At 45.1% G+C, this 131,943-nt stretch overlaps 2 protein-coding genes, 1 long non-coding RNA gene and 3 pseudogenes across 4 annotated transcripts; 4 read left to right on the forward strand and 2 right to left on the reverse strand.

Annotated features, from left to right (window-relative positions):
* The first annotated feature begins 7,288 nt into the window (after positions 1–7,288).
* TRIM71 (tripartite motif containing 71) lies at positions 7,289–77,305 on the forward strand. The gene is made up of 4 exons (XM_047741477.1): positions 7,289–8,152; positions 54,467–54,634; positions 68,387–68,521; positions 71,870–77,305. The coding sequence occupies exons 1-4, from the start codon at positions 7,298–7,300 to the stop codon at positions 73,319–73,321; spliced, it is 2,610 nt and encodes an 869-aa protein (XP_047597433.1). The 5' UTR covers positions 7,289–7,297; the 3' UTR covers positions 73,322–77,305.
* Positions 77,306–97,046: 19,741 nt separating this feature from the next.
* On the forward strand, positions 97,047–98,438 carry LOC125103248 (60S ribosomal protein L7a-like; annotated as a pseudogene).
* Positions 98,439–100,329: 1,891 nt separating this feature from the next.
* LOC125086893 (uncharacterized) lies at positions 100,330–109,168 on the forward strand. Its single transcript, XR_007123296.1, has 4 exons — positions 100,330–100,405; positions 106,961–107,104; positions 108,361–108,433; positions 108,844–109,168. It is a non-coding gene; the product is annotated as an uncharacterized LOC125086893 (long non-coding RNA).
* Positions 109,169–119,801: 10,633 nt separating this feature from the next.
* On the reverse strand, positions 119,802–120,181 carry LOC125092888 (ubiquitin-60S ribosomal protein L40-like; annotated as a pseudogene).
* Positions 120,182–121,952: 1,771 nt separating this feature from the next.
* On the forward strand, positions 121,953–126,775 carry CCR4 (C-C motif chemokine receptor 4). Of its 2 annotated transcripts, none has more exons than XM_047706647.1 (2): positions 121,953–122,025; positions 124,353–126,775. In XM_047706647.1, the coding sequence occupies exon 2, from the start codon at positions 124,400–124,402 to the stop codon at positions 125,480–125,482; it is 1,083 nt and encodes a 360-aa protein (XP_047562603.1). In that variant the 5' UTR covers positions 121,953–122,025; positions 124,353–124,399; the 3' UTR covers positions 125,483–126,775. The 2 variants fall into 2 exon arrangements, with proteins under 2 accessions (XP_047562603.1, XP_047562691.1); XM_047706735.1 differs by having other exon boundaries at positions 121,980–122,025; positions 124,325–126,775.
* A 4,944-nt stretch (positions 126,776–131,719) lies between these two features.
* The window catches only part of LOC125103320 (E3 ubiquitin-protein ligase RNF138-like), a 2,644-nt pseudogene continuing 2,420 nt past the window's right edge, over positions 131,720–131,943 (reverse strand).

The raw sequence follows: 131,943 nt of genomic DNA on the forward strand, positions 1-131,943 counted from the left end.
CCTGAGCAGTGGTTTCCTGGGGAGCTGTTCAATGGAGGGATTATTAAGGTGTTCAAGAAAACTTTTGGGGGTGAGATATACTCATTCTCATTGTATTTTTTTACAGAAATATCCATGTATCAAAATGTGTCAAACTGTATACTTTAAGTGTGAATAGTTTGCAACACTTAGGTGTCTCAGCTGGTTAAACGTCTGTCTTCGGCTCAGGTCATGATCTCAGGGTTTTGGGATTGAGTCTGGCATCGGGCTCCCTACTCAATGAGGAGTCTGCTTCTCCCTCTGCCTGCCATTCCCCCTGCTTGTGTGCTCTCTCTCTGACAAATAAATAAATAAAATCCTACAAACAGGGCGCCTGGGTGGCTCATTGGTTAAGTGACTGCCTTCAGCTCAGGTCATGATCCTGGAGTCTCAGGATCGAGTCCCGCATCAGGATCCCTGTTCAGCAGGGTATCTGCTTCTCCCCCTGACCCTCTCTCCTCTCATGCTCTCCTTCTCTCTCATTCTGTCAAATAAATAAATAAAATCTTTTAAAAAAATCTTACAAACATGTGAATAGTTTATTCATTGTATGTCAATTATGTCTCAATAAGGCTGTTTTAAAGAAATAGGAAACTTAGGGACATTAATCTGACAGAGAATGTGGAATAGGCTGGAGTGGGAGTGTCCTAATTATTTATTGCTATGTAACCAATGACCCCAAAATTTAGTGGCTTAAGACAACCACCATTTAATTTTATTTCACAGCTTTGTGGATCAGTAATTCAAAGTGGTTCAGTATAGTGATGCACTGTGGCATCAACTTGGTGGTATTCAGGTTGGCATGGTCTGGAAGATCCAAGATGGCTTCACTCACTTTCCTGGCACCTTGGCAGGAGTGGGTGGGAGCCTAGGCTCTGGGCCCCTTTCCTTCTCCCTGGGACTCTCCAGAAGGGATGTCAGACTTCATACATGATGGCTCAGGCTACAAAGGTAGAAGCTGCCAGTTCTTTTAAAGCCTGGGCCCATGGCTCAGTCGGTTAAGCATCTGCCTTGGGCTCACATCATGATCTCAGGGTCCTGGGATGGAGCCCCATATGGGGCTCCCTGCTCAGCGGGGAGCCTCCTTCTCCCTCTCCAGCTCCCATACTTGTGTTCCCTCTCTCACTATTCTGTCATAAATAAATAAAATCTTGAAGGAAAAAAAAAAAAGATTATGCCCAGAAGGGGCATAGCATCACTTCTGCTGTGCTCCCTTGGCTGGAGTGGCTTAGACTCTAGAGGAGGGGGAATAGAGCCCACCTTTCAGTGAAAGCTCTGGGAGTCCGGGAGACAAAATAGCCAAGGCCAGCGAACGATAATGCGTCTGGAGCAGTTGAACTGGGGTATACATAGATAGGCGGTGGGCAGGGTTTGTGTTGAAGAGGGATGGAAATGGAGGTTTGAGACAGAGCACAGAGATCCTTGGTTGTCAGGTTAAGCTTTCTTTTCTTTTTTTTTTTTTTAAAGATTTTATTTATTTATTTGACAGACAGAGATCACAGGTAGACAGAGAGGCAGGCAGAGAGAGAGAGGGAAGCAGGCTCCCCACTGAGCAGAGAGCCCGATGCGGGACTCGATCCCAGGACCCTGAGATCATGACCCGAGCCGAAGGCAGCGGCTTAACCCACTGAGCCACCCAGGCGCCCCCAGGTTAAGCTTTCTGAGTTAACTTTTAGGTAAGAGGGAGCCCTTGAAATTTGGCACAGGTGGAATGAATGAGGGTCAGGGTTAGGCCGAAAAAGGGAAATTTAAATGGGATAGAGATTTTTCAGCTAAAAAATCAGAGAGCATCTGAAGTAAGAAGCTGCTCAGGGTTAACAGTATGTACTGATTTAGACATATTTTGATTTTCTGCACACATTTTAGAAAATCTAGGTTTGGGGTGCCTGGGTGGCTCAGTTGTTAAGTGTCTGCCTTTGGCTCAGGTCATGATCCCAGGGTTCTGGGATTGAGTCCCCACATTGGCCCCCACATCAGTGCCTGCTCTGCGGGAAGCTTGATGCTCCCTCTCCCACTTCCCCTGCTTGTGTTCCCTCTCTCGCTGTGTCTCCGTCATAAATAAATAAAATCTTAAAAAGAAAAAAAAGAAAAAGAAAATCTAGGCTGAGAGCTTAGCTTCAACATGGTGGGCCTCAGGCAGCTGCACTGGGGCCTGGAGAGCAGAGTGGGGGCGGGTGAGGGGAGATGGCAACTCTTGTTAGGGAGGGAAGGAGAACATGACTGCCTGTATGAGATGTGGAGGGCCCGTGGAACGTAGTGGTAAGGCAATGATAGAATGATGTCGTAGGCACCCTGCGGAATAATGATGTGACAAAGCTAAGATTTAAACGTGGGCTTGCGCATTTACACGTGACTGGTGCTATACGAGGCACAGTATATTCAGCAGCGCTTTGATCCTGGATGAACTAGGGGTTTGCACCAGTTACAAGCATGAGGAATCTGAGGTGCAGGGAGTTTACCTAACTTGCTCAGAGTGGTGGAGCTGGGTTAGAAACCTAGCTGAGCTCTGCACTTCCTTTAACTTCCAAAGCTGCGTACTGATTTTTTTTTTACCTTTCGTATATACAATTCAAGTATCTCTACTGCAGACTATACATTTCTAGGTGATTAGAGCTCACATTATATCGTCTGATTTGCCGCTATGCTGAAACTTAAGGTTGTTGAAAACAGCTGACGCACGTCTGTCAAATGATTTCAAGGCCAGAGTCAGGGTAGAGTCAAGAGTTGGCCAGGTGTGTAGAACTCCACCCCCCACCCCTAACAGGCAGGATGCAGGCAATGATTCAAGAGCGTCTGTTAAGCTGGTTACCAGCCTGCTCATGGCTCAAAATAGTAATTGTGATGTAATATTTATTTAATGTCTAAAAAAGAATACTCTGCTGATTTATGTACCTAAAAATTATGTAAATGCACCCTCAGGATGCTGGTGAAAGGTACAATTTTGACAACAGAACACGTGCTGCATCAAATATTTAATTAAAGGACCAGATGAAAAAAGCAGATGATGGAAATGTGGTCTAGCCACCCCACCCCCTCACCCCACCCCCAGGTCTGAGAGAGCAGCAAAGTCTGGTGTCATCTTTGAAAACAAAATATGAGTACAGATGAATTTGAAAAAAAAATGCAAATTCACTCTCTACATAATTTTAGGGCTGGCTTCTTCTAAAAGTGGCTATTAAAATACAAATGATTTATTTTCAGGATTTAGGAATGAATGTATTTATACTCCCATTCTAATGTTACCTAGTGGAGAGAAAACTGGAAGGCTGCTTATTCCACCCTTGCTAAGAGAGGGTGTTTATTAGCTAGGGTGGCAATGAAAAATTTAATACTAGTTTACAGCAGCGGACTGTCTTGGGGCTTTCATCTGGATATGTGGCTCTTACTCTTCTGATGGATAAGCTCTAGCCTTAGGAAGTCTAATCCTAAGTTGTTCTGTATCACTACACTATATTTAAAAAACCCAACTATATTTCTATACAAGCGGAGTTCATCAGTTGCTTTAAAGATTACCCTCTTTCCTGCCTAGGTAAATGGACTTAATGGAAACTAGGAATGTGCTACTTAAAAAATTTACAGTGCAGTCCTGTTTCCTGGCAATGTCCTGTCAATTCAAGAAAAGAAAGGGAAGCTACTTCATGACGAGAAATCAAAACCTTTTTTCTCCCTTCTCTTTCTTTTTTCTTCTCTTTTTGGTTTATTCTGAGGGATTGTCCCCAGGAAACAAACCCACCAACCGCTGTCAAGTTTGATTCCTGTTCCTGGAGTTAAACCTTCTTGCTCTTCCAGGATGTCTCTGCTGGCTTTTCATCTTGGTCATCCACTTGCAAACCATCTAGAGTCTTAGGACCAAGAGGACCGTAGAGGGTTCCACACACCCCACCACCTCCTGCCCCCCCCCCCCAGCCTTGACACCTCCTTTTTTTTAGATGCTGGAGGGTGGGGCCTTTTCTGACCCTCTGGGGCCATCTTCCTTCTGGCAATTCTCTTCCCCCATCTGTTTTCCTTTTGTTTTTTGTTTAAAAAAGAGAGAGAGAGAGAGAGAGAGAGAGAGAATTAAAACAACCAAAGCAAGGAAAAGAAACCCTAGAAATATTACAACTCTGGAGCTAGGCCAGTATGGTGGAAAATTCTATAGGAGTGTGTAGATTCATGTGGGAGCATGTACATGTTTACACACAACTCTCAAATTATGGAAGAAACTCGTATTTGGCAGTACATGGTAGCAAGAGAAGCTCCTCCCTAATCTTTAAAGTCTAAGAGGTTTCCTTCTCTTTCATTGGCAGAGAAGGAGCTTTGTTTTGTATTTTATTGAGATACAATGAACATGTTTTGGTTTTATGGGACATTTTTATTCTCTTTGCACAGTTCAGTGAATGCTCCCTCAGCTTCGATTCGCTCCAGGTGCTGAGGAAGCCTTCCAAGGGCAGCTGAGGACCTGGGTGTTCATGGGGCGGCTGCCAGGCTCTTCCTCCACCTAGAAGCTCTCTTCAGGGCAATTCTTGGACCTGGGGATGGATTTGTCCCTGTAGGGAGATGTTTCTGCATCCTGAGTCCTTCAGCTCATTTTTCCAGCTGGGTTGATTTGGGAGCTTTCCAGATTGATCTTTCCCTGGAAAACTGGAATCTGATGCACAAATTCAGAGGAGGAGCTGGGGATGATGGTATAGTTGTGTATGTTTTTTTTTTCTTTTCCTTTATCTTTTTGGTTATTTAGGCTAGACAACAAGTTTTTTGTTTTGTTTTTAATTGAAGTACAATTTACACACAGTGAAATTTTGCACAGATCTTAAATGGCAGATTTACAAGTTTTGACAAATGTATACACCAATGATACACTTCTATTACAGTACCTCAGAGGGTTCCCTCATCCCCGTTCCCAGTCCAAGCCCCTTACTCCCAAGGATACTTTTCACATCTCCACAGCTTAGTTGTGGCCTGTTCTAGTCTCCTGTAAATGGAATCACACAGTATGAACTATTTTGTGTTTGGGTGTTTCCTCCTATCACCAGAGGTTTTTGAAATCCACTCAGGTAGTTGCCTGTACAAGTAGAATCCACGATGTAACTAACAGCTTGACAGTGTTAGATGTGCCAATTGTTCCACCAGTTGGCCTTCAGACCAGACACCCTCAGAAGCCTGGTATGTGGCCCTCTCAGCTCCTCTAAGTCAATCTCTTTCCAGGGCCAAGCAAGTTCCTCTCCCAGAACTGCCCAGGCAGCCTCAGACACCACCCAGATGGCCGTGGGGCCGTCACCCGGGTAGCCTGCCCTGAACAGCTGCCCTCTGCTCCCCATCCCCCATTAAACTCAAAAGGAAACTGGCTTCTCCGCAGATCGGAATTCGGATTCGTTAAATTCCACGCATCCAGTTGCACACAAGTGTGTGTTTTGGTGTTGATATGCAGACTCCTTAAGAAAACGTAAAAAGGAAAAAGAAAAAAGGGGGGGGGGCCTAGACCTCACTGGCAGGGGATATCAGCCTCGGATGAACCAGGATTCAAAATGAAATTTTTTCTTTTGTAAATAAACAGAAGAGTCGCTCTCCACTCCTTGCTCGGAAGGTTTCAAAGGTCGTCACACCGAAGCCCGGGGGCGTTCATCTCCCCCGCGGCATGGAGAAGGGAGGAGGTTGGAGGGAGGAGGGAGGAGGGAGGGAGCACACAAAAGCGAGCCGAGCCGAGAAGGCTAATGTTTCCTGTTTGCCTGGAACCCCCTCCCCTGTGTCCCCTCCCCCAGCCCCCTCCCAGCACTCGGGCGGAAGTGAGTTTGCTCCTTTGGAGATTAAAAGGATTCCGAATTCCGATCAGTCCCAATAACCGGCGTACTGAGAGGAGAGAAGGAGAAGGAGGAAGAGGCGGCAAAGCAGAGAAAGAGGGGGCACGCGCGCGCGTGCACGCACTCAGGCCGAATTGGGGGAGTTGTGCAAAGCCCCAGGAGGCCAGAGCGCACGGCGCGAGCAAAGGCCGGTAGGCGTAGCGCGGCCGGGGCCACCCGAGTCTTGGTCGGTGACTCGTTTCAGAAAGAAGATGACGCGGGCCAGCAGCGTTGGCCACGCGGCTTCCAAGCTCACCGAGCTGGGCCGTTGCCGGTTCCATTGATTCCAGCGCGCCCCAGAGGAGGCTCCGTCCCCGCGGCTTGGGATCGGAGGGGGGACCAAGGCGAGGGCGAAATGGCCCGATGACAAAGGAAATGTGATCCCCCTTCGCTGCCAAGGTTTCAGAGAGGACGGACGTGAGGAGGAGGGGCGCGGGACGCGCGCGGAGCTCGGATAGCATTGCACGACGGCTCGCGCGGAGCGGGCAGCGGGTACATCTAATATCTTCCTGCCGATGAATAATTCAGGACCGCCCGCGGGGACCTGCGGCCCCGCTCTGCAACGCGGCTAAACCGGAGGGGAAGGAGCGCGCGCGGGAGGCGCCAAGGCCGGGCGAGGCGGGGGCACGAGGGCCCGGGGCCGCGTGGGGCGCGCGTGCGTGTTAAGCGCCGGCAGCCGCGGCCGGGCTAGGCGGCGCGCGGGAGAATCGAGGCGCGTGGGACGCGCGTGCGTACTACACGCGTGCGGCCGCGGCCGGGCCCCCAATAGCTGCAGCTGCGGCGGGGCCGACCGCCCTGCAGGGGAGGCCGCGCCCGGCTGTGCGCAAGCCCCGGGCGCTGCAAGCCGGGCCACCCAGGAGCCCCTGGCCGCCGCGTCATGCGGCGGGGCAGCCGGCGTCGCGCGGGGGGACACGGGCTTGGCGTCGCGCCGCTCCCGCCTTTACTAGTTTGGGGAGCTTTCCTCTCCCAAGACGAGACTAACTAAATCTGTTGAAAGAAGAGCAACGCACCAAATACTCGCGGAACCAAATTCTGCTTAACCCGCCGGGACTGGGATTGCACAGCAGACTCTACTTTGGGGGACTTACTCGGCTAGGGAGAACGACGCTCCAGCTGCTCCCGGGAGTCCTCTGACCTCCCTGCCCCCGCTCGCCCCTCGCTTGTCGGGACTTGTTCCGGCGCTCCGTCTTCGAAAGGCACGCAGCCTCCGCGTCCTCCGGGAGGAATCTGTGTCGCCTCTAGATAGTGGCATTTGATGCCCGCAGCGTCGGGGCTGGCAGCGCACGGGCCGGGCGCGACGAGGCCAAGCGGGCCGTGCCGCTCTGGAGCCGGCCCCCGGATCGCAGGCCCGATCAATGCATTTTTCTGAGTGAGTCGGCGGCTCCCCCACCCACCTCGGCGGTTTTCTTCTATCCTCCTCCTCTTCCTCTCTGGTCTCCTCCCTCCTCCGAGTCGGCTTGCAAATGGCTTCGTTCCCCGAGACCGACTTCCAGATCTGCCTGCTGTGCAAGGAGATGTGCGGCTCCCCGGCGCCGCTCTCCTCCAGCTCGTCTGCGTCGTCGTCGTCCTCGCAGACGTCCACGTCGTCCGGTGGCGGTGGCGGGGGTCCGGGGGCCGCGGCGCGCCGCCTACACGTCCTGCCCTGCCTGCATGCCTTCTGCCGCCCGTGCCTTGAAGCGCACCGGCTGCCGGCGGCGGGCGGCAGCGCGCCAGGAGAGCCACTCAAGCTGCGCTGTCCCGTGTGTGACCAGAAAGTAGTACTGGCCGAGGCGGCGGGCATGGATGCGCTTCCCTCGTCGGCCTTCCTGCTCAGCAACCTGCTCGACGCCGTGGTGGCCACTGCAGACGAGCCGCCGCCCAAGAACGGGCGTGCCGGAGCCCCGGCGGGCGCGGGCGGCCACAGCAACCACCGGCACCACGCGCACCACGCGCACCCGCGCGCGTCCGCCTCGGCTCCCGCGCCACTCCCGCCCGCGCCGCCACCGCCCGCGCCTTCCCGCTCTGCGCCCGGCGGTCCCGCCGCCTCTCCTTCCGCGCTACTGCTGCGTCGGCCTCACGGCTGCAGCTCCTGCGACGAGGGCAACGCGGCCTCGTCGCGCTGCCTGGACTGCCAGGAGCACCTGTGCGACAACTGCGTCCGCGCGCATCAGCGCGTGCGCCTCACTAAGGACCACTACATCGAGCGGGGCCCGCCAGGTCCCGCCGCCGCAGCCGCGGCGCAGCAACTCGGCCTCGGACCGCCCTTCCCTGGCGCGCCCTTCTCCATCCTGTCGGTGTTCCCCGAGCGCCTCGGCTTCTGCCAGCACCACGACGATGAGGTGAGTGCGCTGGGGGGCGGAGGCGGGGCGGGGGCTTGTGTCCACGGAGGACGCGCGTGCTTGCTCACCAAGGACCTCCGGACCGGTCCCAAAGCGGGGTGTGGCGGGATCCTTTCTGGATTTGTTGTTTTTCCATTGTCTACTTTGCAGTTGTTGCCACCAAGGAGGTCATTACCTGGGAAGTGTGTGTGCAGAAGTCTGGCTTTGGTGTGCTTGTTGCGAGGGACCGCGGAAGAGTTTCAAGACGCGGAGTCCGCTCTTTTCCGTATCGCAAATTGTGGCAACCGTTCTGTTCACTCAGCATGCGCGGGGAAAAGCTAGGGTTGTGTGTTGGGGGGGCGGGGGGGGGAAGCAAGTCACGGTGCGCGAGAACCCTTTCCCTTGATGGTTCTTTTTGAGAACACCCCTTCTTTATGGATTTTGATTTCCTCATTTCTCTGTTTGACAAAACGTGCAAACTGTTAAAGATGCGGGATGAAGGAGTATCTGTGTAGACGTGGCCCCCCGTACAGGCACACCACAGGCCTCCCGGAGTACTTAGTGCCCTCTTTGAGCATATTTTCTCATTTTTGTTTGTCATACTCGCAGATTGTGGGCTTTTGAATGTAGGGTATGAGCCCGGATGGAGATGGCTGTGTGGGTGTGCAGTGCGTGTGTCTGTGTAAACCTGGTTTCCACGTGCGCGCTTGCGAGAGGCAGAATAGGGGTACCTTGCCCATTGACCTCACCGAGTTGGGAGCCCCTTGGGCCGCTCACGCCTGCCCCGACTTCGATACCCTACAGGAACTGGTTTCCCTGGTGGGGGAAGTGTCTCCACCCCGCTCAGCCCGGGGCTCGACTTCCCGGGGAGAAAAACCAGACTCCTCTGCAACGGCTCGAACCCCGGGGGCGCAGGGTCCGTGGGCTGCACCGCAGGCTTTGGTTTTGAGTTCGCTTTTCTGGCTGTCGAATAAACCTTTTTTTCTTAATTCTTTACACCGTGTGAGACCTTCCACTTATCTGAGCCCAATACAGCAAGGGACCAAAAATTTCGAGGAGCCGGCTCTGCTGGGATGGTCGTTAATTTAAGCCATCTACCTGGAGACCCGTGAGATGTATGTGTAATACCTATGGTCTTGGAGGAAGAGCAGATGGCAGAGGCTTTAGAAATCCTAGTGGGAGTTGCTCTCTGCGAGTTGGAACGGGCGTGCTGGCACCGAGCAAGGCAGAGGCTTGCACAGCGCAGCCTTTTCTTCCATTGCTAACCTGTTATTTGGGGAGGAGGGCGGAGCTATCGCCTGATGGCCTTAAGTCGGCGTCTCCTATTGGAAAAAAGTTGAAATTCTAATCTACTTGTGGGCGCTGCATTTTAAGGTAACTTCTAGGTAATTAAGCTAGGGGGCATTCTTTTCCTAAGTTTTTAAGCTTTGGGTAGACTCATCTTAAAAGTTTCCACATTAGTAGGTCAATGTTTGTAGTCTGTTCTTTTCATCACTTTTAGAAAAATGAATGATTGAACTAAATACCTATCTTGAAGCCCAGGAATGAAAAGATGGAGTCAAATCACTTGAAGATTAGGGTCAAACTGGGGGGGGGGGCGGTGAAGGAAGGGAAAGAGCGTCTGAATCCGCCACAATTTCCTTTCTGGGAGGGGCCGTTGATTGAATTCTCCCTCCCAGCAATTGAGTTTAAATGTCAGGTTTTATTTATATTCCCAGTTAAAGATCCACATTCGTTTTATTTGGGCTAAAACAGAAGATGCTCAGTGTTGCCAGCCTTGTAAAAAAAAGTCTTATGCTTGTAAAACATTTATACACTTTTAAAATTATAAAACTATTCAAATGGTGTGAGAGAGTGTAAAGTGAGAAGTGAAGCTCCCCTCACCCTGGAGGTTCCTGGATGCCCTGAAGACTAACATTATAAGTCGTGCAATACCAGGTTGAGTGTTGGCAAAGACATTAAGATACTACATTGTTAAACTGAATATTCTCTGGAAAATGAAATTTTCTGTTTTGAGCAGAATTTTCCTTACCCTCAGTCATTCACTTAAAAGAAGAAAACTTGGAAATTAATTTTTAGACCTTTAATGCAGAGATCTGCATTTAGAAAGCTAGAAATTTTGATTTTTAAATGTGACAGACCAATGCTGCAAATAAAGGACCCAAGTGTTAGAGAAAGCACCAGGTTCATATAGTGGTCCCACTCACAAATTCTTTCTTCCTTTCTAAGAAAATGATCAGGAACCATTTGGGAATACTATTTTTTTAAAAAACCATGCCTCTGACTGGAAAATGAGCATGAAGGCTCTTTGGAGGGTGACTGTCTTCTGTTTGATTGTGAGACACAAATCTCTAAACCCACCTATTTTTCTGCATTCATAATCTACCTCGATTTTAAAATGTTCTTTACTGCATTGCCTTCTGTGTCAACAGGCTCCATTAAATAATTCAGGGTGCCCCTGCCTTACAGTGCTGCCACCTGACCTTGGAAAGGAGGCTGGGACCCTGTATGCCCCCATCCCCCGCCTTGATTTTTAGGGAGGGTGCCTCCAACAGTTGGACACCCAGGGATGCTCAGGCAGCCAGTAGGGTCTTTCTTTCTCCACCGCTTTCCTTAAGAATCCCCCTGGAAATGGCTCGTCAGGATTGACCAGGTGGTGTTTTGAGAACTTGTTTTAAAACGTAACTGCAAAACCTCAAGGGAATTGGGTTTTCCTACAGAATGGTAAAGGAATTGTGACTCACTTACAAAACGTAGGTGGGGTTTTTCGCTAATTTTGTGCCTTCGAATGCTCAGTTCAAAGGCCTGCTGGCGCCAGACTGGAAGGGCAGGCAGGCTGGGAAGTGCGGGGCCGCTGGCCGCGCGGCGGTCAAGACAGGCGGGGGCCCGGGAGGCGGAGGAGGTGGCGCCGCTGTGGGCCTCCGCCGCGACTGGGCCAGCCAGCCTCGGGCCGCCTTCGCTGTGCGGACGCTGCGGACGGTGGCCGCTGCTCTCCCCGCCGTGGCCGCTGCTCTCCCCGCCGTGGCCGCTGCTCTCCCCGCCGTGGCCGCTGCTCTCCCCGCCGTGGCCGCTGCTCTCCCCGCCGTGGCCGCTGCTCTCCCCGCCGTGGCCGCTCCTCTCCCCGCCGTGGCCGCTCCTCTCCCCACGGGCACCCGAGAAAGCGTCCTCTAGAAAGGGGTGTGCACATATTTTGAGCGAGGAGTTAAGTGCGTCTAGAGGCGTGCTGCTCCGGCTGCTTGAGGAGTGCCCTAATTGTGATGTATAGGAAGTGAGCCCTTTGCTGCCTTGGGAGGCGACCCTGGAAGCACAAATCTTGGGGTGGGGGCGGCCAGGGTGTGTGTGTTGCGTGTGGAAGGGCTGGGCATCAGCATTCTGTAAACGGCAGCAAGCAAAGTGGGATCTGAACGTGTTCTGTCCCCAGGAAAGGCCCTGTCACTAGCGATGGGCGGTGGGGGTGACACAGTTGCCATCTTGAACCGAGGGAAACATTGTAGCTCAGCCCACCAGCGATGGCAATATTGTTCCCAGTTAGGCATGGCCCGCGGGAGCGGAATTTCCTGAGTCTCCAAGATGGAAAATAGGGTGCGGGTGCTGATACAATTTGTATTTAGTCCCTGCGTTGTGCTTTTTTTAAGAAAAAAAAAAGGGGGGGGCTTCCTAGAAATATAAGTTATAGAATTCCAACCCAGTATGATCTGAATATTGACCCTTCCATCCTGGACTTGGGGTATTGTCTTTCCCCAGGAAACCACTCAAACCATTCTGAGGAGGGCTGTTTGCTGCCTTACAATAATTGGTTGTGGAATGAATTCTAGTATCTTATTTTGAATAAGTCATGGTGAATGGGGATATTACCAGTACTGGTACTAATATATTCTACATTCCTAAAGTCTAAGCTTCTTCAGGCATGTATCCCCAGTGTAAGCATATTTTTAAACTGCATGTGTATACTTTGTAAATTACAAAATGTATACCAAAAGACATTTTGTGAGGACAAGAGGGGAAAAAATGGATTTGTGCGTTCTAGTATTTCTGCACCCCATCTTCTTACATGGTTTGGTGGATATATGTCTGCTTAACACATTTCCTCTATTTGCCAGAAAACCAAAATTGCCATACATACCTTGGAAATAATTGGAGCTTGACGCTTTGAATCCGGTTCAGTGGGTAGATGTGCATAGATTGAAGTCTCTTGAATTAAGAAAATGCCTGATGAAGGTCTATGGGAGAGAAATGTTCATTATTGCTATCTTAATTCCGTAGCATTGAATGTAATCTATGGGTTTTTTAAGTTTGAGCTGAGGAATGTGCCCAGCCTTCTATTAAAGTGCATAGAGATGGATTTTATCAACATGGATCCCAGGGAAGGTGGGTCATGGCTAGTTTGGCAAGCCTGTGCTCATTAGGTTACCTCACAGGCATAATAAGCTCATCTAAAATGTGCTAGTCATATTTGAGGTCAGTGTGGTATCAGCAGTCTGGGGAACCATTTGTGACTGCTTTAGCGTCCCAAAAAGTAAACTACACTGGTTTTAGGGTTGCATAGACTTGCTTTTGGTCTGCAAAATTTTTGTTTCCAATGGTCAATTCTTGAGGGGGGGCAGTAAAGATATTTTAGGAAGAAAACAGGCACTTTCTCCCAGACTGCAGTTCTTCCATTGATACTACTATACATTCTTTATGATTCAGGTGCTTTCAAGTTAAATACTAGGACATGGAATAAAGAAATCCGGAAAATGTTTGAAGATAAGAATAAAACTCCCTTTATACATCCTAGTTCTCTCTCCCATTTTAGCTGTTATAAATGTTAGCGTCCTTTCAGCTTGAAGGACATGAAAACCAGCATTAAAATGTATAGTTTCCTAAAGCATTACTTAAAATGGAAACCACTTTCTTACACATAAAATTGTGAACATAGCTGTTCAGCTTTTTGTGTTGTCATTTGACAAACGTGGTACATACATAGAAAAGGAGTTAGCTTTTGAGGGAAGCTATACGTGAGGAGGTGAAATAGTTAAAAATGCCTTTGCTGGTTGAAGTAGTTTGCCAGGAAAAAAAGGGTTTATAAGTTTTTCTGATTAAAGCGAAGTTTTAATTTACCAAATAATCTATATCTCTAAAGTTTAACCCTCCCTCCCCTCCCCGATTTTATTTTCTCGTGCTAACTTGAAAGTCACATGGTTTCCTTAGTCTTGCGAGTTCTCTCAGTTCCTCACTCAGGCAGGGTTTATTTTAGATGCATTCATTCTTAGTGAATAAAAGACCATTTTGGTGTCATTCTTTGTGACACTTAAGCAAAAGGTTGAGAAGTATCCTACCACGCAGGCAGTTTCAAAGTAGTGTTCCCTCCCCCCAAACACTAACAAAAGAGTCAGGCTTGGCGCAGTAAGGCTGTTTTGGCCATCTCTGTTATTTTGCAAGAGAGCAAAAGAAAGATACTGATAAAGAATTACAGTTGCCTAAAGGGAGCAAGATGGCCACCCATTGCAGCCCACTCTTTTCCCCCTTTCTCTTGACCTTTCAAGCATTGTGACTGGAGAGAGGAAGCTTGATCCATCTTTCCTCTTCAGTTGATATGACCTCGTGCTTGTTCAGTACTAAATTATTCCTCTCCCTTTGAGATTTTGTCTATACCCACAAACCGAGTTGACTGAAACCAGATTGACTATTTTGACTGACAGGACTCCGGAAAAATTGGGGAGGAATGGGAGCTTGAATGCTGGCTATTTACATCCGAAACTCTTTGACTTAAACCTTGTTCCAGTGTAGTTCTTTCTCTTCAGATGCCATCTCCAGCTTCCCTGAAGGTAGAGTGTAGTGAAATGCCGGAGGATTCTAATTCCTGGGTTTCGTTTCCCATTGAAACCCAGCTGCAATTTTGGGAGATCCATATTTAATCTGAAGACTAAAGAACAATAATGTTTTGGTTTTGTCCTCCTTAATGTGAAGTTTCTATTCATCTCAGCCAGTGCCTTACCTGAGCATCAGGTCCCACCAAGCGGGTTCTTTTTTAAGTGAATCTGTTTAAATGATCCCAGTTTAATGACCAAAAAGCACCAAAAAATGGCAGCCAGTTGTAATTTGTTCAAAAGCATTTTTTCCACACAGATGGTCCTAAGGAAGTGATCATCTTTAGCGATAAAGTTACTGCTCTCAGTAATACATCAGCAAATGAAGTTATAAATACTGGGCTTCACCATGAAAAAGGGGTAATTCTCGATTGTGGTTTATCCACACAGGCTTCTGCAGAATAGCACATTCTGTCAACATTAATGGAATTTGAATGAAGCAGAGCTGGGTACACAAAAGAGAATGAAGTGGGTCAAGGTCAGTTGTGAAGAGTGAGGGCATTCTCTGTGGCTCTGACACCTTGTGAATTTTGAGGGCCCCTGAATGAGCTCTGGCCCCTGAGCTAGTGAGGAACCTGTGGGAATAGGACAAGAGGTCCTGTGCCCTCCTAAATATGTCAGCCACTATATCCTTTGGTTGTTACTTTTGGAAAGTTTAGCCTTAACCATTTGCAGTTTTTCTTGACCTGTTAGTCGGTTTGGGGAACTTTCATACTCTTTCTTTCATACTCTTTGACTAATTGGATAATCACGAAAATGCTTTTGTATTAAACAGTATATACACTTAGGGATGCCTGCCTGGCTCAGAGGAGCACGTGACTTCTTGATCTCAGGGTCATGAGCCCTACATTGGGTGTAGGATCACTTTAAAATATTTATTTACTGGGACGCCTGGGTGGCTCAGTTGGTTAAGCAGCTGCCTTTGGCTCAGGTCATGATCCCAGCGTCCTGGGATCGAGTCCCACATCGGGCTCCTTGCTCAGCGGGAGCCTGCTTCTCCATCTGCCTCTGCCTGCCACTCTGTCTGCCTGTGCTCACTCTGAAAAATAAATAAAATCTTTAAAAAAATATATTTACTTATTTAGATTTTATTTATTTATCTGACAGAGGTCACAAGTAGGCAGAGAGGCAGGCAGAGAGAGAGGAAGGGAAGCAGGCTCCCCATTGAGCAGAGAGCCCGACATGGGGCTCAATCCCAGGACCCTAGGATCAAGCCCTGAGCCAAAGGCAGAGGCTTTAACCGACTGAGCCACCCAGGTGCCCCTAAAATACTTATTTAAAAATATATATATATTTTTAAGATTTTATTTAAGTAATTTGTCAAGAGAAAGAGATTGAGAAGAGAGCACAAGCAGAGGGAGAAGCAGGCTCCCCATTGAGCAGGGAGCCCGATGTGGGGTTCAGTCCCAGCACCCTGGGATCATGACCTGAGCCGAAGGCAGATGCCTAATGACTGAGCCATCCAGGTGCCCCAAGTTTTATTTAACTAATTCCTACATCCAGCATGGGGCTCAAACTCATGACCCCGAGATGAAGAAGTTGCATGTTCTCCGACTGAGCCAGGTGCTCCTAAAATAAAAATCTTAAAAAAAAAAAAAAAAAAACAACCCAAAACTACACACTTAGATTTTGCTGCTAAATATGGTTCTGAGGACTACTTTGCATAGGTGTTACAGTGTTTTTAAAAATGAGAATTGGGGGGCACCTGGGTGGCTCAGTGGGTTAAAGCCTCTGCCTTCCACTCTGGTCATGAACTCAGGGTCCTGGACTCGAACCCTGCATCAGGGCTCTCTGCTCAGCAGGGAGCTTTCTTCCTCTTCTCTCTCTTTCTGCCTGCCTCTCTGCCTTCTTGTGATCTCTTTCTGTCAAATAAATAAATAAATAATCAATCTAAAACAAAACATGAGAATTGGGACTAACTGGCAGTCATCATTAGGGGGGGTTTAGCCCACATCCCCAAATTTGGGTCTGGGCTTCTGCCTCTCTTTGGGATCAAGGTCAGAGAGAGAGCTTTCTCTCTTAGGATCATCTGTAGGCTTGTACCAAAAATGCAGCCACAAGATGTGGACAAGTGTGGAGCAGAAAAATGGATATGGCAAAGATGGTTTTATTCATTTATTTAATAGAGTGAGTGAGCAAGAGAGAGGGAACACTCTCAAGCAGGGGGGCTGTGAGAGGGAGAAGCAGGCTTCCCGCCGAGCAGGGAGCCCAGTGCAGGGCTCCATCCCAGGACCCTGGGATCATGACCTGAGCTAAAGGCAGAGGCTTAACCCACTGAGCCACCCAGGCACCCCAAGATGGTTTTGATAGTAGTCCTATGGAAGGGTTTGTTTGGGTTGTGGTGATGAAGCTGTTTCTTCTGATGTTACAAAACTGCAGACTGAATGAGGTGCTGCCACTGGCGGGCTCTGGGATTGCTGGTGTGAAGTGTGTGGATGCTGGTTACTCAGACACATCTTTTCTCACAAGACAGAGCACATCTTTTCTCCCTCTGTCAGAGTCTAACCAGGGACTTACTGGGCTCAGTCCCTGCTTCCCTCTCCCCTCCCCGTATACCAGGGGTTTGAGGCTGAGAGACAACAACTCCGCAAGCAATATAACTGGAAATATAACATCCTAGTTGGGCCATTTCTTACAGCAGGCACCACGTGACTTGATTGATTCCATTTGAAACTTCATGAATATATGGGGAGGACATCAGACTGTAAAATGTGTCCGAAGTTAGCTTTGCTGTTCTATCAGTGCAGTGAATGTCGCCTACACCCAGCTCGCTGCTGACTCCTGCCAGCAGGTTGCACTTGTGGACATGCAGCCCCATCGCTGCATCCAGCCCTCGCCAGTTGAGTTGTGTGCTAACCAGGAGAGACTGCCATTTTTATTCCCAAATCTGTTCATGTCCATCGTACTTGGTGTAATCACACAGTTGAAGGAAAAATGAAATGTTCTGTGAAAAGTGATTTAGGAAAAATAGGAGGCCCTGGGGAAACCATAGAATAGCCCCCAATTCTTTCCCTCATGGAGCTTACACAGCCAATTTGGGATTGAGGGAATTGCTGCCCCCCTCAGTGGCCTTGATTTGGTTCTGACCCCTCAGTGGGGTTGTTGGGGGTACATGGAGAGGGCATCTGTGGATGGCTGCCTTCAGCTGTTTCCCTAGTGGGAACCACACTATCCAGCCTGTGATGGTTATATTCTTGAGTGGGAGCGGGGAGAAAGCTCAGTACAAGCTACAGGGCAGAGCTCCGCTTCCCCTCCCTCTCTTCAACCTTGAGGATGTCCAGAACAGCTCCCTTCTCCAACCACGTGCTTCGTCTGCAGTTTGTGCTGCCAGACCTCTGATTGAAGGAAAGTTTCATTTCTCCTAGTCTGGTTTTCCTATTTTGGCTTTTTGGTATTTGTTTTTGTTTACTGAAGTATAATCGACATATTGTAAAATTCACGTTTTTTAGTGTACAGTTCTGCCCATTTTGATGAGGTTATACAGTGTTATACAGTGTGTGAAAACTGTCACTGTCCAAATACAGAACTGTTTTCTCACTTTCCACGTGCCTCATCCTTCAGCCTCGGGTAGCATGGATCTGTTCTTCAGGCCTGTGGTTTTGTCTCATCGAGAACGTCAGAACATAGAATGATGCAGAGCTGAGAACTTTCAAGCCAGGTTTCTTCACTAGGCATCATGCGGTCCATCCACATGCTGTGGGTGTCCTCAGGTCCTCCCTTTTTATTGCCGTAGCTTTCCACTGTACAGGGTACGACACTGTAGACTGTCACAGGCTGAGGGGCACTTGTGTTTCCTGTTTTTGGCGGTTGTGAAGATTTCCTGCCCGGAATATGTGCAACGCTGCTTTGAGTGTTGGTGGTCCTTGGGCAGGAGTGCCCCTTCTGATCCCACAGGTTTATGGGTGACCTTGTGTGCCTTTGAGCCTCAGTTTCCCCATCACTCTACAGAGATTGTGACATTTGCGCTAGACTGCCTGGGCTGACTTTTGGAATCAAATGAAGTATTTTCTGTTAAAAAAAAAATTGGAATGTGCTCTGTACATAAATGTAAGTGAAGAAATTTGGAAGTATAAAATGAAGGAACTGGGTGCCTGGGTGGCTCAGTGGGTTAAGCCTCTGCCTTCTGCTCAGGTCATGGTCTCAGGGTCCTAGGATGGAGCCCTGCATCGGACTCTCTCCTCAGCAGGGAGCCTGTGCCCCAACCCCCACCCACCGCTGCTCTGCCTACTTGTGATCTCTCTCTCTCTCTCTCTCTCTCTGTGTCAAATAAATAAATAAATAAATAAATAAATAAATAAATAAATAAAATAAAAATAAATCTTTTTTAAATAATGAGGGAACTGATTCGGGCGGAGCCAGTGGAATCACTGCCTAAGTACCTGCTGGTCCTGCTCTTTATTTTTAGTAATCATTCAGAATCCCCCTCACCCTTTTAATTGAAGTGCAGTTTACACATTGTGTTACATTAGTTTCAGGTGTATAGCATGGCTATACATAGCCATATATAGCTGAAAATATAGCTACCATCTGTCATCATGCAACACTCAACACTACTACTGACATACTCCCTTTGCTGTACTTTTTTATTTGTTTAAAGATTGATTATTTATTTATTTGACACAGAGATCACAATTAGGCAGAGAGGCAGGGGGAAGCAGGGGATCAATCCTAGGATCCCGAGATCATGATGTGAGCCAAAGGCAGAGGCCTAATCTACTGAGCCACCCAGGCACCCAGTTCCTTCATTTTATACTTCCAAATTTCTTCACTGTACTTTTTATTCCTAGCATGCCATAACTGGATGCCTGTACCTTCTACTCCCCTTCACCATTTTCCCATGGTTTTTATTTCCTTTGCTTTTTGTTAGCTTTATCAGAGCTTTAGGGATTTAGAGGAATATTCTAAAAGGAAAATTTATTTTACCAGTGTATTTGGATTTTTTTAAAAAGCCACATGGGAGCAAATAAAAAAAAAAAAAGCCCTAGTCAGCTATAGGCCAACTCCAGTATCTGGAGCTTGGGAGGGAATCTTGAGAAGAATCCCCACATAGAATGGATGAACTAAGGTTTAAGAATGTCCCCTTTTAATGCAACTGAAGATTAGTAGGGGGAGAGGGTTTTTTTTTTTTTTTTTAAATATTTTATTTATTTATTTGACAGAGAGAGATCACAAGTAGACAGAGAGGCAGGCAGAGAGAGAGAGAGGGAAGCAGGCTCCCTGCTGAGCAGAGAGCCCGATGCGGGACTCGATCCCAGGACCCTGAGATCATGACCTGAGCCGAAGGCAGCGGCTTAACCCACTGAGCCACCCAGGCGCCCAAGGGGGAGAGGGTTTTTTAATGTTAGGATTTATTCTTGTTGATAACTGGAAACCAATTATGAAGGGGCAGCAAAATCTCTTCTAGCAAAAGAGATAGTGATTAATTCTAGACAACATTTGGGACTTGCCACAATAGCTAGTAATTTTGTAATTGTATTCATCCTTAAGTGTATAGTGAAATAAGTAGATGTGCCTTTATATGTAAGAACTGAAGTTACTACCTATTTTCATCTGCAGCATCTTCGCTTTACTCTTGGTTATTTGCTAGCTAAATTGTGTGTCAACATTGTTAATTACACAAATGTTAGTAACATACAAATACATGAAAAGAAAGGCACTATAAATATTTGGGCATATCAGACTGGTCTGAAGTTGAAAACAAAATTCCCTCTCAAGGAAGATTGGTGTTCATATTTGTTGTTTGTAGCATTCATATTCTCATTTTTTCCTTCCTTGATTGTGTAAGATCTACTGCAAAACCAAGCACAAAATCTGAATTTAGTGACAGCCTGCCCATTTCCTCAGTGCCTATTTTGTTCTAGCCCCATAGAACTTATTTTCAGGGGTTTTTTGTATGTTGGTCAGGGTGTAAAACCAGTTCTCCTTTACTCCACTCAGGAAGGTATGAAAAGCAACAAATGGGAATAAAATTAAGAAACCACGTGCAAGATCAGATTATGAAGATGAGGAGGGAGGGGATGTCTGGCTCTGGTTTAGGGGAAGAAATTGGGTTTCAGACTCTTGGGTTGGCTTTGTAACAGTTTTTTCTCATGTGACCTGATGGAGAGGGGTGTTTCATGGTGGGGGGCCCAGGATGTTAAGGTAAAACATTTCTCTGTGAGTTCAGCAGATAAGACAGAAGTCTACATAGCTAACTGGGAGGTCCCTGTCCTGCCCACCAGGCCCTTCTCATTTTAGTTCCTTGATTTGCAGGTAGCACTTGTAAGGGTTGTCCCTGTGTTGAGGGTCCTCACCAGCTCTTACTGTTAGAGGCCAGACAGGTTTACACTCAGTGAATTAAGGAACCCAAATGAATGACTGTATAATAAAAACTATGGAATATTGACAAACACTGGATGGGTGGGGGGGTGGGAGGGAAGTAACTTCCTTTTTAAAATTTATGTTCTTTTGGGGTGCCTAGGTGGTTTAATTGGCTTAGGTCACAATCTCAGGGTTGTGGGAACGAGCCTTGTGTCCTCCTGCATCGGGCTCTGTGCTTAGTGGCAGTCTGCTTGAGGATTTTTTCTCCCTCTCCCCTTCCCTCCTAGTTGTGCGCACACACTCTCTCTCTCAGATAAGTCAATCTTAAAAAAAATGTGTTCTTTTAACAACATTGAATTTTTTTTTTTAAATGTCACAGGGCTTGTCATTTGGGGTTGTAATTTTTCTGAGTATGTATATACCTGTATTTATTAGACTTTCATTCCTTCCTTCTTTACCATTCTCAGCTTGTAGTTGCTGAACGAATGGAAAAATAGAGATTTTCCTCAGAGCGGCCTTGTATTCTGCTGCCAGGAAGCAATTTGGGCCAGTTACTTCTGATTTCACTATAAGTAGTACATGAATGTATCCATGTTGTGATTATCCGTAAGGTTGTTTTTTTTTTTTTTTTTTTTTTTTTAACATTTTATTATTTGAGAGAGAAGCGAACTAAGAGCTGAGCATGGGGAGAGGCAGCGGGAGAAGTACACTTCCCCTGAGCAGGAAGCCCAAACACGGGGCTTCATCCAGGGACCCTGAGATCATGACCTGAGCTGAAGGCAGACGCTTAGCCGACTGAGCCACCCAGGCACCCTGTTAAATTTTTTAAAAATATATGCCCAGTCCTACTTCTTTCCTAAGTGTGTCATCCGGGTTTCGGTGCATTTTCTTCCAAATCCTTTTAACATCCATTCACACACACGTGGGCCTATAGAAAGGTAGTCATATAATATGTTGACATTTTCCTGTACTGACTTGTTGGTCATTAGTGCTCTGAACTTGGTGTTCTTAGTGTGAAATTTATTTATCTGGATTTTTTCTGCATTTGGCTGTTGGCTTCACTGTGCACGTCCTTGTGTCTCTGTTACTTCTAGAAAATCCTCCATCCCCGCCAAGAATTGCTAAGACCTGAGAGGTGCATTTGAAATGTTAATTTGCTCCTGAGAGCCGCTTCCCACCGGTCACATTTCCTTCCTGCCCCACCATTCCTTGTTGCCATCAATCTAATGGGAGAGAAATGGCTTGTCCTGTTGTTTTACTTTGCATTTCCGCGATTACTCTTAGGCGAGCATCTTTTCATATGTTTATTAGCTATTTGTGTTTCCTCCCTGAATTGCTTTGGTTCCTGGGCTTATCTCTCCTGGGTTTTTTTTTTTTTTTTTTTAAAGATTTTATTTATCTATGTGACAGAGAGAGATCACAAGTAGGCAGAGAGGCAGGCAGAGAGAGAGGGGGAAGCAGGCTCCCTGCAGAGCAGAGAGCCTGATGCGGGGCTCGATCCCAGGACCCTGAGATCATGACCTGAGCCGAAGGCAGAGGCTTAACCCACTGAGCCACCCAGGTGCCCCTCTTCTGGGTTTAAAAAAAAAAAAAAAAACAATTTGTGGGTATCTTGGATAAACCAGAGTAGTAGCTGTCTGCAGAGGATTTCTCCGAGTCCACGTTTGCCTCAGTTTTGTTTAGCTCTGTAGACATTTTACATTTTTGTGTGGTTGGCTATTGTCTTTTACTTTGCTTACATTTTGTGTCTCTAATCCAGCTTTAGAATATATTCTTGATATATCATATGAGGCGGGATTTACACAAATGAGAGTACTGTCCTGTTAGCAAATACTTTTATTCCCCGCTCCCCCCTTTTTTCCCCTGAACCTCACATTTGTGGAAACCTTTCTGTTGGCTGGGGGTAAAGAGTGGGTATGTTATGGCTATTATAACTGACTTGCAGTTTGTACTGGTTGAGTGTTCGTGCTTTGTAGCCACGTATACCAGTGATATCTTTTTTTTTTTTTTTAAGATTTTTTTTTTATTTTATTTGACAGATAGAGATCACAAGTAGGCAGAGAGGCAGGCAGAGAGAGAGAGGAGGAAGCAGGCTCCCTGCCGAGCAGAGAGCCTGATGCGGGGCTCGATCCCAGGACCCTGGGATCATGACCTGAGCCCAAGGCAGAGGCTTTAATCCACTGAGCCACCCAGGCGCCCCTACCAGTGATATCTTAAAAGTCTCTTGGATGGGGCGCCTGGGTGGCTCAGTGGGTTAAGCCTCTGCCTTCAGCTCAGGTCATGATCTCAGGGTTCTGGGATCGAGTCCCACATCAGGCTCTCTGCTCACAGGGAGCCTGCTTCCCCCTCTCTCTCTGCCTGCCTCTCTGCCTACTTGTGATCTCTCTATGTCAAATAAGTTAAAAAAAAAAAAAAAAGTCTCTTGGATGTGCTCTGTTGTCTCTCTTAAGGGGCTAAAAAAAAAAGAGAACTGGTTAATTCCACTCCCCAAGTGTAACTACTGACAGTTTGGATTATATCATTAGTCATTATTTCTTAGGCCTGTGCAGTATTTTCTTTATGGCTGTATCATTTAATTAATGATAATCACAAATGATAAAGTTGTTTTAAGTGTCATTTGTCTGTATACTGTTTGATAGTTCCACATTCTGCTTTTTTTTTTAACATCTAGTAATACACCTGGTGCATCCATGTATGAGGAAAAAATATACAGGTCATTTAATCATCTTTACTGAGGTTTAGTTTAGTCACTTTCAAACATGCTGGTTTCAAGCACACATTTTGATGAGTTTTAACAAATTTATACACCACCATCAAGACAACATTTCTGCCATCCCGGAAAGTTCTCGTGCTGTGGTAGCTTTTAGTGCTAATCTCTGGAGAATTTGGCCTGCTGCTTTGGTCATGGGTCTTGATGATATACGGAAATTAGAGTAAACCCTATGACTTTGTATGTGAGTGACTCTCTGATGATGGAAAGTTGCTAGGTCTGATGCCTTGGTTTATTGCTGATTCAAGATAGCTGTAAAACTACCTAAAATCCTTAACCTCTGAGGCCTCTGAAGACCCATATTCCTTCCCTCTTTTCTCTTTTAAACCTTAGCTATTCCAGGGCCACAATGCAATTGGCCAGGCCACATTGTTTTCCAATGAGCAGATGCCTGCTGGGAGGCAGATTCCTCAAGGATTGCTTGGAAAACATGGAAGTGAATTCCGTCCAGTCAACATACTTGGAGCTTTGAGCATCTGCCTTGTGCCTGGCTCAGCCGGGTGTTTGAGGATACAAAGGGCCAGAACAGAGGTTGCCTTCTGGGGACCCTTACATCACTATAAAGGGGAATAGAATTACGGGGGATTTCAAGTACCGTGGTGAATAATGTACATGTAAAAATACTAAATTAATTTTGGTTAGGTATTACGCTTTTAAAATGTTTTTATGCTTTAAAAAAAATTTAATTCCAAGGGCTCAAAAAGGATATGCGGTGAAGTCTTAATGACACAGTGGCAGCTTCTGTGTTCTTCCAGAGGGAGTGTTATAGGGGAGCTAACTGCTCTCTTGTCCTCGGAGTCTAGGCTCTTCGTAGTGAACACTTGTTTAAAGATTTTATTTATTTGGGGCAGAGAGAGAGAAGCAAACACAAGAGCCAGGCGAAAGGAGAGGCAGAGGAAAGGGGAGAAGGTGACTCCCTGCTGAGCAGGGAGCCCAGCGTGGGGCTCAGTCCCAGGACCCCCAGATCATGACCAGACCCAATAGCAGACACTCACCAACTGAGCCACCCAGGTGCCCTGTAGTGAACACTTCTAAGAAAGTTCATGGCTTTTCCAGGCCTGCCAGGTCAGTTGGAGGTGACAGATTGGTGGCTTCCATTTCCAAAGACTGCCTTCGAGAAAAAAAGAAAATTGGTTCTGAGCTTCCTGGAGAACTTAAATGTAGAAGGGAAATCTCACTTGGGGGGTGAGGGTAGTTCATGGACCAGTTATTTATCATTCAGAACTGCCTTCCATTGGATGACCTGTGACCCCCAAACCCGAGCACTTTGCAGTCGGTTTTAGACAGTTTCCCTTGTGCAGAACGATTCAGTCTTCAGTTTAGAGTGTTGATTATTTGAGTGTTGTTTTGGGGGAGGGGTCCCTAATAGCCTGACACTACAAGATTCATAGTCTGTTTCTCTGTTTCCTCCTGTCTAGCGCGGTCTCTAGCCCCCAGTGAGAACGGAGTCTGTTGGAAGGGGAGGTAGTCCTGATATGGAGCTGAGTAGGAGTTGGACACTGTGGAGACTGGTTGTAAGGCTTGAAAGTACACTATCACAAAGGGGTTTGGGGGGTTTCCCTTCGGTGGTACCCAGGTAGAGGGGAGGAGGACCACTTGTGCTTCAGTAAGAAAGACCTGGGAGCCTTTTGAGGAGCAGCTGGGCATTTGAAAAACTTGGAAGCACTTTGCTGAGGAATCCATTGGTGATTAGAACTTTATCTGCAAAGCAAATGTTCAACCAGTGTTTACGGAGTTCATTCATACTGGCTCCGGGGAGCTGAAGGGCCCCATTTAAAACCTTTGGTTGGTTGGTGAAAGGCGACTTTTCATGGGAATACAGTCACCCTTGGAAACACCTCTGCCCTCAGAGCAAAGGAGAATCTTGCTGTTATGTAAGTCTGTCCCAAAACTCCTTTGAAAGCCCAAGTGTCCTCTCCCTTTGAAGCTGTCTGAAGACCCCATCCACTGTGCTGCCTACAGAAGTGGGTGCTCCAGCACGTGGAGGGAGAAAAGGTTGCTTTCCTCGGTTCCTATTCCCCGCCTACTCTCTACATCCAAAGGTCTTTTTCGCTGGGAATCTCTGATTGTGGAATCTGCTAGGAATCCTCATCTCTGGTGATGCAGGAGCTGTAGTTTAAAAAACAAGCCAACGAAATCCACCTTCTATGTTTTGAAGGGTAGTAAAATGTTTGCATTGGTTACAGTAAAAGCCAGTACATAGCATGAATACAAAGAAGACCCTGAAGATAAAGTTAATAATTACATTCAGAGGTTTGGGCTTGTTTCCTTTAGAGATTTTTCTCTCTTGACCTTTACTCCATCAGGGTTAGAGACTTAGCCCCTGAATCGAATTCCGTGTTTATAGGGTCCACTTTTAATACTTGCCCTAGACTCTTAACTTGGTCCTTGTTTCTCTGGCAGGACACTGGAGGAGTGGGCTTCTAGAGCCCCTTGCTGGTGGCGGTTTTTTCCGTCCAGGTTTGTTTGGCTACCACCCCACCCCCCATGCTTGGGCAGCAGGAATTCCTCCCCGGGTTCTTTGTTCCTCCTGAAGGGCGGGAATGGCTGCCTCCTGGAATGTTGATCGCCTAGGCTTGAGTGGCTAGCACCATTGAAGCCTTGTGTCTCTGCTCCTAGGGAGTTCTCAGGGCTCAAATGGGGGTGGGGATGGGGGTCCACCTCCTGGCCCGGTCACTCCTGATGGATTAAATGAGCCAGTTTTTGTCCTAATCACAAACTAAAGACTAGCCCCCCTCCCCAATTAAAAAAACAAAACACAAAAGACCCCATGCTAAGCCAGTGAAGAGTTCTCTTAAAATTTGAGGTTTAGCTCACCTAACTGGGACCCTCAGGCCTCACCAGGAAGCCTCCTGACCAGATTGCCAGCAGTTGCTCTGGCCCAGCCCCTCAGAATGACCAATTCATAAATAGTAAAGATTTTTTTTTAGTATGAGTCTATTCCATGGAACATTTGGGACATACGTACACTAGATACTGTTGTCTGTCTGAAATTAAGTGGACAGTGGTGTATTTTATATGGCAGTTCTACTTCTGACACTCCTTTTAAAGTTACCAGGAGGGGCTGAAATTCCCAGCCAGAAAGCCTCCTCCCTACAGGATCCCTCCCTTTCTGCATTTGGATCCTACAAACCCTTGGTGCAGGGTTCCTCATAGGGGACAGCAGTTTGTCACACAGTTTGATACACAGTACCTAGAACAGAACCTCTGTGATTCCCCTGCCCCTATCCCTATAGGTCCTGGCCAAGAATGGGGGGTGGGAAGGAGATGGCTGCAAAAGTCTCACCTGGGAAACCAAGGGAGGAAGGTCTTCCTGAGGTCTTAGTGCCCCCCATAGACCAGTGTGTTTATGAGAGTTCACAGTAAGGACCGCCCCCCACCACCACCACCACAACCATTTCACTGTCTGTCTGCAGGGGTATGGGCAGTAGTGTAGGGAGAGTAGTTAGTAGTTCCTGGGTTTCCTAGAAGAAGATTTTAGGGTACAGGTTTTGGGAATTTGCTCCACATACCATGGAGGCATCCCACTTGGTACTGGGCACCTGTATGTATCTACTTTGCTCCAGCATGATAGTTTGTCCCTGTACATCTCAGCAGGGATTTCCACAGCTTAAGAAGAAGGTAAGGTCAGGAAGCAGGTCATACACTGTGTGCTCGAACCTCTGCTTAGGGCTGCTCAGAAGGGGAGAATTTATAGGTGCCACTACTCTGGATTTGCTGCCAGGGAAACAGTTGGCCTTCAAACGGATGGTTCAACAATGACATAATTGTATAGTGTTGCTTATTTTGCTTTGACTGCCAGGAAGCTCTGAGCCAAACTTCATGGTCTCAGTCCAGAGAGTCTCATGGACATGTATCTCCTCTCTTGACTCAAGCTTGTTTCTGCATGCTACTGGCTTTCTTTGTAAGCTGCTGATCTTAGATTTGGATAAGAGTTGCTGAAATAAATTTCAGTAAAAATTGAGTGAAAGATGAGGGCATTGTAAAGTGCCCAGGATAGGGCCAGTGTTTGATCCAGTAAATCTGGCTGATGAGTATATAAGAGAATTAAGCCATTGTACCGGTGTAGTACTTGTCAAATGCGTAATCCACCAGAATGCTCTATCCCTCCCTGGGCAGAGTTCAGACCCCAGCTGAGGAGTTGCTAGAATGTGCTTTGGCGAGCTGCTGGGGCAGCAGGACAACAAAGCCCCCATCTGTAGGAATCAAAGCAATTTGAGAAACCCCAGGGTTAGTCCTGTCTCTGAGCAGAGGCCTGGCTACATCTTCTGACCCAAGTCCCCACACCACCCCCTCCCGGGAACCCTCTGCAATTTGGTAGAGCTTGAAACCCCTTCTAGAGGGGTGGGAGGAAGTGGCTAATCCCCACTTCCTTCCCTGGGAGTTTTATGGGCCTCTGGGAGCCTGCCTTACACTGGCCTTAATGGCCATAAATGACCCTCTCCCAGGGCAGGGGCCAGGCCCCTATGAATCTTTACCCAGACTCTAGCCATTTAGGTGGTTAATAAATGCTTTTTGTTGGTGATGCCCTTGGTCTTCTGTAATTGGGAGGTGGGGTGGGAAGTTTTGTGGGATTACTAGGGTGGTGACTTGAGCTGGAGGCCTAGTGAGTGAGTAAGTGTTCCCTGGGTGCTGGAGCTAGGTTGGACTGAACTTGTAGGGCATGGTGGTCCTACAGGGGTGGGGCTTCATTCTCCTGCGGGACATTCTTGCTGCTGCCTGCAGTCCCCCAGATCTGGCCTGCAGGGTGGGAGAGTAGGGAGAGATGTGCTGGTAATCCCACCCTGTTTCCTGTGTGTCATTCACCAGAGTTTCAGGATAGCAGTAAGCTTAATTTTTATTTTACTTTTAATTTTTAAAGTAAACTTAATTTTTGAGGAACAGCAATAACAAACATTTGGGGTTGCCCAGGTCTTGGGACAGGTTTACAGAGAGGCCAGGATATCTGTCAAATTGGAATGGATGCTGGGGCGCGCACAGCACATTTAACCTTGATTAGCTGCAAAAAAGTTCTGGGAAGGAAATCTCTGGGCAGGCATCACCTCTCCTGCTAGCAGGTCCCTCTTTTCCCCTCCCCACTAATCCCCTGCCTCCCTTCTGCGGGGTTTTAATTAACTGTGTTTAATCTTCCCGAGAAGCTTCCCGCCAGCCTGCTTATCCCATTACCTGCTGGGTTTTCTGTTCCAGTCCAGCCTACTACAAGGAACATTCTCATTCTCAGAACAGCTCTTCTCCCAGGGCCCCTTAGACCCTCCCTGAATCTCTCCTGTCTTGCTGCTTTCTAGGAAGATGCAGAGCAGGTCCAGAAATCAGCTAGAAAGCAACCAGGGTGTAGGCAAGGGTTCACTTGGGCCCTCCTGCCCTCCCTCTTTTGTGGAGGATCTCTGTGAATCCTCCTAGATTTAATGTTAATAAGTCCAGATAGTGCACTTAAAAAAAAAGATTTTATTTATTTATTTGACAGACAGAGATCACAAGCAGGCGGAGAGGCAGGCAGAGAAAGAGAGAGGGGAAGCAGGCGCCCCGCCAAGCAGAGAGCCCGATGTGGGGTTCCATCCCAGGTCCCTGGGATCATGACTGGAGCCAAAGGCAGAGGCTTTAACCCACTGAGGCACCCGGGCGCCCCTGGATGGCACACTTTTTAAAAATTATTTTTTATTTTTTTAAGACTTTATCTGTCAGAGAGCATGAGCACACAAGTGGGGGGAGCAGCAGGCAGAGGCAGAAGCAGGCTCCCCGCTGAGCTGGGAGCCTGATGCGGGGCTCTCTGATGGAGGACCCTGGGATCACCTGAGCAGAAGGCAGACGTTTAACCAACTGAGTCACCCAGGTGTCCCCCAGATAATGCACTTTTTCTGTTAGGGACTCAAGGTGCCTGGCAGTGAAATAAGGGGGGAGAAGCACCCTAAAGTATGAGAATAGAAATATTTTCTGAAAGTATTTTATGCAAAAAGCATTTTTAGTAGATTGCCCACCATGACTGCGAGTGAGCCTTTTGCTTTTTCCTCTTTTTATTCTCTTTTCTATCCGTGTTTAAACCAGCCTTTCCCTATTTAACAGCAAAGGGGGGGCGTTGCTTATCCCTGGGGCTCCCTATCTCATAGAGATCCTGGTGCTTTAAAACTGGGGTGGGGCTCAGATTTGCATTTTAAACCAACGCCTCAGGGGTCTAATGCAGGTAGCCCCTTGGAGAAATAAATTTTTAAATGTTGCCCCAGGAGAGGGGATTTAAGGTCACAGCAGTCCCTGAGCACAGTGCTTTGTTTTTTTTTGGCTTTTTGTTTTTGTTGGCATTTTAACCCCCCCCCCAGTTGTCAATCATAAATTATCTATATTTCCCTTATCTTGTCCCAGTGATTGCACCTGAGTCGGTTACACCTGTTTATTATCAGATGGCCTGATTTAAAGAGATCCTTGATTGTAATCATGCTTTAACTTGTTACTATTTGGTGTTTATTCATCTTCAAGCCATAACAGCACCCCCTCCCCTCAGCCTCTTTGAAAAAGAGGGTTAAAGAGCACATAATATTTCTAAGAAATAAGGTTCTGTCTCCAGAGTTCTCAAATCTCAATGCTGTTGGGAAGAAAATACAGTTTGGACGGGTTAATGAAGACAGTAACTTCCGAGGGGCTTGAGTGGGAGTGGCACTCCCACAGTCCTTACATGCGGAGCAGACAAAAAGCACCTGGAACTAGGTTAGCCGCTCTGGGACTGGATCGCTCTGGCACATGGTGCCAAATTCCGCATGCCCACACAGCTGACGAGTGCAAGGCTGCATCCCTTGCCAGGTCTTCATATTGGTCCTGCTGCCAGTTGCCGTCTCCTCCATGTAAATAGAGCCTTTTTTTGGGAGCTACCTGGAGCTTCCCACATACTGGTCTTCCCACATGGGCAAGGAGCCCATGGGGCCTGTGGGAGGTTGCTGGAGGATCTTAGGGCAGCTCTTGGGAGAGGGGAAGGGTGGCCCTTCCTCTCTATATGTGACTAGTGTAGATGCAGCTTAACTTTCATTTGGCTCAAGAAATAATCCCTTTTTGGCGCTATGCAGTTTTATTCTCCCTTGGAAATTTTATGTTAATATTGTGCTATATCCCAGTAATTTTTATTTCTTATCTCTGTGTTGAAGGTACTTGAAAGTATCTTGAAAGTCATGAAAGACTGAGTAAATAAGCTTTCTCCCTCTTAAGCCCTCTGTCTAGTTGTTTCATAAAAATGTTTTACAGGGGCACCTGGGTGGCTCAGTGGGTTAAAGCCTCTGCCTTCAGCTCAGGTCATGATCCCAGGGTCCTGGGATCGAGCCCCGCATCGGGCTCTCTGCTCGGCAGGGAGCCTGCTTCCTTCTCTCTCTCTGCCTGCCTCTCTGCCTGCTTGTGATCTCTGTCTGTCAAATTAAAAAAAAAAAAAAAAATTAAAAATAAATAAATAAATAAATAAATTAAAAAAAAAGTTTTACAGTGGCGAGGGCCATCTTGAATTAATCTACCCACCCTCTCCTGCAGCAGCCTTTGGCAAGTGCAGGGAGGTATGTTCCTTCCCTAGGATCCCTTTCATTTTGAATACTGTATTAGAACAGTGGCTGCTGTGCCGGGGAAAAGGGAGTACCATAATTTGAAGATGAAGCTGAGATGTTGGGCTTGTGGCTGTGTCCTCGAGACCCCCAGGGCTGCTCCTCAGTGCCCAGGGTGAGTCCTGCTTCCTGGGGAGAAACACAGGAGACGGGGAACTAGACCCACAAAAGCCTCACAAAGATGTAGGAATCCCTAGAGGCAAAGAGGATGGAAGTGGAAAGCAGCTGCTCCTCGCACGGCTGCTTCTCAGGTCTGCCCACATCTTTCATCTGGCCAGGCAGCTCCTGCTGCCCTACCAGGGTGGTGGTTTTCCCTCCTGCCTCTTTCCTTCCTTTTTAAGTCTTCCCCATAAAGCAGTTAGCTTTTTCATAAATCAGCATTTATGTGTTTGGCACACTCTAGCAGGTTTGTAAGGGAGTTGTTCAGGGTTACTCACAGGAACAAACCTTTCCTTACAGCAGTGGGCACTAGGTAACCGAGCATTATATGAGGTTATAAACCAATTGTCTGGATTGTGGATTAATAATGTTAATGTGCCTTTGAGAGAATAAAGCACCTTGGGCTCTTTCAAGAGGTTTCTGGGTCATATTGCCTACCCGCTACGTGACCTGGGCAACACTTCCGGTTTCCACCATCTGTAAAGTGGAGACACGACTTTGGCTCATTAGGTTGCGCTTTAGAAATGTGATGATGCAGGGAAGCCTTCAGCCCAGTGCCTGACCTCCTGTATCTGTCCAGTTGGCAAGTGTACATCAAGGATCTGTTGTGAGCAGTGTTGCTCTCAAATGCCGCCCCTTCCTTGTGTGACAAATGAATGTGCTGACAACCAAACAGATTGGCTTAGGGTCTGCCCCCTCCCATCCTGGCCTCCCTGGCTCTGGTTGCTCTCCGTATGGGGTTTTGTCCTTCCTTTGTAGTTGCGATAGGACATAGGGTAGAAGCAATGTGTTTGGGTGTACTTTATATGAGTAGCAGAGAGCGAGTGCCACTTACTCTGTGACCTTGTGCGAGGTAGTGGATCTCTGTGTTGGTTTCCCTATTTGTTAAATAGTGATGATGATAGGTGCATTCCTATGTGCACAAATCTGTAATGTTTGCCTTTTGACAGTTGTGCACCTCAGGGTAAGGTGTGTTTCTCTGCCCCTTTCTACAGGAGGGAGGAATCCTGCCAAGGGAGTTCCACAAGGTCAGGCCCATAAACTTTATCATCATTACTCCAGAAGTCAGCTGGTCTGCTCACTTCTGTCCCTGATAACGCTCATCTACCCTGCAGGGATGGGCGCCTGAGTCCTGGGAAGGTTTCTCCGAAGAAACAAGGAGATGGTTTTTGCTGATTCTCTGCCCTCTCTTCATCATTTTCTATTTCTAAATAATTTGCTCATTTCATCAGTCCTTTTGGGAAGGGAGGCTCTTTCCCGTTGCCAGGCAGTTCTTAAATACTGGTGTCCTCTTCCTTTTTGCCCCTTAGCCACCACTAGTGGTAGGCTGAATGAAATGTAGGGCAGTGGCCAAACCAAGGTGCTCATGAGAGGAGCAACTGGGACTCAAGGTTGCAGGAAAACCCCGAGCCAGGTTAGGGCTCCTACCCTTCCTTGCTAGTCTACATCATGTCCCACTGGAGATGCCAGGGCCCTACTGAACATGGGGTGCACATCCCTGCCTCCAGTCAGAGCTCCCTACAGCCACAGTGTCTGGGTTTGGGAGAGGGTTAAGATGCTTTTTAAAAATTTTCAAGGACGGGGCACCTGGGTGGCTCAGTGGGTTAAAGCCTCTGCCTTCGGCTCAGGTCATGATCCCAGGGTCCTGGGATCGAGCCCCGCATCGGACTCTCTGTTCAGCAGGGAGCCTGCTTCCTCCTCTCTCTCTCTGCCTGCCTCTCTGCCTACTTGTGATCTCTGTCTGTCAAATAAAATAAATAAAAATCTTAAAAAAAAATTTTTTTTCAAGGACTCTCCTGTTTTAAGAATTGGTATACTAGTGATCCTGGCCCTGGGAAGTCAGAGGGAGCCTTAAGCAGAGATCTGGGGAAAGGGGGTAGGTGGTGAGCCTGATATGTGCCATTTAAATTTAAAAGCTGTATATTAGAAAATAGACATCCATTTGGATGGACAAGATCAGAAGGAACCAGCTCTAAATCCTGGTGGTTAAACATGTTTTTATAGGGAAGGCAGAGTTGAGTCTTTTTACCTGCCTTAGATTATAAACTTGGTATTGTGATCCTCTCCCACCACAACTAATTTGTAAACAGCTGGTTGGAGTCAGGAGCCTGGAAGGAGCTAGAGGGCCGAGTTCTAATCCAACATTAACCTGTACCCTTCTTTAAAAAAAAAAGAAAATCCGGATAAACAGGCCTCCTTCCCTTCCACTTCTTTATCTGGTGGACTTGGCACAGTTGAGTGCATTGGCTGCAGATTTTTTTTTTTTTTTTTTACTTTAATAGTTAGAGATTTCTTTGAGAATTTGACGTGTACCTTCTTCCCAGAAAAATGTGTACACACACAATTTTGCACTCAAATCAAGGGTTGCTCCCATCTAGTTAAGATATTGTGACAAAGCATTTGGGGGCGGGGGATGTCTCCAGTGCCTTTCAAAAGCAAGATAGTCATCCGTTACCATGAATTTTAAAAGGCAGAACAAAACCACACCCAGCCTGGAGGGTTTCATTCAGAGGAGCCCCTATGGCCCTGAGGCACAGGGTGGTGAAGCCATTCCTGTGTTCCTGTCCTTGCTGCTTTTGGGAATGCAGTAAATAATGGGGCAGAAAGGTGTTGAGGCAGTTCTGACCTTGTTTAAAACTAAAACGCCAGCCTTGTGGCAGATCTGGGGTTTGCATCGGAGAAAGTGGTGATTACAGAGGGAAATTTGCATCATTAATTAGGAATGCAAATTTTTGCAAGTTTAATTCTCTGAAAGCAGGAAGGCTTTGGGAGGGAGAAAAGCTAAGAGGAAAACTGTCTCCCAAAGGATTTTTGTAAGGGCTTTTCCCTCCCCCTCCTCGTATTTGACCTATTTATGTACTTTCAGAGTGTTGATGTCATAGCATTTCAAAGGCATATTGTATGTCTTGACTGGTAACTTCTTTTAAGTAGGCCTAAAATATCCCCTTCTCCATTAATGATCAGCATGGTTCCCTGTAGTAATGGAAATTGTCATAGAATGTAATACTCATCCAGACGGCCTGGGGTCATCCCCTCCCCCCCTCAGTTCTGGGCCCCCCTTGGCAATAACTGCAATGTAGCCAGCAGATAAAAATAACCTCTAAGAAAACTAGCTTTGTGTAGATTAATATTCTTTGAAGTTAAAAACGATGTGTTTTAGGATGCAATACTGAGTACGGCTTTGGAGAAAACTCTAACTGGAGTATCTTTTGACCTGTTTATTAGTAAGGATTTTGTAGGGAAGCCATTCCCTGCCCTATCTGCCTGTTTCTCTTGTGGGATTAATCATTTCCTTTTGACCTTGTGCTCTGCCCCTAACATGTTGCATTGATCAGATCCCGAAATCTCAAGTTCTTTTTCCACCCCCACCAACGACCCCATTCCGGTCAGAAAACCTGAGGTGTGAGGGGGAAGGGGTATAAGAAACATTATTTATCCATTTCAATTTATTTTTAAAAACAATGGTCTCCACCTTTCTGCTCTCTCTTTTTTTTTTTAAATGGGGCTTTTGTGAAACAGTCCTCTTAAAAAAGCTCCCTTTTCCCGAAATGTGACTAGAAATGTCACTAATTTCAGCTCAGTACATCTTAAAACCTTTTAGACAGTGTTTTTTGAGGGCATGGAGGAAAAGTTCTTTTTGATAAGGGTTTCATTTCTCTCCCTTCCCCCACTCCTGCTTGGAATGGAATACAATTGATAAGAGATGAGTATAGTTAGCAAGAGAGCTGAGTCAATGACAAGCATATGCAGAATTGACTTAGTATGCCTTTAACTGAGAGACAAAGTTGTTTGGAGTCTCTTTTTAGTGTTATCCACACCTTTTCTTCCGGTTAGTAATGATAAAAGAGCTGGCAGCTTTGGAAGGGATGGGGTTTAAAGTAATACCTCCTGTATGCCAGTTATAGAAAATTTATTTTTTGGAATTTAAAGATTTCAGGGTAGCAAAATTGTGTATGTGTGAGAAAGAGAAGTGTATATAAAAGTTGAGAAATAAAAGGAAATCTCATTTTATCATCCGGGCATGATAGAACAGCTGATTTCTTTTGGGGACGTGGGTGAGGAGTATTCTCTCCACTTCCCACTTGCGAGAAACTGGTCATCAGGAGAGAGGATGCCTGGAGCCTTCCTGCTGGAATATGCCCGAAGGGACCTGTACAACAAAGGCTCTGCATTGGACCACCTGCCATCTTGGACCCAGCTGTTTTACAGTTGGCTCTAACTCTGGGACTAAATTGATCACAGATCCCCTGGGGGTCGCCTTTGGATTGTGGGGCCATGAGTGAAATTAGGGACAAGGACAGTGTTGTGGCCTGAACTGGAGTCCCTGGGGGCACATCCTGGAAGAGGACATGGAGAGCTGTGTTCCTTCCCTCTGACCAGAGTGAGTCTGGGGGTTGCTAGATGGATAAATAGGTTTTTTCCAGCTTTGCCAAGTGTCCACTTCTGGGTTATGCCTGATGGGGTTGTACAGAAATTTGAGATATTAAGGACCAAGATGTGTGGTCAGAATAAATGCAGTGAAGAGAGGGTGAGCGGCTCCACAAGAGCCAGGAGTAGGGGTGGAGACCCTAAGCAAGATCAGAACATTTGGCCGAAGGTCTCCTCAGCTACGTTCATCTTAGGGCACCTTGGGAATTGCTGTTTATTAAAGTCTGGCATGGTGGGGCGCCTGGGTGGATCAATTGGTTAAGTGTTCGACTCTTAATTTCAGCTCAGGTCATGATCTCATGGTGAGATTGAGCCCCAAGTCAGGCTCCTGCATAGGATTCTTACCCATTGGGCGCCTGGCTGGCCCAGTGGGTTAAAGCCTCTGCCTTTGACTCAGGTCATGATCCCAGCCAGGGTCCCTGGGATCTAGCCCTGCAGGTGGCTCTCTGCTCAGTGGGGAGTCTGCTTCTTCCTCTCTGCCTGCCGCTCTGCCTACTTGTGATCTTTCTCTCTTTGTTAAATAAATAAAGTTAAAAAAAAAAAAAAAAGATTCTCACTCATTCCCCTAACCTTGCCCCAAAAATAAAGTCTGGCATGTTAAACTCCAAGGAATTTATTCTTGACCTCTAGGCAGTGGGGACCCATTGAGGGTTGTTGAGTTTGGGAGTCATGAAAAAAATCAGTGATCCGGCACACAGATAAAAATGCCCACGCCACAGGCTTAAGAGATCCTGGCAGGGTAGATGGAAGTTTACTGAGGTGAGTTTTTCAAGGCAGTCGGGGAGGGATTGTTGTTGTTACTGTTGGCAAAGGCAGCAAAGCCTAGTGGTTTCTGCATCGACTCTGGAGGCAGGCTCTGCCCCTTTCTGCTTCTATTCTTTTTTTTTTTTTTTTTTTTTAAGATTTTATTTACTTGACAGAGATCACAAGTAGGCAGAGAGGGAGGTGAGGCAGGCTCCCCACTGAGCAGAGAGCCTGATGTGGGGCGATCCCAGGACCTTGGGATCATGACTTGAGCCAAAGGCAGAGGCTTTAACCCAATGAGCCACCCAGGCGCCCCTCTGCTTATATTCTTGAGCAAGTTACTATCTGTGCCTCAGTTTCTTCATCTGTAAAAAAAATAATAGTAGCTACCCCATGATGTTGTGATCAGGATAAGTGACTGTAAAGCACACCTAGAGAAACGTTTGCCATTATTAAACTTTTTCTGGGTCTTAGAAAACTTGACTGAATGAGCCTCAGCAGAGAGCCCTATGTTTCGTTTAAGCCTCCTATATGTGCTTTGGGTGGAAACTTAGAAATACAGAGTACTCCTGATCATGCTAACCCAGAGATAACTATTACATTTTGATGTATGTCATTCTTGCTAACATGGTTTAAAATAAAGTGGACATTTCTGGGGCGCTAGAGTCATGATGTTATGGTTATGAGATGGCGCCCCATGTTGGGCTCTGTGCTTTTAGCACAGAATCTGCTTGAGATTCTCCCCCATCTTCTGCCCCTCCCCTCACAGTTGGATGTGCACCTGTGTTCTCTCTCCCTCTGTCTCAAAGAAAAGAAAAAAAGTATGGGCATTCCTTCATTTTCCAACCAAGATTATATTGTCAATACTTATTTTGTATTGTGTTCTTTTTCAATTCCCATTATATTATATAGGATATTATTTATTATTAGTATAAATAGTAATTAAATGTGTAGCTTATCTTAGGAAATATTTTAGGGATGTGAAGGAGATAGCAAGAAGTATTTGTAATTTCATGAAGTTTTAACTACATAAATACCCCCCAGTTTGGCACGGGGTGAAAAAATGCATGGTGGTATTCTGTGACATCCAAACACTTGACTATAGATTGGATTAGCAAGGAATGCTTGTACCTGTTTTTCTTCCTTTACACAAATAGAATACTATGTACATAAAACTTTATTTATTTATTTATTTATTTGACAGAGATCACAAGTAGGCAGAGAGGCAGGCAGGGCGGGGGGAGCACGCTCCCTGCTCAGCAGAGAGTCCGATGCGGGGCTCGATCCCAGCACCCTGAGATCATGACCTGAGCCGAAGGCAGAGGCCCAACCCTCTGAGCCACCCAGGCGTCCCTACTTTTCTTATTTTTTGCTTAGTAATGTATTTTGGAGGTAATTCATGGGTATAGCGCATCTCATTCTTCGTGGTTGCCCAGTAATCAGTCTTTTTAACAATTATTTACCCAGTCTTATTGACGGACATTGTTAGTTCGCTTCCCATCACAAACATGGTGTCATAAATCGCCTGTCTTTTCAAGGAACTGCCTCATTCCTAGCTGAATGGCTTGAACATGGATCTATCCTGTAGCTCGTGAAGGTGCTTGTTTACTGGATAAGTGATGTGCTCTTTTTTCTTGGGAAAAAATGGAGGTTAAAGCTTTTCCTGAGATCACATTGGGTCAGCGGTGATAAATAAGATTATAGCTCTGGACCACAGGCATGTCAGATCTGGAGTTCTGTTTCCTCAAAAATGTGGAAGAGAGGGTGGCTTAGGGAGATCCAGGGGAAGGCATGTTAGGGATGGCCCCTTTGGAAGCTTACTGGGGATTTGCATTCTCCCCTTTTTCCTTTTTTTTAAATGGTTTTGTTTTCTACCACATTATCCTGGAGAGTTAGTTCTGGAGGACCACCTGGTTCATAGACAATAGGGAAAACATCAGAAGATGCTTCTGGACACGCTTATTTACTACGTTGAGCCCCTGAGAGGTTGTGACTAACTCTTGGGGTTTGGCAAACCTTACTTTTTCTTTGGCTCTCCCTGTGTGGCTGCTGCCTGACCATGGCTTGGGAATGGAACCCATGGATTCAATTTTGACAGAGGGAGGAAGGAAACTTGAATATCCTACTCTGTCCCCTAGGCCTTACTCAAGGGGGAAGGAAGGCATTAACTGGCTGAAGAAAGCCTAGCTCTTGGCTCTTAGCTCATTGAAAAGCTGCTTTACCTTACTTCTTTATCTATCTATTTTCAAAGACCCTATTTATTTATTTGACAGTGACAGAGACACAGCGAGAGAGGAACACAAGCAGGGGGAGTGGGAGAGGGAGAAGCTGGCTTCCTGCTGAGCAGGGAGCCCAATTCCAGGGAGCCCAATTCCTGGGCTTGATCCCAGGACCCTGGGGTCATGACCTTTGCTGAAGGCAGATGCTTAACTGACTGAGTCACCCAATGGCCCAATTTTACCTTTTTTAATAGATAAAATTAAAATGGTCTTTTATTTATGGATTGTTTCTCATGGTTCTGTAGGTACCCTGTACTTGGTGGAGTCAGTCTTTGTCCTGTTTGTTATTGGAGGTGCAAGCTTGGGTTCTTCTCTCCATATGTGGCCTGGGCTGTTCCCAGTGGGTTAGCTAGTTCTGAGGGTGTTCTAGGCCCTTGGAAGCATTGGCTGTCCCCTCTCTGCTGTTTCATAGCCTGATTTTTCGACAGGTGACTGGGCAGGGTGAGTTCAGTCTAGACACAAGCGGAGGGGAAACAGACTCCATTATTTTGATGAGAAGAACAGCAAAAATGGTACAGGTGTGGGGGTAGCTGCAGAGGTGGGGTGAGGGCGTCATTCTCAGCCTGTGGAAATAGCAAGTGTAGTTTGTGTTTAAGGAACACTGAGGAGTCCGGATGGCCCGGACAGACATCGTTGACAGAGTGGCTTTCAGGGTTTCCGGAGCGGGTGCTGTGAGCCGTCCCTGACTTTATAAAATGTGCTCTCTGCATGGGGAAGAGACCAGTCCCAAGAATGCAGGTAGTGTGGAAAGTGGTAGCATGCGCAGGAATGTCTGGGAGAAAGGATTCTTTTTTTTTTTTTAAAGGTGATTTTATTTATTTACTTGACAGAGATCACAAGTAGGCAGAGAGGCAGGCAGAGAGAGAGGAGGAAGCAGGCTCACGGCTGAGCAGAGAGCCCGATGCGGGGCTCGATCCCAGGACCCTGAGATCATGACCTGAGCCGAAGGCAGAGGCCTTAACCCACTGAGCCACCCAGGTGCCCCTGGGAGAAAGGATTCTGCAGAAGGCCTTATCCCACCCAGAATGCAGGTTCACATTCAGGGATAGTTGTTTTGGGGAACACAGCAGAGAGGCCCTGACTGACAGAAGGAGTGGCCTCAGAGGAACCTCAGATTTACCAGGGGGAGGGAAGGGGAGATGCTGAGCCGCATGGGCTGGCCTGGTTGGGGCTCCGTGGAGGGGCAGAGCAGGTGCTGTGGCCCCACAGGAAGCTGGGGACCTCTACAAGTCAGAGTTGTTGTCCAGTACACTTACTTGGAACCTCCGGTGGCCAGAGAACAGCATCTCTCACATTCTTTTCAGTGGGCAAACAAATAACAGCCATGGCCCAGAGGGCAATTTGGGTGACTTTATCAGCCCTGCCTTCCGGATGTGTTCCTGGAGTTGGATTTAGCTTGCCTGTTACTTACCACCCGGCCATCCCTGTCCTCTCAGTTAGGACTGCTGGTCAGCATTTGTGTTTTCTGCACCTTCTCTTAACAAGTCTGAAACCGCCAGCTGTGAGATTAAGTGTATGATCCACCTGGACGTTTGAACATAGGTTTTTTTTTTTTTTTTTTTTTTACTCCTCAATGTAAGGTGGCCCCATTGTGCCCTGGGTCTCCTTCCATGTCTGGATGGATGACCGCAACAGGCACTGTAACCTTTGTCCCTTCAAGGGCACCCAGCTGTCATTGACACTCCTGCAAGGAGGCTTTTCCCTGCCTCCCTCATTCTTCTCTGGCCCATGAGCTTCCAGCTCACATTTCCCTCCAATCTACTCCAGATTCTTCCCCCATGCATGGGCCAGGAACAGTGTGCTGCTTTGCTAAAGTTGTCCTTTTAGTTGGATTTGTAAATCTTCCATTTCTGTGGTCCTTCCATCCCATTCTTTGAAAGAAGCCATTTCTGATTTACCTGGCCGACCCCCAAGGCCATGCAACCACAATAAATACTACGAAGGAAGTCCTTTGGTACAACTTTTCTGGATGGCCGGGGTTTTTTGTTTGTTTGTTTGTTTTTGTTTTTTAAATCTGCCCCCAAATATCATGTAGTTTGGTTAATTCCTTAACTTGTCTTACCGATCCTCTCAGGTGGGCTCCCAAATGAGGTCACTTTGGAGATTTAAAGTGGGTGCTGCATGTGCAGGCCGGGGCTCACCAGACTGGACCAACCAAGGTGTCTAGGAGACTGGAAGCTTCTTCGGTTGTTGTTTTAACTCTCCCAAGGCTCTTAGCCCAGAGCCTTAAATCCAGTGTAGATAATTAAAAAAAAATTAGTAAACACAGCACACTTGATAAAAGGGTATTGTGGCCTCAGAGACAGATTCAAGGACTTCAGCCTGCACTAGGGTAGGCCAAGTATAAGAGCCCTCTGTAAAACAGAGGAAACTGAACATCTAGGAGGGTGTTAGGAGACAGGGAGGCTTCCCATAGCCGACCAAAGAGGGGGACAGGCCAGCCTGAGACTCCCAGGTCCATGCCTTATGGAGAAGGTGGTTTTGTTGCAGTGGGATTAATGTGGTAGAAGGAAAAAGGAATGAAAACCCATGTGGTCCAGAACTTCAAAATAGACTAATTTGAGAATCTGTTGCAGCCAGTTACAGTTGAATCCAGAACCCAGGTCTGAACTGCATGGGCCCACGTAATGAAGGTTTTTTTTGTTCCTAATAAATATAGCACTATAAATATATTTTCCCTTCCTTATGATTTTCTTAATATTTTTGTCTCTACCTTTGTTAGAACACAGTATATATATATACTACGTACAGTGTAGGGAACATGTTCATCAACTATTCTCTATAAGGCTTTTGGTGAGCAGTAGGCTATACTAGTTAAGCTATTGGAGAGTCTGGATTTTCAACTGCGTGCGGGGGCGGGGGGAGGTTCACTGTCTCTAAACCCCATGTTGTTTCAAGGGTCAACTGTCTTTAAATCTCTCCTGCCTTGTACCTCACATTTTCTGGTACAGGTGCTAGCCAGAAGAGAAGTGACTAACAAGGCGCGATGAAGGCAGTCAGGAATTTTAGGACCCAAGTAGAGACCAATTGGAAGGCCATTCTTTTCCCTTATTTTCTTCCTGAGACTTTAGATTACGTAACTGATAGCCCCTGGCTGTTGGCTAAGTCCGGACTTGCAGATTTCCCCATTCTAGCCTGCCCCCCACCCCCGCGGCCTCCTATGAGCTCAAGAGTGTATCCTTGCAAATATGCTTGGGTAGTGGGGTGGTCAGGAGGGTCTGTCACGCACCCCTCTGTCCAAGGCAGGAGGTCAGGGTTCCTGATGCACTGCTCACTGAGCCAGTGTTGGCACGCTGCCCGCAGGTTCTGCTAGCTTCACACGGGTGCTGTTTGAGAGCTGCCCACCCACAGGCTTCATTTAGTGGGATTTCTGAAAAGTTCCACATTTGAGACATGACAAATCATTTCATCAGAGGAAAAAAACATTGTACAGGCTTCTAACACGGAACTTGACTCCAGTGGTCTTACCTGCAGTGTCCCCACACCTTGATCTTTTTTCTGATTTTATCTTAGAACTAGTTGGTTGGCCTTTCCTTGCTAAGAATCCTGCTGGCCTAGGTGTGATGCCTTGATTCTCGCGTGTGCGCTCTACTTGGTCCTGGCCAAGTCCCGTGGTAATCAGTGCTGCTTTGAGAGCACTGATGTTTTAAATGCTTTGCACACCTGTGGGAAAGAGGGGTGAATTTCAAGGGACTAGGGCTCCATTTCTGGCCTTCGTTCTGGCCAGTGACCATTCCTGGTTTGGCAGCTGACCCTCTCCTTGCTCCAGTACGTTTATCCCTATTTGTCCCTAAGATTTCAGCACTACCAGCCAGGCGGTCTGCCCATCTCATCGCTAAAAACCGGAATCCAGCTTTCTTTTTTCCCCTCGGACCAGTTTCTGCTGGTTTGCCTAGGCTCTTTGTCCCACCCTTGGCTGAGCTTGTTTTCTCTTTCCACACCCTTCCTTTAAAGGCCTTAAAGTTTTAATGGTCTCAATCAGAAATGGCTGCATGTCTTGTTTGAATAGCTTCCTGTCCCTACCCTACCTGTGCCCTATTTAGGACTCCAGAGGTCACTGATAGGACTCTAATGGGGAGACCTGCCCAGTAAACTGCAGGGATCAGAGTCAGCCCTTGGCTCCTGTTCTTCTGGTGGCTCCCAGCCTGAGTGGCAGGAGGCTCTTTAAAGTTGGTTTTCTTGCTTGACCTCGCTCTGGCTAGCTAGTGCTCCATTGGCATTTGTCCATGGGACTAGGTTTCCTATTGTTGGAAAAGAAGGAATGGGTGCCTTAAATTAATTGCCTAACACGGGGCACCTGGGTGGCTCAGTGGGTTAAGCCTCTGCCTTCAGCTCAGGTCATGATCTCAGGGTCCTGGGATCCAGCCCTGATTTGGGCTCTCTGCTCAGCAGGGAGCCTGCTTCTCTCCACTTTCTCCCCGCCTCTCTGCCTACTGTGATCTCTCTTTCTGTGTCAAATAAATAAATGAAACCTTAAAAAATTAGTTGCCTAACAAATGTTAACATGAAGAAGGCTTAAAAAGGACATCCAGGGGCGCCTGGTGGCTCAGTGGGTTAAAGCCTCTGCTTTGGCTCTGGTCATGATCCCAGTGTCCTGGGATCAAGCCCCACATCAGGCTCTCTGCTCAGCGGGGAGCCTGCTTTCTCCTCTCTCTCTGCCTGCCTCTCTGCCTACTTGTGATCTCTGTCTGCCAAATAAATAAATAAAATCTTTAAAAAAAAAAAAAAAAAAAAGGACATCCATTTCTTGACACGACCAGGGCCTTCCCCTACCCCATTGCACTAGAGAGCTGTCTTGAGCCCCTTCTGGAGTGTGGAGCTCAGAAACACCAGTCACAGGGCTTGAGCCACGCTCCCCGGGTCATAACCTGAGCCAAAACCAAGAGTCAGGCCGTCAACAGATTGAGCCACCCTGGCGCCCCAGTTTCTTGCCATTTTAGATAATACCTGACAGACAAGTCCAGATCAAAATAAAATTTCTGCAGCAATTAAATACTTGGTTAACCTCTTGATTTAGAGGCATCGCTTAGTTAAGGAACTTAAAATTGTCTTAAAACTGTCAGTGGATGTGACCCTGTAACCTTGGACCATCAGGAAGGCCAGAGTTGGACCTTTCTTACCCAGGGCAGAGTAATGAACTTAGGAGTCCAGCTTACGCAATACGCAAATACAATGGGAATGGGGAGAGAAAAGAAAAATTTTTTGTTGTGTTGGAAGGAGAAAATATGGCTAGTAATGTTTAACCCCCTCCCCCTTTTTACTTTTTGGTTATTACCTCAGTCTTTATTTCTGTTTCCCTCCCCGGGACAGTTTCCCCCAAGGTGATGAGTGTGTTTACTTAAAATTCACCTGTCCAGGGACGCCTGGGTGGCTCAGTTGGTTGGGCGGCTGCCTTGGGCTCGGGTCATGATCCCAGCGTCCTGGGATTGAGTCCCACATCGGGCTCCTTGCTTGTCAGGGAGCCTGCTTCTCCCTCTGCCTTTGCCTGCCATTCTGTCTCCCTGTGCTCGCTCTCTCTCCCTCTCTCTCTCTGACAGATAAATAAAATCTTTAAAAAAAAAAAATTCACCTGTCCACATGATCTCAGCCGCAGAGGCAATTGAAACCCCTTTTTCTTCAAGGGAGTGAAAAGGTTTCAGGTGCACAATGTTGCCTACTGTTGAAGAGGTGAGGGCTGAGTTACATGGCCACCTACAGAGTCTGGCCGTTATATTAAGTCAGCCCCGGAGCACCACCTACTTTGTTCCAGATTAAAACTGCCTTTTGTGACCTTGGCGGCAACAGGAAAGCTGTGCATCTATGTCAAAATCTATCTTTTCTTGTCTGGTCTAAAAATCCATAATTTACGTGAGCAGTGATCTCAGCTTTGGAACAGCTCTCTTTTATCTGTTGCTAGAAGCTGCATGGGCCACTCATCAGTACATCAGAGGTCGGATGCAAGCCGGGGCGGCGGCTGGGACGCTGAGGATTCCGTAAGGCTTTGTATGACCGCTGGCTGCCCGTGGGGCTGTAAATGGGGCTCAGAGTTCTAATTTTTTCAAAACCTCTGGGGGAGTTAGTCCAACTCTTGCCTCTTGTGAGATAGAACTTGAGATAATACTTACAGTGGAGAGCAAAGGAAAAATAATACCTAATGGGAACATTGTGGGAAGAATGGTAATAACCTCTTAGAAGTAAATTATGTGGGGCCTTTGGAGCAACTCATTCATGGGCTCCACGAGTATTTGTTAGGTCCATAGCTATGAAGAGCGCTGCACCACTGAGTCTAGGCTCCAGACCCCACTCATGGACACTAGGTTGTCAGCGGGAGGATTTTCCTCCCTCACTTACTTGGGGTTTTTTTGGGGAGGGGTGGAGTGAAATTATGCAGTATATTTTTATTTTTTTCCACAGTTCTCATTTTATTGAAGTTTTAGAAATACATTTGAACAGTTTATAACTTATTAGAAGATAACTGCAATTCTCTGTACCACCCTTTTTTAATACCTAGCTTGTCCCTTTTTTTTTTTTTTAAAGATTTTATTTATTTATTTGTCAGAGAGAGAGCTAGAGTGAGCACAGGCAGATAGAGTGGCAGGCAGAGGCAGAGGGAGAAGCAGGCTCCCTGCTGAGCAAGGAGCCCGATGTGGGACTCGATCCCAGGACCCTGAGATCATGACCTGAGCCGAAAGCAGCTGCTTAACCAACTGAGCCACCCAGGTGTCCCTGTCCCTTTTTTTTAAAGTGTGGTTTTTTATTTTTTAATTTAAGTTTTTAATTCCCGTTAGTTAATGTATGGTGTTAGGTTCAGGTGTGCAGTATTAGTGATTCAGCACTTGCATACATCACCTGTGCTCATCACAAGTGTGCCCTTTAATAGTATAATCTTTTTTGATTTTGGCTTTTCCCTGGCAAGCATAATCTTTTCAAATGCTGGAATCTGAAAAAATGTGCAGATATACTATGATTCGTTTCTTTGTTGGTACCGAAGTTTTATTTCTGCTTTTGACCTGGAAGAATTTTTAAATAGTCCAGTTTTATTTAAGTAAACGAGTTTATTAAAACTATGTTTGGTAGGCAGTAATCCAAAACACAATTGCGGGAATGCCTGGGTGGTTCTGTCAGGTAAGTGTCCAACTCTTTGATTTCAGCTCAGCACACGGATCTCTGGGTTTGTCAGACTGCTTACAGATTCTCTCTCTCTCCCCCTCTGCCCTCCCTTCGCCCCTCCCTGGGGCGGAGGCAATTTTAGCTTGTTCTCTCTCTCTCTCTCTCTTTTTTTTTTTTTAAAGATTTTATTTATCTGTCAGAGAGAGAGAGGGAGAGAGAACGAGCACAGGCAGACAGAATGGCAGGCAGAGGCAGAGGGAGAAGCAGGCTCCCTGACAAGCAAGGAGCTCAATGTGGGACTCGATCCCAGGACACTGGGATCATGACCTGAGCCAAAGGCAGGTGCTTAACCAACTGAGCCACCCAGGCGTCCCATCTCTCTCTTTTTTAAGATTTTATTTATTTGACGGAGAAAGAGCGCATGAACAGGAAGAGGGGCAGAGGGAGGTTGAAGCAGGCTGCCCACTGAGCAGGGAGCCTGACATAGATCCTGGGATCATGACCTGAGCCAAAGGCAGATGCTTAACCAACAGAGCTACCAAGGAGCCCCACAGGTCTGGCCTGTTTCAAAGTGCCACTTAGTGTCATGTAATGTAACTTGATCTGTTGGGGGAACCCCAGAGCATAAATGTGTCACTTGCCACCATCAAGAAGATACTCCTTGATTGCGGGGGCCCTTGTTAAGGCCTTCAGAAAGTGTGGGAGAAGCTCCAGGCAGTGGGCAGTAAACCCTGGGGGTCTTGGTGGGTATGGTAAACCGGGAATGTGCCTTAAGCTGCATGGGCGGGTAAAGATAACAGGGCTCTGCCTGAAAACCGGAGTCTTTACAGGAGACAAATGAATAAATAGTCCAGGAAGCCTGGGAGCTCTCCCAGGTTGGGTTCCCCAGGGGCAGATGCCGGAGAATGAGTTTATCAGCAGTTGTGCTAGGCAGGGAGGAAGCAGGATGGAGGCAGGCTCAAGGAGGGCATAACTGTCCTGCCCTCATTGTCGCTGGGGGCAGAGCCTGACTTTCTGTCTGGACTAAGAAGGATAGAGCTGCTACAGGGAGATTATTCCAGGGAGGAGAAACGGGATGAACAGAGGCTTGGCTGCCTCCCCACTCCACACCCCCAGAGGTGCCATGTATAGTGTCTCACACGTAGTGTTTAGTGACCTCATGATTAATACTTTAAAAAATTAGGGATGTCCGGCTGGCTCTGAAGATCATGTGACTCTTGACCCAGGGGTCATGAGTTTGAGCCAGGCACTTCATGGGGGGTGGGGGATTGATTGATTAATTAATTTTAAATATTTTATTTATTTATTTATTTGACAGATCACAAGTAGGCAGAGAGGCAGGCAGAGAGAGAGGAGGAAGCGGGCTTCCTGCTGAGCAGAGGAGCCCGATGTGGGGCTCATCAATCCCAGGACCTGGGATTGTAACCCACTGGCCCCGGGAGAGATTATTTAAGTAAATATACATATTTTCTAAAAGGAGCAAAAAAATTAAATTGTGTCTTCTTGTGACTTCACAAAGGCTCGGAGAACTGCAAACTGTAGCCCAGCGTGGGAGGAGCTGCTGTCTTCTGCATGTTGGTTTTCCTGCTCCAAATGCCCATGCCTCCTTCCTGACCCAACCCTCCCCTTAGAGCTCACCTGGGGGGTTTTCCAACCCAGAAAAACAACTTCCGCCGTGTCATCCTTTTTTGTGTCTGACAGGCCCTTTGAGGAGTCAGGTCTACTGCTGTACCTTCAGCTTTCTTTCTTTCTTTCTTTCTTTCTTTCTTTCTTTTTAGCTTTTTTTCTTTCTTTATTTTTAAGATTTTATTTGTCAGAGAGCACAAGCAGGGGGAGTGGCAGGCAGGGGGAGAAGCAGGCTCCCCGCTGAGCAGGGAGCCCAATGTGGGATTTGATCCGAGGACCCTGGGATCATGACCTGAGCAGAAGGCAGATGCTTAACCAACTGAGGCACCCAGGAGTCCCCTGTACCCTCAGCTTTAAACATAAGGAGATGGCTATGGTAAGAAGGATTTATGAACCTGTTTTGTCTGTGACTCTGGCAAAACTGGAAGGCCTTGTGTGCTGTGGTTCCCAGGATGGCATTGTTCTCTGGGGGTTCATCTTTAAGAATCAGTGCTAGAGGGGTTTTCTCCCAGGATGAACTCACTTTGATACTTTTTAGTAACTCTGACATTCTGGGACCATAGATTGGGTTATCTCTCTTTTTATCAAATCTGCAAGTAAGCTCAGCCAACTTCAGGCATTCAGTTTGGAAACAATTTACTCATCTAATTATCTGTGCCTTTTTATTTGGTTTTTAGTTTTAAAAAGGTAATGATTTTGGTTTTGTGTATATCAGTATCAAAAGCTGTGTGCTCAGGCAGGGTCCTTCCAGGGAGAAGAAACAGTGTGTATGAGGTCCCTGAGACAAGGGAACATGGCAGGGTTGCTAGAATATAAAATTGGGGATCCGTGTGACTGACTATAGGGCTTTGGGACTGGTCCCATAGCAGGAAAGCAGGTGGTAGGGAGGGAAAGGAGCTTTTATTTATTTATTTTTAAAAATATTTTAAAGGGTTTGACTAAGCCTTGTGAGTTGGGGTCCTGCTAAGGTGGTAGTTGGTGTTGGAAAGAGAGGGAACAGTGTTCATTGGAGGTGTGAAATTTTCTCCTAAAAGGGGAGGGGCGTGGCACCTGGCTGGCTCAGTCCAAGGAGCATGTGACTCTTGATCTGGGGAGGGGAGTGTGAGTTCTAGCCCCACATTGGGATAGAGATTGCTTAAAAAAATAAATAGGGAAGGGAACATTGATACGGCTTTGGGGTGGCCCAGAAACCTCAGGAGAACAGCACATGACTTTTCAGGATCTTCAAAGAAATTTTTCTCTGTTGGTACCCCTGCTGCATTGAGTCTGAAGCTGTTAGAGCTTAGAGCTTACCAGTGTTTCTCTCTGTTTTCAACCCTCCCTTTTCAAGTTTGCCATGTCCATCGAGCCTAAACATTTGGTCTGGAGCTGAGTAGGCTGCTCTGGCCCTAGTTTGGCTGGGGCAAAGCACTTGGACACCCTACTCCACCTCCAGGTAGTCTTGACTTAATTTAGCTTGGGAATGAATCTCATTCAGCTAGCTGGCCAGATAGGCAGCCCAGATCTTTTACCCTAACTAACCCTGTGGTCAGATGTGCCTTGACATGTAAGGATTTCTTAGTTTAGAAAGTTAATATTGTGTATATACATATATATTAAGGAACAGCACCACAAAATAACGAGTATTAGCCTTTCTCCAGTGACGTGCTTGAACGGTCACACTCAGTGGTATAGGTAAAAGTCATAAATCATTTTCATGCCTGTTTGGGTTTTGCTGCCAAATAGCTTATGTAAACACATTCGGTTTCCAGAGCCTGTTGGATTTTGGAACTCCAGAAAGGGCGTCGTGGATTTGTATGGGACCTCAAAGTGTGTGCCACTGGGTGTTTGAACAATACCCTCTGGGATTAATAAATATTACTTTTATTCTTAACACCTCTTTCTGTGTACATTGTCTGAGATACCTTCCACTGCCCACCACTAGAGACACCCCCAACTAGCTGCTGCGTCACCCCTGCCTCTGCATTTGGGACAATCTCCTTAGCAGCCACTGAGGATACCAAACCCAAGGCTTGCTTTATTGCACCTCTTCTGGGCTTCTTTTCCGTCTCTGTCCACTGAAGCCTTCCGGCCAAGCGGAAGTGGACCCTCACTCCCAGTCCTGACATTGACTATCTCATCTGGTGTCCCCCTGCTGGCTTTTTGTGTGCATTTTGTCCTGTCAGGAGCAGAACCCGGTGCTTGACAACCTTCTTTTTTATTTGGGTCGAGGTTGACCAGACTTAAAGTTTGAGAATCCTTACTACCCACCCTTGCCAAGTGTATTTTGCTTCTCTCACATCAGGTGATGGTAGCGATTGTATATATTGCCAAATGGAAAGAAATGGAGGTGTATAAAGAACAAGGATAATGCAATACAACATTGCTTGAGATTTTTTAAAAATCAGGAAATGGCTTTAAAATTCTATCAGCAGGTACTAATTAAATAAGTTGTGGTATATCCACGGGCAGCTTGATCCAGAATACTCTCCAAGTTAATACAGTTAACTGCAAAAAGGCTGGTATAATGTACTTGTATTTGTGTCTTGAAGAAAATTCAGAATATAGGGCGCCTGGGTGGCTCAGTGGGTTAAGCCGCTGCCTTCGGCTCAGGTCATGATCTCAGGGTCCTGGGATCGAGCCCCACATCGGGCTCTCTGCTCAGCAGGGAGCCTGCTTCCCTCTCTCTCTCTGCCTGCCTCTCGTCTACTTGTGATCTCTCTCTGTCAAAAAAAGAAAAGAAAATTCAGAATATAGAATGTGACGTATTTTTAGATGGTTACATAAAAATGTAGAAACATTGAGTTGAGAAATGGGAGATTTTTAAAAACTATTACACTTGATTCATTTTGCACTAAAAAATGCATATATGTTCCCTAGTTTTTTTTTTTTTTTTTTAAATAAAGTTTTTATTTTTAAGTAATCTCTACACCTGCTGTGGAGCTCAAACTCAGAACTCTGAGTTCATCACACACTACCAACTGAGCCAGCCAGGCACCCTCCTAAAATTTTTTTTAATGCTTCAGCACATCTTGTCCCTCCCTGCCCCTCTCCCTCCCCTTAACGAGTCCTCAGCTCAGATCTGACTTGGAGCTGGTAGTGATTGTGTATGGAGAGGGTACAGATCTCCCCCCCCCCCGTCACAGCTCTGGAGCAGCACGTGGCCATTGATGGCAGGAGGGACTTCTTCCTTCTTCCTTTGGTTTGGACTATGGTTTTGGAGCACTGGCATTCTGTATATTTTCCCTAAATCAAGTAAAACCTGGTTTTGATGTGATTTCATAGACCTAGTTTCAGACTGGCTGGATTGTACTCCTTGAACTTGGTTTAGTGTTTTGGGTTTCTTTTAATAGGAGAGAGCATTCAGGGTGGCGGACACAGGTAACACTTTTGGTTGTCACCCGCATCCTCCACTTTGTTTCTGTAGTGGGAAGCTTAGAAACCCTCCTGCCTCGCTGGTGACCTCTTTTTGTCCAGGCCTGAGTTTGTGGGAGGCCAGATGTCCTCGGTTGTTTGAAGGGACGTGAAAGAAAATCTCAAAAACGTTAAGTGTACAGCAGCCACTGGTTTTCCATCAGGGCTTCTTGATGACGAGGAGCCTCTCTGTCCTTTCAGTTGACATTCCTCAGTGATGTGGGTAGTTCTATTTAAAACTGGAGGCTCATTCTTTCAGGATGCATGGTGTGCTCTCTCATATAGGAGTCCCCTGGGTGTGTGTGTGTTCGTTCCTTGTTGGATCACAGGTAGTATAAAAAGTCGATTCCAGAAACGCATACACAGTCTTGTTCACGAACAGAGCACTTTATTTAAGCACTGGCTAAGGTAAACTTGCCAACTTGGTATTTTTATTTATTTATTTTTTCTTTACCCTCCCTCCTTCCTCTCCTGCTGGGCCCACATTCCTAGGTCTTTGTCTGTGCCTGGTATTTTAGAAATTATGGGAGAGGAAGGCAGTGGGTGGGGCGTTCTGGAAGCTGGGGGCAGGGAAGAGGGTGGTCACTTGCAAGGTCAGAGGTCGAGCCTGCTCCATTCAGCTAGGGCAGCCAGATTGTCGCCAGGCAAGGGGGGAGGGGGGTTGGAGGGGGCGTGTCTTGCATCTGCCCGGGAAGCCCCAAACAGGCAGCTCCAGGCCCTGGAATTCCTGCTGCCCGAGGACCACTCCTACCCCCCCTTTCCGGAGCCACAGTTCATGGCCTCTGCCACGTTTCCTAGCCCTTTGGAAGACATAGGTTCCAGTTTATTCTTTTAAAACAATCTTCCAGCTATTGCAGAGAGAATTGCACCCATGTGTACCCTTACCTATGGCCCCTGTTTTCACAAGCTCCAAAACTGTTGGTTTCTGTCCTTAGAAATTGCAGGTAGAGGAGATAGGGAGCTTTCCAAATGGAAGTGAAATCTTCCCAGAGTTTTATGCCAAAGTTTAGCTAGACGGTTTATAAAAATTGACCATATTTTCAGTTTCTGGACACTGTTTTAAAAGTCAGTAGTTTATTAATTATAAACACCACTGGGGCTATGCTGTTTACTCACCCATAGCTTTTTATTGTCAACCAGTGTGGTGTCCCTACAGTCCTCCTGGAACTGCAGAGCACTGGCACCTCCAAAATCACAGTGTGCTCTAGGCACTTAGAGCTGCATCAGTCCTGCGAAATGATGCCAGGCAGGACTGCATCCAGAGACCCCACTGCCCACTTGAGAGGTATTTGGGCTCTGGGGACTAGGTATCTATCTAGAGGGGCCCAGTGCCATGGGCTTGGGCACCCTGTTGCCACACATTCTGACCAGGATTTCTTTTCTGGCTACTTCCTCTGCAGAATACTTTAAAACCTACCATTTGCAGGATTTTGCCTACGCACATCATCATCCAGGCTCTGAACTGTAAAAACCTAAAACCCAGAAAAATCTCCTTGGTTCCTTGCAGTCACATAACTGGTGCCTGGCTTCCTTCTTGGCCCAGAATTATTTCAGAGCCTTTTGGTTTGTGGTGTTGAGTTCCTGGGATTTCAGGGATGGAGGTGGTCTCCTGAGGCACCTGGCCAGACCTCTGTCTCGCTTAAAAGACAAGCCCAGTCCCGTGACTGCATAGATGTCCCCATGGGCAGATGGTGCCGGGCTTGGGCTAAGAGCCTCAGGTTCTTCTCCACTCACTATACACTTGAGAGCCGTTATGCTTGCACAGATGAAAGAAAGCAAGGGGACTCCACTCAGTCCACACAGAGACCAAGAGGAGATGGTTTAGCTGTTTGTTTGGCAGGGGCAGAGGACAGAAGGTTTGGAGACATGTTCCATTCTGATTTAAAAGAAACCTGCAGATGGGAGGTTTTCACACTTCCCCAGAGCGTGAGAGTGATGCCTTTATGCCCATGACAAATGGAGGGAGCAAAGGGAAGGCATGGGGCTGAGTGTTGAAACAGGAGTGGGGGTTCGTTTAGCACCACATTGTAAAGAGAGTGTCCAGGAATACGTCCAAGTTTATCCAGATCAGCATCTTTTGATTAGTATTTAAGGTTAGCTTGAGAATTTTAGCTTTTTCAGATTAGAAAGATTAGATGAACTTTAAATGGTCAACCAGTTCTAAAAAGCAATTGGTCTTGGGGCGCCTGGGTGGCTCAGTCGGTTAAGCGTCTTTTGCTCAGGTCATGGGATTGAGCCCTGCGTCAGGCTCTGCGCTGAGTGCTTGAGATCCTCACTCTCCCTCTGTCCCCAAACACGATTGGTCTTGAAAGCAAATTACTGTCACCAGATTTCAGTCTCCCGAGGTTGCTGGGGAAGTACTGTACTGGACAAGGGGTCCTACTCCAGTCACAAAGCTGATCCTATTTCCCTCTTACAATGTGGAGTCCATAAAACCCGTCACATCAGAACCATTTCCTAGAAATAGGAACATAATATCCTAAATCTTTTCCCTATTTCTGAATCCAAAATTTCCTAGAGAAGCAAGCATAACCCATGCAGGATCCCTCACCTCCCTTTTAACTCTGAATCCTGAGTGGAGTAGGCCTGTTTCCCTGACTGAGCTCCTAGTGGACGTCTCCTAGTGGACGTGCTGGGTGCCAACGTGTTGGTTAGTTAATAAAATAACCTGAAGGGGGGGGCACCTAGGTCATTGTCTGCTTGGTCATGATCTCTCTGCGCTCAGTGGGGGGTCTGCTTGAGATTTCCTCCACCCTCCCACTGTAGCACGTGCTCTCAAATAAGTAAATCTATAAAAATAACCTGAAGAGAAGAGAAGCAGCATTCTCATTCCTGCCCGGGGACCTTTCTGTGTGGGTCTTTCTGATGGGAACATTGCAGCTGTCCCTCCCCACTCCGCATCCTGTAACACTCTGCTGCTTCTGGGCGGGTGTGAGCACCTGTTCTGTCCACAGAACCACCTTGCCTCAAGTCTCATACCCTGGACTCCAGAATACCTAGTAAGAAGCTTAGTGCTCTTAAGAGTGGGTGTCAGACCTGTCTTGGAACCAGCTCTTCAGAAGGCTCGCATAGTCTTCCCTGTTCTGCCCCTGCTTGCTGTGTGGCCCTGAGACGTCGTGACCCTTGTCTTCATCTGGGGATTAAGCGGATTGTGTATGCGAAGGCAGCCCCTCGGACACCGCTTTCCTGCCTGTTGCGTGTTGGCTGGCTTTCCCTCACACCCAGGTGTACCAGTGGCAAATTTAAGCACTGCTCTTCCTTGAAAGTAATCCTGTAAACATTCAGAGAGTGGTGCTGAGTGCTCCGCTCTGTGGAGGGATACAGCTAGACTGGCCCAGTTTTTGTGTCAAGGAGCTTTCGCTTTTGAGAGCTCCTCATTTATCAGCAGGTGGAGGTCGAGCCAGCCCTTCTCCCCTCCCCGCATGCTGGGCCCCAGGGAAAATACAGAACATCGCATAAAGCAGTTCTGTCAGCACGGGCTGCCTGGCAGGGTCGGCTCCTTGGAACAACTTGGCAGGAAGAAGAAAGACAAGAAGCTGGCTGACCTTACCACTATCTCCAGAAGCTGAAGCCTGGGGCTTGCTTGAGTGTCTGGGAGAACCATGCTTTGCACTTTGTGCTAATCTCAATGATGGAGAGGGTGGCAGCAAGGTGTGGTGTGAGGGTGTTTAATTCTGGTTCCCGGCCATGTTTCACAGACCCAGAGGCTGGGGTGGCAAGACAGATTTTTCTGGTATGTTTTTCATTTGGGCCCCCAGTCTCAGACCAAGGAAACACAATCTTAGAGCTTTCCTGGAGAATTAATCTGAGATAGGGGGAAAATTTCTTAGGCAGGAGGATTGTTTTATTTCATCTTTGCCTTTGGAGTGTCTGTTACACTTCTGAGTGAAACTGGAGTGGACAGACAGCATTGGCTGTTTTTTTTTTCCTTGATTTGGCCCTGAGGGGGTGGGAAGGGAGGGCAAGTTGTGCTCACATTGACTGCACTGATCCCTCTTTCTATAGGGGTGTGCTTGTGAATTTGGGAAGGAGTTGGCTGAGGGTCTGGAATCCACAGAGCACCCAGTGTCTGCCCCCTTCCTGCTAGTCCCGAATCTCTCCTTAATGGCTGTACGCCCTCTGGTCTGCAGGTGCTGCATCTGTACTGTGACACCTGTTCGGTGCCCATCTGCCGTGAGTGTACGATGGGCCGGCATGGGGGCCACAGCTTCATCTACCTCCAGGAGGCGCTGCAGGACTCGCGGGCACTTACCATCCAGCTGCTGGCCGACGCGCAGCAGGGCCGCCAGGCAATCCAGGTCAGTTCTTCCCCACCCTTCACCGGTTTCCCTTGTTCTTTCTTGCACAGAAAACCTTTCCCGATCCCTTTTAGATGGCATGTGTAGGTTACCGGGCAGGCTCCAGTGTGTGGGGGCCGTGGAACAATGACCCAAATGAGCTCATGGGACATCCCCGCAGAGTAATCCCTTGGGGAGGTGGAGAGTTGGGGAAGATGGGAGGGGTGTGGCAGAAGTTGACTAACCGGTCAGGGCTTGTTGCAGACCCTTGGCTGGGCCCCCACCATGTCATCTGCCTCTTTCTCATCCAGCCTTTTCCCCAGATACCAAGTAGGCATTAGCATCCCTTAGTCAGGACTGTGGAAAGACTGGGTCCTTAGTGCTTTCCAGACAGGGAACCTCTGCTGTTCAGATGGATTTATTTATCGGTGAAAATTCAGTGAGCAGCAAAAGTTTATCTCCCAACTCTTCCCTAAGTAATGAAGTCCCATTCTGGTAACTGAGACCTTTGCTTCTGTTGAGTCCCTGTGCCTTTGGGGTCAGGAAGGGACACGTGTAACTTTGGGGGCATAGAATAGCTCTTTTACAGTCAAGCGGCGGCATGCCTGAAATGATTTAAAATCTTCTCTTGGTCCAGGTGACAAGGTTTTAAGAAGGGAAAAAATCATGAGATGTTTTCCTTACCTGTGGTAGGATAAAGGTTGAAAATCAGGAAACATTGCTAATCGTTGAGCAAAAATTGAATGGAAAACTGTTAATTACATTCTTAGAGTATTTGAATAAGTGAATGGTTTAAAAAATAAGATCCCCTTTTTTGGAGAAATGGTGGAAAAATTGATCACATGCTCTAAAGAAGGAGCAGAAGGATGGTGTAGATTTTATTAAGTTTCTCAACAGTTACCATATTCTTTCTTTTAAAAAGATTTTATTTAATCATTTTTTAAAAAAATTTTTATTCATTTATATGACAGACAAGAGAACAAGTAGGCAGAGAGGCAGGCAGAGAGAGAGGGGGAAGCAGGCTCCCTGCTGAGTGTAGAGCCTGATGCGGGACTTGATCACAGGACCCTGAGATCATGACTTGAGCCAAAGGCAGAGGCTTAACCCACTGAGCCACCCAGGTGCCCCCAGTTATCATATTCTACGCATGATACTGAGGTAGTCTTTCTGAAGAGTCAGATTGTCTGATATTAAACTCCTGTCAACTTTCATATTTGAGAGTCTATGTTTCTGCAGTGACTACTTCTGGCATATTCTTAGGCCAGAGTGGCCTGTTTTCTTTTTCATGCCTTCATAGTGGCTCTTGGTTGCTCATAAATTCTTGTTTTCCAGCATCCCCACTAGTGCATAGTTCTGCTTTATTTCTGTCCTATTTCAGTGAATTTGTCCCCGTGGATGAAGTGGCTTGTGGCTTCCCTTTTTATCCCACTGCCATTAGGCCCTGGTCAAGTTGCCTTTCGGTGCTGGTGTCTCTTGGGCTCTGGCTGCTGTCAGCATCACCTCGGGGAGCATAAAGACCTGCTGTGTCTGGGTCTTTCCCCCCAGATAATGGTACCAGCCCCTTTCTCTCCTTGGAGATCGAGGACACTCAGGGGTCCTTGAACCATGTCTGAGAGAATTGCTGATGCTCTCTGCTTCCTGGGATCTGCCACTCTGGAGAAAAAAGTGAGTGTCATAATTCGCTAGAACCTTAAATAGATCTGTGGTTAAAATGATGGAATCTCAGTGAGGTGGAAATTTGAACTTTTTGTGGAAAGAAGAGAGAAGCTGATGTGCAGAAGATTTTGTCTGCAGTACTTAACTTCCTACAGCAAAGTCAGTGTTAGGGAGAGTCTGCTGTGTGAGTAGTTAAAACACCCGGGGGGCACCTGGGTGGCTCAGTCGGTTAAGCATCTGCCTTTGGTTCAGGTCATGATCTTGGGGTCGGGGGATCAAGCCCCTCATCAGGCTTTCTGCTCAGCGGGAAGTGCGCTTCTGCTTCTTCTTCTCTGGTCTCTCTAACTCCCTCTCCGTCAAATAAGTCAAATCTTTAAAGAAAGAAAGAAAGAGAGAGAGAGAGAGAAAGAAAGAAAAAGAAAGAACAATCAGGGATGAAATTCAAATGTGAGTTGGTACTACGGTGCCTGATGGGCATTTTGAGTGGAGGAGCCAAGTGGCAGGTGGATATTTGGGCAGAGGTGGAAGGCTCAGCTTGTTTAGCAATCTGCGTGGCCACGTCCAGGCACACGCGCTGAACATCCAACTGCATGAGTTGTGAATTGACTTCTTGAATGTCCTTGCATAACTAACAGCGTGTGGGGAGGGAGAATGGTATGCTTTTGTGGCTTTTGGTTATAATTCTTCAGAACATACACTCAGCCAGTGATCTAAATGTTGGGGTAGGATTGGCTACCCATTTCTGTCTGAATGTTCTTATGAGGTTCTCAATACATTGTCCCTTCCTGAGACTATCTGGGAGCCCTCTAATGAAAGTAGAGTGGTTCCTGCCTGTTAAGGAGGAGTTCCCTGGGTGTTGGTAGAAAAAACATGGCCCCTCTTTCTCTCTGAGTTTATTCTCTGATGCCAGACATGCCTTTGGGAGAAGGGGAGTTGAGGTAAAGCTTGAGAACAAGTTAGTTTTGTTCCAAAAATCACTGCCTGAAGAGCCAGTTTGTTCCCATGTGAGCAGTAGGAACAAGCTGTGTCCCCAAGGTCAGAAGTAGGTATGACCCACTTTTCATTGTGAACAAGTGTTTTGCAAATGGGTTCCTTCTACAGGTCAGTACAGTCTGTTTTATGTCATTAAAACTGAGTGAGAATGGGGAGGAATTTATGTGTTCAGTGAATATTTTACTGAGCCTCTGCTTTACTGAGGAAGAATTACAGTTCTGAAAGCTTCAGGTAGATTTCCTCTCTCAGGGATTCATTTAAAAGTCATTTAAAAAGTCCTGGAAGATATTGGAAAAAGCAGCTACTGTCTAGTGCAGGTTATGCTTTTGTTTATTTATATAAAGAGATAATGAGACTTGTGTGTGAATCTACAGGTGTTTTTCCTCCTGTTGGTCACTAAGCAATGGAAAGGATGACGATACTGAGATTTTGAGAGGTTCCCCTCAGGGTAAAGAAGTGACCTTGAAATGCCAGGAAAGGACACTGCTTGGGGTGAGGACACTGCTTGGGGTGGGTACGTAGTGCTTTGGGCACTTGATTTCTTTTCTGCCTCCCTCCCTTAAGATTTTATTTATTTATTTGTCGGAGAGGGAAGAGAGAGCCCACAGGTGGGTGTGGGACAGTAGGCAGAGGGAGAAACAGACCCCCCTGAGCAAGGAACCTGACCTGGGGCTCAGTTACCAGGACTGTGGGGTCATGCCTGAGCCAAAGGCAGATGCTTAACCAAATGAGCAGTCCAGGCATTCCCAGACACTTGATTTCTTCTTGCAGTTGGCCAAAATATTAATGAAGTAAATAGCCCAACCACATAATTTTTATGTTGTCACTTAATAGCTTTTATATTAAAGAATCCAGCAGATGGTATGAAGACTGATTTCTGTTTTTAATATGAATACTGGAGAAGGAAGGAGGAACATTGTCCATTATAATAAAATTTGGGGGGAGAAGTAAGTTGTGTTAACATACACATATAATTGGTGCCATGCCACCCCACCCTCCTTTTAAAAAATCACTTAATCCATTTAAGCCAAAATACAGAATGATCATAGGGTAAGAAGAGACTTTTTATTTCTTTTACAGGGAACTTTTTTTTTTTTTTTTTTTAAGATTTTATTTATTTGTCAGAGAGAGAGGGAGAGAGAGCAAGCATAGGCAGACAGAATGGCAGGCAGAGGCAAAGGGAGAAGCAGGCTCCTGCTGAGCAAGGAGCCCGATGCGGGACTCGATCCCAGGATGCTGGAATCATGACCTGAGCCGAAGGCAGCTGCTTAACCAACTGAGCCACCCAGGCGTCCCGGGAACTTTTTTTTTTTTAAAGATTTTATTTATTTATTTGACAGAGATACAAGTGTGGGGGGGGAAGCAGGCTCACCAGTGAGCAGAGAGTCCGATGTGGGACCCTGGGATCATGACCTGAGCGGGAAGGCAGAGGCTTTAACCCATTTGAGCCACCCAGGTACCCCTATAGGGAACTTTTAAATCACAAGTTTGATTTGGAAGTCATTGGTATTTTAAGCTGTTCATTTATTCTTCGTAGTACTCCTAAATAAGTCATTTGGGAGCTTTTAAATATTGCTTGTTTGTACTGGCAAATTGACAGATCCAAGAAATAGAGTATATATTCTGTAAATAGGCTTTATGTTTTGTTAATAAGTTAAGAAGACATTAAACTAAGAGGTGATAAAGGCATAGATTTAATAGGTTTAAATTATGATAGCAAACACCAGAATAAAAACCTAACTGAGATAAAGTATTCTTACATGAAAAGGAACAGGACCAGTATTTAAAAAAAAAAAAAAAAAAAAAAGATACCAAACTGAAGGTAGATATAGATTAAGACACAAAAGCATTCTAAGATTAGAAGTGATACAGGAGGGGTGCCTGGGTGGCTCAGTGGGTTAAAGCCTCTGCCTTCAGCTCGGGTCATGATCCCAGGGTCCTGGGATCGAGTCCCACATCGGGCTCTCTGCTCAGTGGGGAGCCTGCTTCCCCCTCTCTCTGCCTGCTGCTCTGCCTACTTGTGATCTCTGTCTGTCAAATAAGTAAAATCTTCCAAAAAAAAAAAAAAAAAAGTGATACAGGAAACTTGTGAACTTGTGCATTTTTTTCAAATTTTAAAGTAATCTCTGCATCCAACACTGGGCTCAAACTCACAAGCCCGAGATCAAGAATCTCATGCTTTTCTGACTGAGCCAGTCAGGAGCCCCAAGAATTTGTGCATATTATTAAATGGAGAATAACTGGGGCACCTGGATGGCTTAGTTTGTTAATAAGCACCTGCCTCTTAATCTTGGTGGTTTCGAACCCAGCATAGAGCCTGCTTTAAAACAAAAAACAAAACTACTAGAAAATGGGATAGAGAAATAGTTACTCTGAGAAGACCACAGTAGTTAAGTACCAACTTTTAGGAAGGAAGGCACGAACAGGTGAAGGAATGAAAGCATATTCACCTGAGCAATAGGCCAGTTAAAATGACACCAGAGTACTGTTTTGGGTAAGTAACAAAGTATGTACATCACACTTAATCTTTTTGGGTAGGAGAACATGTTTTGAACAATAATCAGAGCTTTAAATATGGCAGGAACTTGTTTCTCTTACAGGAATCTGCAAGACCATGTCCTTTATCCTGAAGGTGTGGACCGCACCAGTGTAAATGGTCAGCAATAGGAGTTGGGGTTTTTTAGCCCCTTAAATTCATAAAATGTTTATGGTCACATTATAAAGCAGTGTTAACTGTAATTAGCAGAACTGAAGTTGCTTTAAGAACTAGTAAGCCATGCATAAAAGATTAATGTGAGGGTGTAGAAATAGGCCGAAATATAAATAGTGGTGTTTTACTGATTATGGTGGGACTGAGGCAAAATTTTTTCAGCTTTCTTGAGGAAAATTGATAGACCGTGAACTGCATATATTTAAAGCATACTAATATACATTCGACATGTATTTTACACCTGAAAACATCGCCACAGTCAAGGTTAGAAGAAACATGTTCATCACTTTCTAACATTTTCTTAAAAATTTTTTTTTTCCATTTTAAGATTTTTATTTATTTATTTGACTGAGATACAGCAAGAGAGGGAACACAAGTGGGGGGGTGGGTGACAGAGGGAGATGCAGAATTCCCACTGAGGAGGGAGCCCGATGCGGGGCTCCATCCCAGGATCCTGGGATCATGACCTGAGCGGGAGGCAGATGCTTAATGGCTGAGTCACCCAGGTGCCCCACATTTTAAATTCTTACCATAATCCTTTATCCTCTTTTTCCATGTCCCCAAGCAACCATTCATCTGCTTTCTGTCATAGTTTAGAATTTTGTTCCATTTTAATCAGGTAGGAGATGAATTTAGCCGTAAGTAACAGGCTTTCACTCTCCTCCCAAATATGGTAGCTTAAATATGTAATGTTTTAATCTCTCCTATTTAAAAAACTTAGTCTGGAGACACTGATAGTCCTTAGAGAATCCTTCAGCTTCACCCCACCATACTGAGGTGTTGACATTCATCCCTTCAGCCACAAATGGCTGCTAGAACTCAAGATAACACATGTATATCCTGGACCACCAGCCTTTTATAGAGATTTCCCAGAAGGCTTGCATAATACTTCTTGTATCCATTGGCCAAAATCCAGTCTTACACATCAGTTGCAGGGGAGTTTTGTTTGTTTTTCCTTCTAAGTTTTTGTTTAAATTCTAGTTAGTGAGGGCACCTGGGTGGCTCAGTCAGTTAAGTGTCTGCCTTCACTTCAGGTCATGGTCTCAGGGAATCCCACATCGGGCACCCTGCTCAGCAAGAAGTTTGCTTCTCCCTCTCCCTTTGACCCAACCCCTGCTTGTGCTCTCACTCGCTCTGTCTCTCTCAAATGAATAAATAAAAAATAAATCCAGTTAGTTAACATACAAGATATTACATAATATTAGTTTCCAGTTTAGAATTTAGTGATTCCGTAATGAGTGTGTCCTCCTTAATATCCCCATCACCCGTCTAGCCCATCTTCTCAGCCACCTCCCCTCCAGTATCCCTCAGTTTGTTCTCTATAGTTGGGAGTCTGTTTCTTGGTTTGCCTCTCTTTTTTGTGCCCCCCCCCCCCCCACATGTTCATTTGTTTTGTGCCTTAAATTCCACATATGAGTGAAAGATACTTGTCTTTCTCTGACTGGCTTATTTCACTTGGCATAATACACTTTAGCTCCGTCCACATAGTTGCAAGTGGCAAGATTACATTTCTTTTTGATGGTGAAGTAATATTCCTGTGTGGGGGAGGGTATCATGTCACATTTTCTTTATCCATTCACCAGTTAATGGACATTTGGGCTTTTCCCATAGTTTGGCTATTGTTGATAAGGCTGCTATCTACCTCAGGGTATGTGTATCCCTTCAGATGAGTGTTTTTCTATCCTTTAGGTAGATACCTACTAATACAATTGCCAGATCATAGGGTAGTTCTATTTTTAACTTTCTGAGGAACCTCCATACCGTTTTCCAGAGCAGCTGCCACAGTTCGCGTTCCCACCAACAGTGTGGGAGGGTTCCCCTTTCTTCGCATCCTTGCCAACATCTGTTGTTTCCTGTATTGTTAATTTTATTCACTTGCTGGGGAGTTTTTATCCAAGTTCACTATAGCCTTAAATAAGATAGACCTTTCTGTTAATTTTCATCTGATATTAGTCAAAAGTCAATAGCCATGATAAGGGTAACTAGTCCTTTACTGGACATAAGTTGCTTTCATGGTTAAAAAAGGAAACATTAGCACTCTTCATGTTAAAAGTGATAGATAATACACCATTTAGAACAAAAATTAGGAGGACTAAGCTTGATGACTTAGCATATATTTTTTTTAAATTTTGTAAATATAAATGTAAGTTCATCTAGACTTTGTGGACTACCTTGGTTCCCCTAACTTCTGTTTTTGTTCAGTTACTGTAATAGACCATGTAACCTGCAGGAACTCCTTGCTGTGATGGAAAGTTGACCATAAGGAATGCGGAGAATGCCTTCTATTTTATTTGAATTTATACAAACTAGCCCAGAAAGTAGATAAGAAAAATCTTAAAATTGTTATTACAAAATACTGTTACAAATACGGAAGAACAAAATGTAATTGCTGCGCTCAAGATCCCAGGTTTCATTAACCATAGGCCTTCTGTTTTCATCAGTAAGAATTAACGGTCCCTGTTTACCAAGGGCACTGAACACACGCACTTTCTGTAAATAATACCTGAGGTTTGGGTGTCATTCTTTTTATTTTGCAGAGAGAAAACTTTTCTTGATAGAGATTAACCCTCCAGAAGTCACACTAACAACGAGTTGAGGACTTGCAGTTTGAACCCACAAATAACAATCAACTCTCATATGGGAGGTAGTTGTGCTCCCACCTACCCCCTTTCTCAGCATTTGCGCACGATGTGTACAGATGTGAGAAGAAATGGTTGAAGAATTTTAATACACCATGACCTATTTATTATTTTTCCCCTGCTGTCTTAATTAGGATCCTTGGTTGCAGTAGAATGAAAGGAGATGGACAGGTTCAGGTGACTGGGTAGGAGAATATGGGTGAATCAGGCTTCAGGTGTCTAGGAACTTGGACCTTGAAGCCAGCACTCTGTTACTTAGCTCTCCCTCTCTCCATGGTGACCTCATTCTTTTTTTTTTTTTTTTTTTTTTTAAAGATTTTTATTTATTTGACAGACAGATCACAAGTAGGCAGAGAGAGAGAGGAGGAGGAGGCAGGCTCCCTGCTGAGCAGAGAGCCCGATGTGAGGCTCGATCCCAGGACCCTGGGATCATGACCCGAGCCGAAGGCAGAGGCTTTAACCACTGAGCCACCCAGGGGCCCTGGTGACCTCATTCTTGCTGTTGAACATGGTTGGCATGCATGGGCATCTCTTCAGTCTTGAACTGTTCCAGCGAGCCATCCTCAGGGAAAGAGTGAGTTTATTTTCTCCTCTTCTCTTACCTTTTGGGGTGGAGGGAGAGAGATTGGAACCCCCATTTGTAAAATTTCAGGGAAGGGCCCTTGACTGGCTTGGCGTCCTTCATTCTTCCTTGGGCACCATGCTTGGATGGCACTGAAGCATCCTTTGGACCAAATGAATAAGCAAGAACACATCCCAAAAGTAAAGGCCACTGACCAGACCAAATGTCCAGGCAGGTTGACATTCTTACTAACTTTACAACACCTTTAATGAGTATCTGTGACCTTTTACAATAGATCTGGACTCGGTACAACTTGAGACTTATGTGTTTTCATTTTCTTTTACCAGCTTCTGTTTAGAAAAAACTTTTAGGAGTTCCATTCCCTTTCTTCAGCTAAACAAGGATGTTTATCCATTATTAAATTACAAGTGTCAGATGTACAGTTGACTCTGAGCCATAGTTCATAAGTTAAACACTGAGAAGATTCACTGCTTGTCTGTATTTAGCTTGAGTGGCTTAGTTCTAGAAAAAAACACCCGGAAGTAAATTCTCACAATTAATTCTACTTAGTTCTGTAAAAAGAATTTACCCTGATGAGGGTCTAGAGTTACCTACCACAAAGGAAGCATGAACGATGTTTGTAGCGTGCCTCATTGGTATTGTAAGGGTGCCCACTCATTCTTGTATTGCTTTTTAAAACATTTTGTGACTTTCACTTTGAGTCTTCCTGGAAGTGTAACATTTCGGCTGCTTTTGTAATTATAGCTTTGCATAAGGTACACTGACCCTGTGGGGCAGGTATCTGTAATCACGATCAAGAATATAGTTGCTCTCCACATAAAGAGATCCTTGATCCTTGATCCGTGATCCTTGATCACTTAAGACACCATAGATTGTAATACGCACCTAACAAAGGGAAAAGCCCACTGACAGTTTTAAGATGAATCATAGTTTTAAAGCTATTAAATGTGATAAAATTACACTTCATAGAGTGAATGATAGTAGTTCCCATATCTGGTTTTGTGGTCTGTGAGTTCATGGATGACATTTGCATTCTGTCATCTTCTGCCTGTCAGGACACTTGTTTCTTTTCCTTTTTTTAAAGATTTTTTTTTTTTTTTTAAATTAATTTGACAGCGGGGGGGGGGGGGAGAGATGATCAGGCAAGCAGAGGGCGTGGCAGAGGCAGAGAGAAGCAGGCTAACCACTGAATGGGTTCCCCGATGTGGGGCTCCATCCCAGGACCCCAAGATCCTGACCTGAGCTGAAGTCAGAAGCTTAACTGACTGAACCCCCCCCCCCCCCCAGGCTCCCCTTTCAGAACACTTCCAGGACCAGTCATCAGGCCTCCCCAGGTTCCCCTAGCAGACATCATGAATCGAATTCTGTGCTGTTGCCTATGGAAACCCAGGCAGCCTCCCCCTCCTCCATACTAAGTAGCCTGCCTTCGGCTGGAATTCACTGATTGGTCTGCCTACATTGAGACCCTCAGCTTTCAGCTGTTTGATTGGATCTATTAACTTCTAAAAGGCAACCCCCCACCCACCCAAGGCCCATGCTTATTGGGTATTTTTTATTTTCCCTCCTTAATTGCAAATTGTATGTTTCTGTTTTTGAAATTTACTTAGCTCTTTTACCTGTCATTTCCCCACCCCACCTGCCCCTCGTTTCCTTCAAATGCCCTGTTTAGATAATGGGAACTAGTTTAGCAGGTCCTGGTCTGCATATCTTGGAATGCAGTGCTCGACAAGACTGTATGATTTGGAAAAGAAAGCCCTATTTTTTGTCTCTGTACATAGGGCTTTTATGACTCTTAACCCTAGGAATGATCCTATCCTTGCACACTTGATCCCTCAAATTACAGAAGGGGCTTTGTACCCCTTCCAGCTGATTGAGAAATGGAAGAAACCGTTCCTATCCTAGAATTCCAGGCCCAAGGGCCTGAGTGGGGACCTGGCAGGAAACACAAGGGAGCAAGCCTGGCTGGAGACATTAGGGGGAGAGGACAGTAGAAAGACGTTTGCTATGTCAACCCGCTTACTACACAGAGGGGTGGTCCCTTGCAGTCTCCTGTCAGTTCTTGCCCTGCAGGAAGGTAGGCCTGTTACTCCATTTCTTCTGGGTTTTGTGGAGAATTAGTTTGATAAGTCCTGTGGCATTGGTGTAAATAGAAAGTATTTGGCCGCTTTTGCTTTCCATTGAGGAAGCTGAGAAATAAATGGGCAAAGGCTTGATTGCCTCGGTCCTGTATTGACTCGGACACCAGCTAGTGCCCATGAATACCGGCACGTCCGAAGGCAGGGTGTATGGGTTATAGGTTCTCTCCCTCGTGACCTGCGCTTTCACACTAGTGCCCTGTGGTGCTGGGGCCGCAGCCCTTCAAACCACAAATCCGGACGTTGGGAAAGGGGACTTCCTTCTTCCGTTTGACTTCCTGTTCTTATCAGCAGCAGTTTTTCACCAGAAGCAGAGAGGTTAGGTCCGGCGACTTCCAGAAGGAGCTGCGCATGGCTCCTGGTTCCTACCTGTAACCCCTGCTCTCCTCTCTTTGTTCTCTGGGCCCAGCGGTGGCACCGTCCTTCTGCCATCCTGCGCGTGCCCTTCACCCCCGCAGTTCTCCCGTTTCCCGCTCAGCCCTATTTTCTATGTTAAATCACCTCTGTTGAAATGTCTAGTGAGGTGTCCCATCTTCTAAATCAATCCCGACTGCCTGAGACGTTTGAAATCTGCCAAGTCTATTATGAAACCTCGTACGGCATTCACTGATGGGTCAGTCTCATTTTTCTTACCTTTCGGTCATTGGGATATTTCTGTCTGATTCAGTTTGTTGTCTACTGTTCCCTAGGGCTACTATTACAGTATAAACTGGTGGCTTAAACAGTAGGAACTTATTCTCATAGAGTTCTGGGTTAGAAGACGGAAGTCCGGGTGTCAGCTAGGCTGTGCTCTCGGAAGGCTGTAGGGAAGAATCTTGCCCTGCTTTTCCCAAGCTTCTGGTAGTTGCTGGCAATCTGTGGTTTTCCTTGGCTTGTTACCGGCATCACTCCTAACTTCTGCATCTGTCTTCATGTGGTCTTCCTTCTGCGTGCCTGTCTCACATGGCCTTAAGTGGATTTAGGACTCGCTCTAGTCCAGTATGACTTCCTCTTAACTAATCAGCCTGAATGTGGGGGAGACCATATTTAACCCAGTATAGTTACCTACTCCTTTGATAAATATGGTTATGACTGTAGATGTTAGCAAGTGTAAATTATATATAGAGATTGTTCCTGCTACAACCCAGTGGCTATGTACCTAGGCCCCATGTAGTTTGGTATGTAATGACACTTGGGACAGGATAGTAAAGGTGGAACAGAAACATTACGAGACAGCGTCCTTCACTGCTAGCTCAGGAAGAGAAGGCATCCCAGGCCATGGATTGTCCGTCTGTGAGCATTCCAGGTTGACCCAAGTGCCACCTCTGATCTTTAAGCCTCACAGGGATTGGGGCAGAGAATGCCTTGAGCAGTTAGCCCACGGTAGCCACCGGTGGTTTGGGGGCTTGGGGGGAGCCGGGGGCAGCCGCAGTGTGGGTGTGCCTTTCGTGCCATTGGCATGTCCTCTTGATAGGATTAAGGGGGTGTCCCCGGTTGTAAGTGACAAAATGAGTCACAACTGTTGAATGGAAAGCATGTTCCTACAAATAAGACTGCTCATGTATTGTTTGATTCCCTTTCTGTGAAATATCCAGGATAGACAGCAGTGTAGAGACCAAGCAGAATACGGTTCCCATCGGGGAGCGGAGGGGAGATGGAGAAAGACTGCCTAACGGGTATGGAAGCTTCCTTTCATTGATGGAAGTGTTCAGAGCTAGATGGTTGTGATGCTTACACAATTATGGAATGTGCTAAATGTCAATAATGGTGCACTTTATGTTCTACCTATTTTATCAGAGTTTTAGCAAAATGGGTTAAGAAATAAAAGTCGGTCTAGGTACATGACCATACCTGTATGACGGGAGTTAGGTGGGATGAAGGAAAAGGATGCTTGTGGTCTTACCTGCAATGTTCTCAGCTGAGCACTGTTGGTAACCTCGATTTTTTTACTCTCTGAGCTCCTGTGCTGAGCTCCCTCCATGTGTTATCCTGTCTTTTCCTCCTATCGGCCGAGGTTGCAGAAAGCAAAGCACTTGTCTGGGGCCTTCCAAGTAGTAGGACGTGGAACTAGGGTTTGGAACCGGGTTACCTGACTCCTAGGATGACCGTCCAGCCTGCTTTGCCCAAGGTGGCCTCAGGTGGATGTGCTCCACAAGCTGAAAACCCTCGGTCCAGGGCGTACTCAGGGTTGGTCACCTGTGAGCAGTTCCTGAACCCAGACCAGGCTCCAGACCCTCAGTGCTTCTCTAGGCCTCTCCTGATGTGGGACACACACCCTAAGACCTGTTGCATCATCAGCAGTTTGGAATCCCTGATTTAATATCTCAGTATCTCAAAGAAATCCTTGTGGCTTTTCAAAACACATCATGTAATATTAATGAAAACACTGGACCTTCTGTCTTGATTAATTTTTTATGAGCAATAATACCTTTGATTAGACTGGCTGATTTACCTAGGGCTGGTGGGACAGAGTGGGGCGTGTGGTGGTGGGGGAGTGGTCTGGCAAGCTGACTGATCAGAGGGCATGGCCTGCATGGTTTCCCTGGCAGATCGGACAGTATTCCCAGTGTCACTTGGGGTTGGAATGAGCGATGCTGCTAATGACTTGACAGGAGCATGGTGGCTAACTGCTGGCCTGCGGCTATGATGCACCTTGACCTGAGTGCTGTGCCCACCTGCGGGGTTTTCCCCCATGGCGAGGAAGGCCAGAACATCTGTGGGAAGTGGTTCGTGTGCTGGGCATGGTAGTACATTTCACATCCAATCCTTGTTCCCACTTTGCGGCTTGGACCCAACTACACTGGTTTCACGGTGTCAGAGTAGCTCCTAATAGGGCTGACGTTCACCGTGTCGGTGCCATTTCCCTCACAAAGAACCCAGCGCTTGCTAGCAGCTCCTTCAGTTACTTTCAGACAGATGCGGAGCTCTCTTTGCAGGCTGCTTTCTGTCCGGGGACGTGGATCAAGCGGTCCCGGGGCTTAGGGAGTTAGCTCCTCGGGTTTGAGACAAGCAGACTCAGTGCTTTGCGTGAGGCGTGGAGGTCCTCCTGATGCAATGAGCTTCTTCTTGCTTTTACAGCTGAGCATCGAGCAGGCCCAGACGGTGGCAGAGCAGGTGGAGATGAAGGCAAAGGTGGTACAGTCGGAGGTCAAAGCTGTGACGGCAAGGCACAAGAAGGCCCTGGAGGAGCGGGAGTGCGAGCTGCTGTGGAAGGTAATGGGTGCTGCTGGCCGGCCAGCAGTTTTTCTGTGAACTGCGACAAAACCACGAAAATTCTCCTGTCAGATCCCAGATCCCAGCTCGAGGTTTAGACCACTCGGAGGTTTGCCATGAAGTTTGTTGGCAGGAAGATGCAGGAGTCCCTGTAACATTGTGGGTGCCGTCCAAGCGCTTAAGCCACAAGAAGGTTTTTTAGGAGTAGTCAGGTGTCCCAAGAACCAGAAGGAGCCTCATGTTTTTTGTCGTGCACACTCGAGGCAGAAGAGGGCGCAGGCGAGACTGTTATGAAAGCAGGCTGCTGGGACGAGTCCCTATTTTTGGTTTCCTGCCTGGTTGCCCTTCCTGACCCCTTGTGAGAAACCAGTTTCCCACTAGGGAGGGCAGCAAGCAAATGCCCTTTATTCTGTTGCAGCAGCAAAGTGAGGAGCAGGCTGATGTGCTGTTGCGATAAGTATCAGCTGGAAAGATGACTCTCCCCACCCAAGTCCTCAGCCCAGCATTTTCTTCTCTGGTCTTTACCTCCTGCCCCAGGAAGAGGGAAGACTGTGCCTATGAATGGACCAGTACCTCCAGCCACTTCAACTCTGTAATGCCATTCTCTTAATGCAAGAATAAGACCATACACATAGCTCATTAAAAAGGGTGCACTTAGGTGTGTGCATGCTTGTTTTAATCATCTGAACTTTGTGAAGGTAGAGATGGGATCTCAGTGTCTGAAAGCGATCCTCACCAATCACCATGCCCTAAAATGTTCTGGAAGGCCGTGTTGGGTTTTGCATTGCATTTTCCATTTAGTTAGCACATAACTAATTGCCCTCTGTCTCTGCTGACCTCTCAAAGAAGATGGCTCAGTTGCCTTTTAACAAGAAGAGAAGAATCCTTGGATAGAAAAACTTTTTAAGGACGCCTGGGTGGCTCAGTGGGTTAAGCCTCTGCCTTCAGCTCGGGTCATGATCTCAGGGTCCTGGGATCGAGTCCGTATCGGGCTCTCTGCTCAGCAGGGAGCCTGCTTCCTCCTCTCTCTCTCTGCCTGCCTCTCTGCTTACTTGTGATCTCTTTCTGTCAGATTAAAAAAAAAAAATGTTTTTAAGATTTAATTCAGCACATACTTCATGCAGGCACCTTTGTGGGCCTGATGTGGTTTCCAGACACTAACATGCCCCCACAGTCTGCCAGGCTTATGCCACCCACGAATGTTAATTATGACTGAGAAGGGTCCACTTTGTGCAACCTGAGAGCTCCCTGGTGAACTCTGCCACAGACTGGCTCTTCTGGATTTGCTGATGAAAAGGCCTTTGTGCAGAGGATTTACCTTAGGTACCCTCCCTCCTGTGAGGCTGACTCCTGTCCTCTCCCTAAAGGCATTTCTCTTGAAGGAAGCAGGAAAGCAAGTTTTGAGTCTTGGAGATGCAAATTGGGAAGAAGAGTCAATCTCTTTGTGTAATACATTTTGTTTCTGTTTCATTTCTAAAACTCAGATAACCTCCAAAATATGCATGCTCATTCTGGATATACCTCAGTCATTGTCTATATGTTTTATTACTATACCTACTGACTTTTCTGCCCCTCCCAGCAAAGCCTTCCTGCCTGTCTCTGCCCTCCTACGTCCTCATTACACATCTTTTTTTCTTGCATTCCCACTACTGAAGATAGTTGAGTACCAGGGGATCCAGCTGTGGGTATCTAGATGCACTTCCTCATGCTTGTGGCTTAGAGATTTCCAGTGGACTTGGCTACCATGTGGGATTAGTTGCAGCTGCCTAGTTGAGGAATCCAGACCAAAGCCCAGAGGTTTGGCCCAATGAAAAACCAGAGGACAAAGCTTCTCTTTGATCTGTCCCCACGTGGGGCCCTCTGCACATAAGGTGTCCTGCTTCCAGAGTGGACAGATGGAAAAGCATGAATGGGTCCAAAAATCACATCACACACACACACACGCCACCAAAATCTGACTGAAATCCGGGCCTCCCCAGTAGTGGAGTTGTATTCTGAAATAGACTTTCTGTGGCATTCTGAGGAGTGGAGCTCTCAGCAGTCCTGGTTCTGTCTACATAATGGCACGAATCAGCTGGGACACTCATTCATCCCCTTCACAGGGGAAATCACTTCGAATTAGAGGACTTTTCTCCATTTAATACAAAAGAATGGAGAAGTGGCTCTGTTTCACTGGTCACAAAATCCCACCTTCCCAGATCGTGGGTTCAGAGAACCTGAGAAGCAGGATTATTTTAGCAGGTGTGGTCAGAATTCAGGTTTATAGATTACAGGAATTTAGTCTAGAGGGTGCCTCTGGAAACACTACAGGCCTGTGATTCCAAAGACTTACTGTCTCCAAATTTGGGGTGTGGTGTGGCCTTTTAGGTTTCATGTGAAGATAGAAGACCACAGTGGTGTGTGTCACAGGGCAGGGAGGTACGGGCTGTGATCTTAAATTGGGTTCTCATCAGATCCCTTCACTTTCTTCACACATAGTCGGTCTTCTCCATCCCTCCTTCCCTCCCTTTCTCCCTCTTTCCCTCTCTCTTGGAGAGTAGAGAGTGGGGTGAGGCAGGGCGCTAGAGCAGAAGAGAAATCATTGAAGAGATTAGAGGCCCTGTGGCTACACTGAAAATTCCGCCCTTGGGGAGTGCCGCCTGTCCTTGTGCTCTAGTCCCCTGGGAAGTCTGCTGGTGAGGGCGAGGACCGCATTCTGTACTCGTCATTAGGCACCTCCAGTGTCTGGCACAAAGCAGGTGCTCAGTAAACATTTGTTATATGACTGTTCTTAGCTTTTACATTTTATTTCTAAGTGACAGGAATAATAAAAGAACTCCCTGTATCCTTTCCCCCAGATACACCCATTTACATTTTGTCCTATTTTCATCCTACTGTGATTCAAGTGGAGTAAATTGGCATGTGGGAGACAGGATGCCTCTTAACCCACTAACACTTTTGTGTTTATTTCCTCTGAGCAAAGGCAGTCAGTTCCATCATCCCTGTTCCTCAAAAGCAGGAAGTTCAATGCTGACAGCATGCTGGGGTCTAGTCCCTTGGTCCCTAGTTGGTATGCGCCAGCATAGTCTTTAATGACAGCTGCCCCCAGTCCAGGATCCTGTGCTGAAAGTTGCTGTCCTGTTTGTAGTCATCTTTCGTAATTGGCATCGTTCCTTGGCCTCCCTTTGTCCTTGGATCTTTGCCATTTTTGAAGAGCATGGACCAGTGGTTTCTGTGGGCCCTGCACTCACCTCAGGGTGGGTCTGAGGGCGACTCCCTCATCTCCCTCATCATCCTTGTCGCCTGGTATGTTGTTGCTTTTGCTTTCCTCAAAGCCTCCCTCCTGTCTCCCTGCTCTCCCCTGTCCAGGTGGAGAAGATCCGCCAGGTGAAAGCCAAGTCCCTGTACCTGCAGGTGGAGAAGCTGCGGCAGAGCCTCAACAAGCTGGAGAGCACCATCAGTGCCGTCCAGCAGGTGCTGGAGGAGGGCCGGGCGCTGGATGTCCTGCTGGCCCGGGACCGCATGCTGGCCCAGGTACAGGAGCTGAAGACCGTGCGCAGCTTCCTGCAGCCTCAGGAAGACGACCGTGTCATGTTCACACCCCCTGACCAGGCCCTGTACCTCGCCATCAAGTCATTCGGCTTCGTTAGCAGTGGGGCCTTCGCGCCACTCACCAAAGCCACCGGGGATGGCCTCAAGCGGGCCCTCCAGGGTAAGGTGGCCTCCTTCACAGTTATTGGCTACGACCATGATGGGGAGCCTCGCCTCTCTGGGGGCGACCTGATGTCAGCCGTGGTCTTGGGCCCTGATGGCAACCTGTTTGGTGCCGAGGTGAGTGACCAGCAGAACGGGACCTATGTGGTGAGTTACCGGCCGCAGCTGGAGGGCGAGCACCTGGTGTCGGTCACCATGTGCAATCAGCACATCGAGAACAGCCCCTTCAAGGTGGTGGTCAAGTCAGGCCGCAGCTACGTGGGCATCGGGCTCCCGGGCCTGAGCTTTGGCAGCGAGGGTGACAGTGATGGCAAGCTCTGCCGCCCCTGGGGCGTGAGTGTGGATAAGGAGGGCTACATCGTCGTGGCCGACCGCAGCAACAACCGCATCCAGGTGTTCAAGCCATGTGGCACCTTCCACCACAAATTTGGCACCCTGGGCTCCCGGCCCGGGCAGTTCGACCGGCCAGCTGGCGTGGCCTGCGATGCCTCCCGCAGGATTGTGGTGGCCGACAAGGACAATCATCGCATCCAGGTCTTCACGTTTGAGGGCCAGTTCCTGCTCAAGTTCGGCGAGAAGGGAACCAAAAATGGGCAGTTCAACTACCCTTGGGACGTGGCGGTGAATTCTGAGGGCAAGATCCTGGTCTCTGACACCCGCAACCACCGGATCCAGCTGTTCGGGCCGGACGGTGTCTTCCTGAATAAGTACGGCTTCGAGGGGGCTCTCTGGAAGCACTTTGACTCCCCCCGTGGTGTGGCCTTCAACCACGAGGGCCACTTGGTGGTCACCGACTTCAATAACCACCGGCTCCTGGTCATCCACCCTGACTGCCAGTCCGCGCGCTTCCTGGGCTCTGAGGGCACGGGCAATGGGCAGTTCCTGCGCCCACAGGGTGTGGCCGTGGACCAGGAGGGGCGCATCATCGTGGCTGACTCCAGGAACCACCGCGTGCAGATGTTCGAGTCCAATGGCAGCTTCCTGTGCAAGTTCGGCGCCCAGGGCAGTGGCTTTGGGCAGATGGACCGCCCGTCCGGCATCGCGGTCACCCCCGACGGGATGATTGTGGTGGTGGACTTTGGCAACAATCGGATCCTCATCTTCTGATCACGTTCTCTAGGCTTCTGTGTTTGGGCTGTGCGTGCATCTCTCTCTCTCTCTCTCTGTCCTTTTGAATTTCAAAGAAGAAACAGTCTCAGGGAAATTTCTTTTTTTCTTTTGTTTAAAAAGAACAAGAAGAGTACAACATTGCTTAAGTCCTACCTCATCTTTATTTTTTTACAGATGAATGTACTTATCTTTTCTGCAGGGATTGAGCCTGTGACGTGATAATTTCTATCTACCTCATAAATCTTTACATTTCCTTCTCCAGCAGGCCCTCTGCCCTCCTCCCCACCCTCACTCAGCGGAGTTCACGTTCCCCTCTGACCAGTTGTGGGGCGTGATATGCACAAGCCTGGTGTCTCTGTGGCTGGGGGGGCGCTGGCTGTGTGGTGGGGTGTACTCTGTAGATTGAGCCAAGGAAACATGAAAGAACTACTAAGTAAAAAAAAAACAAAAACAAAAAAAAAACTATAAAATGTGGAAAAATAAGGTTTAAAATGCTGAGTTGTAGAGTATTTGTGTTCTGGAGAATACTGTGTTATGGGATTAGATTGTGTTGTGATCTTGATCTTTTTAAGAAATCTTTCTTTGAAATTTTTTTTTTAATGCTGCAACAGAGAACTTTTCTGTATTCTCCTTTAATACCTCAGTGTGTTTATCACCCTGTTCAGCATCTTTTTCTTATTCTTAGAAGACGTGGATGTGGCTGTGGCTTGCAGGCCAAGAAAAGCAGACTATTCTATTCATGTTTTAGGGTATGTAATCTTTGCTTCTTTTTAAGGGATGGTGTGCATGTGTGCGTGCGTGCGTGTGTGCGTGACTGAGCCGTCTACACCAACATAGTAAAGCTGAGGAGCGTACACGACCACCCAAAAAAACTTTTCTTTCACACTTCGGTTTCTAAAAAATAGATGTAGCTTAGGATTTTCGATTAAAAGTATTCTCAGAAGTTAAGTATTCTTAGCTTGTTATTGTTTATAAAGTTCAGCGGAAGGAAGAAGAAAATCAGCCTCATTCTCAGAAAGAGGGTGTCAGACCTGCCCGGCCTGTGGACTTGAGTGTGGGCGGATGTGCATGTGCCGAGGTGGTCTGTAGAGAGCATGAGAAAGCAGCAGGCTACCCCCAACGTCTGCGGGAGGGTGGAGGTCAGTCCCTGACCCCAGCTTGAATGTTGTTCTGTCGATAATGTTAGGTGTTTCTTTTTTTAAGAAGAATAGGCCAAGGAATGAACTTTTCCTTTAAAAGCACAATTTTTTTCCTGCTTTGGAAGTTCAGGGAAATAGAATGTTTGAAAGTCAAATGAATAGGAACAACCCATCCCTACACCCTCTGCTCGGGTCCGTCTTCCAGAGTGGTCTGCTCCCGGGCCATGCAGTAGGACCTCATGGTTAACGTGAATTTACTCCCCAAAGGCCTTTGAATGTAAAAAATTTGTAAACCAAATTGTCCCAACCCAAAAGGTAGGATGTAATATCTTTGTTACACCTCTGTCTCGGTACCAAAGAATGAAAATTGAAGCCAGGCTCCCACTGCAGAACTGTGGGATGGCGTCCGTCACTTTACAGGGTTGGTTTGCAGTAAGCTGGACTTGGGTACAAAGCCTTGTGCTTCTGGGCATTATCTGTCTTTCAAGTGGAAAGTAGGCAGAGCTGATCTGCTTGTGAGAACCTGTGTGGGTCCCTGCATTCCCCCAGGTACTGAAGGAGAACCAAATTCTGGAGGAGCGTGCCTCAGGAGCCAGAGGTGCTCTCAGATGACAGGGGCCTCCAGGGAAACCTCTTGTTCAAACAGAAGGACTAACATCAGTTTCTGTTCCTGTATTTTGGAGAAATTCCCCTTGCAGTAGAGATGTAGTTTTAAAGGAACTGGAAGAAGGAACTTGTGGAGCAGTTTGTTTTTGTCATCCCCAAAGAAAAGGAGTTGATGGGGGGGAGTGAGCAAGTCAATCAAATTGGTTTTTTTGTCTCTCCCCCCCGCCCCGCCTTTTTGGGGGCGGCATTTACCACTTCGGGGTACCCTGTGTCCTCCTTGCTTTAGTTCTGGGGTTTCTGAATGACCAAAATGGGAACAAACTCATTTCATAAAGGAGAACTGCATGCAATAGAGGATCCCAAAACTGGAAAGTCGTGTCAGACCGCTCCCTCCCAGCTTCTGTGTTTCAGGGCAAGGAGGCTTCAGGAAATCTTACTTTCTAAGACCACCTTTTCTTTTGCTGAAGCATTTAATTTTGAATTCTTCCCCAGTTCCTATTCAGTGGCCTTTTTATTTGCCCCTAGGTTCTATGTTCTTTGGTGAAGAGTTTGTGTAATTAAACATTTTTATTGTTTTTTATTTTGGAAATAACTTGGTGCTGATCTTCCTCCCCTCCACCCCTCAGTCCCCACCCACCCCCAGCCACCCAACAAATCACCCTTTAAACACCAAAGACAACTGGTTTTAAATGCTTACAAAATTTTATTGAAGAAATGGATCTTGAAAATTCTTAGAAGCGTTCTCAGAAACCCGGGATGAGTTACTTCGGGTAGTTACTACCTTTGATTCTCCCATCTTCACTCTGATCTGTCCTTCCCAGTGTCCCCGGATGTGGGGGAATCATGGGACCTGAGAAATTTTTTTGGTGAATAGCAGTAACATAAAACTGTGTAGTTAGCATTTCTCTGTGGATTTGGTTGTAAAGCCAGGGTTTCCACACTTGACTGAAATGATCAGGTCTTAATTAATAGACTGACCAGTTTGCAGGCTCAAAGCTAGTAGTCCTCCCCTGAAATGAGTTAAGTGTACGATGCTGCCTCTTTCCCCTCAGTGGTGGTACATCTCCTCCTTTTCTGCACCCAGAACTGTGCATCACGGCCATTTGAGAAATGTGGTCACACATGGGAAGCTTTTGTTTTTAAAACACTGGCCATCTGTGGCTGCCCATGATTGACTCCTGACCCACAGGGACTGGTGCGAAGCACTTTGGAGTGTGTTTATTGTACGATGTGGAATGCTCCAAATCAAGGAAAGAGGAGAAAAGCCAACATTTGGAACTCTAGTGTGAGTGAGGCTGATGAAAATTGGGGTTTTTAACTGGCTCTCTCCTGCCTGTCAAGTGATGCTAGGGTGGGTAGGAATTGGGTGGATGAGGAGGAGAGACTTGAACATGGTGAAAAGAAAAGGTTGTAGGGACTACGAGAGAGGAGTATAAACTGTTTCTGTTAAGTCGATGTGGTATTCAGCTGGTCATCCCCATGTGTGTCTCATCTGGGCAGGTGGCGGGGATGGTGCGGGATATGAGGTCAGTGTGTGTGTGTGGAGATGCCAGTTGGATCTGGATATGTAAGTCTGGGTGTTGAGATGGCTAAAGGACATCTAAGTAACCCACAAATAAAAACCACTTTTGGTTGACAGTTAACATTTCAAAAGTGTTAATCTTAAAAAAAAATTTTCTCTGTAAATTTGTTCACAAGAAGCAATACTGTCTCAGAAACCTCTGCTCTCTGGTGGCTGGCAGGTGGCGCGAGAGTTGGCTGGAGCCCAGTGGCCCGGGCAGGATGCAAGTGCACTAATCTTTGATGGATGGATGCCCTTTTAAGTCTAACTTATTTGGGGAAACACCTACAGGGGTACCATAAACAGAATCTAAATTGTGTGTTGGGCCAAAAAAAGTTGCCAGATTTGAGGCACTTTGTGATGGAGCTATAAGAGAATGGCTTGAGATTGGCTCAGTCTGTTTTATTCTAGTTAAGCCAAAGCTTAATTTGAGGGGGGAAGTCTTTTTAGGCTTGAAGCAGCAGAATACTGTTTCTGTATGTGTCTTCCTCTTTGGAAGATTCTACGGTTGCTGTGTTCTGTTAGGTAGTGAGAGATATGCCAAAGTTCTAGGCTTGTTTTTTCTGTTTAAAAACAAAAATCCAGTGGTGCCAAAAAAGTATGTAGGTATTTATTTAAAACCTCACTGACGGATTTTCCAGCAGTCTCGGGCTGTATAAAAGTCAGACTCTCGTACTTGCTTGCGCATAAAAGTCAGACTCTCGTACTTGCTCGCGCACGAGGATATCGTAGAGCAAGGACCTCCGGGGCCCTCGCTCTTCCTGCGGGCCGGGGGCACAGGACACACACAGTAGCTCCACACACCACACTGTTTGCTTTTGTTTCGTTTCTACCTCACTTTTGGCGAAAGTCATCTACCTCATGTTCACATCTGATGGGTCTCTGAAAAGCATAGTGTTAATCCACAGGGGAGTGGGCAGGAGTGGGAAGCCACCTTTAGCTCTAGAAGAAAATATTTTGATAAATCCAGAACTGATTTCTCCCACGAGAAACATTTGATTGACCTTGAAAAAGAAACCTCGAAACCAAATATTCCTGTACTCAGGCAAATGTCATCCTAAATCCCAAGGTCATCCTAAATCCCAAGTATTACTTACCAATCTGCCCCCCCCAATAGGAATTATGCACACCATGACCTTGTTCAGTATTATTGAAACTACTGGTTCATCTGACCTATTTGAGGACTTAACCTGCAAATAAAGACCTTTAGGTCTCTTTCTCTCTTCAAGAGAAGAATATTTTGTATTTTGAATGTCTGCAAATCTACCCTTTAGGAGCAATTCTAAGGGTCTAGTTGTTGGAAACATCAAATATTTGAAGGGAATACGACTCCTTTAGACTTTGTGATTGTATCTGTACCTTTTCTGGACCCAGCAGGATGTTCATCACCAGGCTATTGCGACCATCATTGCTTTACTGAGCGGTGACTGGTGGTGCGTGTTGCTCTTTCATTTTGTGTTTAATTTGTTTTCTACCAAAGGTAACATGTTGACGGGTTGTTCTTTCCTTTTTTTTTTTTTTTTTTTTTTTTTTTTTTTTTTTTTGGTTTTTGTTTTGAATTAAATACTTGATGAAGTTGAAGCACATTACCATGATATACTGTATTGCCTCTCCACCTCTCTTACTCCCCTCGTTTTTGTTTTGTTTTGTTTTGTTTTGCTTGGAAGAGAGGGTCCTAAGACCACTGTAATGATTGCGGATTGGGTTTAAAATGTCACGGTGAAGCAGTACCTCAGTGATGTCTATTTTTAAAACTGATCTTACGGGTTAACAAGCCAGCCTGGTGGGATGTTTTCCATCCATCATTTAACCAGTAATGGTTCTAAAAGTTTTGTGTATCCACATGGTCTTAGACCTCCTTTTAATGATTGTATTAACTTACAAGCTCAGGTAGTATTTTTCTTAAGGCTCTATCTCAGAGCACACTGACTGAATGTTAACGTGTGTAGCAAAGTGTTTACTTTCTTTGAATAACCAGCTCTGGAATAGTTCTTTGTTTCTAGCAGTCTGTAGTTTTTCTTCAGAGGAAGATTTTTCACGTTTCTGGGGTGTTCTTGTTTTTAGGGTGGTATGGTTTCTTTCCTCCCCTGCCCCCATTCTTTTCCCCTAAAATCAATGCAGGTGAGAGGGTGGGTTGTGGGTAAGGGATGTTTTTAACTAGCATGTTAGTTATAATTGGGTGGGTGGGAGGGTAGGGTTTTTTTTTGTTTTGTTTTGTTTTTGTTTTTGTTTTTTTAAATCTTGCTTGATACTGTCCATTAGCTGTCATGCCCAGTCAGCAAAATAATTTTTAAGTGTAGAACACATGACTTGTTTATTTTTTGTTTTTGTTTTTTGTTTTGTGGGAAAGGTGAATGCAGAATTGGAGAGATTAACATGGGCATGTTGCCTGATGTTAGGATGACTAAGTTAAGCCTTTAAAAAACTTTTTTAATTTGTCCAAGGCAGACCTCATGTAAGGAATACGCACCACCAGACTAGGCCCTGCAAGCCCATCCGGGGTGCTGACTGCCTTTTGACACTTTTTAAAATGGGCATTGCAGTGGTGGTGCAGATCCCATCAATTAAGTGAAGAATGGGGGAACAAAGATTTCCTCCCAAACCTTTAAAGTGGGTTTTTGTTTGGGGTGTGTTTTTCCACCCTCTGAATTTTTACTTTTAAATCTTAGATGTTATCCTGCAGGCTGCAGGCATGACAGGCAATGAGCAGGTGAAGAACCAATGGGAAAGTGTTTGAAAACTCGTGTGTTAGCTAACAAGGCTTCTGAATGTATCGCTGTGGTCCACAGAGAAGGCTGGAGAAGGTAGCAAGGAGATGCTGTATCAGCTACTGCAGCCTTAAAACAAAGTTGGTGTCTCTTTGGACTTTAAAATTGTTCCTATGCAGCTTATTTTATTTTTGTTTAATCAAATAAACAAGAGGGTTTTCCATGGAAATCTGCCTCTGTGTGATCCTTTAATCCAGAATGAACAAGGGTGCATGTATTGTCCTCCACAGAAAGGGGATCTGTGAGGAGGGTGACCTGGAGGTTACGCCCTGGTATGGGCCACATTGGGTCCATGCAGGGTTTTCCAAAAAGGTGAACGCTAGTGTTTTTTAAAATAGAGGAAATGCTTGAATGTTTCCACATTTGGAGTTGTGGAGTCTGGGGGTGTTGGGGATCTGGCAGCCCCAGGTCCATCTTCTGGGGAGCTGAGGAGCAGATGTCCCTGTAGAGGGTCGAGTGTTACTGTCCAGCTCACTGAAGTCCCCTTCTCCGTGGATGCCCCTCCCCTTCGAGTTCAGCTGCTGCCTGGGATGGAGGGGACCAACTTTTGGGGTCTAAACTTGGCCCTGGGGAAAAAGTGAACAGCTTACTCTTTGGCAGGGTACTGTAGATGCCAGGTGGATCAAGACTTCTTTTGAGCACAGCTCACTGGGAGACCTCATCTTTCATTGGAACTAAATGTTCCCCAACTCTGCTCACCTGTTGCCTGTGCCTCTTCTTAAGTAGCCTCAGTTTGACCTGTGGTTGGAGGTGAGCAGTGCACTGGGTTCCATGGTTCCATGGCTTTCCTCCTGTTCCGTGTCTCTTTCCTGCTGAGATGAGTGTTTATGGGGGTTCTAAGGTCTTACCCGCTAGTACAGGAACCACCTTGTATTAAGTGCCAAACATCAGCACCTGGTGTAGGGAACCGCCCTGCTCTCCTTCACTTGGTCCCATGTTGGCAGTGAGCATTTAAAGTTTTTGTGTACCTTCAGCTTTGAAATCGAGACACACTGAGTAGCAGTTTCCTGAAAACTCAAGCTGGGAATGTAACTTGCTTCATGGACCCCGAGCTTCAGTCCCTGTTCTGTTTCCATTTCCAGGTCCCTCAGTTCTTTCCCTCTTAACCTCTAACTGAACACAATGGGGACATTCTCCAATGTAAAAAGTTGGATGGGTGTACTTTTTTTTTTTTTTTTTTTTTAAGGGGAAGGAATCTTCTTAATCCTCTGAAAGACTCAGGTAAAACTGTTAAGAAAATAAGGCAGGAAGCACCCATTTCCGAGGGAAATGTGGAGAAGGAAAGCTCTAGAATAATCAGTACCTCACCTTTGGTCCCCACACCCAGTGCCCTCAGTCTCTTCCACTGAATGAAGTAGGCCTGGAAAGACCCAAACTTCTTGAGGGTAACTACTCTCCTTTGCAGCTGGCCACTGCGGCAGCCCTTCTGGAAAGTGAACAGCCAGCTACCACCTGGCATAAGAGGTCAATGGAATCCACATACATTGATGAGAATGTAAAATGGTGCAAACACTTTGGGTGCAAACATCTGGCAGTTTCTCAAGCTGAGCAGGACCCAGCAGTGCCACTCTTATGTGTGTATCTGTGAGAGAATCGAAGACCTGTCCACACAAAACTAGTATGTGAAAGTTCATAGTAACTATTCATAAGAGCCAAGAAGTAAAAAATGTGAACTGATGACTGCATAAAGATGTATGTCCTTACCATGGAATATAACTCGGCCATAAAAAGGAATGCAGTATTGACAACATGTTAGGTGGACGAACAAGGAAGATGTGAGAGAAGCTGACCAGGCATGATTTCACATACAGGAAATAGCCAAAGTAGGCAAATAAATAGACAAAGCAGATTACTAGTTGCTAAGAGTTAGCTGGGAATGGCAGGGACTGCTGTGGGTTTGTTTTTTGTTTTTTGTGTTTTTTTTTCAAAGATTTTATTTATTTGACAGATATGGCAAGTAGGCAGAGAGAGTTGGGGGGAAGCAGGCTCCCTGCTGAGCAGAGAGCCTGATGTGGGGCTGGATCCCAGGACCCTGAGATCATGACCTGAGCCGAAGGCAGAGGCTTTAACCCACTGAGCCACCCAGCTGCCCCTGGGTTTTTTTAAGACTTGATTTTTGTTTTGTTTTTCAACACCTGGGTGGCTCAGTCTGTTAAGCATCTGCCTTGGCTCAGGGTCCTGCTCAATGGAGAGCCTGCTTCTCCCTCTGCCTGCTGCTTTTCCTGCTTGTGCACTTGTGCACAGGGTCCTGGGATTGAGGCCCACATTGGGCTCTCTGCTCAGCAGGGAGCCTGCTTCCCCCTCTCTCTCTGCCTGCCTCACTGCCTACTTGTGATCTCTCTCTCTCTCTCTCTGTCAAATAAATAAATAGAATCTTTTTTAAAAAAATTTAAAAAGTGAGTGGGTGGAAAACCATTTACCTTGCTAATGGACATCAAAACAAAACTGGGGTGGTATTCCTTATATCAGGCAAATTGGATTTTATTTTTCAAATTAGATTTTAAACTGAAGATTATAATAAGAACTGAGGAAGGACTCTATATCATACCCGATAGATCTATCCAACAATTGTAAAATTTGTAAATATTTATGCCCCTAACATGGAAGCAGCCAGTTATATAAGCTAATTAATAATAAAATCAAAGAAACACATCGACAATAATACAATAATAGTAGGGGACTTTAACACCCCCCTCACTGAAATGAACAGATCATCTAAGGAAAAGATTAACAAAGATATAAGGGCTTTATTTTTTATTTATTTATTTTAAAGATTTTATTTATTTATTTGACAGACAGAGATCACAAGCAGGCAGAGAGGCAGGCAGAGAGAGAGAGAGGAGGAAGCAGGCTCCCTGCTAAGCAGAGAGCCCGATGTGGGCTCGATCCCAGGACCCTGGGATCATGACCTGAGCCGAAGGCAGAGGTTTTAACCCACTGAGCCACCCAGGCGCCCCGATATAAGGGCTTTAAATGACACATTGGACCAGATGGACATCACAGATATATTAAAAACATTCTATACCGAAGCAACAGAATAACACATTGTTCTCCAGTGCACATGGAACATTTTCCAGAATAGTTCATATCCCGAGTCACAGATCTGGTCTCAACCAGTACCAAAAGATTGGGATTATTCCCTGAATATTTTCAGACCACAATGCTTTGAAACTCGAACTCAATCCAAAGAGGAAAGTTGGAAATAACTCAAATACATGGAAGCTAAAGAATATCCTACTAAAGAATGAATGGGTCAACCAGAAAATTAAAGAATTTTATTTATTTTTTTAAAGATTTTATTTATTTGACAGGCAGAGATCACAAGTAGGCAGAGAGGCAGGCAGAGAGAGAGAGAGAGGAGGAAGCAGGCTCCCTGCAGAGCAGAGAGCCCGATGTGGGGCTCGATCCCAGGACCCTGGGATCATGACCTGAGCTGAAGGCAGAGGCTTTAACCCACTGAGCCATCCAGGTGCCCCGAAAATTAAAGAATTTTAAAAAATTCATGGAAACAGGGGTGTCTAGGTAGGTCAAATAGTCCTAAAATTTTCATGGAACCAGAAATGAACCCGAATAGCTAGAGCAATGTTGAAAAAGAAAACCAAAGCTGGTGGCATCACAATTCTGGACTTCAAGCTCTATTACAAAGCTGTAATCATCAAGACCGTATGGTACTGGCAGAAAAACAGACACATACACAAAACAGAACAGAGTAGAGAGCCCAGAAATGGACCTTCAACTCTATGGTCAACTAATCTTCAACAAAGCAGGAAAGAATGTCCAGTGGAAAAAAGTCTCTTCAATAAATGATGTTGGGAAGATTGGACAGGCACATGCAGAAGAATGAAACTGGACCATTTCCTTACACCACACACAAAAATAGACTCAAAATGGATGAAAGACCTTAATGTGAGACAGGAATCCATCAAAATCCTTGAGGAGAACACAGGCAGCAATTCTTCAGCAGCCGCAGCTTCTTCCTATACAAGTCGCCAAAGGCAAGGGGAGCGAGGGCAAAAATGAACTATTGGAACTTCATCAAGATCAAAAGCTTCTGCACAGCAAAGGAAACAGTCAGCAAAACCAAAGACAGCTGACAGAATGGGAGAAAACATTTGCAAATGATGTATCAGATAACGAGCTAGTATCCAACATCTATAAAGAACTAATCAAACTCAGCACTCAAAGAACAAATAATCCAATCAAGAAATGGGCAGAAGACATGAACATGAACAGACATTTCTGCAAAGAAGACATCCAGATGGCCAACAGACATATGAAAAAGTGCTCAACATTGCTCGGCATCAGAGAAATACAAATCAAAACCACAATGAGGGGCACCTGGGTGGCTCAGTGGGTTAAAGCCTCTGCTTTTGGCTCAGGTCATGATCCCAGGGTCCTGGGATCAAGCCCCGTATCGGGCTCTCTGCTCAGCAGGGAGCCTGCTTCCTCCTCTCTCTCTGCCTGCTTCTCTGCCTACTTGTGATCTCTGTCTGTCAAATAAATAAATAAAATCTTAAAAAAAAAAAAAAACCACAATGAGATACCACCTCACACCAGTCAGAATGGCTAAAATTAGCAAGTCAGGAAAGGAGAGATGTTGGTGAGGGTGAACCTCCTCTACTTTTGGTGCGAATGCAAGCTGGTGTAGCCACTCTGGAAAACAGTATGGAGGTTCCTCAAAAAGTTGAAAATAGACCTACCCTATGACCCAGTAATTGCACTACTGGGTATTAAAACCAAAGATACAAATGTTGTGCTCTGAAGGGGCATGTGCACCCAAATGTTTAAGCAGCAATGTCCACCATAGCCAAACTATGGAAAAAGCCTAGATGCCCATTGACAGATGAATGGATAAAGAAGATGTGGTATGTATGTGTATATATAGCTAGATAGATAGATAGATAGATAGATAATGGAATATTATGCAGCCATCAAAAATATGAAACCTTGCCATTTGTAATGACATGGATAGAACTAGAGGGTATCATACTAAGCAAAATATGTCAATCAGAGAAATACAATTATCATATGATCTCACTGATATGAGTAATTTGAGAAACAAGGCAGAGCATCATAGGAGGAGAGAGGAAAAAAGTGAAAGAAGATGAAACCAGAGAGGGAGACAAACCATAAGAGACTCTTTTTTTTTTTTTTAAGATTTTATTTATTTACTTGACAAACTGAGATCACAAGTAGGCAGAGAGGCAGGCATAGAGAGAGGGGGAAGCAGGCTCCCTGCTGAGCAGAGAGCCCGATGTGGCTCGATCCCAGGATTATGACCTGAGCTGAAGGCAGAGGCTTTAACCCACTGAGCCACCCAGGCGCCCCCCATAAGAGACTCTTAATTTCAGGCAACAAACTAAGGGTTGCTGGAGTGGATGGGGGTGGGGTGGGAGGAATGGGGTGGCTGGGAGACAGACATTGGGGGGCGTATGAGCTATGGTTAGTGTTGTGAATTTTGTAAGACTGATGAATCAGACATACACCTCTGAAACAAATGATACATCATATGTTAATTTAAAAAGTCAAAATTCACTATTTAGAGGCATTCCATTAAAGAATAAGAAAAGGAATCTTTGTCATCTTAAAGATTATATTAGGGATTCCTATTTTAAAATGGAATAATAAATGAAAAATAAGGGAAGCACTACTGTTTTCAAATGGCATTTAGTTGGGAATATGAAAAATAAAAATCTGTAGTTAAAAAAAAGAAAACACATTAATTAACAAAAATACCATGTTTGTGTGCCATTCTTTTTATCAGTGAGCCTCACAAAATATTGTCTTCCAAAACTTCTTAGATTCCTTTTTTCCCCAAGCCCATCAATGTATTTAGACTGTTTATAATACATTTAGGTTCATTTGCTATTTTTTCTCTTCTGAGTTTTCTCCTACATTTTGGCTGAAGACAATTATTTATTTTTTGGTCATGTAAAACATTACCAGGTTCTACAAGCCAAAGCTACACACAAAGGTACACTGGGAGAAGCCTTACTTTCCCCCCATCCCAACAATCCCATTCCTACCCTCCCATTCCTTCCACCCTCCCCCAACCACCCCCTGTAGGCACTCTCCTGAGTTTGTGGTTTATCCTTCCTGAATTTCTTTTTGGCACAAATGAGAAATACATAAATATTCTTAGATTCCTTTTTTCTCTACACAAAAGTAGCATATTGTACTCCTTTATGCTTTGCTTTTTTCATTTAACAAGTGTCCCAGAAGTCACTGCAGCTCATAATGATCATCTTCATTCTTTTTCACAGCTGTATAATACTTCTTGGTGTGGTTGCCATGGTCCCTGCAACCACTCCTGCATGTACAGCACTTAGATGGTTCACAATATTTTGCAGAGACTAACATGAGGACCATGAAGAACCTTGTGCCTATCTTTTGCTTATTGGTGGAGATAGGTCTTCAGGGCTGGTTCCTAGAAGTGGGGTGGCTGAGTGAGTTATAGTCTTCCTTACTATGTGCTTTATTGCTGTGATAGCTGTTCTGTGCTCCTTTTCCTTTCCTTCGTCTCATACTTCTTTTGGTTTGATTGAGGATTTTAAAAATTATTTTTTGTCCTGTTGTCTTTGAAACTATACATTCCTTTTCTCGTTCTTATAGTGGCTACTAGTGATAAATCTATAACTCATGGAGCTTGAAGCCTATACAACTTCCAAGGCTCTTTTTATAAAAATATACACACAGAATTATGAATACAAAAATAGGTATAAAAGTAAATATGTAGAATGAGAAAAGTAGTCACTACTAATTATAATTTCTACAATGCTGATGAATACCACAATTATCACAAAATTAAAGGGAAATTTTTTTTAAAGATTTTATTTATTTATTTGACAGAGAGAGATCACAAGTAGATAGAGAGGCAGGCAGAGAGAGAGAGAGAGGGAAGCAGGCTCCCTGCTGAGCAGAGAGCCCGATGCGGGACTCGATCCGAGGACCCTGAGATCATGACCTGAGCCGAAGGCAGCGGCTTAACCCACTGAGCCACCCAGGCGCCCGGGAAATTTTATTATTAACTGCCAACACATCTATAATACTTTCCCCCCATATATTTTTGGCTCCAAAGCCTTTAATTGCCTCTTCATAGGGCAATAATGTATTATCACCTCATGTTATTCAGAAGGAAAAGAAAAACCCTCTGGCAGGGTTGATTTTTAAATGTGTTTTTTATTCTTGATAATTTTAGAAACATTTCTTTCAGCTTCAGAGCTCATGCTTGTGAATGTCTCATCTAACTTGTTCAGTGTATTCAGGGTGGGTTGCGGGAGTGAGCCCAGCCGCGAGGAAACAGCAGTACTGGTCAAGTTGCACAGGGTGCGCATGCGCATGGTGGCCCGGCAGGCAGTGCGGATCTCCCTGCTCTGGGATTCCTCTCCCTGTGCATCCTCCCTCCCTGTCTTGGACCAGGGGCAGAAACTATGAAAGTGGTCTTTGAGTGGGAAGCAAGGAAGCCTTTAGCATAAATCCTTCTTGGGGTTAAATATATGGTGTGCTTGCTCGGTGAGACCCTGGTGGGTTGTTTGCTGCTGACCAGACACAGTGAACGTGCTGGCCAACCAGCCACAGGCCTGCAGCTTAAGGACCACCACCAGGGCAAGGCTGACTCCCTTCCTGAAGGACACAGAAGATAGACCTCGTTGGCTTCATGGTAAAACTGCCTCTGGTCATTTTCCAACAATTTTGGAAAAATTTCAGTCAGCATCTTTTTTTTTTTAATGAGCGCCCCCCCCCCCCGCCCCGCCCGCCGTGTGGGGCTTGAATTCACATCCCTGAGATCAAAATCGAATGCTCTACCTCCTGAGCGAGCCAGGTGCCCCAGTTACTATCTTTTTAAATATTGCTTCTGCCTCTCTCTTCTTAGGGGTCTTATTAAATGTATGCTAGATCTTCTCTTGTATCACCTGTATCTCTTACCTTCACTTCTGTATTTCCATCTTGTTTCTTTCTGAGCTTCATTTTTAGATTTTTTTAAAAACCTGTCTTCTAGTTCATAATATCTCTCTTAAGTTGTGTCTATCCTGTTATTAAACTCATCTATTGAGTTCTTAATTTTTAGTTTTTATATTTTTCAGTTGTTGAATTTTAATCTGCTATATATTTTTCTTAATTGTGGTAAAAAGAATAACATTAAACTTACCATCTTAACCAGTTTTTAGAAGATTTATTTATTTTGGAAAGAGAGAGAGAGAGAGAGAGCACAAGCTTGGGGAGGGGCAAAGGGAGAGGGAGAGAAATCCTCAAACAGACTCCCTGCTGAATGCAGGGCCTGACATGAGGTGTGATCCCACGACCCTGAGATGAAATTAAAAGTTGGATGCTTAACCTACAGAGCCACCCAGGCACCCCATCTTAATCATTTTTAAGTGTACAGTTGAGTAATGTTATATATATTCACATTATTGTACAACTGATCTCTAGAACTTTCTCATCTTGTAAAATTGAAACTCTATACCCATTAAACTCTATATCCATTAAATTCTATATCCATTGAACATTAAAATCTCCCCTCCCGCACCCCTTGGAAATCACCTTTCCTTTCCACTTTCTGTTTCCATGATTTTGACTACTTAAGGCATTTCATATGAATGAAATCATCCAGTATTTGTCTTTTTGTGACTGGCTTATTTCATTTAGCATAGTGCCCTGGTGGCTTACATGTAGCATGTGACCAGATTTCCTTCTTTTTATGGCTGCATAATATTTCACTCTATGTATATACCATATTTTCTTTTTTTTTTTTAAGAGAAATTTTCCTTTTTTAAAAAAGATTTTATTTATTTATTTAGCAGAGAGAGACACAGCGCAAGAGAGAACACAAGGGGGCGGGTGGGAGAGGGAGAAGGAGAAGCAGACTCCCTGCTGAGCAGGGAGCTCAATGTGGGGCTTCATCCAGGACCCTGGGATCATGACCTGAGCAGAAGGCAGATGCTTCAGCAGACAACTGAGCCACCCAGGTGCCCCTGTTTTCTTTTTCATGACTGTTTTGGCTATTTGACATCTTTTGTGGTTCCATACAAATTTTGGAATTGTTAGTTCTAGTTCTATGAAAAATGCTGTTGGCATTTTGATAGAGATGGACCTCCTATATTGTTTCATAGTGCCCTCTCCTCAGCACAAACACTGTATGCATTCAGAGTGAGGAATGAATAGTAAGTAGATGGTGTGGAGGTTACAGTGTTCAGGGACATAAGCCAAGTCCATATGGGGACTAACTTCATGCCTGACCTGGAGCTTTCTTCATTTGAGTGGGGCCCATGTTCCCACCTGCAAAGGATTTGGGTGTGTTGGCTCATTCTTTCTAATTCTTCATATTCAGGAAGTGGTAGTTTCATTTAGGCATTGTCTAGGACAATTTATAAACCAATTATAGTCTTCCCAATTAACTCACCATTTCCAGTGGTGATCTTTTACCCCTCACAAGACTATGATTTATTGTTTTTTTTTTATTGTTTTAAGACAGGGTTATGACTTACATTTACTCTTGACTCTCTGTGCCTAGCCTAGTGCTAGAATGAAGGTACTTCTGGAAGAAGTGAGGAGATTGAGAAGGTAGCCCTTTAAGAGGAAGATGTATGGAGTTTGGAGCTGCGTTTGGGAACAAATACTGCCAGCATCATTGAGAAATGTGAGTGCGACCTTTTTAGCCCAAAGTCATACAGACTCATGGTTTGAGCTGGGCATTCACACATTTATGCCTGGTGGGTTGTGTGATGTGAAGGTACTTTCCGCTCAACCAAGCCCTTTTGTGGCCTGCTAGGACAGGTGGCCTGACAACAACTTTGTTTTCTTGGGTGGGGTAATTTCCTGGTGTTTCACTCAAAAGATGTCAACTTTGATTTTAGTGATTGAGGCTTATCTTGGCACATTTTACAATCGAGCATTCCCAACATGTTTTAAAATGACTATCATATATAACATCCAGAGTTCAATTTATAGTAATATGGGCTCTCCTTTGCTAGAGAAGGCTAAAGACAGAGTATTTTCTCTGGGCTGTGTTGTCACTGAATCTGAAATTTTTGATGTCTTGCACTGTGTTCTGGGCAGGATGAGACCATGCTTCCTGGGATTTCAACAGCAGCTTTGACCACCTTCTCCCAGATGAGCCACTGGTTATCTCTGAAGGCCTGGCCTGGGGATGAGTGCTTAGTAAGAATTGGGGAGGAAGGGGCCTCTAGCCTGGACTGAGATTTTCTTATCAGGTTTGAGAACTCAGTTTAGGAATTTGCCCACCATGTTCAGGTTTGTCATGGGAATGAGGAGAGAAACAGTGAGGAATCCACCCAGAACACACTGTCCCACGCCCCCCGCGCAGGGAGGGCTGGGCAGGTGTGAGCATGTCAAGCTTCTCAGCCAATTCCAGCAGAATCCCTGAGAAACAGGCTGTGTCAGGATTCTAGCACTCTCTGTTACCACTACACCCGCCACAAAACAACAGCGTCAACTCTCCTGAAAAGATATCCCTCCAGAACATTTTTCCTAAAGCAAGGCAGACTCAGAGGCAGGCAAAAGCCAGCCCCAGAGGAGGAAAGAGTGCCGGAGACAGAGGAATGGCCCAGTGTGTGCCTTTTGTATGTGGGGCGGTTTGCTGGGTTGGGACACAGGCCATGTAAGCACCCTTTGGTTTTGAAGAGCCACTCCCTACTCATTTGGGTTCTTTTCTCTTCTGCTTTAAGTATTTTTTTTTAAAGATTTTATTTATTTATTTGAAACAGAGAGAGAGAGATCACAAGTAGGCAGAGAGGCAGGCAGAGAGAGAGAGGAGAAAGCAGGCTCCCCGCTGAGCAGAGAGCCCGATGCGGGCCTCAATCCCAGGACCCTGAGATCATGACCTGAGCCAAAGGCAGGCAGGAAACCCACTGAGCCACCCAGGCGCCCTTAAGTATTTTTTTTTTTTTTTGAAAAGATTTTATTTATTTACTTGAGAGAGAGAGTGAGAGAGAAAGCATGAGAGGGGAGAGGGTCAGAAGGAGAAGCAGACTCCCTGCTGAGCAGGGACCGCCCCCCCTCCCCCCCCCCCCACCGCCGATGCAGGACTTGATCCCAGGACTCCAGGACCATGACCTGAGCTGAAGGCAGTCGCACAAACAACTGAGCCACCCAGGCATCCCTGCTTTAAGTACGTTCAATCTAGATCATGCCAGATCTACATGTGTCTGTATATATGACCATGAACCTAAAAGTTCATTTGCCTGTTTATCAATGCTCCAGAAATCCCTGCTGCCACCACCAAACTTAGCATGCAGTGGAATTGAACTCATCTTTTTTTCCCACCAGCTGGTCTCTTAGCAGTGTCCTCGTGCCCGCCAGGGATGATTCTGTTGTTCCCCTCACAGACTAGAGGCTTTGCCAATGCCATTTTATTTATTCATTAGTGCATTCAATAGTCAAATATCCAAATATTTTTTGACTTTTTGTTTTCTTTCTCATTTTTTATTAGCATTCATCACTAGCTTAAGTTATCTTGTTTATTTCGTTGTCTTTTTTTTTTTAAGATCTTATTTATTTATTTGACAGAGAGAGATCACAAGTAGGCAGAGAGGCAGGCAGAGAGAGAGAGAGGAGGAAGCAAACTCCCTGTTGAGCAGAGAGCCCGATGCGGGACTCGATTCCAGGACCCTGAGATCATGACCTGAGCCAAAGGCAGAGGCTTAACCCACTGAGCCACCCAGGCGCCCCTAGTTGTCTTTTTTTAATCTCTTCCCCTTTAAGGCTCATTCACAGCCCTCTTCCCAGTGCCTTTGAAGCGTCCAGCATGAAACCCAAACAATATATAGTTGAAAAATGGGCAAACAAATCAATGTAAGGTATTTAGAATTTTGTAAGCAAGATAAATTTCAGCTAATTAAGGTTTGGCTTACTTCTGCCGTCACTTCACTCTATGCATTGTCTGGTCCAAAACAGATCTTTCTCGAATGCCTCTATGAGCCAGGCACTGGTCAAGGTGCTAGGGATACTGCAATGGACAACATGGACAAGACGACATGCTCCCTCATCACCTACCCACCAAAGCCAAGCTGCTGGGCTGAGCTCCAAGCTCCACCCCACCCCCCGGCCCTGCTCCTCAGAGCCCATTCATCCTGCCCACAGGGAACTCCTGGTGGCTGGATGATAAGGGAGCAAGGATGGCCAAAGGTTGGGAGCCTGTTTCCCCAGCAGGTGCAGGAAGCTGGGGTGAAGGTGAGAATCAAGAGACAGGCCCAGAGTGAAACAGAGTTAGGTGGCAAAATCTCGAGATAAGAAATCCAGCGGGGAAAACATGCCAGTGGGGATCTGGAAGTCTTGTTGGTGGAACTAGAGGTGGGGAGGAATTGGGAGGTTCTGAGTCTCAGCAACTTGCTTGAGATCAGAAGGGAGCCCCAAACCCAAGGAGGTCTGATCCCAACCTGTGGTCAAGACCTTTCTCTATTTTGGTGTTGGTGAATCCAGGGAGAGCTTTTCTCCTCTTCTCTCCCAGATCTTGTCATCCAGCCTTCAGAAAGACCCCGTGGGCTGAGGCCCAGGAATCCCAGCTCTTGGAGGCCCTAATTAAGACCCTGCCACCTTCTCACCAACTGAAGCGGTCTCTCCTCTAGGCTCCCATTTCTCACCTACACAATCCCAGGACACTGCACCTCCCTGACACCCCTGAAAACCATCTCCTCTCCTGGGTCTCACTTGCCCCTGGGTTTGCCCCTTCTGAGCAAACCAAGGCCCTGAGCCTGCCCTGCCAGGCTGCCATGGGGCTCAGACAATGCAGTGCATGGGAATGCCTGAAAGTGGCCACACGCTGGGAGACAAGTGTTGCTGTTAGATGTGCAGCACAGTGGACCACACCAGCAAGAAGGGGATGGAGAGGCCCTGTTCAGCACCTGGTCCCAAAGTTGTGGCATCCCCATGACATGGGAGGGTTATTTCCCCTCTCTCGATCTCAGGGCCTTCACCTGCGAAGTGGAAACTACAGCAACTGCTGTGCAGGATCACGGTGAGAAATAAGGAAAATAACGAGTGGGAAGAGCTTTACTGAGCATTTAAACCTGTGGTGGACGGGAGTCACCCTTCCTATTTTAGGAACAGGCCTTGTCCCACTTTAGGTTTTGGCAATGGGACAACCACTTGACCATTAGTAGGTCTGTAATTTACTCACATTCAGGAAGCATTTCTTAAGGATGGTGCTGGTTTAACAGACTGGGGACCCATTTCATCCTTGACCCCTAGTGGCTGCAGCACTGTTCACAAGGGCCCACTCACTGGTCACTTGCAATGTGACAATAATCAGACTCCTATAGGCTTGGAGTCGACATAGAGAGAGAGAGAATGAACAAGAGGGAAGAGCAGAGGGACAGAGAGAAGCTCCCCACTGAGCAGGGAGCCCTATGCAGGGCTCAATTCCAGGACCCTGAGATCCTGACCTGAGCCAAAGGCCGATGCCCAACTGACTGAGTCACCCAGGCGCCCTGCAAGATAATTCTTATATGTTGAAATGCAAATGAATTCTGCCCAGTGGAGGGATCTTTGGCTCCAATTGTACATGCACTTCAATATTCCTGATCTATAAATGCATCTGTTCTTTTTTTTTCCTTTGAAATAGAACATCTGCCTCGTTCCCTCACTATGCTTAAAATAAAATCTTTAATATGTTTATTTTATATTTGTATGAAAGTCATATTCTTTTTTTAATTTATTTTTAAAATTTCTTTTCAGTGTACCAGAATTCATTGTTTATGTACCACACCCAGTGTTCCATGCAGTATGTGTCCTCCATAATATCTACCACCAGGCTCACCCAACCTCCCATCCCCCACCCCTTCAAAACCCTCAGATTGTTTTTCAGAGTCCATAGTCTCTCATGGTTCATCTCCCCCTCCAATTTCCCCCAACTCCCTTCTCCTCTCCATCTCCACATGTCCTCCGTGTTATTCCTTATGCTCCACAAATAAGTGAAACCATATGATAATTGACTCTCTCTGCTTGACTTATTTCACTCAGCATAATCTCTTCTAGTCCCGTCCATGTTGATACAAAAGTTGGGTATTCATCCTTTCTAATGGAGGCATAATACTCCATAGTGTATATGGACCACATCTTCCTTATCCGTTCGTCCATTGAAGGGCATTTGGTTCTTTCCACAGTTTTGTGATTGTGGCCATTGCTGCTATGAACATTGGGGTACAGGTGGCCCTTCTTTTCACTACATCTATGTCTTTGGGGTAAATACCCAGTAGTGCAATTGCAGGGTCATAGGGAAGCTCTCTTTTAAATTTTTTAAAAAAGATTTTATTTATTTATTTTACAGAGAGAGAGAGAGATCACAAGTAGGCAGAGAGGCAGGCAGAGAGAGAGTGGGAAGCTGAGCAGAAAGCCCGATGCAGGGCTTGATCCCAGGACCGTGAGATCATGACTTGAGCTGAAGACAGAGGCTTAACTCCCTGAGCCACCTAGGCACCCCTCTCTTTTTAATTTCTTAAGGAATCTCCACACTGTTTTCCAAAGTGGCTGCACCAACTTGCATTCCCACCAACAGTGTAAGAGGGTTCCCCTTTCTCCACATTCTCTCCAACACACGTTATTTACTGTCTTGTTAATTTTGGCCATTCTAACTGGTATAAGGTGGTATCTCAATGTGGTTTTGATTTGAATCTCCCTGATGGCTACTGATGATGAACATTTTTTCATGTGTCTGTTAGCCATCTGTATGTCTTCTTTGGAGAAATGTCTGGTCATGTCTTCTGCCCATTTTTTGACATGATTATCTGTTTTGTGTGTGCTGAGTTTGAGGAGTTCTTTATAGATCCTGGATATCAGCCTTTTGTCTGTCCTGTCATTTGCGAATATCTTCTCCCATTCTGTGGGTTGCCTCTTTGTTTTGTTGACTGTTTCCTTTGCTGTGCAGAAGCTTTTGATCTTGATGAAGTCCCAAAAATTCATTTTCGCTTTTGTTTCCTTTGCCTTTGGAGACATATCTTGAAAGAAGTTGCTGTGGCCGATATCAAAGAGGTTACTGCCTATGTTCTCCTCTAGGATTCTGATGGATTCCTGCCTCACATTGAGGTCTTTTATCCATTTTGAGTTTATCTTTGTGTATGGTGTAAGAGAGTGGTCGAGTTTCATTCTTCTACATATAGCTGTCCAATTTTCCCAGCACCATTTATTGAAGAGACTGTCTTTTTCCCACTATATATTTTTTCCTGTTTTGTCAAAGATTATTTGACCAGAGAGTTGAGGGTCCATAACTGGGCTCTCTACTCTGTTCCACTGGTCTATGTGTCTGTTTTTATGCCTGTACCATGCTGTCTTGGTGATCACAGCTTTGTAGTAAAGCTTGAAACCAGGCAATGTGATGCCCCCAGTTTTGTTTTCTTTTTCAACATTTCCTTAGCAATTTGGGGGCTCTTCTGATTCCATATAAATTTTAGGATCGTTTGTTCCAGTTCTTTGAAAAAGGCCGGTGGAATTTTGGTGGGAATGGCATTGAAAGTATAGATTGCTCTAGGCAGTATAGACATTTTAACAATGTTTATTTTTCTGATCCATGAGCATGGAATGGTCTTCCATCTTTCTGTGTCTTCTTCAATTTCTGAAAGTCATATTCTTACTTAAAAAAAATAATATCCTTCAATAGTAAGGTCCTCCCCAGGGCCTTCAAAGGAGCCCATGCAAATTGCAAGTGAGAGGCCATAAAGGATGAACTTTACAGGTTTCGTGGTAAATCTTCCAGTGGAATTAAAAATTCAGGTAATGTGTGAACATGGATGGACCCACTTACATGGGATGGACTGAAGAACCAAACACTGTGTTGAAAGAAAGCCAGGAGCGGTCTATAACCTGGAAAGCAAAAGAATACAGATTTTGGAGAGTCAAATAATGGAAAACAGTATAAAATGCCATGGGTTCAAGGAAGAACCTAGAGGTGGCAATTTGCCTTGAAAATTAGGAGACCAAGGCTCCTAACTGATGGGAGTCTCTCCTTAATAGCAATATTAGGACAAGAGTGTGGAAATAGCCACGGCATGGGGACTGAATGGAGGTGGATAAAGTGAGTACAGTGAGCATGGCCTCCTATTTCTAATAAGTTGGCAATGAAAGGAAGGACTGAGATACCCCAATAGATAAGAGTAGACACATGGAGTTCAGTGGGATTTCCCCAGTGATATTTCATATTATCACTGACATTTCAGGTATCTAAGAACATCTAAAAAGAAGTTTTAAAGAAAGAAAAACAACTATAATTTACAAGATTACCATCATTTAGTTTCTACATATGATAGGTAAATGTGTATAACATTTAAATAATAAATAATGAGCCCAAGTTTTGAATATACATGAACACAATACAAAATTAGAATCATACTATATATATATATATATATATGATATATACTTATACTATATATATATATATGTATATATATATAGTATCAGAATATACTCATTACTTTGTCATACCTGGGAGAACGTTCTCATTTACTGATCTTCCAGATCAGTAGCTTAAAGACTGTATAATATACTATGTTGTGAGTGTTCATAATCAGCTGATTCATTCTTTTTATTTGGCCTGGCCTTTAGATTATTAACAACTTTTCACTGTTTTGATACTGCTGCCATGACTTTCCTTTACATTAATCTTCTTTTTTAAAGATTTTATTTATTTATTTTATTTTAGAGAGAGAGAGAGCATGAGCAAGCAGAGTGGTAGGAGGTGCAGAGGGAGAAAATCTCAAGCAGACTCCACGCTGAGCATGGGGCTTGATCACACCACCCTGAGATTATGACCTGAGCTGAAACCAGGTGGTCAACCAACTGAGCCACGCACGTGTCTCTCCTTTAATCTTTTTTTTTTGAAGATTTTATTTATTTGACAGAGAAAGAGCACAAGCAGGGGGATGGGCAGAAGGAGAGGGTGAAGCAGGCTCCCCACTGAGCAGGACCCTGGGATCACGACCTGAGCCAAAGGCAGACATTTAACCAACTGAGCCACCTAGGTGCCTTCCTTTACATTAATCTTAATGATTAGTTCTAATCCATTCCAAAAGAAAAACTACCTTGAAGTAGAATTCTTAGGTCAAATAGTACATGTTTCTGGCCTTTAATACATATTCTCAAATTTCCCTATAAATAGGGTGACCCAGGCCTCTTACAAGTGTATGAGTGACTGTTTGCTTCTAACTCCCTTATCAATGAGAATTTTCATATTTTAAGAATATTTGCCAATTTCTTTGGCAGATGTTGCATTATTTTAGTATGTATGATGTAATATTTACCATAAGTTTTCTTTCACTCTTCCTATAAGCTACGATTTCCTTGTGCTTTCCAATTTTGCTAACCATGTTCTTACTTATTTGGAAACTGGTTTTGCATTGGGGAAAACGGTGGTTGTTGGTGATTTACACAAGAACAAAATTCAGGGAATCATTGAGATAAAACCAGACTGAACTGGATAAAGAGAGAATGCAGGCGAGGACCACAAGCCCAGACAGCTCTTCTGAAGAAATTTGCTCTAAAGGAAAGCAGAGAAACTGGCTGTAGTAGAAGTGGAACATGGAGTCAAGGAGAAGTTATTTTTATATATGGGAGTGACCTAGCAGAGAAGAGAGATAAGAGAGATTGAGAAGTTGTTGACCTTAGTAAGAGCAGAGGAGGGCCATGCATTTTAATAGGGCATGATGCAGTACAAGCAGGTTGGAAAAATGGGAAGTGAGGTGGCTCTTCTAATTTCTCCATGAATCAAGAAATGGTCAAAGCTAAAATGGAAGAAACGTCGGAATTCTGATGTAAAAGGAGGTAGGAAATGGTGTTTCAGAGAATGAAGGAGTAAGCTAATGGGAGAAATCTAGTAAGACTGCTAGATAAGGGCAAGGGCCCATATAAGATTCATGATTAGAAACTAGATGTGAGATCAGTCTGCACACATCTACTTTTTTTTCTTCCACCACATTAAGCTGCTCAGATTTGGGTGACAAGTAAGTAGAGTTAAATTGACTAGGGTAGGGGTTCTCCAAGGTAAGAGGATCTAGGAACAGAGCAGAAAGGGAATTGATGATGACTGAAGTGAACTGGTATAGTGATGGGGCCACAGCATCGTAAGTAGGTGAAAGGGAGGCAAAGAAACAAGATGGGTTATGGGCAGCAAGAGTGGTGAGCCACTCTCTCTTCCAGCCATCCAAGATCCCAAAAGCAAAGGCAAAGGGGAAGAAGCTGGCCCTAGTCCCTGATGCTGTAAGAAGCTGGAGGCCAAGAATGTGGTCAATACCCTGTTTGAGAAAAAGACCAAGAATCTTAGCATTGGACAGGACATCCAGCCAAAAGGGACTTCAACCACTTTGTCAAATGTCCCCATGACATCTGGTTGTAATGGCAAAGAGCTAGGCTCTATAAAACTTCCAAAAGTGTCTCCCGTGATTAACCAGTTCCCCCAGGCTTTGGACCACCAAACAGCTACTCGACTGCTTAAGCTGGCCCAAATACAGACCAGAGAAAAGCAGGAGAAAAAGCAGAAATTGTTGGTGTTGAAAATTGTTGAAAAGAAAGCTGCCAGCAAAGGGGATGTCCCAGCAAAGGGGATGTCCCAATTAAGAGGTCCCCTGTCTTTTGAGCTTGGGTTAATACTGTCACCACCTTAGTGGAAAACAAGAAGGCTCAGCTGGTAAAGACTGCACATCATGTGGATCCCATTGAGGTGGGGCTGTCTTCCTGTCTGCTCTGTGTCATGAGATAGAGGTTCCCTACCACACTGTAGGAGGAGGCCAGGCTAGGGTATCCGATCCACAGGAAGTTCTGCACCACTGTTGCCTTCACACAGTTAACTTGGAAGACAAAGGAGCTTTGGCTAAGCTGGTGAAAGCAATCAGGACCAATTCCAATGACAGATATGGTTAGATCTTCTGTGTCTGGGGAGGCAACACCTTGGGTCCAAAGTTGGTGGTTCACATTGCCATGCTGGAGAATGCAAAGGCTAAAGAACTGGCCACCAAACTGGGCTAAGTGGCCACTGTTGAATTTTCTGTACATAAAAGTAATAAAAAGCTCTCTTTCAAAAAAAAAAAAAAAAAAAAGGAGTGGTGAACCAATAAGTTGGAGTCCGCAAAGGGGTCAGGGCATTATGGGAGAAGAGCTAAGAGCTATTAGGACAAGTGGTAGGAAAATAGAAAGTGGTTTCTGGAGGGTAGGATGCTTGAAATGGACATGAAAGAGATGGCAAAGTAGACATCGACCCAGTGAGATGCAGAAAGGATTGCTGACAATGAAGTTGAGGAACTGGGTCCAAGGTACTGGAGTGAACATAAGTGATCATGGCTGAAAAGCACAATGGAGAGTAATGTAATGAAGGAGCAAGACTGTAAACCAGGTGAAGAGTCTTCAGTGAATGAAGGGATTGGCAGATTGTCAGTAGATATGACTGCAATGTAGTAGTGGCAGAGTCTGAGGGCCTGCATTTCAGAGGAGATGGGCATTTGAGGGAGGAGGGCAGAGACATGACTGGGAAGGGGAAATGAGCTGCAAGGAGGTCATCATTTTCTCCACCAAATCCTTTAGAACCAGGGAATGTTTGAGAAAGAACAGCCACTCTTGAGAATATTAAAGTCTGGTCCTTAAGGGACAGAGAGATTTTAGTATTTAGTATGTTGAAAATGAAGGAGACACTGAGAAAAATTGTAGAGGATATAGGAATGGGGTGGGAGGTGCTCCTGATGAAAGTCACGAAGTCAAGGATGGACAGTGAAAGGGTCTGGGAATGTTGGGCTTCCAAAGTTCAGCTGCCCTCTAAAAGCCAGTTGTCCCCCGTGAGATGTCTAGCCCAGTCCTCTCATTTCAGAGACAAAAATACTCACAATCCTGAGGGGAAACTACTGCAGAACTTGCTCCCATCTCAGTCCCAGGTCCTGAATCTGGGATAAAGTCAGAAGGGTCTTCTTGTTCAGCACTCCTTGGAGGAGGGCCCTCCTTCCTGTTCCTCCTGGTATGGCGACCTCACTCTGCCCCAAGCCATTTTCTTCATGCTACAGAACACTTCCTGGGGCTTCCATCTGCTCTGTCCACTTCTGCCAATGCCTGCTTGAGCTGCCCCAAATCTGGAAGTGCCTGTTCCCAAAATGCCTTTAGGTAACAGAAGGTGCCCTCAATCCCCCTCCCACTCCTCAGCTCCTGAACTTCTTGCATTCAGGTTAGGGAAGTGACAAGACCCTTTGTCAGGTTTATCTGCCTGACAGTCCAGCCACTCTAATGAAGTCTTGTCCATCTTCCTCACTTCTACTGATGAGACAGCTGATTACAGAGAGTCCATTCTCTTCCCTGAGGTCACTCAGCACGGAGGCTGTGAAACTTGGCTGTGAATGAAGCTCGGCCCCTGACCCCAAAGCCCTTGCAAGTCCTTTCTCTGCATTTCTGCCTCCACTTCCTGGCTGTGTGACAAACTCTCAAGACAGGGCAATGTCAGTGCAGGATGACTACAGGTCAGATCCTCCCAGGCTGGTGGAAGCTTAGGGAGAAAGTGGCGTTGAATTGGTCTTTGAATGAAGAACTGAAGTCAACTGGGAAGGAACGCAAGAGGGTATCTATGGCAGAAGGAACAGCGTGAATCAGGCTGGATCTTATGTAGTTCTCAGCCTCCTATTATTTATTCACAGCGCTGAGGCCTGACAGAGCACAAGGGTGAGACCTGTAGATGTTCCCGTGGCTCTCGCCTGTGAACCCCTAAGACTTGCCTTTACTTGGCCTTCACTGGCCACAAGGCTGGCACCCCTAGCACGTCACCCCAACGTCCCTCCCGCAGTTGTCTGGGGAGGATGTCGAAGGACGCACCCCCGGGAGGCGCGACTTCGAGCTCATCTGGCTCTGATTGGCTGTGAAACTCGCGCCTTCAGGCCAGCCACTCAGAGGCGGCCATCAGTCCTCCCTTGCCTTTGATTGGCTGTGCTAAGCACGTGCTCAGATGCGCCCCCAGTTGCGACCTGAGAGCTGAGGCAACCGTTAACTGCCCACTGCCACCGTGTTCTTTTTCAGGCTCGTTGGGTACTGACAGGTAACTGGGCTGGGGAGCGGCGGGCAACCAGTCTCTGGGATGTAGGTAAGAGGAGGCCGTGGGCCCCGGGGAAGCAGCTCTCACCTGCCTTGGAGCACTGGAAGGCGGGAGAGCAGTCCTGCTGAGGGTCAACTGTCTTGTGACCTGAACTCATTCCCCCATCCTCAAATCTGCCTCAGGGCATAGGAATCCCCTGGCTGGGGACCCTGTGCCCTTTCCCCTCTCAGTGACTCAGTAGCTGGGGGTGGACTGAGGAGTGTGGGCGGGGCTGTTGGAGCCCAAATCTTACCTGGCTTCTGAGGTTTATGGAGGGCCGGGGAGGATTAAGATCGGTAATCAGCCATTGATCCCCTTTGCAGTAATTGGATTTACCCTTTGAGGAACATTAGGCCTCTTTTTTTTTTTTTAAGGTTTTATTTATTTGTCAGAGTGAAAGAATGACAGATCAGAAGTGGGGGAATGGCAGGTAGAGGGAGAAGCAGGCTCCCGGCTGAGTGGGGAGCCGATGCTGTCGCGGGGCTGGATACCAGGATCCTGGGATCATGACCTGAGCCCACTTAACCGACTGAGCCATCCAGGCGTCCCATTTTGGTCTCTTCTTGACTTCACATGATGCATTTGTTAATAATTAGACAGTAATGCATATTTTTTGGTTCTAAAGAGCTTGAGAAAAATTGTGTGTGAGCCTATATAAGGTCCCTTGAGTGCAAAGAAAAAATTGGCTGGTGTCTACTATCCTTAACTGATTGGAAGGAAGATTTGCTAGGATTAACCTCCAAGAAGGAGCTGTAGCAGCGCTCTTGGAAGAAAAGGAAGAATGACTTTTGAGGTAGAAGAAAACCATCAGAAACTCAAAAGATACCTAGGAAATGGGAGTTGTACCTCATAGAATGTTTCTAAGGACCACATGAGAAAACACGTGACGACCACTAACCTGGTCTTAGTCTTTGTAATTTTGTCATTTCGAGCATGTTATAAAAATGGAATCTTATAGTTTGTAATCTTTTGAGACCCAGATTTTTCTTTTTCTTTTTTTTTTTTTTCTTAAGATTTTATTTGTCAGAGAGAGAGAAAGCACAAGCATGGGGAGGAGCAGGCAGAGGGAGAAGCAGGCTCCCCACTGAGCAGGGAGTGGGACGTGGGGCTTGAACCCAGGACCCTGGGATCATGACCTGAGCCAAAGGCAGACACTTAACCAACTGAGCCACCCAGGCATCCCTAGACCATCATTTTTCATTTGGCTTAATTACTTTGCAGTCTGGTCAAATTTTTGCATGTATCGATACTTGTTTTCAGGAGAGGTTGGGGTCCTGAAGTGATATGGGCTGACTTTTCTTAGCCAGATCTGAGGGGAAGAAAAGATAGCTCAGAGCTCAGGCACTGGGTATTAATCTAGACTCCCATCACTTACCAGCTTTATGCTGTTGGCATGACTGCTAATCTGTGCCTATCTCAGGCTCCCTATCAGCATATGAAAGATGCTGAAACAAACTACCTCAGAAACAAACAGTAGATATATGCTCAGTAAAGTGTTTATCATGAAGTAAACAGTAGTTCATTTGGTAGGATTCTGTTTTTATCCATGTTCTTCATCTCAATGTGAGAACGATTACCTCTCAATTACCATTATTATACTCTGCCACAATAAACTTTTTACGATCTTCGAACAAGGTGTCTGTCCTGGAGGGCACCTGGGTGGCTCTGTTGGCTAAGCGTCTGCCTTCAGCTCAGATTGTGATGTCCAGGTCTTGGAATTGAGCCCCACGTCCAGCTCCCTGATTATCCGGGAGTCTGCTTCTCCTTCTCCCTCTGCCCCTCCCCCTGCTTGTGCTCTGTCTTTCTCTCTCTCAAATGAATAAATAAAATCTTTAAAAAAAAAAAAGATGTCTGTCCTTTCTCCGCTCCTTCCCTCTGGCTCCATGGTTTTCTTTACCTTGGGAAATAGTCTTTAGCTTATGCATTCTTTATCTGGCCAATATAGCTCCCAAATAACGACTTTCTCAGAAAACATTGTTAACAGCTACTTTTCAACTGTAGAACAAAATTCTATCCAACTCTTTTCCAAATATTATGCTATCCTTTCTTTATCTCCCCCACTGATCTATGGTCTTTTATCCTGAGATGATAATTCATCTTTAAATCCCCATTGTCCAGCACACTGCCAATCATGTAAGAGATGCTCAGTATAAGTTGTTGAATCAGTGAATGAAAATTCTTATGTAGGAGAATTGGTCACACCTTGAATTTCTAGGAAAAGATTTATATTTGAAAGTATATGTTCATTTTAAATTGGTAAATTGCCCTGTAGCAGTATCATAATTTCTTTGTGGCTCTGTGATATTCAATCAAGTCATTATAGTTTAATTATATAGTATGATCACTTTGTAGAGTTTTATGGTGTGTTTTGTTTCATTACATATGTAAGCATTTTCATTTATTACTATATAATCTTCAGAAACATAATTTCTTTAAAAAGATTTATTTTAAGTATCCTTTTACACCCAACATGGGGCTCGAACTTACAGCCCTGAGATCAAGAGTTGCATGCTCTACCAACAGAACCAGCCAGGTGCCTTAGAAATATAATTTTGATAACTTAATATTGTTGTTGTTCCTCAGTTTAAGTGTTTCACTATTGTTGGGATTTCATTTGTTTTCTCTGTTTTGGCATTCTATAGTCATCTGTACATAAAGTCGTTTCTGTCTTTGGATTGTTTTCTTTTCCTTTCCTTTTTTTTTTTTTTTTTAAGAATTTTTATTTACTAGAGAAACAGAACATGCGTGAGAGAGAGCATGAGAGGGGCCAGGGAGGGGCAAGGGAGAGAAAGAGGGAGAAGCAGGCTTCCCACTGAGCAGGGAGCCGGAGCTCTTCTTCTTCTTCTTTTTTTTTTTTTGTAAAAAATTTATTTTAGAGTGTGACCTGAGCAGGTGGGGGCGGAGAGGGGTAGAGGGAGAGGAGAGAGAGTATCCTCAAGCAAACTCCTTGCCGACTTGGAGCCAGTCACAGGGCTCAGTCTTCTGAGCCAGAGATCATGACTTGAGCCGAAATCAAGAGTCGAATGCTTAACCATCTGAGCCCCTGGATTGTTTTGAAAGAAAGATAACCAGAAATGGGATTACTTGATCATTTTAGGACATTTGATACATAGCATTAGCATGATTTTATTACCATTTAAACTATGGTGAATATGATAGACTAAAATGGTACCTCAGATAACTTTTTACATTTTCCATTCGCTGTAATATTGAAATTATTCTGTCATGATTTATTACTAATTGCATTTCCTTTTCTGTGAGTTACCTTTTTTCATTTTGCCCAATATTGAAGTCTTAGTGTTTTTCTTATACCTTTATATATAAACCACTTATATTGTAAAGATGTGCTCTCAACATACAGTTTTGAGATTCTGTATGTATGATGTTGTTCTATGTGCTGAATGTATAGTATTTAACAATCAGGCAAAATTTTTGCACTCATTTAGCTAATATTTAAAAGTACGAGAAAATAACACTTGATCTTAGCCAAAAGGCCGAGAAGAGATAAAAGTATGAGAAAATAAGTAAGAAAATAGAATATTTAGTATTTTAAATATCAAAAAATGTGAAGAAAAAGAAAAGCAGAGTGAAGATTGAGAGAGCGTATAAGGGGGTTGAAATTTTCATTTGGATAACAATGGGAAAGTAATTTTTTGGTAAAAACTTGAAGGGAATGAGACAGTTTACATATCTGAAAGACAAGTATTTGAAGCAGGAAACACCAAATGTGAAAGACCTGAGGCAGCAACGTGCTTGGCATCTTTGAAGTAAAGGTAGACTGGAAAGAAAGGGGAGATAGTGGGAAATGAAGTTGGAATATTAAGGACAGATCATGTCATAAAAGAGGTGCTGACTTTTGTGTATATTTAATAGTTTCATTTAGATGTAATTCACATACTACTAAATTCAGCTTTTTAAAATGTACAATTCTGTGGCTTCTTGTATTTTCAAAGAGTTGTGCAATGATTATCACAATTTTATTTTTTAGTTTCAGGAGTAGAATTTAGTGATTCAACACTTACATACAGCACCCAGTGCTCCTCACTACAAATGCCCTCTTTAATACCCATCACCCATTTAACCCATCCCTTCACCCACCTCCCCCAATTATTACAGTTTTAGAAACATTTTCATCACCTCCAGAAGAAACCTCATACCCATTAGCAGTCACTTACTATTCTCTCACTCTTTTCTGCCCCAACCCTATATAACCGTCTTTCTGCCTTTGTATAGATTTGCCTCTTCTGGACATATATAAAACAGGAATAATACCTGTTTTTTTGTGACTGACTTTTTTTTCACTTGTCATAATGTTTTAAAGGCTCATCCATGATGTGACATGTAGTAGTATTTTATTCCTATTTATAGTTGACTATTATTCCATGGTATGGATATACTACATTTTAATCTACTCATTACTTCAGGGGCATTTAGATTGTTTACTCCATTTTGGCTACTATGAATAATGTTTCTATGAACCTTTGTGTGCAAGTTTTTATGTGGGTATATGTTTTTAATTCTCTTGGGTGTATACCTAGGTGTGGAATTGCTGGGTCGTATGGTAACCCTTTTTATTCACTTATGTTTTAATGTATATATATATTTAAGATTTTATTTATTTGACAGACAGTGAGAGAGGGAACACAAGCAGGGGGAGTGAGAGAGGGAGAAGCAGGCTTCCCGCTGAGCAGGGAGCCTGATGCGGGGCTCAATCCCAGGACCCTGGGATCATGACCTGAGCCGAAGGCAGACACTAATGACTGAGCCACCCAGGTGCCCCTGGTAATTCTTTTTAACTGGGGAATTGCCCGTTTTCCAAAGTGGCTGCACCATTTTTCATTCCCACTAATAATATATGGGGGTTCCAATTTCGTCAGTCCTTGCCAACACTTCTTACTATTTTTTTGTTTATAATCATCCTAGAGGATGTGAAGTTGTAAATCATTGGAGTTTTGATTTACAGTTCCCTAATGGCTAATGATGTTAAATATCTTTTCATGTCAATTAGCTGTTTGTATCTCTTCTTTGGAGAAATGTGTATTAGCTCCTTTCCCTATACTATATTTGGTTATTTGTCTTCTTACTGAGTCATAAACATTTTTATATTTTCTGGATACAAGTCCCATATCAAGATATATGAATTACAAATATTTTTTCCCCATTCTGTGGCTTTTCTTTTTACTTTTGTGGTAGTATCCTTTAAAAAAAAATGTAAGTAATCTCTACACTCAATGTGGGGCCCGAACTCATGACACCAAAAGTAAGAGTCGCATGCTTCTCCAATTGAGCCAGCCAGGAGTCTCTCACTATATACTTTTTAGAGAAAGAAAAGTTAAAATTATTTAACTTAGTAGTATTACAAAAATATCGGACCCCTTGAAAGAATGTTGGAGCCCATTAGGGATCCTAGAACCACATTTTGGGAACCACTATACTATACATATACACATACAAATTTTTGACCCAACTCAATATTAGTATTTAGTTTTCATATATGACGTTGAGTTTATTTAGTTAGTTAGTTTCAGAAGTAGAATTAGTGATTCATCAGTTGTATATATCACCCAGTGCTCATTACAAGTGCCCTCATTAATTTTGAGAGAGAGAGAGAGAAAACTTGCGTGCACACACAAGCAGGGGTGGGTGTGGCAGAGGGAGAGGGAGAGAGAATCGTAAGCAGGATCCACACCCAACACAGAGCCAGACACGGGGCTCAGTCTTCACGACCCTGAGATGGTGACCTGAGCTGAAATCAAGAGTCGGATGCTTAACTGACTAATCCCCTGGGTGTCCCAACTTTCAGTTTATTTTAAATGAGTACATTATATCTGTTTTAACTTTTTAATTCTGAACTCTGTGATAACAAGGAGATACATGCTTTTAATCAATCAGGCTATGGCTCTTAAAATAACTGCCAAAATGTAGTATTACATTTTAGCTTAGGGGCAAGAACAGTAATAAAGATCTGCCCTATGATGTAACAACTGGGGTAATATCTTTTTTTTTTTTAATTTTATTTATTTATTTGACAGAGATCACAGGTAGGCAGATAGAGAGAGGTGGGGAAGCAGGCTCCCCACTGAGCAGAAAGCCAGATCCCAGGACCGTGGGATCATGACCTGAGCCGAAGGCAGAGGCTTTAACCCACTGAGCCACCCAGGCACCCCAACTGGGGTAATATCTTTATCATGAAACTAATTATGTGAATTTTTCTAGATTTAGGTTAAAGTAATATTTTCTCCCCAGATAGTCCAAGCTCTATATAATAAACTGACTGCTAAACCATAAGGTGCATGGGAAAGATATTGTTGGTGATCATCTTGATATTGTTGGTGATCCTATGTAAGAATTCTGAAACTTGGCTCTCAATTTCATGAGAAGGAATATATTTTCATATATAAATTTTCCACACATCTAAGAATGATTATATTCTTTGGGTCCTCCAAATTCATTTTGAACTTCTGAATCGAAATGTTAGAAAATAAGATTGAACTAAAAACTGCTTACATTACTTCATAGCACACAACCCATGAGACGTCCTAGTATGCAGATGAGGATGTGACAGTGAGTTTGGAGTGACAGTTCTGGAGGCAATAGAAGCGCCAGACAGAAACTCTTAGAGAAGCTGAAAGAAGCTAAAGCATTTTAAAACATATCAAATGGGTGAGTTTTAATAGTATAATTCTAATATGGTTATTCCCTTATTTGTAAAACTTAGTTGATTAGCAGATTTGCCCATGAATAAATGATGTTACTCTCAAAGTGGAAAATGCATTACTTTGTTTCATGATTCTATTTTCAAATTTTTTTTAAGAGAAAGAGAGAGAGCTGGGTGAGGGGCCGCAGGAGAGGGAGAGAGAAAATCCCAAACAGGCTCCACGCCCAGTGCTGAGCCTGATGCAGGGCTTGATCTCACAACCCTGGGATCGTGACCTGAGCCGAAATCAAGAGTTGGACACTTAACTGACTCAGCCACCCAGGCACCCCTGTTTCATGATTCTAAAATCAGTTTTGTGTGTTAAAATATGCTTAATGTAGCTTGAGCGACACTTTGGGCCAAATCAGTTCCACTTCTCAATTATATGCAGGAGTGATCCTTTTCCAGCACTCAGTAACTGATTACAACACCTCTTCATTTTCTCCTTAAATAAACCAAGATATTCAAATTCATCTTAAAACTGCTAACATTGTATGTTTGTCTCATAAAGTAAAATGAGCCCAGTTTCAAAAAACTTAAAAAGGAGCAGGGTTTTACGATCGAGACTACTATTGTACCATGGATAACTCTTATTACACTTGATTATTATAGTTCAGCCATTGTGTAAGTGAGGATTGCTCATGTAATAATTTTTGTACCCAAACGTATATGTATATAGGCACACACACACATACGCTAACACATACATGCACACACTTTTGCTTGGTAATAACTTCACTATCTTTTTTTGTTATTACATGAAGTTTAAATATTTTCAGAAAAGGGCAAAAGTTAATATTTTATTTTTAAAATAAGATTTTATTTATTTATTTGACAGAGAGAGACAGTGAGAGAGGAAACACAGTGGTGGGGGGTGCGTGGGAGAGGGAGAAGCAGGCTTCCCACTGAGCAGGGAGCCAGATGCGGGGCTCAATCCCAGGACCCCGAGATCATGACCTGAGCCAAAGGCAGATGCTTAATGACTGAGCCACCCAGGCACCCCAAAAGTTAATATTTACTGCATAACTTCATTTTGAAGATTTTTTTATTTTAAAATAATCTCTATACCCAATGTGGGGCTTGAATTTACAACCCCAAGATCAAGAGTCATGTGCTCTACCAACCGAGCCAGCCAGGTACCCCTCTACATTTTGTTTTAAAGTACCTTTGATAACATACGAAAAATGTTTTTTGATTAAAAATGTATTTTGTTTTATATTAGATATCACTTCTTATCGTGGAATGTTCTCAACTATTATGGCACGAGAGAACCATGGTGCCCATGGGGGTGTAAGGTAAATGCTCAGCCATTCCAATTCCATCTCCCTCTCCATGTTGAATTCTGGCTGAGGGAAGCTTAGTACATCCCAGCCCTGAGCCTGTGGGGCTAACATGTGAGCATATTCTGGGACTGAGTGCTGATGTGGGAGTGTCAGGGACGTGGCAGGCTGGAGGAGGCTGGGGGAGAGTGAGAAAAGGGGTATCTGTTCCTCAGGGATGGGAGAGACAGTGTTTGACAGCTGAGGACAGTGAGGAGAAGGGAGTAACCCTAAAGGAATATGGCCTCGGGTTTCTCCCACTGCTTCCCAATAGTCTCATTTTCCTTTTTTGCAAGCCTGAGTTTTGCACGTTGAGGCCCCATTATTTGGGTCATTATGATGCCATTATTTTCTGACATTTGTTTTTGTTTTTCCTTTTCCCCTAGACCAAAAAAATATGGCAGTGACAGAGCATGGTGCCCCTCAGCAGCCTGTTTTCCGGTCTCCACAGCCACTTGCTGCCTCCCCAGGTCCCACTTAAGGATTCTCAGGGCTACAGGAGTAAAATTTGTTTTTTCCAACTTCCTTCCTCATGTTGACTCCACATGTCGCCTTGAGGGCCGTGGTAACTCACTCTCTGTAGTAGTAATTCCTGTGATACTCTTTACTCCTCTCTCACATATAAAATGGCAGTATAAAAATGGCTTGTACTGAGTGTACTGCCATTTCCCAACTTATTAGCATGCTGAGATAAAAACATACTCTTTAAATATACAGATCTGAATTTGTGTGTTTTCTGCCTCCCAACGGTGTGTAACAAGGAAGGGATAGAACCTCTGGTTAAGGAGAAAAGAAGCTGGGGCGCCTGGGTGCCTCAGTGGGTTAAGCCTCTGCCTTCAGCTCAGGTCATGATCTCAGCGTCCTGGGATCAAGCCCCGCATCGGGCTCTCTGCTCAGCAGGGAGCCTGCTTCTCCCCCTCTCTCTCTCTCTGCCTGCCTCCCTGTCTACTTGTGATCTCTCTCTCTGTCAAACAAAATCTTTTTTTTAAAATCTGCTTAAAAAAAAAAGGAGAGAAGAAGCTCAGCCAGGGCTGACGGACCTAAAGGTAGAAAGTCAGGGTTGGAGGGTGGACCGTGTGTGTGTGTGTGTGTGTGTGTGTGTGTGTGTGTGTGTTGGGTGGTAGTCCCCGGGAAGGAGAATGGGAGTATGCAGAGTATGCGCTCTGCAGAATTGTAATCCTGGGGTGATAAAACATGTTAGTATCTAGCTGTATGGAAAGGACCCTTTTTTGGTCTCTAGTTGCTGTTCCATGGAAACTCTGCTGCTCATCAACAGTCCCCATTGTTTTATTTATTTTATTTTTTTTAAAATAGTGGTTCCCAGGGTCAAACAACTGCAATTTCACCAACAGGGCTACAGCCTGGGGAGTAGGGCAATTTGGGGGACTTCCTAAAGTCTATCTCTGGACCAAAGTCATTGAAATTGGTCTCCATAATTGAATGATTCAACAAGTAAACTCGTAAGTCAAATGGTTACATGTATGTTTCTACTGATTAGGTACAGCAATGATTAAGAGGCAGGAGTGTTTCCCCAGCCCTGATCTAGTTTTTGGCATTCTTTATTGGAGAAATTTGAGGAAAGGGATGAGCAATGTTGGATCAACCATATACTCTTATCCAAACTCTCCCAAGTTGTTCCATTCGCCCAAGGGTTAAGATGGAAGCAAGGGCAATGGGACGAGGAGCTCTACTGCCGGGGTGACTGCTGGGAACAGCGGCAGCTGTTTCTCCTCTCCTACTGGTCTCAGTGTTGAGCCATGTTTGAAGGCATTGCTCACCCTACCCAGCACAACCCCTTTGAGGCTCATCCTGGTGGCTCCTGCTTGGCTCTGATAGGCTGCAAGGCTCGCACCCTCCACGTGCCAGGGGCCATGGGGGCCCCTGTGAGTTGACTGGAGAGAAAAAAGCCTTTCAGCAGTTACCCACTGGCCCACATATTTTCTCTTCCTCCTTGCTGGCCAGCTACTGGATTTTGTGTTGGGGTTGGGGTAGCGGAGGTTGGTGTTCAGAGGCTCAGAGGTCAGTGGGAGGCCCAAGCCTCATTCCCTTAGAGCACCAGGGTACACACTGCAGGGTGGGCTACAGGGTGACCAAGGCTTACCACCCCCACCCTCCCAAATCTGCCTCATGGGATAAAAACACCTCTGGCTGATGCCCTGGGCAGTTTCTTCCCCTCAGTGAGTCTCTGTCTAACTGTAACATGGGCTGGGTGGGGATAAGGCCATTGGGGTCTGGGTCTCTTCTGGCGTCAAAGGGTTGTGCTTGGGAGAACTAAGATGTTTCATTAACCGTCCATCCATTTGAAGTGATTGGATTTGCTCTTTGATGAACACTGACCTCCTCTTGACTTCACATTGAAACAGTTGATCATAAGATAAAACTGCCTGTTTTATTCTTCAAGTTTTGAAGAAAGGTACTTGTGTATCATATAAAGTTCCTTGGATACAAAGAGGAAATTCACTAGTGTCTTTTATCCTCACTTGGTTGGGAGGAAGAATTGTCAGGGTTAAATCCAAAGAAACGGTGCTACAGGCTGGCTCAGCTAGCCCTGTGTGCTTGGAGGAAGAGGAAGACTGGGCTTTGGGGCAGCAGAAAACCATCAGGAGCTCAAAAAAAAAAAAAAAAAAGGATGTGGAACCTACTAGATGAAGCCTTGGACACATCTGCATTACTGCGCTCAGAGGGGAGCTACCATTCAATTTGAAAACAGACGGAGTGAGATTATGGTTTTCCATTTTGTTTTGTATTCAGATTTATTTATTTGAGAGAGAGCAAGAGCGTGAGAGAGAGCATGAGTGGAAGAGAGAGCATTAGCAGAGAGAGAGGCAGGGGAGAGGGAGAAGCAGATTTCTCACTGAGCAGGGAGCTCCATGCTAATGCAGGGCTCAATGCGGGGCTCGATCCCAGGACCCTGTGATCATGACCTGAGCCGAAGACATACACTTAACCAACTGAGCCACCCAGGCACCCCAATATTCTGTCTTTTAAGTAGTGATAGTACTTTTGAATGGAGACACTTTTATTCTTTATATTTTTTCTTTTATTTAAAATGTTATATTCTAGGGACGCCTAGGTGGCTTAGTCGGTTAAGTTTCTGCCTTCAGCTCAGGTCATGATCACAGAGTCCTGGGATCGAGTCCCATATCGGGCTCCTTGCTCAGTGGGGAGCCTGCTTCTCCCTCTGCCTGCTTCTCCCCCCTGCTCACTCACTCTCTCTCTCTGACAAATAAATAAAAACTTAAAAAAAAAGGGGTTATATTCTATCCTTTTAGAGTTTTCCCTTAAAATTTAAACTACAAAGTTAACTAATAAAGTTTTAATATAGGACTTTTAAAATGGGGAACACTTTAGTTCTGATCATTTTCCTGTTTGTTTTATTTTATTTTATTTTTCAAATGGAAGTTCTCACATTTTTATCACCGAGCCAACATACTAGAACAGAAGTGTAGTAACAAAGAAGTCATTTCCCCAATAAAACATGTAAACATCTACCTGGAAGTGATGTTTACAGAGTGACAGGATATGAGCGTGTGACCTTTCATGCAGCATAAATACATGTGTCATCTCATGTGTGATCCCTTACAGACCCAGCTTGGCTCTTCTCCAGTGCCTCCTCTTGGACTTATACCTGATTTTATTACCAATTTTCATCTGAATCCCCCGGGGATTCAGACAATTCTAGTTTTGTTTCTTGGCCAGGAATCCCTTGACCCCCAAGGTCTTATGAGAAGCTGTTTTGAAGTCAGCTGCACACACCACGATGGCAGAGTGAAGGAGAGAGCTCCAGGTGGCTTACGTTTTATCTTCGAATGATATTTTAATTCTACCTCATATTTACTTATCTTCCAAATTATGCAATTTATTTTTGTTTTATTAGGCTAATTTTCCTTCAGAAATAAGTGTTTACTAATATTTTTCTCCACTGTTGCATTTCATGCCTTCCAGGATCATTCATGATTTCCATCATGAAAACTTGATTTTTTTTTAAAAAGATTTTATTTATTTGACAGAGATCACAAGTAGGCAGAGAGGCACGCAGAGAGAGAGGAAGGGAGGCAGGGTATCTGCTGAGCAGAGATCCCCATATGGGGCTCGATCCCAGGACCCTGGGATCATGACCCGAGCCGAAGGCAGAGGCCTTAACCCACTGAGCCACCCAGGTGCCCCAAAACTTGATGTTTTATAAATAAAACTCAAAACCTTTTCTCTGTGCAGTAGATAAAAAATGCATTAATTGAAAAACCTTAAGATGAATGGAGATGCTGAGGTCCAATGGATATGAATTTCTTTCTTTGTTGAGCTCTTCCTGAGTGCTCTGATAGATTTAATAAAGAGAAAGGGAAAACAAAAGACTGATCTTTAACCTTTAAAAAAATTGTTTTAAAAAATATTTAAGTAATCTCTACACCCAACGTGGGGCTGGAATTCAAGACCTTGAGATTAAGAGTTGCATGTTCCTCCCACCGACCCAGCCAGGTGCCCCAATGATCTAACTTTCAGAAGAAAAAAAATGAACTTCATTAAACTTAAGACATGATCCTTTCTGTAGGCAAACTCCACAATTTTAATTCCAGTTGGTAGAATATTTAAGTTTGGTTTTATTTAATAAAATGACCAAATTAACATTATCAAAGCTGTTTAGTGTTCTTAGTAAGAATGACAAAATGAGAAGCAGGCTCACAGCCCTTCTGCACTCTACAGTGTGAGGTTGTCTCAAGCAAAAGTACACTTGTTTGAGTTGCGAGCTTAAATAGCACTTGTTTCCCAGAATTCTGTTACATATTTCAAAGTGTATTTTCTGGAAAGAAATGCTGTCTTTGAGCTTTAAAGACAAAATTTTAAATTTATCCTGAAATAACTTTCTTTTTTTTTTTTTTAAAGATTTATTTATTTATTTATTTGACAGAGAGATCACAAGTAGGCAGAGAGGCAGGCAGAGAGAGAGGAGGAAGCAGGCTCCCTGCCGAGCAGAGAGCCCGATGCGGGGCTCGATCCCAGGACTCTGAGATCATGACCTGAGCCGAAGGCAGCGGCTTAACCCACTGAGCCACCCAGGCGCCCCCTGAAATAACTTTCTTAAATCACGGCCAGCGTAAACGGGGAAATTCTGCTGTACCTGCTGCCATCGGTGGCAATTTTCCCAAAAATAGCAATTTTCCAAGAGTGGTCTTAAGTCCCTTGGGGGTGACAGACAGCAGATCTCTGTGACCCTGTCCAGGGCATTCTTGATATCAAAACTACATTCATAATAACACTATAACTTTATCTTTTTCACTCTAGTAATATTTGTCCTGATGGTGCAAAAGGAATGGGGTAAAGCCACTGGGACCTTTAGACAAATTGAGGTAGTACACAAAACTGTACTCTCCTCACCTCTCCCAAGTGATCCCAGTGCCAGTTGTACCTCAGCATCTCCCGATGAAGCAGGAAAACTGATTCTGTTACCTCTATCCTTATTCACATGGAATTCCATCTTACCTGAATGACTTACAATGTATAACTATCCAAGTAAGTATTTTGTAGACATTTTATTGAAAATGAATGAAGTGAGCCTGTTATTTCAAGTAAAACAGCTGACAGTATTTATTGCTAATGATTAAGTGGGAACTTTCAGGTGAACATTGTAATCTTGGAAAACTTGTATCTGCTACTATACAATGACAGTTTCTCAATACTTAGTCTTCTGATGAGATCGATGATAATATTACTGAATATGATTTGGTAAATAGAATAATGGCCCCTAAAGACGTTTATATCCTAAATCCCACAAACTATGGATGTGTTCCTTTACACTCCAAAGGTATTCCATACATTTGATTTGAGATAGGGAGATTATTCTGGATTATCTGATGGGTTCAATGTAATCACAAAGGTCATTATAAAAAGAGTGAGAGGTGAGAAGACGATACACTGTTGGCTTTGGAGACAAAGAGACCATGAGATGATCAGCAAATGTAGGTGGTCTCCAGGAGCTGGCAAAAGCAAGGAAACAGATTCTTTCCTAGAACTTCTAGAAGAAACTGGCCCTACTAACCCCCAGTTAGAAAATGATTTCTGATCTCGGTCAGACTGCCAGAATTGTAATAAATTCATGTTGATTAAGCACTTAGTTTGTAATAATTTGTTACAGCCACATCAGAAAACTAATACAGTGATATTTTCATATTGTGTAATAAAATGTGGATGATTTCACATTTTCTTAATTTTCATAATTCAGCTTAGACTGAACCTTGACCAAACTGATCCCACTTCTCAATTATATGCAAAAGGGGTCATTTATCGGCATTCAGTTATCCATAATGTGTCTCCTTCTTTCCCCCTTTTAAAAAGCCAAAGGACTCAAAGAAATATTATCTCGAGATTGTTAACAATGCATGCATGCCTCATAAAGGAAAATGGGCCTGGATCCTAAAAAGATGAGCGGTGAGGAGTTTTGTGATTAGGAGGTACTGTTATACCATGGATAGATTTTATTACATGACCTTACTTATTACCTCAGCTTCTGGTATAGGTGTAAATATTATTCACATAAGTAGTCTTTGCATTCATGAGTGTGTATATACAGGTACACATACAGGTGCACACACACATATATAAAGCTGCAAATATGTTCAGAGAAAGAAAAAAGTCATTTTGTTCTAAATTAAACTACTATTTTTCAATACCATTAGAATTATATGAAAAAGGTTTTATGATTAAAATAAATGTAATTTCAAAAAAAAATGTAATTTCATATGAAGCATTACTTGGAATGTTCTCATGAGAGAACCACTGTGCCCATGTGGGTGTAAGGCAGCCACCTACTGCCTCCCCAGGTCCCACCTAAGGATTCTCAGGGCTACAGGAATGATTTTTTTCCCCACTCCCTTCCTCACGGTAACTCATCCTGTCAGCTTCTCCAATGCCGTGGTAGCTGTGTCTCTGTTACTCTCTTTTCCTTACAGTCCCCCTCGTATGTAAAATGAGACATTACAATTGTTTATACTTTAAAAATATACAAACCTATGTTTATATGTTTTGTGTCTTATAATCAATAAGAGATAGAACATTGAGTTCAGGAGGAAGAACCTCAGCCAGGACTGACTGAAAGGTAGAAGGAGGGAATTGGTTATTCCAGAAACAGGATTTGGTGGTTTGTGTGTGTGTGTTGGTTGGGTTGGGTGGGAGGTGTACAGACAATATGCCCTGAAGAATTGTTTATTTTTTTTTAATTTTTAAATTAAAAAAATTTATTTTGAGAGGGGTGGAGGAGAAAGGGAGAGAGAGAATCTTAAGCAGGTTCCCCACCCAGGGAGGAACCCAATATGGGGCTTGATACGGGCTTGATCCCACAATCCTGAGATCATGACCCGAGCCCAAACCTAGAGTCAGCACTCAACTGACTGAGCCCCCCAGATGCCTCTGCCCTGAAGAATTGTAATCTTAGGTGATGAAGTATCTCTTGGGGCATTTGGAGGAGACCGCTCTCCTCTGGGTTTTAACCATTAGCAGTCTCTCTAGTTATATTGTTATGTTAGGGGTGGGTGGCTGATTTCACATATGGGATTTCACACATAAGGTTTCTGGGGAGTAGGACATTATTGGAGATTTTTTAAATAATAAAAAACATAGTCTGTCTCTGGAACAGTCACTGAAGTTCATTGCTGAATACTTTATTCTGTTTCTATTTTTCTATCCTCGTACCAGTACCACCAATACCCAATCAGGTTATTTTTTCTATTGTCTAGTTGTAGCAGTTCTTTGTGTGTTTTGGATATTACTTCTTATCAGATATATAATTTGCAAATAGCTTCTCCCATTCTGTAGACTGCCTTTTTACTCTGTTGATTATGTCCTTTGATACACAGAAGTTTTAAATTTTGGTATAGTTTTTTTATCTATTTTTATTTTTGCTACCTGTGTCTTCGGTGTCATCTTCAAGAAATCACTGTCAAATCCATTGTCATGAAGACTTTTCACTATGTTTTCTTCTAAAATTTTATAGTTTTAGCTTTTATATTTAGGTCTTTGAACTATTTCGAGTTAATTTTTGTATATGGTGAAACTAAGGATCCAGCTTTATTCTTCTGCATGAGAATATCCAGTTTTCCTAGAACCATTTGTTGAAAAGACTTGTCCTTTCCTAATTGAATGAACCTGGCACCTTTTTTGGAAATTATTTGACCATATATGTGGGGATTTATTTCTGGACTCTCTATTCTAGTTCATTGGTCTATATGTGTGTCTTTATGCCAATATCACATTGTTTTGATTGCTGTAGCTTTAATATATATATATATATATACACACACATATATGTATATATATATAAAACCAATGCCCTTTATAATAAGTTTTAAAATCAGGAAGTGTGGGACCTCCAACTTTGTTCTTCTTTTTCAAAATTGTTTGACCATTTCAGGTTTCCTCAGATGCCATATGAAGTTTAGGATGGATTTTTAAAAATTATTAACTATCTATCCATTTATCTATTTATTTATTAGAGGGGGAGGGGCAGAGAGAGAGAGAAGAGAATCTTAAGTAGACTCCGCACTGAGCACTGAGCGTGATACAGGGCTTGATCCCAGAATCCTGGGATTAGGACCTGAGCAGAAATCAAGAGTCAGACCCTCCACCCACTGAGCCACCCAGGGACTCCTGTTTCCCTGCTCTGTATTTGTATCTCCTGGATGTTCCAAGATTGTTTCCTTTTTTTTCTTTATCTATCTTCCTAGAGGTTTGTCAATTTTGTGTTTTCAGTGGGTCTATTTTACTTTCAAATTGTGTTTAATTTCTGCTTATACTTATTGTTTATTTCCTCATATCATTTTTGAGTTTATTCTACATTTCCTTTTTCTACTGTTTCTTTTTCCAGTTGAACAGCTCTCACTAATTTTCATTCTTTCTTCTCTTCTGATATAAATACGTCAGGGCTCAGTTACCCTCTCAGGCCCCCCGCAGCTGTGTACCACTATTTTGGATAAGTGATACTTTATTATCATTCTGTTTCAAGTGTTTTCTATTTTCCATTGTGATATTTTCTTTGATGTCTGGGTTCCATGCAAATGTGTTTTCTAATTTTCAAATGTACAGGGAGTTTTAGTTATCTCTTTAAAATCAATTTGTAACTTAATTGTTTGCAATTTTCTATTTCCTTATCAAAGTTTTGTCTGTGTATTCAGACCTCCCCCGTAAAATGACTTATTTGTTTAAGTGCTGTCTTGATCCAGTTTTGAGGCCCTGGCTAGAGGCTGCTCAGTTCCCTTTTTTGAGCAGTAGCTTCCTTATCAGCATCTGGGCTCTAGGACTACAGTCCACAGCCCTAATCACCCTGGGACCAGACCCCAGGGAGCTAGGGACAGTTCCTCTGCCCCAAGACCTCAAATTATCCAAATTAGTCAATCAGCAGAGAACCCATGAAAACTAACTAACCTTACTCTACTTGTCAAACATAAGCTACCCCCTATAGGCCCAGCTCGCTGTTGCTCTGTCCCTGGGTGCAATGCCCTGTCTGGCCCTCGCTGGCAGCCTTTTCTCATTTTAAATGAAAGTAATGGGTCTGACTCCAGGTCTTTGATGCTTCTTTTTTTTTTTAAAGATTTAATTTATTTATTTGACAGAGAGAGAGAGTACGAGTGGGAGTGGGGAGGCAGGGGGAGAGGAAGAGAGAGCAGCACACTCCCCACTGAGCAGGGAGCCCTGAGGTGGGGCTTGATTCCAGGACCCCGAGATCAGGACCTGAGCCAAAGTCAGATGCTTGACTGAGCCGCTCAGGCGCCCCCAAATCTTTTATGTTTTACTGCCACTGCTCTGCAGCTGAGTTCCACGGAGCTCCTCCTGAAGGCCTTGGGCATGGTTTCCTGGGTTACATAGGCTGGTTCCTGTGGGCTGGTGTGGTATGCATGGACTGGGGAATATACGTGGATGTTTTTGGTGTTGATATAAGGTTTGGTACACCAGAGGGCGCTGTAGTCTTATGTTGCGGCTTTCCTTCCCATTGACTGCCGGGGCTGTGCCACACACCACCTTGCCTTGGGGGAGGGTTTGCCCTGAGTGTATTTTCCTGGTCGGCTCCTCTCTAGTCAGGTTTGAGTTTTTCATTCAGCCCAGTGGAAGATGGTGTCTATGAAAACGTCTAGAGTGTATGTGTTACTGACTGCGTCTCTGGCTGTGTGGCCCTGAGCATACCTGTCCTCTCCCTAGGTTCCTATTTCCCCATCTACGAAATAGACATGACTAAATACCATGATCTTTCTGGGGAGGTGGGTGGGAGTATAGCTTAGTTTTGAAAAACCCCTACTGGGGGGAAACCTATTTAGTGTTTCTCCAGGACAGTTAACCTTATGACTTTGCAAACTGAAAGACGGACATTCTCCAGGACAATAACTTTCGCAACTTGGAAACCTGAAATGTGCTCTTCACCTTAGCACTAACTCAGAAATGGAATGTGGCCCACTGGGTTTGCATCCAAATATCTCCGGGTTCCTAGCTGTGGCTCTGGACCACACGCCACACTCAGCTACTTCATGAGAGAAAGCTATTACTGTGCGTTTTATCTACTGATTAATACCACCAGCACTATGGTGGAGTGCCTGTCTGTCTCTGGCACCAACACTGGCTCGCTGGGCCTCTCCACAGTCCTCAGGCGGTATCATCCCTTTTGCAGATGAGAAGACTGAGGTTCACATAGCTATGACTTGGTGGCACTGGGATCCACAGCCAGATGGAGCAGGCCTCAGAGCAAGTGCTGTCGACCAACGCAGAGGCTGGAAGTCACGTTCATCCTCCCTCGGACCCGGGATGCTTCTCACGCAGGCAGATTGAGTTGAGGGAGCATTAACTGCCTTCCAAGGGAGCATCTCTGGACCCACAATGACCAGTGATTACACACGATCATTGGCACCTCTGCCTATCACATGTTCTAGAACCCTAACACCCGATCACTCCTCCTCCCAGGCCAGGTCCACAGAAGCTTAGGCACGGTGCTCACATGGGCTTGCCCGGGACTTTCCCAGCTGCCCCAGAAACTTCCCCAGGCTCTGCATTTTTAAAAAATAGGGGGATATAGGGTGCCTGGGTGGCTCAGTAGGTTAAGCCTCTGCCTTCAGCTCAGGTCATGGTCTCAGGGTCCTTGGATCGAGGCCCTCCTCGGGCTCTCTGCTCAGCAGGAGCCTGCTTCCTCACTCTCTCTACCTGCCTCTGCCTACTTAGGATCTCTCTCTCTCTGTCAAATGAATAAATAAAAACCTTTAAAAATAGGGGGATTTATTTATTTATTTACTGCTTCAGTCAATGAAAAGAAAACTTTGTTGAAGCCCTGGGGCTTTGGGCTGGGGCAGGAGGCCACCCTGTGGGGAAAAGGGCCTTATTTGACCCTCTTCTTGGGGCACAGGTTGTTGGTGTGGCCACACTTCTTATGGCAAGTGACAGAGTGGGGGTGCAGGGAGCACTAGGGCCAACCATCCTGTCGCAGTTGTGTTTCTGGGCCAGCGTACAGAGGGGAGGCTTGATGAGGCCACCCTGTGGGCGAAGCCCCAAGGGCAGGGAAGCCTCTTTCTGGATATTTCAGTTTGAGAGAGTATGGCCATCCTCCAGCCATTTGTTTGCCACAATCATTTGCTTGCTGCTGGTCAGGCGGGATGCCCTCCTTGTCTTGGATTTTGGCTTTGACATTCTCGATGATGTCATGCGCTCGGCCTCAAGGACGATGGTCTTGCCCATCAGGGTCTTCACGAGGATCTGCATCTCTGCATCTCTTAAAGGCTGCCTCCGCCAAACCAGCTGGCCACCCCGTTGAAGAGAAAGACAGTGGCAGAACCTAAAAATACGTTTATTCTATAAATTACCCTCTATAATGGGCGTAGATTCACTGGTCAAATATGTTAGGGGCTTTTTTATTCTATATCTGCTTCCAAAGGTCACAGTGATATTGGCACTGGAAAGCCCCAGGGGTGCTGCAGCACGGAGTGGTGTTTAACCTGAACCCAAGCCCAGAGTTCCCCATACTGATCTGATCACAGATCTTCATTTCTTTTTCTCAGGGTGTCTGTGAATCTGGTTCTCCAGCTACACGCTGGGATGGCTGCCCTAGCTCAGGTCTCTCAGCTCTGTTGACATTCTGGGCAGGAGCACTCTTTGTCGTAGAGGGCTGTCCTATGCCTTGTAGGATTTTAGCAGCATTCCTGGCCTCTTCCTGTTAGAAGCCAGGAGCAGCTCCTCCTGTCCCCAAAGAAAATGTCTCCAGATATCACCCAAGTGCCCTGGGGCCAAAGAACCCCTTGGGACACAACACTCTAACTCATGCATTTGTAATAAAGGCAGTATTGCCCTCAAGGAGTCAAAAACTGGTTTGAGGAGGTGAAAACAAACCCTTCTCTTTGTATGTATAAAGCACTGATATACGCATACTACATCATAAACAGTATTAAAATTTCATGGGGAGGAGATGCCTCGGTGACTGGGTTGTTAAGCATCTGCCTTCAGCTCAGGTCGTGATCCCAGGGTCCTGGGGTCGAGCCCTGCATCAGGTTCCCTGCTCGGCGAGGGGCCTGCTTCTCCCTCTCCCTCTACCTCTGTTTGTGTTCCCTCTCTCGCTCGCTCTCTCTCTTTCTGTCAAATAAAATCTTAAAAAAAAAAAAGTTTCATGGGGAAGTGAGATAAGAAAAAAAAAACTGAAAAGACTCTTTGGGAAAGGTAATAATGAACAAAGGGTGACAAGCATGCTCTGGCTCTGGTTCCTTTTCATGCAAACTCCTTAGGAAAAATGACATTTGTGGCTCTTCGAAGCCGAACTGAAGACAGTAGAGGGAAAACATCTGGAAGCTGGCAGAAGCTGAGGAGATGATGGACAGAAGACTTGGGACTGCTGTGACTGCCATGCAAACTCAGGGGGACTTGGCCACGACCACTGTCAGTGGAAGTGCCATGATTTCTAAGTAGAGGGCTGTGGGCAGGGGTCCTCCTGTTGCAAAGGGGGCTTGAAGCTAGGTTGTCGGATGCCACGTTACACCCAGTTATCGAACGTGGTTGACTACAGCCCTCCCAGTCCCTCCCGGACACACACACTCACATACATGTTTCTCTCCTCTGGTTACCCTTTCTCCTGCCTGTGTCTGGCCTCCTCCTCTGACCTCCTCAGATTCCCACTCGGAGGATATAGCCCATCCTGGTTGCCTGCCACCAGCAAATAATGAACAGCCCGCTGATCCAGAATATATAGATCATTTCTACTGCAGGGAGCCGGCCAAAGGCAATTTTTTACATTAAAAAACCAACAAATCAATGTTTAAAAATCAAGAAATTTCTCTTTTAAAAGAAAACTTACTTCATTTTCCTCTTTAATCTAGCAGAGAGCAAACCTTCCTAGCTTTCAGTTTTGGGAAATGAGTGAATCTTAGTCACTCATTTTCTGCTGCTTCTATCAAAAAAAACCCCACTTGAACTCAGCATAGTTGGGTGAAGGATAGAGCTGGTGCTCACAGGAAGCCACGCGCCCTTCAAAGGCACCTGTCTTTCTCAGCACTCTACTTCTCGAGCAAGCCTGGCACTGGCTCACGGACCTGCCTCAGAACTGCTGTCAGGAAAGCAAGGTAAGTGGGGACGGGGCCATTCCTAGGGCCTCGGGCCACAGGCCACGTATGCTTTCCAGACACTAGACAGATGTGTGGACTTTGGAAGTGCTGTAAGCTGGCCAGCTACCCAGTCCCGACACTCAGGCGTCTTGGGCATTCTGGGGCTCCCAGCCAGCTTATCTTACCTTGGAGCTCACACACCATCTACTTCTACTCACATCCTCCAAGCCCTTGTCTGATGGGCGTTCATAGATGCAGGTCTCTCTCACTGTGCACATCTGGCCCCAGTCCACATGCTTAGGATATACAGAAAATTTTGGTCAAATATACACACTTTTCTGCTTTTTGCTTCTGTCAAGACTCCCAGGTCAAGAAAGAAAATAAGGCTGATTCCCACCACTTACCAGCTGTGTTTACTTTTTTTGTTCTCCCGATAATTTCCGAATTCCTCAGCTTCGTCTGTTCCTTAAACTTTCACTGGAAAAATGGTGGAGAGAGGACTGTTGTTTATCTAACTAGAATCGATATTCATTGTACAACATTGTTTCCAGGGACCCTGCGATGCCCCCGGTCTTCAGGATCTGTTTGCAGGAGGAAATCCAAATCTCTTTCTTGAGAAACCAAATGTAGTTTGTAGTTTGAGTGTTGGGGCATGTGGTGGTGAGGCTGGAAGGTAGGGGGTCGACGTGAATTACCGGACACTGTTGTAATAAGGAACACAGGCTGCCGTTAAGAAGGAAGCAAGAGGAGGTAGCCTTGAGTCAGAAAGCCCTTCATCCCTGAATTACTCTGATTCACATGTGGACAGGTGTGTAAATTTAAGAAGGTTTTAATCTCTTCACCTGCCAATTTAGATAGCAAATGAGGGTGATTGGGGAGATAGAGAGATTTCATTTCTGGCTGTGATGTGCCGTTTCGACATCTGTCAGGCTAATCCCGGCGGGGGATGGGATTCAGTGGACAGGACTGATTTTTGCATGCAGTTTTGATGAAAAGACCAGAAAGTTCTCTCAAGTAACCATCTGAGTACTGTGAGATTATCTGAATACTGCAGTCTTCAGAAGGGCCTTGAAAACACATCTGCTGCATTAGCATTAGACTGGCCCAGAAGCAGCGGGCCACCAGCCCTGGAAGGCCAGGCGTGTTCCCATTTATGTGATGTTCTAGAATGACCTGGGACTTGGCTGTGTGTGCCGGAGACAACTTGCACCAACTCAAGATTGCTAAGATTCAGGAATTCTTTTTTTTTTTTTTTAAAGATTTTATTTATTTATTTGTCAGAGAGAGAGAGGGAGAGAAAGCAAGCACAGGTAGACAGAGTGGCAGGCAGAGGCAGAGGGAGAAGCAGGCTCCCTGCCGAGCAAGGAGCCCGATGTGGGACTCGATCCCAGGACGCTGGGATCATGACCTGAGCCGAAGGCAGCCGCTTAACCAACTGAGCCACCCAGGTGCCCCAAGATTGAGGAATTCTGTGAAGTGGTTGGTAGCTGCAATTTTGCCGTGGTGGAAGTATTTGTATTATAGAAACACGCAAACACCGTAAATCAGAGTTCCTTACCTCCTCAGAACTGGTTTACCAGCACATCACCGGGACTCAGGCCCCAAGAGAAAGGTTTGCATATAGCTGTGTGGCCTCATTTAACTTCTCTGAACCTTTATGAGTCATCTACACCATGGTTCGGTAAGGTCGCTTGGCTTAGAGTACCCGACTTTTGTTGGGAGGGTGGCAGGGGACAGGAGCATGGGGTAGGATTAAATGAATAATGCCAGGGAATGTGCTTTGAAATCTATGTCAAGCTTGCAGGAGGAATTAGAATTTTAATATAAAGTCAGGTGACCAACCTTGTAGCCTAATGATTATTTAAGCAGTTACTGAATTTTGGGAATTATAATCTGAAGGGGGAACATGCATAGATTTTTCATCTTTTTGTTTGTTTTTTTTTGTTTTTATGTCACAAAGGCGGCTCCGGGTGTAGGACTATTGGGAATCTCAACTGACCTACAAATGATTCAGTAACCCCAGACTACTGTTTAGAAATGCGTCCTTGAAAACGCCACCTTGGGAAGGAGGTTTTACTGTCCCCACTTACAAATGAGAGAACGGAAGCTCCCCTCAGAGGGGTAGGAAAGGGGCAGAGCTGGACGGTGGAATCTGCTAACTCCCAAGGGCAGGGTTCTCCCATTTGGCCGCACTGCCCTGTGGGACGGCGCTGTTCCACTTGGGAAGGTTGGGAAGGCTGTGCGATGGTCTGGGGCAAAATATTAAGCAGCTATGCTCTGTATTCAGCAGCATTCCGATTTGGTTTTGTTCTTACAGAAATCTTGTTTGCTCTTCCCCTTCTTAGCTTCTGGTGGGGCTCAGACCGGAGTTGAGGAGCTGGCAGATTTGAAAATGAACCCCACGGATATAGCAGACACCACCCTGGATGAAAGCGTCTATAGCAATTACTATCTCTATGAAAACATCCCCAAGCCTTGCACCAAAGAAGGCATCAAAGCGTTTGGGGAGCTCTTCCTGCCCCCTCTCTACTACTTGGTCTTTCTGTTTGGTCTCCTTGGAAATTCTGTGGTGGTGCTAGTCCTGTTCAAGTACAAAAGGCTTAAGTCCATGACTGATGTGTACCTGCTCAACCTTGCCATCTCGGACCTGCTCTTCGTGCTCTCCCTCCCTTTCTGGGGCTACTATGCTGCAGACCAGTGGGTTTTTGGACTCGGTCTCTGCAAGATCATTTCCTGGATGTACTTGGTGGGTTTTTACAGTGGCATCTTCTTCATCATGCTCATGAGCATTGACAGATACCTGGCGATTGTGCATGCGGTGTTCTCCCTGAGAGCGAGGACCTTGACTTATGGGGTCATCACCAGCTTGGCCACGTGGTCTGTGGCTGTACTGGCCTCCCTTCCAGGCCTTTTATTCAGCACGTGTTATACCGAGCGCAACCACACCTACTGCAAAACCAAGTACTCTCTCAACTCCACAAGGTGGAAGGTGCTGAGCTCTCTGGAGATCAACATTCTCGGATTGGTGGTTCCCTTGGGCACCATGTTGTTCTGCTACTCCATGATCATCAGGACACTGCAGCACTGCAAAAATGAGAAGAAGAGCAAGGCGGTGAGGATGGTCTTTGCTGTGGTGGCCCTCTTCCTGGGGTTCTGGGCACCTTACAATGTGGTGCTTTTCCTGGAGACACTGGTGGAGCTGGGCGTCCTTCAGGACTGCACCTTTGAAAGGCACCTGGACTACGCCATTCAGGCCACAGAGACCCTGGCTTTCGTTCACTGCTGCCTTAATCCAGTCATCTACTTTTTCCTCGGGGAGAAATTCCGCAAGTACATCGTACAGCTCTTCAAAACCTGCAGGGGGCCGTTCATGCGCTGCCAATACTGTAGGCTCCTCCAGCTCTACGCCCCTGACACTCCCAGCTCCTCCTACACGCAGTCCACCGGGGATCACGATCTCCATGATGCCCTGTGAAAAACAAAGAGGCAAAAGATGGAGTTGAGCTTCCCAGAGTTAAGAGCTTGAAACTGTATTATAGTAAGAATTCCTGAGCAAGTGGCAGGAAGAAGACTTACATCCACGGCAGAGCATGGGCTCCTCACCCCACAGTCAGCTTTTCCTCTTGCCACATGCGAGTTCAGCGCAGCAAGAGCTCCGTGGGGCTGTGGCTGCGGCAGCTCTCCTCTCCCAGGAGTGCCTGCCTGCGGCATGAGTAAACTGAAGGAGAATTCTAAGCAGCTTTTCAGTGAGGCTATACATAATACTGTAAGGGAAGGACTGTTCATTCCCTTCTACCTGAACGGAGGGTGTTGTCCAGGAGGAACTGTGGAATCAATCGCTGCTCCTTCCTGCTTGCTCCTTTCATGAACTTCTAGCTTTTGTGGAACAATATAGACAACTTTGACATGCTGTCCTAGAGTTTTTCTAATAATATATCCGAAGCATGGTATATTTCCGGAAGCCAGGTGCACACAGGAACAAAGAGCGAAGTAATGAACCTGGACCTTGAGTCTTCTATTTTGAAGGATGATTTGTTAATGGAAGCCACACTTTTGATGCCGATGACAAGTGTAAGGATGTGAAGGCATAGCACGGTCTGATTTCCAAACATGAAATACAAGGCATTAAAAAAATCCAAACACGTTTGTGGAAATTCAAACACACTTTCATATGGTCGTGAGCATGTTTTGTTTCAATTACAACAGACGAATATTCAAATTTCACAAATAATATACATGTGCGGATATATTTATGTAGGGTCTCTCACCTGTGTACAAACAGAGCCTTCGAAACTGAAAATAGCCAGGGCGATTAAAGTATGACAGTGCTTCCTCAAGAAGTTCGAAGTGCCTCTTATCAGGCAAGGCAATAATAATCAACCAACAGTAACTACTGATGTGGCATAAACAGGACCATCACAAAATTATGAAGTTGTGAAAATGTCATCCTCTCTTTTAAAACATTGGCCACCTTTTTAACTGTGGGATGACTCAAAATTTCAGCCAGTCATTTCTTACATGCTAATCATGTAATTAATTGTTTGACACCATTAAAATAAATCTTTGTTCTTATAGCCTTAATCAGAATAAAGTAAAGACTTTAATCAAGTCGGGAGAGACCTGTAATCCCTCCCCTGAAAAAACCTGTCTTGCAAACTATTTTTTTTTTTGTCTTGCAAACTATTAACCGAGTTATCTGTTTCAAATGCTTCTGTAAGTTTACACATTATCACATGCTCTATGCTTATAAAGGATGCATTTCCAGAAAGTTGGTTTTCAGAGAAGTGATTTTAAAAGGGTAAGTGGTCGGGGCGCCTGGGTGGCTCAGTGGGTTAAAAGGGTAAGTGGATGTTGCCTTTATGGATACAAATAAACAGACTTGTATATAGTCCCAGAGAGTTTTTTTCCTGACCTTTTTGTATTCAGTTTCCTTTGCTTTGTTTTAATTTTATTTGAGAGAGCGAGAGCACGAGCAGAGAGAGAGGGAGAAGCAGACTTCCCGCTGAGAAGGGAGCTGGTCATGGAGCTTGATCTCAGGACCCAGGATCACCACCAGAGCCCAAGGCAGATGCTTAACAGACCGAGCCACCCAGGCACCCTGTGCTGGTTTCCTGACGGGGCTGCAGATGCGAGCTGATGTGGACCTGGTGCACTGGGCTGGCCAGTGGGAGGAACCAGAGGGTTCCCTGTCCCAGGCAGCCACGTGGAGTGGGGAGGCGGTGCCCTGTGCAGCAGTGACCAGGAGGCTGGTGTACATGGCAGGGAGGGCTGGGCCGGGGTCTTGGGCGGTTTCCCTAGAAAACCTCCCTCCGCCTGGCACACCAGCCCAACCCGCACTCCCGAGTGAGCCTAAACACATCACTTCTAGCCTCTGTTTCCCCTCATCTATAGAGCAGAATATATTCCAGGGTGATGGAAGGAAAGATGATTGTTCCCTAGTAGAGCTTGTAAGGATATTCATTTAATCACAGTGAGAGGGAAACTTTAGGGCCTGAAAGACAGACCGGCCCACGGGGTTTCACTGTTGCTTTGTCCCTCCGCACACACAGTGGTAAACAGTGTGGAATGCCATCTGCCCGCTGCCATCCCTCCTCCTGGGGGGAATCACCCATCACCTCAAGTTCCTCAGGCAGATTCCCTCCAGATGGGGAATTTGGAACTTCCAGTGGCACTCCAGTGTGATACTCTCGGAACACAGACAAGAATGTTTCTTCTCATTCGGCACCAGAAACATGAAAAAAAAACCAGTGCAATTTCTAAACAAAGGTAGTACACAAAGGTGAGTTTAACTCTCCGTTCTCAGACACTGGACCCATCTCTTCCTTGTGACAATGCGCCCAGCTTCTGGGGAACACAGACTCGTTGCCATTTAAGAACAGCAGTCGTGGTGGTTGCACAATACTGGGAATGTTCTAGATGCCGCTGAATTGCACATTTTTAAATGATTATTTGAAAGCCTGTGAATTTTACCTCAACAAGAATGCCAGGCAATAGCCCTTTCAGTATCTGTCCCATAGCAGGCACTCAAATTCTACTGAATAAATACATGCCATCTTCGTTCTGTGAGAAGAAAAGATACAGGGTGTTGGCAAACGGTCTTCAGACCGTTGGGGAGATTTTCCTTGAGAAACTCTCTTCACAGCTTGGAGCATTGGATGCAATTAGTTCCAATTGGTTGAATGTCTGTTTTGTGCTAAGCAGGATGTTTTGTGCTAGTCTCTGGGTTATGGAGAGACTAACAGGATAAAGGAGAAAGCTGGTGGAATTTATACTCTGATACGGGGAAAACACAAACGCAAGATCAACTCTACGGCAAGCAGGAGAGATACAACAGAGTAACAAACACAATGCTTTGGGACGTTCGAGGAAGGAGAAATGGATTCAACTTCCAATTTCATCATACAATTAGCTTTTAAAAGGACCATGATTTTGATGAATGGAAGGGAGGAAGGACAGGGGAGGCTGGTGGAAAGGCTGGTGGTGTTAAGAGCAGACTGTGTGATCAGGGGTTAGGGAGTGGTTTGGGCAGTTAAAAGAGAACATATTGGGGAGGTGAGGGACAGCAGCAAAATAAACACTTGTCCTCTTGCCTTAATTTGGAACAACTCTGACAGGCCATTCCAATTCGAGCTCCCCGTACGATCAGTTGGGGTGTCTGCTGCAGCGACACGCCAGGGCAACTTTTCCTGTTGTCCAGTCTTGCTTCCTTCATGCCCTTGTAGGGGCTGTTCCCAAGATGACTCACCATTAAATCCGCTGTACGCTAATCTCAGAGTCTCAGAGGCTGTTTTCAGGAAACCCTGTTTAAAACCAGGACTTGGGGATCACATAGGGGCGAGTGAGCCCCTAATACAAAGGGAATTGACCTTCGGGTGTGGGGAAAGCATTGCCCCTGCACTGGGGATGGCCTTCATTCATTGCCTCTGTCCATCAGCCCCATCCGACTCTTGTTGCCTATGCTTCTGTTTGTCAGCTGCACCTTGGCTCCCGTAACCGGCCTGCCTCACCACCAGAGGCATCTCCCTCTCCACTCCTGTTATGGTCATGGACCACCCCTACCTTAGGTTGTGCTCTAGTCACCTGACATCCTACATTCTGTACCGGCGGTCAGCGACTTGCTGGGCTCACATGAACCAAACACAAGCTCTACCCATTTTTGTGGTCACAGTACTTTACTCCTTAAAAGCTTATGATGGCTCCAAATTCCCCTTTCAGAAAAGCAGAAATCCACCAAGGGCTTTCATATACTGAAACTCGGTTCAGGTTCACTGTAAAGTAGATAAGGTTGGATTTACCCCAAGAGACAGAGATTCAAGGGAAATAATATTCTAATCACGAATTAGACTAACTCCAGCAATAGCCAGCACCTAACCACCTAGCAAAATGCCTAGCACAAAGCAGTTGCTCAATTATTTTCTAGTGAATGAATGAATTTCCTTATCTCTTAATTAAGTCCTCTACTCTGGCAATTCAAGTTTCTATTTCACTACACAAAGTTCAGCGGTCCTCTCTCCAAAATCCCCACTATGTTTCTAATAAAACTTCGTGTGACAGAGTTCAAAGATTGATTGAATTGCCTCCTAGTTCCAGAAATCAGTGGGTGTTCTTTGGGTGAAAAATTACTTCATTAAGACTTTTGCTATGAGCATAGTTGCAGAAGTCTGCATTTTCACCTTCTCTAGGACCTGTAAAATAACAGCAAGAAGAATGAATTAAAAAGCTCACAAACTCCATTTTTTAAAATTCTTTTTTAAATAAGCTCCACACCCAGTGTGGAGCTCGAACTCGTGACCCCAGATGGAGAGTCACATGTTCTACCCACAGAACCAGCCAGGTACCCCACAAACTCTCTGTACTTTCTTCATGATTTTTTTTTTATAAACTTAAAACTGTTTTAAGAGATAAAATTTATTTTTTAAATTGAGAAAGAAAAAAGGTATTTCTAGTTGTAATGATAGTATTGAGTAACTGGAAAACTCTAGAGAATCACCAGCAAAAACTATTATGAATAACAATTAAGCGAGTTAACAGGAAAGTGCTAATATGTAAAACTGACTTATATTTATAATATAAATTATATATTACAAATAACCACTGGTTAGAAGATGTGATAGAAAAACAGACCCGCATTTTGAAAGAGAATAGAAAAAAAAATCCTAATTAAGATACATATTATATCTGAAATATATAGGAAATATAAAAAAACCCCACTTGAAAACACTATTGCTGAACACCAAAATACTCTATGAAAAGGCCTAGATACTTTTTTCCAAGAAGACTCAACATTTTTATAAAAACACCAGATCTTCCCAAGTTAAATGATTAAATCCAATGTTACTCTTCAAGATATACCAATGGGGGCACCTGGGTGGCTCAGTGGGTTATACCTCTGCCTTCAGCTCAGTTCATGATCTCAGGGTCCTGGAATCGAGGCCCACATCGGGCTCTCTGCTCAGCAGGAAGCCTGCTTCCCCCTCTCTCTCTGCCTGCCTCTCTGCCTACTTGTGATCTCTCTCTCGTCAAATAAATAAAATCTTTTTAAAAAACATAGATTAATGGTTCTTTTTAAACTGCATACAGTGACTTAAAAGTTCCTGTGAAAATGAACAAAAAATTGACATTATGAAAAGAAGAGCAATAAGGATGACTATATTATAAATTACTATGTATTTTAAATTAATTAGCTAATTAAAATACCATGGCAATGGACCAGAAAATTGAGTGGCACAGAATGGGAAATCTAGTATTAGATCAAAACATACATGGGAATTTAGCATATATTAAAGATGGCATTTTAAGTCAAGCAGGAGATACAATAAATTTCTTATTTAAGGAGTGAGCCAAATGGACTGTCATCTGAGGAAAAAATTAAGCTTGATTCTTATATCTTGCCATACATGGTTAACCTCAAAAAGATATTTAATTGTAAAAGTTGGAACAATAAAACTTCTAATAGGAAAAAGAGGAGAATTTCCTCATAATTTCAGCATGGTCAAAGCCTTTCTCAAATTCAGAAGCCCTAAAGAAAAGATTAATAAATTCAACTATGTGAATATAAAAATATGCATAACACAAACATCAGTTAAAGAGAAATCAGAAGACAAACAACAAAATGGGGAAAATATTTATATGAAACTGAACTTTTACTCTAATAACTAAGTGGCCCAGGCATGTTTACGTCATTATTCTCAGTACTTTTCTGTATGGTTGAAATACTTAATAATAAAAAAATGAATTAATTACTGTGTTAATTAATTCCATACTACAGAATGTGATGCTATTAAAACAAATGCTGGGCGCCTGGGTGGCTCAGTGGGTTAAGCCGCTGCCTTCGGCTCAGGTCATGATCTCAGGGTCCTGGGATCGAGTCCCACATCGGGCTCTCTGCTCAGCAGGGAGCCTGCTTCCCTCTCTCCCTCCCTCTCTCTCTGCCTGCCTTTCTGTCTACTTGTGATCTCTCTCTGTCAAATAAATAAATAAAATCTTAAAAAAAAAAAAACACCAAACAAATGCTTTCCAGCTAGATACCTACTATCATGCAGAAATGTCCATGATGTATTAACAGCATCTTATTTTATTTTAGTTTAGTTTAGTGTTTAGACTGAATTACTTATATTAATAGACACATTGTGTTATTGAAAGGTGACTTCATATGGTTTTCCCCTTAAAGACAGTACTAGCAGGTACAAAGACACGGAGATGTCTATAGCCTTCAGATGTTTACTTGAAAAGTTTGATATTGGTTTTCCTTATCTAGCTGAGGATTCACAAATTCTCCATAATCAAACTGACATCTTTGATAGATGACTAACAAAATTTTAAACAAAATTTTAAAAAAGATTTTATTCATTTATTTATTTGAGAGAGAGAGACAATGTGAGCAGGGAGCAGAGCAGAGGGAGAGGGACAAGCAGATTCCTCACGGGGCGCAGAGCC

This window comes from Lutra lutra, chromosome 1, assembly GCF_902655055.1.
Source record: "Lutra lutra chromosome 1, mLutLut1.2, whole genome shotgun sequence".
In the NCBI taxonomy this organism is placed as follows: Eukaryota; Metazoa; Chordata; class Mammalia; order Carnivora; family Mustelidae; genus Lutra; species Lutra lutra.

What these genes read in the sequence shown, in the direction of transcription:
- TRIM71 (XM_047741477.1), top strand. Translation starts at nt 7,298, where the DNA reads ATGGCTTCGTTCCCCGAGACCGACTTCCAGATCTGCCTGCTGTGCAAG. An exon ending in GCCAGCACCACGACGATGAG is followed by an intron (nt 8,153 to 54,466) that starts GTGAGTGCGCTG and finishes TCTGGTCTGCAG; the next exon opens with GTGCTGCATCTGTACTGTGA. An exon ending in AGGGCCGCCAGGCAATCCAG is followed by an intron (nt 54,635 to 68,386) that starts GTCAGTTCTTCC and finishes TTGCTTTTACAG; the next exon opens with CTGAGCATCGAGCAGGCCCA.
- CCR4 (XM_047706647.1), top strand. Translation starts at nt 124,400, where the DNA reads ATGAACCCCACGGATATAGCAGACACCACCCTGGATGAAAGCGTCTAT.